Source organism: Nuphar pumila, chromosome 13, assembly GCF_984573655.1.
Source record: "Nuphar pumila chromosome 13, dmNupPumi1.hap1.1, whole genome shotgun sequence".
Lineage (NCBI taxonomy): Eukaryota > Viridiplantae > Streptophyta > Magnoliopsida > Nymphaeales > Nymphaeaceae > Nuphar > Nuphar pumila.
The window spans coordinates 49,095,369-49,236,007 of record NC_143261.1 but is presented as its reverse complement, the minus strand read 5'-3'; the positions used below and the strand labels follow the sequence as shown (position 1 = coordinate 49,236,007).

General features: G+C 38.5%; 7 protein-coding genes and 2 non-coding genes across 13 annotated transcripts; 3 read left to right on the top strand and 6 right to left on the bottom strand.

The window, feature by feature from the left end:
• Window positions 1-10,945: 10,945 nt before the first annotated feature.
• LOC149818315 (myb family transcription factor PHL7-like) lies at window positions 10,946-17,975 on the top strand. 2 transcript variants are annotated; one of them, XM_089984176.1, is made up of 7 exons: window positions 10,946-11,142; window positions 14,080-14,297; window positions 14,899-14,975; window positions 15,078-15,120; window positions 15,235-15,292; window positions 16,084-16,153; window positions 17,139-17,975. In XM_089984176.1, the coding sequence occupies exons 2-7, from the start codon at window positions 14,090-14,092 to the stop codon at window positions 17,775-17,777; spliced, it is 1,095 nt and encodes a 364-aa protein (XP_089840302.1). In that variant the 5' UTR covers window positions 10,946-11,142; window positions 14,080-14,089; the 3' UTR covers window positions 17,778-17,975. The 2 variants fall into 2 exon arrangements, with proteins under 2 accessions (XP_089840302.1, XP_089840301.1); XM_089984175.1 differs by lacking the exon at window positions 10,946-11,142 and adding an exon at window positions 11,605-12,270.
• Window positions 17,976-28,748: 10,773 nt separating this feature from the next.
• LOC149818314 (putative calcium-binding protein CML21) lies at window positions 28,749-33,008 on the bottom strand. The gene is made up of 4 exons (XM_089985849.1): window positions 32,709-33,008; window positions 30,874-31,070; window positions 29,540-29,714; window positions 28,749-28,858 (listed from the first exon to the last, which is right to left on the bottom strand). Exons 1-4 carry the CDS (start codon window positions 32,902-32,904, stop codon window positions 28,758-28,760), a joined length of 669 nt encoding a protein of 222 aa, XP_089841975.1. The 5' UTR covers window positions 32,905-33,008; the 3' UTR covers window positions 28,749-28,757.
• Window positions 33,009-37,995: 4,987 nt separating this feature from the next.
• Window positions 37,996-64,208, bottom strand: LOC149818313 (uncharacterized). 3 transcript variants are annotated; one of them, XM_089985847.1, is made up of 15 exons: window positions 63,747-64,208; window positions 62,911-63,523; window positions 58,433-58,514; window positions 58,217-58,320; window positions 57,911-58,037; window positions 57,740-57,834; window positions 54,497-54,620; window positions 40,444-40,524; window positions 40,131-40,229; window positions 39,827-40,012; window positions 39,528-39,609; window positions 39,321-39,391; window positions 39,145-39,222; window positions 38,424-38,564; window positions 37,996-38,347 (listed from the first exon to the last, which is right to left on the bottom strand). In XM_089985847.1, exons 2-15 carry the CDS (start codon window positions 62,949-62,951, stop codon window positions 38,153-38,155), a joined length of 1,506 nt encoding a protein of 501 aa, XP_089841973.1. In that variant the 5' UTR covers window positions 62,952-63,523; window positions 63,747-64,208; the 3' UTR covers window positions 37,996-38,152. The 3 variants fall into 3 exon arrangements, 2 of the variants coding, with proteins under 2 accessions (XP_089841973.1, XP_089841974.1); XR_016427416.1 differs by having other exon boundaries at window positions 39,314-39,391; window positions 62,911-64,208; XM_089985848.1 differs by having other exon boundaries at window positions 58,429-58,514; window positions 62,911-64,208.
• A 13,301-nt stretch (window positions 64,209-77,509) lies between these two features.
• On the top strand, window positions 77,510-84,716 carry LOC149818312 (Phosphoglycerate mutase family protein). The gene is made up of 5 exons (XM_089984270.1): window positions 77,510-77,765; window positions 82,312-82,411; window positions 82,681-82,860; window positions 83,364-83,481; window positions 84,418-84,716. The coding sequence occupies exons 1-5, from the start codon at window positions 77,516-77,518 to the stop codon at window positions 84,442-84,444; spliced, it is 675 nt and encodes a 224-aa protein (XP_089840396.1). The 5' UTR covers window positions 77,510-77,515; the 3' UTR covers window positions 84,445-84,716.
• An 81-nt stretch (window positions 84,717-84,797) lies between these two features.
• LOC149818311 (ubiquitin-conjugating enzyme E2 8-like) lies at window positions 84,798-104,104 on the bottom strand. Its single transcript, XM_089986195.1, has 5 exons — window positions 104,028-104,104; window positions 103,319-103,331; window positions 86,063-86,194; window positions 85,116-85,220; window positions 84,798-84,941 (listed from the first exon to the last, which is right to left on the bottom strand). Exons 1-5 carry the CDS (start codon window positions 104,102-104,104, stop codon window positions 84,798-84,800), a joined length of 471 nt encoding a protein of 156 aa, XP_089842321.1.
• Window positions 104,105-105,680: 1,576 nt separating this feature from the next.
• LOC149818310 (small nucleolar RNA snoR8a) lies at window positions 105,681-105,764 on the bottom strand. Its single transcript, XR_016427515.1, has one exon. It is a non-coding gene; the product is annotated as a small nucleolar RNA snoR8a (small nucleolar RNA).
• A 490-nt stretch (window positions 105,765-106,254) lies between these two features.
• On the bottom strand, window positions 106,255-106,366 carry LOC149818309 (small nucleolar RNA snoR126). Its single transcript, XR_016427509.1, has one exon. It is a non-coding gene; the product is annotated as a small nucleolar RNA snoR126 (small nucleolar RNA).
• Window positions 106,367-108,801: 2,435 nt separating this feature from the next.
• Window positions 108,802-112,516, bottom strand: LOC149818308 (transmembrane 9 superfamily member 12-like). 2 transcript variants are annotated; one of them, XM_089985831.1, is made up of 2 exons: window positions 112,420-112,516; window positions 108,802-111,214 (listed from the first exon to the last, which is right to left on the bottom strand). In XM_089985831.1, exon 2 carries the CDS (start codon window positions 111,069-111,071, stop codon window positions 109,086-109,088), a length of 1,986 nt encoding a protein of 661 aa, XP_089841957.1. In that variant the 5' UTR covers window positions 111,072-111,214; window positions 112,420-112,516; the 3' UTR covers window positions 108,802-109,085. The 2 variants fall into 2 exon arrangements, with proteins under 2 accessions (XP_089841957.1, XP_089841956.1); XM_089985830.1 differs by having other exon boundaries at window positions 108,802-111,211.
• A 2,053-nt stretch (window positions 112,517-114,569) lies between these two features.
• LOC149818307 (membrane-associated protein VIPP1, chloroplastic-like) lies at window positions 114,570-117,348 on the top strand. Its single transcript, XM_089986194.1, has 7 exons — window positions 114,570-114,920; window positions 114,998-115,068; window positions 115,161-115,243; window positions 115,637-115,701; window positions 115,800-115,874; window positions 116,821-116,889; window positions 117,328-117,348. The coding sequence occupies exons 3-7, from the start codon at window positions 115,183-115,185 to the stop codon at window positions 117,346-117,348; spliced, it is 291 nt and encodes a 96-aa protein (XP_089842320.1). The 5' UTR covers window positions 114,570-114,920; window positions 114,998-115,068; window positions 115,161-115,182.
• Window positions 117,349-140,639: the final 23,291 nt, after the last annotated feature.

Genomic DNA, 140,639 nt, shown 5'->3' with positions numbered 1-140,639 from the left:
GATCAGACGTGGCCAATACCATATCTGACTAATTATCTGAGCTAAACGGATTTGGATTCAGATGGTGAAAAAGTTCTTGCCAGATCCGCATTTTTCATGTAAATTATGGTCAAATTTGGATATTTGTCAAATTCACTAGCAAAAAATCAAAATCATATCGACATCCTGTCATAATCGGATAGGGTTTTGGCTTACCAAATGCAACTAAATGGAATCGTTCGAATATCGAATAAAATCTGATTGATTGACATCCCTACAAATTCAGATCAACTATGGTTCTTTTAGTACCCAAGCCCGTTTGCGTCCTAGTCAGATGGTTGGACCTGGGCTCCAGGTGCCAACAAGGTTCAGGCCCGACATTAACAAGTATAGGCCTTACATGTTGAGCCCAATTTTTTTGCCCCAAAATGGTTATAATCAAGTATAGAGCCAATAATCTTAAACTAAGGTGGGGGATAAACACACGGTAAAAAGAATAGGAGGAACAAAGTCGAGTGTATTGTTGCATCATACAATATGATTGTCTGCACTATGATATTCATATGCACCTCTTGCATCAATACCAATTCACATATATCAAAGGAACGACTACATAAGAACACTTCTCAAATTAAAAAAATTTTAAAAAAAAATCTTTTGTATTTGCCTTTATCAGTAAGTCTAACTAAAACAAAGGCAAAACTCAAACCGCTACTAGAAATATTCCTTGCTCTCTTGAAATAGAAACGAGAAAGTTTTTTTTTCATAAGAGGCACTTCCTCACATTCATTCTCATCAATTGTCTGCCTCTTTTTTGTGCTCAATATATAACTTATCCCCATATTATAATAGCATTTTCTAATCTCTTGATTGTGTCATGTAATTGGGATACAGTCAACTAAAAGCCCCAGTAGGGATAAACACACTCGAGCTGAGCTTGGCCCGGCTCGGCTTGGCTCATGAAAAAAATTGGTTGTTCATGCTCTACTCGAACTCGAGCTGAGCTTGAACAACCTTGACTCTGGATCGGCTTGAGCTGAAAACCTTTATTAAAAATATTTGTTTTTTTGAACATTGTGTAAAACGCTTTTTGAAAGAAAGGAAAATGGTGGGATTTGAACCCATGCCACAATGACATCCATTACGATTAGACACTTCTTTGTGTTAACATTGTGAACAAAATATCTCCATATAAATATATTTTTTTTATATAACTATGTGAGCTGAGCTTAATCGGGCTTACCGAGCTTATTCAAGCTGGACTGCATGTTCAAGCTGGGCTCATTTATGTGTACTGAGCCTAAACCCTTGTTCAAGCTCGACTCATTTATTTTTTTTAAAGAGTTCGAACTGAGCTAGCTAGGCTCGTTGTGCATCCCTAAGCCCCAGCTTTTACATCTTATAGAGAGAGAGGCCTGATGGAGTCAAGGTTGGGGGGTGGGCCATGCTTAAAAGGGTCGAGTCTGGGTGGTGCCCACCATGACTCAACCTTTCAAAGAGTCGGTACCCACCCTGACCCATTAATTAGATTTTTTTTTTGGCTCTGCCCCTTGCTAGAATCAATTTAATTGACTTTCATTTAGAATATCAAGCTCTCAATTACATTGGAGCGGGCCCATTAAGTGGAAAAAAGATCAGGTGCAATGTGATTACAAAATTTTAGTCTGCGACTGCACCTGATCACCCTCCATTTTGGGGATATTGACTGTCAATTGTGGGTAGGGGTGTCAATGGGTCAGGTTTACCCAGACCAAACCTATAGTGTTCGGGTATGGTGATAAATAAGAATACCCGATACAGGGTCCGGACCCAAAGATCCGATTAATACATGGATCCAGGTATAGTTTGTAAAATTTTATATCAGACTCGGGCCCGACCCAAATTTCGATTAAGACCTATATTTTTTTAATGTAAAAATGGTAAAAAATATTATTCTACCACATATGGTTCGGGTCTGGTTCATGTAATTTATATAGAGTCCCAACATGGTTTCTCTTATAATAGACCTGATTGGACTTGAGTCCAAACCCAATATCATACCCAAAAATCGGGTACAAGTCTGGTTCCACCTGGATTCGAACCAAACCCAACCCATTGACACCCCCTAGTTGTGGGGCTTAACAAATGATAGAGGGCGACCAGGTGCAGTGGCACACTAAAAGTGTGCAATTTTTAGTTAACAGGGAGGAGTTGGATGAGATATCTTGGGGATCTTTGAAGGCATTCTAAGTGTGTGCATTAATTTGAAGTATTGAAAGGTCTGGCAAAGATTAATGCAGAACTTTTGTAGATACACAAGTCACTTAATGAGCTCACCTCCCCCCCCCCCCCCCCTTATCTAACGAGAACTAAACAGAAAAGCAATTCTTTAAGTAATTACAATTTGCCCATACCAGATGAGAGGAACACCTGTTGGGGGTCTTTTAGGCCTAATAGAAGATGCTGACTCCTTCATCCCTAGTTCTACTCTCACCAGTTGTGTAGGTGCTTTTAATTGGTGGCCAAGAACTTGGGTGTAGATGTTCATCTGAGCAAAGCAGGTTATATGTTCCCCCAAGAACACGCAAGTGCGTGTTCTCGGGTCTGAATAAGTATGTAAGCACGTAGGGCTCATTTCCTTGTGTGTGTCAGCATCACTTAACATCAGAGTCTAGTGTGTTTGCAAAGACTTAAGTACCCTTTCCCGCCATTAGCGCTATAAAATGATGTTTTAAGTAAAGGATAAAAAATATCCTCCCGCCAGAAAGAATTAAAATCATCATCATTTTCGCCCTAAGGAGTAAACTCCTCTGCTTTAGCATGAGCTCATCGCAATATGTCGTCCTAAACGTTCTGGATCACCTTTTGGCGATGCACCATCTGTTATAACAGGAGCTTCGACTGACGATGCACCCTTTGTCGTCGTTTGCTGCCGTCGGAGCACCCTTTATTATTGTTTGTTGTCGTCGGAGCACTCTTTGCCATCATTTGCTGCCGCTGGAGCACTCTTTATCGTTGTTGTCATCTATTATTGTTGGAGCACTGTTTGTCATCGTCTGTTCGTGAGAAATAGTTGAACTACCAGAAAAATTGGTATTTTGTCTATTATTTATCATTATATGAGGGTGAAAACGTTAAACTGAGTAGACAGAAAATAGTGATTTACAGCAAAGATAATGATGGCAACATGAAATTGAGTAGAGTAGCGATTTATAATAGAAATCAGATAAGAGAGTAACGATTTACAGTAGAAATCAAATCAGAGAGTAGCGATTTAGAGTAGAAATCAGACAAGAGAGTAGTGATTTAAAGCATAAATCAAATCAGAGAGTAGCGATTTACAATATAAATCAGACAAGAGAGTAGTGATTTACAGTAAAAATCAGATAAGAGAGTAGCGATTTATAATAAAAATCAAATAGAGAGTAGCAATTTACAGTAAAAATTAGATCAAAGAGTATCGATTTACAGTAGAAATCAAATTAGAGAGTAACGATTTACAGTATAAATCAGATAAGAGAGTAGCAATTTACAGTATAAATCATATCAAAGAGTAGCGATTTACAATAAAAATCAGATAAGAGAGTAGCGATTTATAGTAGAAATCAAATCAGAGAGTAACAATTTACAATAAAAAACAGATAAAAGAGTATCGATTTACAGTAGAAATCAGATCAGAGAGTAGCGATTTACAGTAGAAATAAAATCAGAGAGTAGCGATTTACAGTAGAAATCAGATCAAAGAGTAGCGATTTACAGTAGAAATCAAATCAGAAAATAGCGATTTACAGTACAAATCTGATTTGTATTGTAAATCGTTATTCTCTGATTTGATTTCTACTGTAGATTTATACTTTAAATCGCTATTCTCTGATTTTATTTCTACTGTAAATCGCTACTCTTTGATCTAATTTCTACTGTAAATCACTACTCTCTGATTTGATTTCTACTCTAAATCGCTACTCTCTAATCTGATTTCTACTGTAAATCGCTACTCACTTATCTGATTTTTATTGTAAATCGCTACTCTTATATCTGATTTTTACTATAAATCACTACTCTCTGATTTGATTTCTATTGTAAATCGCTACTCTCTGATTTGATTTCTACTATAAATCGTTTTTTTCAACAAAGAGAATAAAAAAAACCATGGCCGCTCAGAGAGAAATCGTATTGCTCTTTTCAACAGTTACAAGAGAGAAAGAAAAAAAAGAATTTATACAAGGCAAGAGCAACAACCCTAAACCTAAACAAGTTGGGTCTGATCCATAAGAAATTGAGTCTCAAACATAAGCTCAAAAAAAAAATCTTTCGGGGGGGCACTACCCCCCCACGACTCCCCGTTCGCTGACCACGCAGTGGGATCCGCGTCGGGGGAAGCCCCCAAACCCCCCTTCTTGCAAGGGCAAAAACTTTGAATCAGGCTCCACAACTCATCAGGGCAAGAATGAGAAGGCGACCATGTGTTGTAACACAAGCTAAAAACAAAGGCGAAACATGCAAATCTATTTACGGAGAGCGGGAGGACATTTTCATTCAACGCATATCTATCTTTGCGGAGGACATTTTTGTCAAAAGCATGTCTACCTTTTTTATATGTTATTTTATTATAAAGTCATGGTGGCCAACATTTGTAATGCTCCCCCCATCGTGAGGGGTTACGGAAGGAGGGGGAAACGACGCCTTTTCCTCTCCCATAAATCAGATCGTGGGAGAGAAAGGGGGTTGCCCCCATTTAATTCGAGAGGAGGAGGAAACGACATTCCATGGCTATAAAAGCCATGGGGGGGGGGGGGGGCTCCCCTTTCCCTACTCGAACATCAGTGGAGCAGAGAAAGAGAGAGAGAGAGAGTGAAGGGAGAAACGAGAGAAGGAGGTGTTGCAGCTGTCAGGCAAGCCCTCCCCGTCTCGTTGTTTTTTTTAATATAGAGGTCGCATGCAACCCCACAGTTGCCGGCGAGTTGCAATAAAACAGGGACAGGGAGAACCCTATCATTGCCTTGCGATAGAAGGGGGCAACAAAAGAGTTTTTTCTCTCTTTTGATGTTCAGAGCAGAGGTCACCAGCAACCGAGAGGTAGACAGCGAGTTGCAGAGATACAGGGACAGGGAGAACCCTGTCCCTGTCTGACTCTATGGGGGAGGGGAGGGTAGCAGAGGGGTTTTTCCCTCTGCTACTGTCACCCACCGGTGACAAAAAAACAGAGGGGGTGGACTGTCTGCTGCGAGGAAGCAGGAGGTCCGGCCAATGTCCTCGTCGGTTACAGGCGCAAAAAAAAAAATGAGTGAGGATATGCGTGTTGTGACAGACCGTCTCGGTCTATTCGGATTGAGTCGGGTCCGAATTAGTTAGCTGACTGAGTCGGGTTTGGAATGGGGGACCAATTTAGCTCAGACCAAAGGCGGACCCAATATGGGTCAGACTGACTCAGTCTAGACCGAGACAAATCGGACGTGTAGGGTATATAAAGATATGTGTCGATTGATTGATCGGGTGCGATGGAAAAATCAAAGTAGCGAAGACTCGAATTTTCCATTACAAATTGGATTCAGATTTGGGTCCTAGTTTGGACCCAAAACTCAAGTCATACCTGATAAGACGACCCGATTTAGATTCAGACAAACCATTTCAAGCGGGTTTGGATCAAGAATATCGAATCCAGGATCCAAATCAAAGTTGAGTTAAGGACTTGTGGTCCAACTTTTATTATGGATGTGGATCTTAAAGTAACATGAGGTAAAAATGACAGAGGTCATTGTTAATGGTTGAAAAAGTAAAAAGACTATTTTGCCTTTAATATGCCTATAAAGTATGCAAGGCATAACTAAGTGCCCCGAAGTCAGATTCATATGATTCTTAAATTCGTGGATTCTACTGCTTGAGTAAAATCTATTAGTAGGGGATGTGAAGATAATCTCTGAGAGAATGAAGTCAGTGTTTGACAGTTAAGTCTAAAGGTATTTTAGTAATTTTGACAATGATACAAGGTATTTATTAATTTTAGATCAAAGGTTGCGTAAAACTAAGAATTTGGAATTTAAGCATTCCAGATAAGTGAACATTTGCAAATTCCTCCTTAATTAATTAAAACGCATGCTAGCTAGTTTAGGCATTTGTTATTATGATTCCAATACTTCAAGTATGTTAGTTCTATTATTGTGAATAGACATTGTTTTGCATGCTTAGGAATTTATAAAATTCAAGTGTGATGCTTAAATCTGATCATGCATATTTTATAAGTTATGAAATAAATGTAACATGACATGATTGCATGTATGAGATTGATGTGTTACATGAAAATTAATGGTAGAGTTCCAAAGTCTTAGGGTAGGTATTACCTTGGGAAATGTCACGCTTATGCCTTGGGAGGGGCATTGTAAGTGTCGTGAATTAATCTGTTGTGGGTTGCCATCTTTAACAGTTCAGAGATGTGAACATGTATTAAAGAGTGGTTAGTGGACATACATTGATGATTGTATAACGCACTGACTTCAAGATGTGGACATTGAAAGAAGGTTGTGTATAGGATGACCACACAGAATACGATGAAGAACTCTACTAGGAGGCATGGTCTGGGGCAATGTTGAGGTGTGTACCTCTTGAGCAACTTGCGAATACCTCATATGTTTCTAGGTGACCCTTAGGGGTTAAAACATTGCTCACTAGACACATGTAGGATGTAGCATGAACCACAAAACCTTGGAGGCAGGTATAACTCCTTGAGACACCTTGGGGGCAGGTATAGCCACTCTGGCTCTTCGGCTAGCTACCGTTTCAGTTCCTTCACTCTCGGCTTGCAGCTGACGAGCTGCTGCAACACATGTGTCCGTAGTCTGGGCCGGTTTAGACTACGTTGTTGTGAATAGTTCATATGTTTGGCCAACATCGTAGACTCTGAGTTATCTACATGTGTTGCTACGCCCTAGAAGGCTATATCTGAAATAGCCGAATAGAATAGAAGTATCTGATAATGATGTTAGAAATGCGGTAAAAGGAAAGGGGGGGTGGGGGTAAAACTCATAAATAACATGTGTGTAAAGTAGCAAACTAAAATAAGATTAGGAGCTTAAAGCTCACTACAGTTGCAACGGTCGTGTCACTTTGTAAATGAAATCTTACTCGGTTGGAGACTCGCCCTTCTTCTTTTGATTGCAATTGTAGGTTCAGGGACTGCTGCCGTCACTCACAGGACTTAATACGACTCTGCCACGTTATCCACATCAAAGTATGATTTGCCTCTACTCTTTTGTTCTGTTTATACATTTGGATGGTTATTGAAAAAAATAGATGTATGGACCTTTAATTATTAAATGAAAAATAAAATAAAATTTTGGCATGATTTGGAGTTGCTTTTGAGATTATTGAGTAATTTTTCTCTGGGAACTAACGTCCACGAACCCGGGCTCAAGAGGCCCCGGATCGAGTCATTACAACATTGGTATATGAATTATCGCGGGTCCCAAGATATTCCTTCGTACACACAAGAACACACGAATTTATGTTTAAGGGAAAACACACACCACCCTCCCTCACCTGAGACTCATTAAGGGCCTGTTTGGGACCCGGTAGCTGGGATGGTCATTTACCGAGTTTATGACTTTGAGGAAGTGTCAGAAGCTTTGCCAGCTACCTGTCAAATTCATTAGTTTAAATATAAAGAGAAAAGGCCTCACTTTTCATCCCAAATGAATAAACTCTTATCCTAGCGCGAGATTCCAAATAGAACCACCACCATGGGTGTCTGGCCAAGATTTTGCCTCAGGAACACCAGATGCATCTCAGCACCAAGTGACATGATTCCCAATGTGGGTTCCTCTTCATAAAAAAGGAGTAATTGGAAACTTATTAAGGCTATTGAGAGCCAAAGATGGGAGTCAAGATTGTATTAATACTACCTACCCCACGAGTGTTTGGGAACACTGTTGTGGGAGATAAAGGGTGGTGTTGAAGGTGGAAATGAGCCATTTTTAAACGTACTTTAAATGTTATGTTACAACCTTGAAAAATTTGAAAGTCTATAGTAGAGAGACTAAGCTGATTAGTTTGTAATAAGGACTTATAAATATTTTTTTAAAGTAACTTATGTGGTTTTAGAGTTTTCTGTAACATAGAATCGTCATCTAGTTTTTGTAATTCCTTTTTTATTATAGTGAAAATCTTTGCTCCTCCACGGCCGCCGGTGTAAGTAAACCTTTGATCGAACCACGTAAATTATATTTCATTGTATGCTTATTTTCTTTTTGAATCTTTTTCTCTCTCTCTCTCTCTCTCTCTCTCTCTGATGTTTATTCCGCTGTGTAACTTTCTAACACAACTACATCCAAACAATGATGTTGCATCACCCCCGCAACACCTCTCCGACGCCGGCTCCCAAACGTAGCCTAAATTTGCATAGCGGTGATGCCATCAAACCCCGTTCTCACGCTAAAACGTTAACAGGACCTCGACGCTCGACAGGGGCAGCTAGCAAGAAACTTTTGTTGGAGATTAAGGGTGTTTTCTATCGTTTCATATCTCTGCATATTTCACTGCCACGGAAATAGTGAGTAAGAAAATTACAGAAAAAGGCCTATCCTATTGAGAAATGACGATGAAAAAATTCCTGTCCCTGCTCGTATTATGTGCTCTCAATAGGCCATGCCATCAATTAATGTAAATTACAAAAATACCTTTGCTTTTGAACTTGGACCACGCAACCGGCACGTTCTAGAATCTTTAAGAAATTATGGAGTGCTGTGCTGGTCCTTTTGAATTCTTTAAATAGCAAAAGCGTCCTTCCAATTCCCGAGGAAAGAGTCAAGTCACTTCTCATAAAATCCATGGAGAGCCGTGCAAGGGCTCGTTGAGCCAACAAGAAACCTCTTTGAGTTTCGGCCAACACTGCTGTTGCTCGGCTATGGATTGTGCAACAAAGACGCGACACGAGGACACGAGACACATCATTTTTTGCAGATTTTTTTTTCATTAAAAATGCTATATATAAGATGATATAACACGAAACCCCAAAGGGTTTGGTGCAGTGGAAGGAGCCTTGACCGACCACTAGATTGGGTGGTCCGGGTTCTATTCCCATGAACATCAACCCCTTTCATTAATGAAGTCCAGAAGTATGTCACTAGTTGACACTGTCAGGACAGCAGGCTTAAGTAGGGCAGGCTTAGCCAGCGCGAGAAGGTTTCTGATTCTGAGGGTGGTTTCCTTGTCTTTCATAATAATAATAATAATAATAATAATACAACAACAACCACAACTACGCCTTCATCCCAAAACAATTGGGGTCGGCGATATGAACCAACAAAGAAAATGATTCTGGGTCTTCCACATGAATCCTTCTCCTCCATTCATTTTTATTCAATGCTATGTCCTCGGTGAGGTTCAAAGCATTCATATCTTTTCATATCACCTCCATCCATGTCTTCCTATCACCTCAATAATAATAATAATAAAAAAAAAACATGAGATGAGGATTAAGTACTTTTGAAATATATAATTAATTTTAAGGGTAATTTGAGTATTTTATTTTAGAAGGAAAAAGGAAAAAACAGACTTTCAAAAGTAATTTTAATAACCTTCATTTAGAAAATAAAACTACTGCAAAAACAAGTAACTTAATAATTGCAAAAAATGGCACCTTTTTCAAGGTGTTTAGAATTGCTCCTTATTTGGGTGGGGGTTGTGCTTGCACCCTGATGGGTCAGATGCCGGCCAATTGACAGCAGATGTAAATTTCCTACAGTTGCTTGTACATGCAATCTAGTTGAAACTGTTTTTTCTACAGAGAAAGCTGGGGTTAGGCAGACCCCTACCAGTTATACAACCATAACATAACATGGGGTTCGAACTTGCAATCTAGTTGAAACTTAAAAGTACTATTTTCTTTACTTTAATTTGGTTCTAACCTTATAGACATGATCTACATGGTTTCTTTAGTAGAAAAGAGGTTTTGAATTATGTTTTTCCAACACCACCGTGGGGGTAGGCCGCATGGCCAGTGGGGTGGTTGTAAAGGAGCTGAGATGAAGGCACAAGATCAAACCCCACTGGCCCACAGGTGTGTCGGCAGCCTTCAGAGGTGGGCAACGTAAGGCAGGGTGATCGTGGGGCCCCACCCGGGTTTTTTTCTTGCTTTGTCAAAGGTTTCTCGTCATAAAAAAATTATATTTTTCCAACATGTAAACTGGTTTTCCAAGATCTTCAAAGATCAATGGCCGGAAATATACCAAAATTTTATGTCCAACAAATCATTTTTTTTACATAGAAAAAGATTATTCTAGTGTGATCCCTAGCAAACAACCATACGAAAAGACATCTATGAGGTCTGATTGAATTGATATCTTCCAACTAGATTGTACATGTATTAGACACTAGCAAATATATATCTGGGCCGATAGCCCTATAAACATAAGGCAACTGAATGTGAAACTCATGACCAAACCAGTCTTTGATCATCCAATCTATCTCAGATGTAACAAGAAAGAAATAAAAGCGATCACTGAAACAATTCAGAATCGACCAACTTGGTCTAAACCATGGCCTCACCAAGCAACTAAGCCAAGAAACCAACCAACCTTAGTTTGCATTCACATCCAACTTGTTCAGCCCACCAATTGGCGAAACTTAATGGGACTCCAAAGAACTGTCAAGAATCAACTTGATCCACTCAGTGAAAGCATCCACAGACCAAGTAATATGCTTCATTTGATAGGGGTATTTTCGTCATTCAAGGCTGAAAAAAAATTGATGAACTGTCTCCTCTGAAATTGACAGCATTTCAGTAAATTCAGAAACAAAATAATCTCAATGTTATAAAATTGCATTTTCATGGTTTCAAACTTTGCAATCAGAGAAATGATTCTGGTTCTCTCTCGTCATCGTCATTAAAAGTCTCTCTCTCATATATATATATATATATATATATATATATATATATATATATATATATATATATATATATATATATATATATATATAAAATCAGTCAAAAGACAGGCAGCCAAAAATTTAGGGCCTTTGACTTTTTAACATCTCATGTCTTCTTTCTCGGATGCTGCGGACACACACTGTGTCTGAACCCCTCCAATCTCTCTCTCTCTCTCTCTCTCGTCTAGTTCTGCTTTTGAGATCGGTTTTTGTCTACTCTTCCATCTCCTAGAGAGAATTTCCGCATCCCCAATTCGGTAAAAGGTATGTAGATGCTGATTCATTCGTTTACATCATCTCATCAGTGATACTATGCTTATTAGGATCTTGGGGTACTTCTGTTTGTAGATTTCGTTTAGTTTCTTTCAATTTGTTGAGATAATTGTGATGCATGAATGGTGATTTTCATGGACTCTACTTTTGTTAAGATGGCGTTTTGCTATTTGAGAAAAGGAATGTCGGGGATGCAGCTTTTGGTTTGTGATTTCGGTGATCTCATCATGGAATTTGCGTTTTGCGTCTGGAATATCATGATGTTGGTGTTAACTAGATGCGTAATATGCTGTTTGGTTCTGAACGATTTTGAAAAATTCCTTTGTCATTTGGATGTGGGCTTATGGGTTGACGACCATTTTGTACTGGGGAAAGGGGACTCTGCTTCTCCCAGATGCTGGGTTTTCATGCATTTCTTGTCTTAGGGGCGGAGGATGTGTCCGCCTATTTTTAGCAGCCACTTTTGCTTCTTGTAATGTAGGTTTTCCCCTGATAGGGTTCGTCGCGCTGGGATTGTGCTTTTCCTTGCTGCATTGGCTGTGGACTCAGTCCTTGCAGGTCGAGTTAACAAATTTTCATTTCAGACTTTCTGTCATATGAGAAAATGTTACATGGTTTTGGAACTCTGCTCTGGGATCTAATCTTGAAGAACTCATGTGCATAATTTTCCCGGTCTCAGAGATTTACAGTTTATTGGTGAAAGCGAACCAAAACTTCTGATAGGATAGATAGGCAAGGATTAATAATTCTGTCTTATTTAAATAATGTGACTCGTCAGCATGTGCATTCTTTTCTTTATATACTTATATGGTTTCCTTCCCCCAGAATATGCATAACATCAATTTTGACGTTATTTTTTTATGTAATGAAGTCAAAGTTTCACGATGAGCTAGGTTTATTATTTTTTGGTTTGAAATAATCAAATTAGATATTTGAGGTTTCATCTTCATGTTGTTTTCTGCTTCTAGAAGCTTTCCACTGAATCTCCAAAAGTGGATAGGAGCATCTCTATAATGCTTGAATAGAGAAGCTTCTTACCTTTTCAGGGATGTGCATATATACTCACATGTCGTTTTCTGCAATAAAGCTAAAAATCATAGAATCAGTAGTGCCTTGCAGGTATGACCTTTATGTTATTGGAAATTGATTTAGCAATATTGGCAATCACTCAGGATGTGTATGATGAAATCTTTTCAAATATGTTTATTATAGTTGGAAAAGGAAAAAGATTGAATAATGATTTGACCAGGGAATGATCCTATTGCTGTTTTCTTGTGTATCTTGCTAATATGAATGAAACTGCATATATTGCAGCTCATGTCCCTTCATTTTGCCTCTTTAGTCTTTACCCAAGTCAAAAGAAGTAATTCTTCTGGAGCCCAAGTGCTTTATTGCTTAAAGCCTCATAATATGATGCAATTATGTTTTGGGTGATCATGCACGCCTAGTCCACATTTAGCTGGCACACCTGTGCAACATATTTTCTTTTTTGAAGTTGATGACAGCATATATTTATGAGCTTTCAGCATCACACCTTTTAAAATTTATGTTTGGGAGGGGGGGAGTCCAAAGATTTGAAATGGCTACATGTCCACAAACTAGGGATCAAGAAGCCAATCCACTGTGACATTTCTTTATGGTGAAGCAATAATATATTAAAGGTGGAAATATTTTTCTCAGAAATTTATGCCACTGAAATTTCAAACTAGTTGTGCATTAGCTGATGGAGTGGAAAACACAACTATAAGAATGCTTTTTTCTTCTTCTTCTTCTTCTTTCTTCTTCCCTCTTGTTGCTTTGTTTGGGTTGGGTTCAGGGGAGATGCAGTTGGAAAAGGGATATCTTATGATTGGCAACTTCAAGTTTGCAGTGACTTTTATTGTGGACTGTATGCAGAAGAATGATCAGAATGGTTGATTTTCTAGGTACTCTGTTTTTCTTGTGTTTTGGATCTTTTGGTTGAGGACACGGTTATTATGGTCCATTTTTATTTGTTCGCTGAGGATTTAAAACTCTTTTCTCGGTAGTCATGATAAAGTTTAATCCTAAAAAATCCAAGATGATGTTGATTCTTTGGTGTCAATCGGGTCACATGATTACCCTTTCCAAATATGGTCGTACTTTAGATGTTCTGAATGCTTGAGATTTGATCAACATGCTATTTTCATTCTTAATTCATTTTAGAAGTGCATTTTTTAAAATAACATTACATTTTCATATAATCTTATTAAACCAGTAATCAGCAAACATTCCTTCAGATGGAAATATGTGTCTGTGGAAATAAGGTTGCAGCCCAAACTGTGTTTTATTTCTTATTGTCAACAATGATATAGGAAATCACATTTCTCACCTTCCTCAATGTTTTCCGCTGTCTCTTAGTGTTTTCTCCTAATGCCACTGCCACTATATGTCCTCATGGTTCAAATTTTTTGCCACATAGTTTTTCTGTATAATATGTTGTCTTTGAAACTTTGCTCACTTTCATATTATTTCCATATTTTCTCTACCCTCTTAAGAACTTATCCAAAGTGCTACTTAAAATACAAAAAGCTTCTTGAAGTAGTTTGTTTGATAAACTTGGAGGCTTACATTTTCCTTGATCTTCTATATGAGATAGAGGTTTTGGTTATCCATCATAGACTTAAGTAGGATTCAGTTATCCTTGATCTCTAATCCTGTCCCAAGTTACACCAAAGGGATTATGTTGGGTCGAAGCTGTTGACACGGCACAAATTAAACTAAATCAGTCATCGTTCTTATTTCTTGGTCAATTGCTTGGTTTTGAGAGTCTAAGCTAATCACTAACTTGGTATAGAATATCCAGCTTGTTAGATCACTGTTGTTGTTGTTGTTTACTTCATCTTACATGATTTTTTAAAGAACTTCCATTCTTCTATTCATTGTGTAAAATTGTGCTGTCTTTTGCAGGTCATGAGAAATGCTTCAAAAAAATGTTTCTAGCGGAAACTTAGTTCATACTGCTCCAATGGCTCACGAACAGCAGCTAGATAACAGCTCTATGGTTTCAGGTAGTGGGGGAAACAATCTTAACAATTCCAATCCAGCATCTAGACAGCGATTGAGGTGGACACATGAGCTTCATGAACGATTTGTGGATGCAGTTGCCCAACTTGGTGGACCAGATAGTAACTCCTGATTCTCCTCTTGAAAGATTGTAGCTTGATGACAAAAATATGCTTTTCATTTTTTTTGAGGTAGTCTGACACGAAATGGAGAATAATCAAAATGCAAACAGACCTTGTGTTCGATACCTGTAATATTTGGAGACCAGTTTTGCATTCTTTGCTTTTTAATGTGATCACTGTACATTTATTTTTATTTTTTAAATATTTCTTTCTTTCTTTCTTTTTTAGCATTAAAGATAGTAGCCACATGTGGTAGGAGATCTTTTGGCACTAAACTTTATTGATCCCTGATCTAGCAAGCATGTGATCACCCAAAACGATCGTGCAATTTGTTAGATATTGTGTAATGGCTTCTCACTTCATGCCCTCTCAACAGAAATTTGATTGCTTTTGGAGGTGGGGTGCATCTTTTTCTTTTTCATTTAAAACTTTCTTCGGGGCTCGAGGATAGGTCCTCTTTAAGTTTAAAAAATCATGGTTGTGGAAATTATGATTTGCTTATTACATATATGATAGATCTGATTTTCAAAGCTGGCAAATATTTAAATTTCATTTGTTTAATTGTGTTTACAAATTCAAAAGTTCCCCTTTCTCTTTTCAGGAGCAACTCCTAAAGGTGTACTGAGAGTTATGGGAGTTCCAGGATTGACCATATATCATGTCAAGAGCCATTTACAAGTATTACCCTGTTGCACTAACCACAAACAGCTTTCAGAAATTAGTTCCTTTTTCTTTTCCTTTCTTTTATGGCTTCAAATAACGTTGTCATGGTAAATCCAGAAATATCGGTTAGCAAAATACCTTCCCGAGTCTTCATTTGAAGGTAAACAAACCTGATTGTAAACATGGCATTCTTATAATTTATATTTAAAAAAAAATCCTGATAAGTTGCCATCTGAGAAGAAATTTATCTTCTGACGCTTGTGAATTTGGGCAGGGACAAAAACTGACATGAAAGACTCGAGTGACATGTTTCCTAGCTTGGATGCTGCAGCGTAAGTATCACACTTGATAAATGCTTGTTGATGAAAAGCTTATTTTCTGAACAATCTAACATTACATAGTTTTATGCATTCAGATAGTGTATATGTTTTTTTGCAATTGTATAGAATAGCATGATGTGGTCTGCATTTTCATAATTACATGAAGTCAATGGTCCAGTCATCTATACAAAAATGCATATTTCTGTGTTTGTTTTCTAACTTACAAGCTTTTCTGGTTTCATTTTTATATTTGTTTATCTGCCATTGTTTAACTCTTGAATGTCTCCAGCAAAATTAGGGCTTCTTTGAAATTAATAATGGATGGCTTCCTAATTGTATGAAGTTCATGTAATCCATTGTTGTCACTAGTGTAAAGGTTAAAGTTCAAGAACATCATATTTCACATAGTTGGTGGAGTACCAAGACTTAGTCATTTTTGTAGTATAAACGTTTTCCTTTGAGGCGGCAAAAATGTTGGACTGCATGAACATGCTTCCACTGAGGCAAATATGGCTTTTTAAAAGGCTCACTGTTGACATAATTGCATCTTGGTCTCGATTATGACTTAATGAAAATGGATGCCTTTTTCTTTTTCCCTTGTTTTCAATATCCTAGAAAATATTTCCAGTCATGATATGGTCAACAGCTGAATTACACAAATTATAAAAGCAATAGGGCAGTTTCATGTTGCTAACCGCTGAGTATTGCACAATTTATTTCTTTAAATAGCAAATTTTAACCCTTAAAAGGTTGTTCGTTGGAAAGATTTTTTTTTGCTTATAGTATTTTTTTTTCGAATGTAGTGGAATGCAAATTACAGAGGCTTTGAGGTTGCAAATGGAGGTTCAAAAGAGGTTGCATGAGCAGCTAGAGGCAAGCCATCTCTCTTGTATATTTTCCAGCTTACAGTCGCTTTCCTTTTTTTCTTTTATTGTTTTGTTTCCCAACTTTTAGAGTTTCAACTTTCTATAGAAGTATGCTTTTGTGGTGGCCCTATGCTTCTCTTGGGTACGAAAATGATGCAATTTTTATTTCTTTCTGATTTGTTTTGTTAATTTTATAATATATTTACTTCTTTTTTTAAAGTTCCCATAATCTCCAAGCTACTATTTGTTCTTTCATGCCGAAATAGTCCTTTGCCTTGTCCCTCTGGCACTTTGGGGTAGGTTTGTGGATTTTTTAATTCCCCAAGTTGGCATCGATTATGGTGAATCAGCACGACCTATATCTGTTCCAAATAGCAAGTGTATCTGTGCATGCACTAGTACATGTTCTGTTTGACTCAACCTGATTGCCGAGTCCTGTAAGTTTCCATTGTATCAAAGTTACTATTTTGTGCTCTTATGGAGAAATAGTCCGTTCTCTGGTGCTTCAGGACAAGCATGTGCATTTATTATTCCCCATGTTGTCCCTTGACTATGGTGAATCAACCTGAGCCATGTCAGCCCCAAGTAGGAAGTGCATGCCCTAATATATGTTTTGTTTGACTTAGTTGGACTGCGCTGTGCCCTATTACTGATTATATATGTTGTTTATATTTGTGTTGGATCTAATCTACCTGCCCAAGCCAAGCGTTGCGGTTCTGAGTTAACCAAGTTTCAGGGTCATCCAAGGACTAAAATCACAATTGACAATACTTAGTTTTTGAGGCTTAGCTGAACCATGAATAATGCTGACACTCTAAAGCCTTCAATGGATAGCAATTGGCAGGTTAATTTTGTTTTTTGTAATAAATCAAAGTGCTATTGTTATACTTCTTTTGTTGGGATCTAGGATCTTGTCCTTGCTTAATGATTCTGGTTGAATTTGTGCTTTTTGATTTTGTAAAGTTTCCTTTTTGCATGCATGAAATGTGCAGGTGCAAAGGCAGTTACAGCTACGTATTGAAGCTCAAGGAAAGTATCTACAGAAGATCATAGAAGAACAGCAACGCCTGACTGGTGTGCTCAATGGTGATCTTTCTGCTGCTGGAATTGTGTCAGCAATAGGTGATCACTCACCCGAGCCAGACAACAAAACTGACCCCTCGACCCCAGTTGCAACATCAGAGGCACCACCATTGCAAGACAAAGCCACCAATGACTCCACAAAAGAACTGACAAACTGCACTACCAAGAGTCTTTCTAGAGATGAATCCTTCTCCTCACACGATGAGCCCCCCACTCCAGATTCTGGCTGCCATGTCAATTCCTCGGTGGATAGCCCAAATGGCGAGAGGCTGGTTAAGAAGCAGCAGGTTGTGATGCCTCAGTCTGGAAATGGAAATGCAGAGCAGAAGCATTTGCAGTCGGCCAACACACAGGACAGCATGGGTGTGAAGCTAGAGATGATGCTCTCCCACTCTATACTGGAATCAAGCGCTGGGTTGATTTTCGGGCAGCAGGAGACGGTGAGTCAGATCTATCCAGCTGGCGGCATGACCGGGAATTTCAATTCCTTTGCGTCACTTTGTGACGGATATGCATTTGAGAACATGTCTGGTGGCAATGGCGTGTAGAAGAGCACAGTTCTTCAATCAATAGATATACAAGGTGAAGGTATCTGGTTCTACTTTCGCGTTATATGTAACTTTAGCTTACTTTTTTTTTCTTTTCTTTTGTAGTAATTATTATGTAATAACTTTTGTTGTCCGGTATGATGAATATTTGCATGTCACTTACAGTATTTGCTATCTAAAAGTGCTTTCTGTTGGATGGAAGCCTGATGGCGGTCGTGATCTTTTTGGCCCACTTGTGTATTACAAATTTAAGTAAAATGAGTTTTTTTTAGAGGAATATTCGTGAAATTTTAAAAAAGTCCAAGAAAACAGAGTTGTACCATTATTCTTTAAACTACGTTCAAAAAATGGCTGATTAGCAGTCAAGAAGGCACTTAATAGGGCTTGGAAAGGCATGTTCCCAGAGGGGTATGTTGGGTTAAACCACCACATTGGTGGTGGTTACCCACGATGTGGGTAAAGTTTCCCCACATAAAGTGCTCCTTCCGTTAAACCCGTCACCGAATAAAAGGGGAACAGTTGTTCAACCGTTCTCATTCGGTGATTATAAGGAGGTTTCATGAGCAACCTCATACGGGAGAAAAGGTGTGAAAATCAAATCTGTGTATACAGTGAAAAAAAACACAGTGAAAGAGGGAATATGGTCGACTCACCAGTGGCATTCGGAGGCATGCGCTTGTGGTGACTGCAGACCGGCTGAGTTGAACGGAACCCCTCTCCGGCAACATCCTTTGCCCTCCGGCAATGACCGCCTCAGGTACGCATTCTGTGTGTTTGTTTTTGCAGGGGCTCTGACCGTCTGGTGGCTGAGGCACCGGCGACTCCGGACCGGCGGTGAAACTCACACCCCCCAACAATGGGTTATGGGCCCACACCCCGCATCCGCTGCGGGGTGTGCTCTGGCCGTCCGACATAGCAGATCGCCGTGGGGCGATTCTGCAGCCAATCGACGACAGTCGACGAATGTCGTCGTTGGCCGACAGACATCAAAAAAAAAATTAGAGGTTTCGGGTTTTTACCTGAGGCCAATAGGTTGCTGGTTCTTTCGCCGTCGCCTGAGACTGCCGTGCAGAGTCGCTGTTATTCTGGCCGAGCACTATTCGACGATGCAAGCATCCAGCTGGCGGCACTTTGGGTTTCCGGTAAAGCAGTTGCACCGGGTCTGGGCTCCGTGAGGGTCGTCGAAAGGTGTGGCGGCTCGCCGACAGACGACGTTGGTCGTTGACGGGCGACATTGGGTCATCGGCAGGCGACATTGGTCGCCGACTACAAGATGGGGAAAACCCCTCTTTTGAGAAAAATCAGGGTTTTCTGCCCCTTTTCAATTTTTTTAACGGGTGTAACCGGATCGGGTCCGGTATTCAGTTCAGATCGAATCTGGTTAATATCAGATCCATTATACCCAGGTCAGACCCAGATCCAGTAAACCCCGGGCAGACCCAGATCTGGTTATAACCGGGTCTGACTTGGATCCGGTAAGTACTGGGTCCGATCTGGATGCAATTGTTATCGGGTCTGACTCGGATCCAGTAATACCGGGTTCAACCCAGATCTGGTTACAAACCGGGTCTGACCCGGATCCGGTTATAGTCGGGTTTCTACCCGGATCCAATAGAGTCCAGGCACTATTTGGCCTGAACCGGATCAGGGACTGATTCAGCCCCTTTTCGGGACCGGTTCAGAGCCGTTTTTGACCGACTCCTTCCAGTTTCTCACCGGTTTCGAGATGCTAAGACCCTGTTTTCTTAAATATAAGAGAATACAGAGATTTTGGCATACGGTTATATGGTTTTTTTATAAACTTTTGTTCATATTTGACCCATTTCATAAGGTTCAAAGCCGATTCAAACCCTTGGATGACCGATTTGGGGCTATTTCAGTCCGGTTCAGAGTGCTTTCAAACTGGTTCCTGCTTGAGGACCCAAGGTTTTACCCATTTAAGCTTGGCTTGAGTTATTGCTCATGCATTTATTTGTAATTATGCATGTATAAATGTGTATATAATATTAGCATCAAGGATAGTTATAACTAAGTGTATTCATGTCACCAAAGTGACTGAATACACGTATGTTATCAAAATATTGTATTATCATATGGTTTTAGCCAATATTACTGTTGTACTTATATTCATAAAACGATAAACGACCCAAAGGTAGTTTTATCATGTTTGAAATTTAAGTAGGGTAGAATAAGGTAAATGTGTCGAGATACATCACACATGTGTATCCAAAGGTACCTTGTGTTGATGGTCTAACTTCACAAGAACCTTAGTTTTATTGAATATGGTCGGTAGGCGAAGTGGTTTCGTATGTCAGAGCTCTTACCAAAGTAGGACTCTGATGACCCCCTTCACTCGCCAGGAAATAAGCATATCAAGGGCCTTTATTCTTTTGCTTTTTCTATTAAAGTTTAGTCTCGTACGAATGCTTCTTGATATGTGTCTTTTGTCATGCATTTTTTAGTTCTATGATTTTAGATGACTCTAGCTCTATACCTTTTCTTGATGGATCTAATTTTAGTGATTGGAAAGAAATTGTTCCTTTTACATTATGGTATATGGATTTAGATCTGGCCCTAAGGATAGATGAACCCGCTGCCCTCACTGATCAGAGTACTGCTGATCAAAAGATTGTTTTTGATAAGTTGGAGCGCTCGAATAAGCTTAGCTTGTTGCTTTTGCAATCTAAAGTAGCTAAGAACATTCGTAGTGCTATCCCACAATGCAGAACAGTGAAAGAATTCATGAATGCCATTGAGGCACAATTTATGAGTTCAAACAAGGCCAAAGCCAGTACCCTGATGGCAAAACTCATATCTTCGCCAACACATTTTGGAGATGAAGAACATAGCGTCTCAGCTAAATGACATGAAGCTCACCATCTCTGATTCTTTCCTAGTGCATTTAGTTCTAACGTCCTTACCTTTGGAATACAAACCTTTCAAAATATCTTACAACACACATAATGATGAATGGACGTTCAATGAACTTATGTCCAAGTGTGTTGAAGAAGAAGAGAGGTTGAAAGGGGAGAAGGTGCAGAGTGCACATATGGCTTCACATACATCCAAGGTAGGACAAAGGAAGAATGCATTTAAGAGAAATGCTAGCAAGAAGCCAACTGGGGATAAGTCATCTCAAGAAAAGTAATCCAATTTTGCTCTCATAAAGTACTTCTTTTGCAAGAATAAGGGACACATAAAGACAAATTGCATAAAATACAAGAAGTGGTTGAAAAAGAGAGGTAATTTGTCATTTGTTTTTCATGAATGTAATTTATTACAAATTTCTGAAAATAGCTGGTGGATTGATTCTGGTGCTACTGTTCATATTTTCAACTGTCTACAACTGTTCATGAGCAGAAGGGAACCAACAATGCATGAGAAAAGCATCTATTCAGGAAACAAGATGCATTCACATGTGAAGAGTGTTGGAACCTGCAGGATTACTCTAGATACAAGCATAGTTTTATATTTTCATGATGTCTTTTATATTCCATCGTATAGTAGAAACTTAATTTCAATGTCAAAGTTGGATAAATTTGGATATTGTTTTAAGTTTGAAAATTCCAAATTGTTCATATTCAGAAATTCAATTGAAATTGGTTCTGCATCAGTTTATGATGATTTATATAGATTGAATGTGAAAATCCAAACTCCGGAGTCTTTGACTTCTAAATACGCATTGGTTGGAAATAAATATAGCTTGATAAATGATAAATCTTACATACTTTGGCATCGAAGGTTGGGTCATATCTCTGAAAAGAGAATAAAGAGACTCGTAAATGAAGGGATCTTGAAATCTCTAGATTTTACCGACAATGACCCATGTGTTGATTGTATAAAGGCTAAGCATACAAAACATATAAAGAGGGTGCCAAACGCAGCAGTGAGATATTGGAGATAGTCCATACGGATGTATGTGGACCGTTTTTCTCCTGTTACAAAGGCGAACAATATTTTGTCACCTTTATTGATGACTATTCTCGGTATATGTATCTCTACTTGATCTTTGAAAAATCTGATATTTTTCAGATGTTTAAGGAATTTAAGAAAGAAGTAAAGAAACAAACTGATAAGGTTATTAAGATAGTCAAGTCTGATAGAGGTGACGAATATTATGGTAGATTTACTGAGATGGGGCAAAGAGAATGACCATTAGCGCGATTTCTCAAAGAGGAAGGCATTGTGCCTCAATATACCATGCCTGGTAGTGCCTATCAGAATGTTGTAGCTGAAAGGAGAAATCGTACGCTTAAAGAATTAGTCACAGTTATGTTGAATTATTCAACACTTCCCATAAAGTTGTGGGGTGAAGCCTTAAGGACTGCTGTGCATATTTTGAATAAAGTTCCTACGAAATTTGTGCCTAAAACTCCTTACGAGCTGTGGACAGGTAGGAAACCATCACTGTCTTATATGCACATATAGGGATGTCCTGCAAAGGTTAAACTGTATAACCCCCACATTAAAGCCTTTGATCCAAGAACAACCATTGGATATTTCATTGGTTATCCAGAAAGATCAAAAGGGTACAGGTTTTATTGCCCATCTCACTCACCACAGATTGTTGAAACAGATAAGGCAAAATTCCTAGAAGATGATTCAGTAGGATTGAGTGCACTTCAAAGCCTTGGTTTTGAGGAAGTACATGATCCAATTTCGTCACCTGTTAAGAAAAATATCAAAAGATACCACATTGTTATTCCTAATGATGGTGTGGTTGATCATTCGATTGTTAATGCACAAATCCAAAGTGAACCTATTGTGGACAATGCAGAAAAACACGAACAGGATGATCAGGTTCAATCTGAGCCTGAGAAACGACCTGTTTGGAGATCTACAAGGATTAGGAGATCTGCCATACATCCTGATTATGTGGTGTACCTTTAGGAGCCTGGTGATTTCATAGATATGGATGATGACCCGTTGACTTTTATGGAAGTTGTTGAAAGCAAACAATCTTCACACTGGATAGAAGCCATGAAAGAAGAGTTAGACTCTATGGCTAAAAATCAAGTGTGGGATCATGTCACATTACCTAAAGGAGTAAAGCCCATAGGGTGTAAATGGGTCTTTAAGACCAAGAATGACTCCAAAGGTAACATAGAGAGACATAAAACAAGATTGGTTGCTAAACGATTCACCCAGATGGAGAGCATTGACTATAATGAGACATTTTCTCCTGTCTCAACTAAAGAGTCAATGAGGATAATTTTGGCCCTCGTAGCTCATTATGACTTAGAGCTACATCAGATGGATGTGAAAACATCGTTCATCAACGGGGATCTGAATGAAGAGGTATACATGGAATAACCTCTTGGTTTCTCTGAAGATGATTGTTTGGTTTACAAGCTTAACAAATCAATATATGGACTTAAACAGGCCTCCTGACAGTGGTATATTAAATTTTCCCAAGTCATTGTGACTTTCGGGTTTACAGAAAACATTATTGATCAATGTATATACCTTAAGGAAAGTGAGAGTAAGTTCATTATATTGATGTTGTATGTGGATGACATTTTACTTACAACCAACGATATAAAGTTGCTTTAAAAAACAAAACAGTTTCTTGCATCACATTTTGATATGAAAGATATGGGTGAGGATGCTTATGTTCTTGGCATTGAGATTCGTCGAGACAGAGCAAAAGGTGTTCTAGGCCTCTCCTAGAGATCCTATATAGACAAGGTGTTAAAGCGATATGGGATGAAGAATTGTTCTCCTAGTTCTACACCCATATCAAAGGGTGACAAGCTGAGCCTAAAGGATTGTCCACATAACGATATTGACAAAGTACAGATGAGTGCTTATCCATATGCATCAGTTGTTGGTAGCTTGTAGTACGCGCAAACATATTCTCGACCAAATATTTTGTTTGCAGTAGGGGTACTTGGCAGATTTCAGTCTAACCCAGGTTTACCCCATTTGAAGGCTGCCAAGAAAGTCTTGCGGTACTTGTAAGGGACAAAGGACTATATGTTAACGTATCATAAAGTTGATCACCTCGAGGTCATTGGCTACTCAGATGCGGATTTAGGAGGATGCCTTGATAGTAGAAAGTCTACTACTGGGTACATTTTCTTACTTGCTGGGGGCGTGATATCTTGGAGGAGTGAAAAGCAGACGACCACTGCTGTCCACACCATGGAGGCAGAATTCATAGTATTGTACTAGACTACTTCGCAGGCTATATGGTTAAAGAACTTCATATCACAGTTAAAGGTGGTCGATTTCATTGAGAAGTCACTGAAGGTCTACTGTGATAATGAAGCTCTTGTGTCCTTTTCGAACAACAACAAAAGTATTGCGTCATGTAAGCATATGAAATTAAAGTTTTTTGTTGTTAAAAAAAGGACGGAGAATCATTTAGTGCATATTGTTAATATTGGTACAAAAGAGATGATCATTGATCCTCTTACTAAAGGGCTAGCACCGGGATTATATTCCGAACATGTAATGAGGATGGGATTGTTAAACTCTTTTTGACATATGCACATAAATAAAGTGACCACTTTTAGTTTTTTATTCTCATTATGGTTGTTGTTACCTATAGAATAGAATAAAAATGTCATTCTATTCATCAAGTTATTCCCATAAGGTTTTCTGGTTAAAGGGTTTATCATCGGAACAAGTGGGAGAATGTTGGGTTAAACCACCACGTTGGTGGTGGTTACCCACGATGTGGGTAACGTTTCCCCACATAAAGTGCTCCTTCCGTTAAACCCATCACCGAATAAAAAGGGGAACGGTTGTTCAACCATTCTCATTCGGTGATTATAAGAAGGTGGTTTCATGAGCAACCTCATACGGGAGAAAATGTGTGGAAATCAAATCTGTTTATACAGTGAAAAACACAGTGAAAGAGGAAATAGAGTCGACTCACCGGTGGCATTTGGAGGCTTGCGCTTGTGGTGGCTGCAGACCGGCTGAGTTGAAGGAAACCTCTCTCCGGCAACATCCTCCGCCCTCCGGCAATGGCCGCCTCAGGTACGCATTCTGTGTGTTTGTTTTTGCAGGGGCTCCGACCATCTGGTGGCTGAGGCACCGGCGACTCCGGACGAGCGGAGAAATTCACCCCCCCAACAAGGTATCCTTGCATTCGTGAGTTGGGTGTAGCTCCTTTCTATTGAACAATCAACGAGGTCTTCCTAGGCTCCTAGACTAACTTGCTAACATTATAAAGAGAACACACATGCATGTAGGGCTGTCAACGAGTCGGGTACCCAACCCATCAAGGTATAGGGATGGCAGTCGATACCCTCACCCCGTCTCAAAATCTTGCCTTTCGTCCCTGCATGGGTTTTGATTTTAACCTCTATCCCCGCCTTCATTCCCGTTTCATGTCCTCCATCCCTGGTCCAAACGAGGTGTGGCGGGGCTCTGTTTCCCCAGTCCACTGCTATCCCTAAAGAAGGATCGGGGATGGGGAAAAGCATAAGTCCATACCCGCTTTCATCCCCACACGGGTTTTGATTTCAACCTCCATCCCCGTTTCATGTCCTCCATCTCTGGTTCAAACGACGTGAGGCTCCATTTTCCTCCGGTCCACTGTCATCCCTATCAGGGTATACCCAAATCAGTTCATAAACATATGGCGAGGTTAGGGTTTTTTCGAGTATTGAAAATAAAATTTCAAATCCGACCTGCACAATTTCATAAATTTACTTTACTGAAAATACATATAAAATAATCGGGTCTGGTACCCAACAAAAATCATAATCCAAACCAACACATATTGCTGGGAGGAACCCGAACATTGTTCAGCTTTGCACTTATACCCCCAGAATTGGGGTTCGGGTCTGATCAGATACCCGATACAAACCCGACCCATTACATAAGCACGTATAGAGCAGATCGAGATGTATTTTTTTTTCTTTTTTCTTTTTCCTTTTTCTTTTGTGATGATGGTGACACCTGGTCCTGGAGGGTTTGTACCCACAGTGGACCAGCCCTCTGCTCGGCATCAAAATCTCAAGAACTAACCTTCTTGTGCTAGAAAGGTGCTTCCTTTGGTTTTACTGCATGGAAAACTGATAATGGGATGCCTAGGAGAGCATGGACAATCACACATTGCCTTAACCATGTGAACGGGTTCGTAGTAAGCAAAAAGACAGTGACGCTTAATCTAAATTACAAAACGACCAGCGTGGGGTGGCTGTGAAGGCGTTGAGATGAAGGCACATGATCGAACCCTACTGGTGCACGGGCGCATCTAGGGGTGAACACTGGGCCTCGTAGCCCGTGGGCTGTCCGATACCCAGCCCGGGTCGGGTTGGACTCGAGCTGCATTTTGCACCCCAGGCCCTATGTGAAAATGCACAGGGCCCTGCCCGGTAACTAGGTTGGGTCTAAAGGGCCCGACCAGAGCCTGAACTCAACCCAAGCCTGAATATAGTCAATTTAGGCCGGGCTCGGGCCTCAATATATTTCGGCCCTGTCGAGCCAGCCCGATGTCCAACCCTAGGTGCGTCCATAGCTTTTGAAGGTGGGCCATATAAGGCAGGGTGGTTGTGGGCCTCACCCAAGGTTTGCCTGGATGTGGGTTGGGTCAATTAAGTGGCCTGGTTCTCAGCAAGGGTTCATAGAAAAAAATACAAAATGAACATTCAGATTCTGACTTCCTAGGAACGGGAAAGTTGGGCCCTAGTGATTCTTCTGAAAGACATTAAATATCAAACACAGTATGTGGTGCACGTCCTTTTTTTTATCAGGAACCGGAAAACCATCTCCAGGATCAGAGACCTAGTCGTGCAGGTTATGCCTACCATATTTACGGCCGCTTTCCCGGTGGTGTAAACCTGTGGTGCACCCATTGCCCTAAGGGTGTTACCTTGCTTCGTCACGAGCAAGGGACATAATGCCCTTGCTTCTTATATGCAAGGGGCTGATGCCCATGGGAATGGAACCCTGATCACCCGTCTAGTGGCCAAGACTCCCTCCCACTATGCCAAACCCCTTGGGGCTATGTAGCGCACGACTTACAGCAACAAAAGCCGGTTGCAAAAGCAATGCAGTAAGCATATGATCTGCACCATTGGATTAAAAATTTGAAGGTCCAGAATAATCCTTTCTTGTGGTTGGCATGTTTCAGCATAAATTTAAGCCCAAAGATGAAGCGACTCAACTGATACCTTTCTCAGAAAGATCACATATTGCAATGAATTTCTTTCTTATATTATAAAAGAAAGGCTGTCGTATGTTCACTGGCATAAGAAAAATCATTTTTCAAATGATTTAGAGTGGGTATAAAATCCTGCAAGGGGTATTTTACATTCGTTTTTTGGATAATCCAAGAACCACCCCTCCGGTTGGTAAAACCCTTGAGTCCCTCCTTCGCACCGGGAGTACACCCAGCTTCGACCTTGTGGCAAGGGGTGCTACCCGTTGGTTTCGAACTTGTGACATGCCTTGCTTATTTTACAGATTTCTTGGAGATCCAGAATGGATCTTTCTAAATACTAGAAACTTGAGCACCAGTGAGAATTCTTGAAAATGAAAACTCACCATAATTCTGAAATGCATCCCAATGGGCAAGAGATTCAAAGATTTGTGAGACAACGAGCTACCTTATGTTACTAGTTATGTTGGAAAACTTCATAAAAATGACTGTATCCCTTATCTACAGCCGTATCCATGTGACAATATAAGATACAGTATTGTGAAAAATCAGAATAATCCTGCCCCTAGAAGATGACTTACATTGTCAGCTGCAATGTACACAAAGAGACTGTTGGAACTAACACCAGTGTACAGGATAGTCTAGGGAAGAACTGGCATGCATTTGTACATGGCAGCCAGCCTGATCTAGCCTTGTTTTTGAAACACAACAAGGCAGTCAAGTATTCATGTTTCTTAAATTGATGGCAGCCAACTAAGCAACCTGCAAAAACCTGGGCAGCCATTCGTGTTTTCATAGTTCGCAAATCTTTTGCAAGATCATGATTGGAGGTATATAATGAAGTCATAAACCTCCTTTGCTCTTGGATGGGAACCCGTTTGTTTCAGTGGTAAACATGCTCGGAATGAAAATGATCAGTCCATGTTGCGGGTACAGTGCACCACATGTTTTCCTTACAGGAAAGGCCATGTGTGGGCCTTTCTCGAGTCGCAGGCCCTTTACCACGGAGTTCCCTTTCCCATGGCTGAAACAAAAGGGCCCTTAAGGAAATACCAACCAAGTTATTATTGGTTCATGAAGGTCAACTCACCCATCACCCATGTCTAGCAAGGAACGCATGGTTAACTTTCTTCCTCTTTTCAACACCCCAAAAAAAATAATTGAGAGAAACTCTAACACTCTTAGCGTGCTAACCAGAGAGGTTTATATGAATCAATATGGTCCTGTTGAAGGGTTCATCTGTTTCCAGTTTATCCTAAAAGTTAGCACAACACCACCATGTCTTTGTGGGGAAATCACTAGCAAACTATACAGACTCTCAATGAGCTAAACTTCTGGCGTAAAGTCAAGGTAACTGCCTTCCCCATAACTGAATTTCAGTCTCCATCTTCCTGTATTTTTTCTCGCAGTTTGGTTGGCAACTATCACCTTCTAGCGAGAGATGAACATGGCCATCAACTGAACTGAAGTATGATCTGATATACCCAGTGGCGTAGCTAGGATTCATGTGAGGTGGGGGGGGGGGGGGGCGCAGCGCCCCCGAATTTTTTTTTTTTGAGATAAAATAAAAAATGGCTACAATTATTAATAAAAATCTATTTCATATGGACGAATCAAACTATTTGCTGCAGTCAGGGCTGGGCTGGGCTACAAAAATGGATAAAAATCTATTTCATATGGAATCAGGGCTGGGCTTTAAAATTTTATTTTATTTTTTTACTGTTTCGGGAGGCAGGACTGGGCTACAGCCCAGTCCTGCCACCCCCCAGCTACGCCTTTGGATATACCTGTCATTATTGGAATGGTGTGGGATCTTTGCCATCTCCATGATGAATCAAGATACTCATTTGGTGATAATGTGCTCAGTCATCTTCATCTTCAGCATCAATACCAATCCACCAAGTGAATGCAAAAAGGAACTCTTTAAACGTCACCATGCCATTTTGATTCCAGTCCATCTCTTCTGCAATAAAAAAAAGCAGCCATAAGGATCCATGCAAAAAAATAGAAACTTAAAATTCACAGGGCAAAGTTTTATAAATTTGGAACAGAACTGGATATTCCAGTTACACAACTCAGGACTGTTATTAGGTACTGAAGCTCACATAAAACTCAAGCCAAGTCATTCAAGCTAAGATGAATAACATGGAGTGATCAGACTGAGTTGCTCAAATACCAAGCTGGAGCTCTGGGTCTTCAAATATTGTTTCAAATACACCCAACTAACAGACAAAAATTTTTAAAATGGAAACACCAAACATCACGTACCAATGGTACATGCAAACTGAAATTTTCTAGAATCAGAAGCGTAAGGTTTATTTAGAGAGTGCAGTTTTCAGCATTAATCTACCAAACAAAAGATGGGCAGGATGCACTTAATAAGATGGTTGTTCTTGAAACACAGGCTCCAGAATTCAAATGATCAAGCTGATATTATTTCCACAAACTGTAGCTTGACACAGTTGATTTGGTGATTTTAATGGCTGGGATAAAACCAGATAGTGTATGATGGCCAAATCATGTGATTTCTAGTCTTGAGCAAATGACCCCGATGCTTAGTGAGGGTTGTTTGGCCATTTGAACCTTAAAATACTTAAAAATTTTCAGGTTGGCACTTTTACTGTATGAGAGAGAGAGAGAGAACCAAATCTCTTCATGGCAATGCACCCAGATGAACGTTCACCAGCAGTAGTTTCATCGATGGCTTGTATCATCTCATTCTTGCTAACATAACCATCCTTGTTCTTATCCAAGAATACAAATGCATCTACTAATGTCTCAAATGTTGCCTCGAGGTGTGGTAATCCCATCCATGATTGCTGATATTTTTACTCAAAGATAACAGCTTTCTGGATTTTCATTAGCCAAGGAAAACAGCAATTTGGAAATCTATACAAGAATCAGAATTTGAAAAAATGAAAAACAGCACCATTGATTCAAGGGATTAGACATAAGCCAAGGAAAACAGCAAACAACAGGTCCAAAATTGAGCCATCTTTCAATATGAATGAAGAGAGAAATTTTAGTTTAAGTATCTAATATAATATCATCATAAATCCTGTTAGAAAGGAAGAAACATAGCTTTTTTTTCTGGAATTTAACAGAGGTAAATCATAATCTTGCAAATAAATCCATTAGACTTGGTAGCAGCTGAGAAGCATTCTATTTATGCTCTCTTATTTTTTGGTTTTACAGAATATGCATTTTTGCAATAAGAAAGGAAAGAACGATACTTAAGCCACCTCTCAAAAAATTAAATTAGTTAAAAAAATACAAAAGAACTACACTCGGATAAAAAAAAAGTTGATTGTGTAGACACAAGCAGCATGTCATGTTTAGTAGTTGGATTGGTATCAAACCAATCAAAGTAAAGCAAATAAAACAACACATGGACATTCAAACAAACACCTACTTGACAAATGGTGTGTGCATTAAAGCAACTTGTTTTATGCGTAAAATGCTCGAGAACATTGATGTTCCTGTAATCTGCCAAGGGATAGTTTACCCCTTCAATCTGGTCCTACATTGCAAGGATACTCATTTTTTATACCTATTCCATATCCACTTCGATAGTACTCACAATGGAGAACTCCATAAAAATTGTCACGTCCCTGTATCTACAGCCATATCCATGTGATATGGATCTGGTCTGGAAGCTAACAGGCAAAAGCCTGGAAGCACTACCAATCACTGTGGCGACATTTAACAATACGTGGACAATGGAAACAATGCACGATCTTCAAGCAAACTAAATTACTAAAAGGTATCAAAGGAATACTTAATGGGTCAATACATCTTTCCTGAGTATGTCAATATATGCTTGGTACAGCAATTGTCGTGCTCAAACATAAAGTTCTTCTTTCACCTCCTCCAGCATGTGTTTGCACAAACACATGCATGCCAGACACATACATGGACAAAGCAGCAAACAACAATAAGAATAAATAAAAGAACGATAAAAGACTTTGTGAAGGATACAGAAGGATTTGTTGGAGGCTCCTTTAGATGATATACAAGGCAAAGAAGGATGATGAACTCATTGAATTTCATACCCCTGCTCTCGTTCATATCACATGCCTCAAAGAGATCATTTATTTCCTCAGTTGCAGAAATTTGGAGTTTCTCAAAGCAGTGATTCAGCTCTTGTGGGTCTATTGTACCATTTTCATCTTCATCTGCAATGGATACACTATGAGTTGCTATAAATCAAATAAGAACTTATGAATTCTGAATTTGGACCAAAAGTGCCAGTCTATCACTTTAAAAAGCCGAACTGCAAAGGAAGCTGATGTTTTCGAGAGGGATGCATTTCTTTTTCTCAAGTTTAAATATGTTTCCTAGATTCTAAATATTCAATAAGTCACATGTGATACGAACCCTCCTACAAGCGCCTAGCAGGTACGCATGCAGAGCACCAACCAGGTAAGTTCGAGTGTGTGGCGCAAAACCAAGGCGAACCGAGGCTGCAATGTGCAAGCAAGGAGAGACAGGTGCAGGGTGTATGTGTGGGGTTCATGGCGCAGGATGTGTGAGAAGACGTGCATGATGCACAGTAGCGCAGGGCGCACAGATGCGCATGGCGCGTAGTCACACAGGGCGTAGGCAGAAGCACTACGTGCATGGCCTGCGGTCGTGCGGCGCACATGCGCGAGCACATTAGCATGACGCGCATGCGCCGCATGGGCGCGCAACGAGAGCGAGAACGCGCAAGGCATGATGCAGCGACGCAGCGCGTGTGGCGGGTGATGCGTCGACGGGCGTTGCTCGACAGCTGGAATCATGCACGCTGGGATGGTGAGTCATTAGGATGAGCTGACTAGGCGGAGGGGCACGTTCTGATTGGAAGCCACTAGCAGCCATGGTTGACCATCCATCTCAACAGTTGACCAGGCTTACAGGGCTGGGCCTATAAATAGGACCCTTGCTTATTGAAAGGGAACTTTTGGAATCTTGGGAAATCTTTTGTAATTTCTGGAGAGGTTTGTAACGCCTGCAGGGCATCCCTTGGGCCTCACTGAGTGGGGATGGGCCTTAGAAATGAGTTAGCTCATTTCTTAAGGAGCTCACGCACTCCATCCTTTCTCATCCCTATCATCTCTTCTTCTTCTACCTTTCTTCTTCTACTGTTCTTAAATCACGATTGAAATAGAAACGTTATGCTACAGCTTGTTGATGAAAGCTGCAGATCTGAAGCTGCCAGATCTTCACTCTTGACTATTTCCATAAGAGTCGATTGCTAACGAAGATGATGAACCATGGAACGTATGTTTCGGTTGCTGAGAAGGACTATCACTCCAGATGAGGTATGGAAATCAAGCTTAGATCAAGAACATATTCAGTCTATCAAAAGATCGGTTGATCTAATTCCTGGAAAGTGGACTAACACTTAATTAGAGAAGTTCCGCCCGTCAATTATATATGCTATCAGCCGAGTAAGAGAAGGATTAATCATGCAGTAGTTCCAACCATCCTTAGCATAGATCCGGCTCGATTAGTAAAGTCTTCTGCTAAAAAACTCTGTAAATGAACTTGAATTGCTGTAACAAGTCATGACCGCACACTACATGTTTGCTGAAATGCATTTTATATGATATGGCATAGCTCCTGGGCAAGGATCTCTAGTCGAGACCTTATCACATGATAATGAGGATCCAACCAGGGAATGTAGATAAATCAATAAGCTCCGCATGGGAGTGATGATGATATATGTCTTCATACACTATATGTCAAATGCTTCACAAAAAAAGGATGGGTTGTGACAAGTACCCATGATCTACAAATCAAAACACCTAAACCATCATAGAAGTGCTTACCAAATTCTTCAAAGATGCTCTTTACTTTACTCAAACTCTCATCAATTTTTGGGAACTTCAAGATTATGCTATTAAAAGTTTTCATATGACTTCCTTCAGCTGCCCTCCGCTTCATTGCTTCCACAACCATTTGCTCTAGTTTTGATTCTGATAAACAAGGTTCAGGATCTTCAGCCTTTCCAAGTACGCCACCCATTATAACCACTTGATGGCATACAAGCCGCAACCAAGGATAAGCCTGGAAACAGAAAAAAAATATGAGCCTCAGTTGTGGATAAATGAGAAGATTCGCACTTAAGAGCATTATATCTGAAGAAATAACATGTGACAAACTTGAGAGCACCTATAGGAGTAATGGCTAAATAGGAAGAACTAAAAAAGCACACAAGTGTATGATCATTTGAGCCTCAGTCTATCAATATTCATTTGGCCTAAGATGGGCCTTATACTGTCAATACAGATGATGTTTTAAGCTTCTCATCCATATTAGATGAATCAAAGGGTCAGATTTAAGCCATCCAACTCAAAACTCCCCGTAAGATAAAGGAAGACCACCATGCAAATTCAATCAACAACGGAGAATTGCTAAGGAATAAAACAATAAAATGAAGAATGAAAGGATACCCACATTAGATAAATGCAAGAAACAGAAACCCCATCACTGAAATACTGCAGAAATGACTAACAGATCGAATCTGAGCACTCACCCGGTCTTCTTCAATTAGCCTCCTCTAGGCACAATTATTCACACAGTACATAAGAGTCCAACAGCTAAAGAGGTGTTAGAATATGAAAGGCAGCAATGCACACACCATGCATACAGTACATAAGAGTCCAACAGCTAAAGAGGTGTTAGAATATGAAAGGCAGCAATGCACACACCATGCATACAGTACATAAGAGTCCAACAGCTAAAGAGGTGTTAGAATATGAAAGGCAGCAATGCACACACCATGCATAAAAACTCAACAGCTTTGATGATCCTTTTATGGGTTTTCAGCTTTCCAATAGGAAAACCATATGGGATTTGGAATTCCAATACCAAGATGAAGGATGTAAAGATTTTGAAAGTAGATGGGGAATGGAAGAAAAAGGGTTTGATGGGTCCTCTGGTTCTGGGGTGTGAATTATTTTTAGGTGGTGGGACTTCACAATTGTAGCTGTACTCACCACGTATGAGAATCTGAAACGGATATGGCTAGGAAAAGTAGGAGCCTCTTGGAAACGTTCACTCTAAATTAAGCACTTTTTTGGCTCCTTGTTCACTGCCATTAGTCTTCAGTTTTTTATCTTCAACAAATTGCAGAAAAGTCCTTTAACTGTTTATGGAATGAAGAAACCGAATAAGCATTTTAAATATGGCAAATTAACCACAGAAAGGGTGGCTATTGGAAGAACACGAATCCCATCATTTGAAATAGGATAGGATCCATCATACATTCAATCCTAGCCATCTTGGAAGAGCATTACCCAATCCAACTTAATCTGATCTAGCATAATCGGATCTGGATTTGGATTCAGAGTTGAAAAACTTTAATCCGAATCTGAATTTTTTCAAATCTAACATTTACATGTATTCAGATTCAGATTTTTAGTCAGATTTGGATTTATCTCATATTCGGATGCAAAACTTGATATTGAATCCAGATCTAATTATTAATTGGATCCCACTTTGGCTACCAAATACGACTAAACGGATTTGGATTCATGTCCGACCTGAATCCTAGCCGTTTGCATCCTTAAAGATTGCACTTGCTTTCCTGACTGGGCCCAAAATGAATAGACCAGCCTCACTATGTATATTAGCATATGTCAAGAGTCAGTAAATAAGTTACACGTTAAAGGCCACGAAGGGGTTTGGCGTGGTGGGATGGGGCCTAGGCCGCTGGGCAGGCCGTCTAAGTTCAAATCCCATGGGCGTCACCCCTTGCACAAAACCCATGTGTGGCGACTCTCCGGGGGCAAGGTCATGCCTCAGGGAGTTTTACACTGCCAGGATGGGCTAGGTCTCTGATCTTGGGGGTGGTTTCTCCATATAAATATAAAAAAAGTTAAGTTAAAATGATAGACAAACTTTCCTTTTTGTTTTTAAAAGAGCAAATAATAGGCGTCATGTAATTTCAGTCATTGTGTGAAATACTATTTCCTTGGGTTAATTTGTTAACTTGAGTTGGATCCTACATGGTGCTAAAAGTCCTACATGATTAAATTGGTTGTATGCATTTAGTAACTTTGAAGTTGGACCTCACGTTGTACATGGTGCTAAAAGTCCAACATGATTAAATTGGTTGTATGCATTTCGTGACGTTGAAGTTGGACCTCACGTTGTGATCATATGTCTTAGTGCTCTTCATGTTTAGCTAGCCTTCTGGCCAAAAAACCGGAACTACAAGAGGCTATCTGAATGTGTATCCTATCAAATCTATACAGCAAAGGGATATCTCGGCTACAAAGGGTTTTTACTAGGAACAGTATGTTCTGATATTCGGTTTCGCTCCTTTACAAACTCGTTGGGATTTCAACCATCAAAAAGTTGCCTGTTGCTCGTTCTCTCTGTCTTACAATGCATCATTTGTAGGTTTGAAGGTGACTCTCTGCATATGTACATACGGTGTCAAGGGTAGTATGCTTTCTGTGTGTGCAGCAGGCATATCAATTGTATACTTCTACATTATGAGATGCTTTGATCCGCTGATACTGCTTAATCAAACAACGTTTCACGTCTGCGCCGTCAGACAACGATGCACTAACGACAATACCGATGCCTATTACATGTTGTGCTATCACCGCACGTCATCGATCAAGCGAACGCATACCACACATTCGTACACTATATGCATTTTTCACTCAGTAGAGCTCCGCATTGCACATATTGTATTACGAAAGATCGGCCTGAGACATTCTCCCCCACAAAAAACTATTATCATCCTCGACAATGCTAGTGTAGGTAAGAATACAATCTTCACTGATATGCTAGTTTTCCTTTGTACTTATCTTTGATTTACTCTTTTTCATCAACCTACTCAACTTGTTCTGGTTTACATCCACCATCGCCACAACCTTTAACACATCAAGTCTCATTCCTTAACGCGCCTCCGATCACTTAGACAACGACGGTCTTCTGCTTTATCAACATCGAGTATTCTCTGCTCGTGAGACCCAGTGCAGTCTCAAACATAAGTGGGTCATTCTCGCCCGCATGACAAACTTGTCATCTTTATGCTCATGGTTGTGGTGCCTTCAAGGGCAATTTCAAGCCCTTCGTGGTCCTCACAGATAAAGACGACCACTAATGCATGCCGCAAAAATATCAATTCTCTTAAGCACCAACTTGTGATTTTCCAATGATCCAAACTAGTCCTCAAGTGGGGAACACCTTCTTGCATATCACCCCAAAATGGTCATTCAAAACGTCTTCCTGAGCACTCGTCCTCACATGGGCACCTTTGGCCCAATGCTGGAACTCCCTTCCCGAAGTCAGGACGTTGTAACTCTCTCTCAGAGTCAGCAAAACGTTTTCACAGGAACCAATGAACCACGAACAATAACTTTTTTTGCACACACAATCCATTGAGGATATGTCAACTCAAGAGACCAAAACAACGTCATTCTTACTCAACGTGGGCACTCCGCTAACTCACAATCTTGTGAGAGAATCTAGAAGTTTAATTGAGTCTCCCATACACAAATATGCAAATCCATCAAGCCGAATCCAACGTGCATTCTCTGCATGCACAAGGCAAACGTCATGCTCCACCTATGAGCCTAACACACAACTGGTAGAAATCTTAGACTTATCTATGTTATCTTAGTTAACTGAACAACAACCTAACACTTCTACTTATCATCGACAAGATGTCCCATATCATCCTGCCAACATCTTGTTTCTGTACTCAGTCAACCATACTTCAACTGCAAAAATTTGCGTAACCAAGATAAACCATCATTGTCCTCTTCAGTGTCGCACACAATGAAAAATAAGATCTCTGTGATTTTTTTTGCTCTGATACCAATTTGTCACAGGTTTACTTTTTTGCAATAAGCCAGTGCGGCACGACGGTCCTTTCTTACTGCCGCAAGCCTTTCTATTGCTGTCACGTGCATAGAATGTTTTGTAAACCCATGACGCGCCAAGCTGCCCAAGTTGGCCAGCCTAAAAGTCAAAGGCCGCGTACCAACACTTTTCCATATGCTGAATTATTTTCATTAGCCCTGCGCAGCTGCCTAGCGAAAGCTGATCAAGCGCATTTCCAAATGTACATTCCATGTAGTCCATGTCGCTTAGTGTATAGTCGTCTCATACCAGCTATCACTTTCAAAAGAGGCACAAACTTTGCCTTAGCCTTGCGTACCATGAAGCGTATTGCAGCTCCGTACGCACAACATAGCAAAACCTCGTCACCGAAAGAACAAGACCTTCCGCCCCCCAGTCCAAAGGTCAGTTAATGATTGAACACCACAGCGAAGAGCACCACCCAGACTCATTCACCGACACATAGGCATTCACTCGCCTAGCCTCGAGTCACCATACTCGGTTGGAATCATCTAAGGTGATTTCTAAGAGAATTAGCCCTAACCCACACGCACCCTCGTGTGTTCAACCGCTACGTGTGAAAAACTCTTGCAAGTTGAGAGGTTCTTAACCAAATCTCCAAATGCAACATCCTCTGATCCGCTGACACTGCTTAACCAAATAACGCTCCATGTCTATGCCACCACACAACGATGCATTAACGGCGATACCGATGCCTATCGCATGTTGTGCTACCATCGCATGTCACCGATCAAGCAAACACATACCGCACGTTCCTACATTCGATGTATTTTCTACTCAGTAGAGCTCCGCACTTCACATGTCGTATTCCGAAAGATCGGACCAAGACATACGGTGTGCATCACATAAATACACAATGGCTGGTGATTTTCTAGCATGTTTATATTAAATTGGTAAAATCTTAGTGCAATGGCTTATTTTTTCCATCTTGTGATACAAGTGAAAATCAGTACGAAGAGCTAACAAACTGCTCACTGGACATGTTCAAGACTAATATACACCTAGCACTCATGGTAGCAACCAGTGTTCTAGGTTCTTAGTTGATGGCAAAAGCAACTATTATCCATATATGAGATTTCCTAAGTTTTCCACATGAACACCCTGCAAGTTTGGGTGTTCTCAATCGAGAATGGCACTAGGAAAACACCTTTCACACAAAAACAAATTGATACTTCAAACAAGTGAAATAGCAAAGATAAAAGCAATAAAAAGAAAAACGATCAGTACTCAAGCTAGCGAAAACCAACTTTCTCACACCTTTGGAAGGAATTGTTATACAAGAACAGACAACACCACTATTGTGGAATAATTGACAAACAGATTCCTGCCATGAGGGAAAACATTGTTACACGACATGCCCACCTTTGGCTTGCCTAAAATGCTTGCTTGATCACGAAGAATGATGGCTCCTATGGTACATGTGTTTGAATATACATGACTTCAACCGCTGGCTGAGAGATTCCGATTTCTCAAGCTTTTCACGCTTGGGCTTCTTTGGTATAGAAGAGTCTTTTTGTTTGTTTGACTGCAACTCAGATCTGCCTTGGAACTTACGGAGAGGAGTTGCAAGTGCCCTTAAAACAGCCTGCAAAGCTTTTGTTATTTTAATATTATGAAATAAAGAAGAAAAGAAGATACTGAACAGAGAGATGAAATAGAACCTGGTGTCTACTGTAGGTACTCGTGCAATCTGCAGAAGAGGACTCGTCACTTACTCCACCTAGAGAGGAGCACCGGCCCCAGCTCTCACGATTTGAACTAGAGTAGGAGCAGCATTCTTCCCCCTGCCTGATTGCCTTTTCCTGAAAAGTAGGAAGTTTGTAACAGATCTCAGAACCCCACACAATCTATTGGAAAGTCATCGTGATTAGTATGCAAGAGTTAAAGAAATCTCCAGTTTTCCCTTTTCAAGGGTTGGCCATAGCATGAATTTTAGGCAAGGAATCTAATAGGTAAACAAACAAATGCTCAAGAATCAAACTTTTAAGCCAACCACGGCACATGAAATATGAACTGAAAACACTAAACATGAATTAAAATTCTCTGAATGTTGCATTTATCTTTTACAGATCACAGTTAAGGAATTCAGCTCAAATATAGATTGGGTTAATTTTGGAAGAATAAATTCCATTTATTTCTTCTATCCAGTTATAGATAACTTGGTTCTAGATTAAATCCTGGAAAAGAAGGAAGTTAGTATGAAATTGCTTAAGAGATAAAAGAAATCCTTGGCAAAATCAAGGGATTTAAGGTTCCCATCAACCAATAACTACAGCAGGCTGTACAAATTTTGGAACATAAGGGCAAAACTTCCCAGATTAAAAGTCATAAACCCAAAAATTCAATGTAAATTCATCTCCCATGCAAGTTAAACAAACTTACCTGTAACTGCAGCTCCTGATTGCTATCATTTCCATCCATTTCAATAACCATATTACCTTTTTCAAGCAATGATGAAATCTGAAAAAGGATAGAGTAACACTTTTAAAAAAAAATATTCGAACAATTCCTGGAAGAAAAACAAAAAAGGTATAATTCAAAAGATCATTACCCCTTACCCTGCCTGTGGTTCTCGGTGTAAAAGCTCCAAAATCAGAAAGCAATTCACCAACTGACTTTGTATGAAGAACTGCAGATTATATGTTAGTCAATGGTTGGACTTGAAGGGCCAAAAAATAGGAACATAACCAATTCAATAAACTACAAGATCAGCATTCCAATTCCCTGATAGCCAATCTAGAGGCTCATTATGTTGAATATCTTACCAGCTGAGAATGGTGCAGAAGATGAGCTTGCTGCATCAGCTTCCACCATCCGAAGGCCAGCAATGATTTCATACAACAAGCTCTGTAAGATGTTCAGTGACCCATACCACATTTAAGTCCAATAATGGAAAAACAGTATATTCAGCAGAAGCACAAACTATTCCATTACAATAATTTTTCTGACCAACATAAAAGATATTTTTGTATCCAGATAGCTAGAAGAGCACATTATGCCTTTGTGATTGATTAACTCAAATAAAAGAAATTGATTAAAACCTTGTTATGGTTTGAAAATGTACCTCTTCCATGCCAGCACCAACTTTCAAATCCCCCAAATTATGATATTTCTCAAGCTTACTTGATTCTGATGAAGGAATTTGAGGGGGATGAAGAACATTGTAGAAGAATATGGAGACCGAATCATAATAAAACTGTGGTCGAGGAGAGTTGTGATCACCCTCGAATTTGATGATATTTTTATCTCCCTGCAGAATATTCATTAGTTAAACACAAAATCCTATGGAAAATCCTCACAAAATTGAAGTGCATCACAGATAGAAGTTTCCACTTCAAGAATGTGTAAAAGCCTGTGGTGATACATACTGCATAAGATTTGAAAATGATATCGGAATGATGTGGCTGAATGAATGCATCCCCAGATGCATGCCCAAACAAAGCTGGTATAAAAGTCTTAGGTGCAATCTGTATCACAAGCAAAGAAATTGTAAACATTCGAGGAGATAAGCAACACAACTCAAAGAAGGAAAAGACTGATAGCTTCAAGCCAACATCATACAAGGGATGCACAAAGTGGCTAAGTAAATCAGGTACCACAAATAGCATCCAACAGAAATGAAAACAGATACCACATTACTCAAAGGGAAAATCTCGAGTATGTAGCTTCAATTCAACAAACCTGAGCCGCATTGAGATCCATAATGTCAAACTTGGCCTTTTTCTGAATGACATGCCTCATGTATTGAAGAGCCATTTTGACCTGGTCAAAAAAGTCAGATACTGAAATTGAATGAGATAAAAATGGGGATAGGCAGATAGAAATGCTGTTCACAAATGATCTATGAGAAAACACACACACACACAGAGGTGATCCTGTATGATCTATATAGGGTCTATGGTTTTATATGGGGCAATACCAAACGCCATACCTATATCATAATATTAGGTCAAGATTTGCATGATGTTAGATATTTTTTGGCACATCATTTTGAAAATTTTACATTATGAGTATATCATGATACCATCCAAAAGTATCATTTTTTCAATATTTCAAAAAATTTCAAGAATAAAACCTCTTAGTTCGTTATATTTTATATTTTTTGATGTCTTTCTACTATTTTATACCGATATGCTACATATGCAATATCCAAAAAATACACCTAGGAAGATTCCTTTCTGAACCAATAACATGCATGTTGCTAAATGTGTATACAACAACAACAACAACAACTACGCCTTCATCCCAAAACAATTGGGGTCAGCGATATGAACCAAAAAAGAAATTCATTTTGGGTCTTCCACATGAATCCTTTTCCTCCAATCATTTCTATCCAATGCCATGTCCTCGGTGAGGTTCAAAGCATTCATATCCTTTCCTATCATCTCCATCCAAGTCTTCCTAGGCCTACCCCGACCTCTTTTAACTAATATATTTTCCCATTTCTCCAACCTTCTAACTGGAGCATCATTAGGCCTTCGCCGAATATGTCCAAACCACCGTAAACGATTCTCTCGCATCTTATTTTCAATGGGTGCAACACCTACCTTCTTATGTATCTCCTCGTTCCGAATCTTATCTTTTATTGTATTTCCACACATCCATCTAAGCATCTGCATCTCAGCTACACTCATTTTTTGAATATGATGTCTCTTGGCAGCCCAACATTCCGTACCATATAGTAAAGCGGGTCTAATAGTCGTCCTATAAAACTTTCCCTTCAACCGCAATGGCATTCTACGATCGCACAACACTCCAGTTGCACTTTTCCATTTCATCCACCCAACCTTTATCCTATGATTTACATCTCCATCAATTTCTCCGTACTTTTGAATGATGGATCCCAAATATTTGAAATAATCATTCACCGGTATTACTTGCTCACCAAGCTTCACTACACTCCCATCACTACTTCGTTGCTTACTAAACCGACATTCCATATATTCAGTCTTACTCTTACTCAACTTAAAACCTCTAGCTTCCAATGTCTGTCTCCATAATTCTAACTTAGCATTAACCCCAGCTCTAGACTCATCAATCAAAACAATATCATCAGCAAACAACATACACCACGGTACATTTTCTTGAATTGATCTTGTAAGCTCATCCATCACTATCGCAAATAGGAAAGGGCTTAAAGCAGATCCTTGATGTAACCCAACCGTTATCGGAAAATTGGTTGTCACTCCTCCACAAGTGTGGACATTGGTTACTACTCCTTCATACATATCTTTAATTATACTAATGTACTTGACAGAAACACCTTTCTTCATCATTGTCCACCAGAGAACGTCCCTAGGTACTCTATCGTATGCCTTCTCTAAATCAATAAAAACCATATGCAAATCTTTGTTCCTCTCTCTATATCTTTCAATAAGTTGTCTAAGAAGATGTATAGCTTCCATAGTTGATCTTCCAGGCATAAAACCAAATTGATTCTCCGATATCATGACAACCTTCTTCAACCTAGACTCAATCACCCTCTCCCAAAGTTTCATAGTATGACTCATGAGTTTTATACCACGATAGTTTGTGCAATCTTGTATATCACCCTTATTCTTATATAAAGGCACCAAAGTACTATTCCTTCACTCATTAGGCATCTTATTTGTTCGCCAAATCAAGTTAAAAAGATTTGTCAACCATTCTAAACCTTTCTCTCTCAAGCATTTCCAAGCCTCGATAAGTATACCATCTGGGCCAACTGTCCTTGATTTCATTTTCTTCAAAGCCTCTGCAATTTCTTTCTTTTGAATCGTTGCTAAATGTGTATGCCTTTGAAAATCTAAGAAATCCCTAAATTTATTGATTTCTACTAGTAACAATGCCAAAGAATAGCAAGTGTTTTTTTATGCATTCAAGAATACTTTTTTTTTATTCAAAGAATAGAGAGTGTTTTTGTTTTCTACAAAGAAGGTTCTTACCTTAGTGGTTAACTCATTGGTCATCTTTGGAAGAGGCACAAGTTAAAATCCCACCGTTTACATCTCTTTCAAAGAAAAAAAAAACACTTTTTTTTTTTGGATAACTGGGGAAAACCACCTCACTCATGAGCTAGTTGGTGTAAAAACCCCAGGTCCCCCACCTACCAGGGAGTGCACCTAGCTTCGGCCTCGCAACAAGGGATGTGCACCCCTAGGTGTCAAAACTCGTGACATCTTCAGCTTGGTGACGTTCACAAGTCGCCCCTACCAGATGAGCGGAGTCCTCGTGGGCTCAAGAATACATTTCTATTATGCCTTTTGTCCCACTGCTCCTTCCTATAGAAGTCCATAATTCTCCATTTACATCCACATCAAAGTGCATGCTTTGCAAAAGCCCTTGTAAAGGATAACAATAGCTTTTCTTAGACATAATAACAAGAAAAAGTCATCACATAGCATTGATAAGAGGTCGTGCATCGAGTATGGGAACGTTTGGGTCCATATCCAAACGTCTGATACATCCAAACTGCTCACTTATATTGGTTTCCAGCATGTGCTATATTCTTTTCATTAATCAGTGGCATTCTGTAATATTCACATATTGTAAATCATGTTAGGGTTGAGAGGGGTTAATCGTGTGCAGCCTCCTCCCCTTTCCTGCAAGTCTCTCTCTCTCTTCTCTTCTCTTATTTTCTGCAGAATAGGGCTGCGGTAAAAATCTTTCATGGTATCAGAGCAAGGTTCGGTTGTCTTGCCTAAAGGTATGCCCAGAGAGATCTGATTCAGTCAATCCAATGGTGGGTACTTGTTTCTCTTCATTCTCCTTCTATTCCTATTGTTTCTTTCTCTCATCACCTCAGCTTCTTCGTGCTCTTATCTTAAATCAGTTTTTTTTTTTTCTCAAAACCTAATATTCCTGTGCTGTCATTAAGATTTGCCTTTGTTTGACCTCAAATCTAATTGGTTTCTGTTTTGGGCCTGATGTCAAATCATTCAGCCCTTTTTTTGTTGTGGACATCTGATTTATTCTCCGATCCGATACTCTCTCTATTCTATGAAATTTTTGTTTGCTTATATTTCTACCGTGGATATTTGATTTATTCTCCTTCTATTCCTATTGCATTCTGTTTGCTAGCAAGCTGAATCAAAAAAACTTCTTTTCTACTGTCTTCTGTCTTCTTAACTGTTTTCTCAAAACCATTTTTTTGTGCCTTTTCAACCAGCAACGTAAGATCACGTATATTGGTGTTCTTCGTTTATTGTGAACTGTTATTTACAACTGAATTTTACAACGCTCATAAATCAGTGCCTCCTGTCTAAACATAGGCCAGACGATCTGTTCATTTTATTGCTGAGACTGTAAAAAAAAAAAAAGGTTGACGGGCATAGGTTTACAAATTGTTTGGAACAGCTCATTCAGTTTGTGTTGCTGGTTGAATATTTGTCCTTTCAATCTTTAATGGATTCCTCTTTTACTCAAAATGGTATGTCCTCGAGCTTTCTTCCCCATATCATTTCTGAAAAACTCAATCATTCTAATTACCTGACTTGGAAAAGACAAATCACTCCTTTCATAAGGAGCCAAGATCTCTTTGGGCATCTAGATGGTCCTACACCGGCCCCACCACAGTTTATTTTGCAGGAAATTAAGAATGAAAAAGGAGAGACAATTTCTTCTAAGCACATTCACAATCCAGAATATACTACATGGATGAAACGGGATCAGTGTGTGGTTGCTTACATCACCTCCACTCTTTCTCAAGAAGTGTTAATCTCCATCACAGATGGCCTCACAGCAGAACAATTATGGGCAATGCTTGCAGAGACATATTCTCAAATATCAGAGGCTCGGGTTCTTTACTTGAAGAAGGAATTTCAGAATCCATGTCAATTATGGAGTATCTCAATCGTGTTAAGACCATCTCAGATCAGTTGGGAATAGTTGGAAGTGTAATTTCAGATAAAAAAAAGGTTCAATAAACTCTTAGTGGACTTGGACCAGAGTATTACGCCTTCACTACAACTCTTGAGGTCTTACCTATGTTGCCCACTTTTGGAGAGCTACAAGCCAAGCTATTGCAACATGAGATGAGTATGAAGCAACACTTGAGAGGCAGTGGTGACCAAGGTGGGAATTCACATAATGTGTTGGCTATGGACACATTACCTGGACATGGACGTGGAAATGCAGGATATCAAGGAGGAAGAGGGCGTGGTCGGTTTGGACAAGGGGGTGTGGCATTCTTTGGCATTCTTCCTACACCTAGTACTCCAGGAGGGTTTCAGTCAGGAGGTCAGAAGAGAGTTCTTACCTGTTTTTAGTGCAACAAAAAGGGTCACATAAAAGCAAATTGTTGGTTCAATCCCCAAAACAAGGATAAAGGAAACAAAGCAGAGAATAGACAAATAGGGCAAAGCCAAAGAGCCTCACCAAATAATATACAACAATTGCTAATGATTGCACTGTCAAACATGACGATCAAGCAAAGCGAAGAAGGAGAATGGTATGTTGATTCAGGGGCAGCCACCCACGTGACGGGAAATGCAGGTAAATTGTCTAGTCTATCACCTTATTTCGGTAGAGGGAATATAGTCACTGGTGATGGAAAAACTCACCTCATTACTCACATTGGTAGTGCACACATTCCTATGTCATCTTCTTTTTCTTTGTCTAATGTTGTCCTTGCTCCAAATATTAAAAAGAATATTATTTCAGTTTCTAAACTTGTTGACGATACAAATTCTTTTGTCGAATTCACTCCCTCCTTTGTGTATGTCAAGGATCTTCAAACGAAGATGACGTTTGCTAAAGGGGAGTGGCAAGGAAACATGTATGTCTTCAAGGAGCCTCCTGCCAGCCCTTCATCGTCTTCATTGGAGTTAGCCTTGGAGCCAAGTCATCCTTCATCTTCTTGGTCATTAGTTCATAGTTCTTGTCTTCAGTCAGATGTTGATAATTCTCTTCGATGTAATAAGCCAAATTTATGGCATGGTCGGTTGGGTCATTGTAGTCGTGTTTTTATTGAAAAGCTTGTGTCACAGAGTCTTATTCCAGTGTCCAGTTTGTCTACTGTTTTGAATGTCAAGAAGTGTCCAAGTTGTGAACTTTGCAAAAGTCATGTGCTTCCTTTCAATGTTCTGAATAAAAGGGCTTCTGAACCTTTTGAGCTTATATGTTCTGATGTATGGGGACCAGCTCCCATTGATTCTTTATTTGGTTCTCGATATTATGTCATGTTTATTGATTCCTACTCTCGATATACTTGGATTTACTTCATGAGGCATAAATCACAAGTGTTCCAATTATTTCAAGAATTTCATGCACTGATTCAAACACAATTCTCATCTAAAGTTAAGTGCTTCCAATGCGACAGTGTGGGGGAATATTCTTCAGATGACTTTATTGCTTTTCTACGAGATAATGGAATAACTCGGCAAGTTTTCTGTCCCTACACTCCTCAGCAGAATGGAGTTGCCGAATGTGAACATCGACATTGTTGAAACAGCCATGAGCATGATGCATGATAGTAATGTGCTCATATCATTGTGGACAAAAGCTTTTCATACAGCTGTTCACATAATAAATCGTTTACCCATGTCACTCTTGGAGTTCAAATCTCCATATTACACTTTGTTTGGGCGTCATCCTGATTATAGTGAACTACGGGTGTTTGAAAGTATATGTTATGTCCACATTGATGCTTCATTGAGGAATAAATTTCATGACAAAGTTGTTCAGTGCAAATTTGTTGGATATGCAGATGAGTATAAGGGGTTTAGGTGTTATGATCCCGCAGCCCGACGGATCAAAATCTCTAGAAGCGTTGTGTTTGATGAGAAAATTTTGGGTACGTCTGTAGAACCTTCACAGTTAGTTGAAGTGTATGATCCATGGATGAGTGCTGAATTATTCGCAGAGAACACTTATGGAAATGAGATCAGCAATTCATTATCCTGTCCTTCAAATGATATAAAAGATTTGCAATCTAATGCAGAGGGAAAGGATGACGCGATGCCTCATCGTTTTTCAAGATTTGTATACACTCGGCGAGAAGGGAGTAGGAGTTCTAAAAGTGTTAATAATAGGAGTCAGGAACAACAATAGAATAGGAGATCTGGGAGGACACGACATCCCATACATAGATGGGTAAGCTACGAAAACTTCTCTTTGGATTTTAAACTTTTCATGACTCAAGTTGCAAAGCAAGATGAGCATGTTTTCTTTGAGCAAGCATCTCAATCTCAAAAATGGATAGAGGCAATGAATGAAGAAATGGATGCCATGTCAAACTTGGAAAAATGTTCCTAGGCCTCAAGGAAAGAATGTAGTAGGCTCCAAGTGGGTTTATAAAATAAAATATAAACCCAATGGGAGCATTGAGCGTTACAAGGCGAGACTCGTGGCCCGAGGATTTACACAACAATTTGGTGAAGACTACGATGAGACATTTAGTCTTGTGGTTAAAATGGGCACTATTCGAGTAATAATATCTTTGGATGTAGAACATGGGTGGAAATTAAGTCAAATGGATGATAAAAACGCATTCCTTCATGGTGACCTAAAAGAAGTACACATGGAACAACCTCGTGGATATACAGAAAGAGATCCTCGACTATGGGTTTGTAAATTGCAGAAATTTCTCTATGGTCTCAAACAGGCCTCGAGATCGTGGTTTGACAGTTTTTCTCTCAAAATCCAAGAATGTGGATTCCACATGTGTGCCCTAGATTACTCCCTCTTTATTTTCAAAAGTGAAAACATAATCACTTTATTGCTCATATACGTTGATGATATTAACTCCGCCTGTGTATAACTGTTTAGTTATACACTGCCGGTCCCAAGCCCGGATAAAGGAGGAGGGTTGCGGTAGGCTTGTGACAGTCAGCATAAAAACTTAGTCATACCCTATGAATATGAACCAATATGAGAATTTCGTTGGGGCGTTCCCTACTGAGCGACGCGATGTACTCTATAGGCCCGGAGGCAGTGATAAATGGGCAAGGGTTGCTAGGTCGTCGCCCGGAAGCGACGCGTCACACCGGCGCCCGGGTGTGGTGTCAAATAGGCAAGGGTTCTCTCACTTTGTTGGACGGGTGGGGGTAAAGAAGTTAGTCCAAGACCATAAAATTAGGTTAGCCACTTGAAACATAGGGTCTTTAACTGGTAAGTTGGTAGAGTTAGTAGATGTTATGTGTAGGAGAAAGATTGATATTTTATGTCTACAAGAGACCAAATGGGTAGGTGAGAAAGCAAAAGTGATAGAACCTTGGGGATATAAGATTTGGTATACAGGAATAAATAGGAATAGGAATGGAGTAGGGATTGTTATGAGTCGTGAGTTTATAGATAATGTAGTTGAGGTCCGTAGGAAGGGTGATAGGATTTTACTTATTAAATTAGTATTAGGTACGAATATTATTAATGTTATTAGTGTTTATGCACCTCAAGTAGGTTTAGATGATTCCACTAAGTGTCAATTTTGGGAAGATTTAGATGGAGTAGTACAAGGGATATCTTATGGAGAAAGGCTTTTCATCGACGGTGACCTTAATGGGCATGTAGGCATTAGTAGGGATGGATTTGAGAGTATCCATGGAGGCTATGGTATAGGAGAAAGAAACGATAGTGGAGAAAGGATTTTAGATTTTGGTTTGTCCTATGATATGATCTTAGCAAACACTTGGTTTAGGAAGAGGGAGTCTCACCTAGTAACATTTAAAAATGGGGTTAATACGAGTCAGATAGATTTTTTCCTACTTAGAAAGAAAGATAGGGGTTGTTGCATCGATTGTAAGGTTATACCGGGAGAAAGTGTAACTACACAACATAGAGTCTTAATTTTAGATCTTAGAATTAGACAATGCCGCAAAAGGGATAGACATAGGATAGATCCAAGAATTAAGTGGTGGGCACTGAAAGGAGCTAAACAAGGAATGTTTGTAGAGCGGGTAGTTAAGGAAGTTGATTGGTGTCTCGAGGAGGATTCAGAATCTATGTGGAATAAGATAGCGGGTGGCATGAGAAAGGTGGCTAAGGAGGTATTGGGTGAGTCTAAAGGCGGTGCACCGCTAGGTAAGGATACATCGTGGTGGAACGAGGATGTCAAATTAGCTATTAAGGTTAAAAGAGAGTGTTATAGAAATCTAAGTAAAAGTCGTGATAATGAGAATTTGGAGAAGTATATGATGAAATTCCACAAGAGGGGGTGAATAGTGAAATACGATAAAGATCGATAAAATAAAATAATCAGGCAATAAGGAACAACACATAAAACACAGAATTTATACTGGTTCGGTCAATACCCAGACCTACATCCAGTCCCCAAGCAAACCACTTGAGTTTTCCACTATAACATCCGAGTCACCGGATAAATAGTACAACACCCTCTTCCTCAGAGGTCTTCTTCTCTCAACAGAGAAGGGGCACACCCTCTTCCACAGAGGTCTTCTTCTCTCAACAGAGAAGGACAACACCCTCTTTCACAGAGATCTTCTTCTCTCAACAGAGAAGGGCAACACCCTCTTTCACAGAGGTCTACTTCTTTCAACAAAGAAGGAAAATAGTGAGTAACACAGTTACAATACTTCCTATAGAACCTTCAGAATGATATGAATGCACGAATGAAGGATTCTCAGAATGTTCTGTTTGTCACTCAGAGGATACTCTTTGTCAAAGAGCTATACTTGACTTTTTTCTCTTTTCTTTCTTTTCTTTTTTCTCTTTCTTTTTCAAGGCTCTCTTTTCAAATATCGAATAGGAATTTTTCTCGTTGTAAGCTCACATGTCCATTCCATTCCATATTGAATAGTTTAGTTGAGTGTGTTTATATAGCTTTAAAAAGTAGTCGTTACATTTTGAAATTGTAGCCTTTTTGAGATGTGAAATGTTATGTCATTTCAAAAACATCTTTAGAGAAATTCGAGAAAGCCTTTTTCCATAAAAGTAAAATATGGGGTACACTAGTCGTTGTAATATTTTAGGTAATACATATTTTATGTAAAAAGTCTATTTCTTACAATAGTACATTGAACGTTGGATTGTAGTTTTGTCTTTATCCTAATTAATGATTTGAGGTACATAAGTACTTCTTTACTTTAAATGAGTGAAAGTACAATGAGTGCTTTGAGATATTTATTTGTACATAGTCATGTCAAGTGTTTTCTTTATGTTGTGTTTTTCAAAGTCTTCAGAGAGAATGAGGACTACAAGAAAGTCGACATTCTTGAGAAGGATATTTAACAAGGATTTCTTACAGGAGGTATTTAATGTTATACAAAGAGAATGATGACTTAAGTAAGTCGACATTCTATGGGTTTGTAAAAAGGTAACTACAGTCTTTTCAAAACCTTTATTATATTTGTTTTCTTTGTGTAGCCGATTTTCATGTTTTGTCTTTTTCCTATATTTGAAAACATTTCTTTAAAGATGGTAACTAGAGTCTTTTCAAAACATATTATATTTGTTATGTAGCCGATTTCATGTTTTGTCTTTTTCCTATATTTAAAATCATTTCTTTAAAGAAGGTAACTAGAGTTTTTTCAAAACATATTATATTTGTTTTTCTTTATGTAGCCGATTTCATGTTTTGTCGTTTTCCTACATTTCTTTTCATGTTGTCTTGTATATGATGTAAGGTACAATTATTACATTTTGAAATCATGTCAAAATACCTTTTTCATAAAGGGTTGTAAGAAGGTACAATTATTAGTTTTCAAAAAGGAGCTTTTTGAAACTATCGTATACTTTTATGCTATAGCTTTTATGAATGAGTATGTAATATGCAATATGCATGTTCCTGAAGGTTCTGTTACATATGACTCTAAAGAAGAAAAAAATCTTCATCTTGAGGTAGCCGATCTCTTCAGTTGATCTTTAGGAATCCATGGCTCATCAAGCTTTTTCTTCAAGGAGTATGATTGCACTAGTTGTACTTGAACAGGAAGTCTCCATCCTTTTTGGGTGAGATATCCTTGTATCAAATACTCGTTAGATTTATGGCAAAACATATTCAGTCATAATATAACATTTTTCAAGAAGACATATTATCATATCATATAAAATCAAATACGACAATGTATCATATTATGTGACATCAAAACAGAGTTTCTCAACATATGATAGCAAAGAAGAAAGCTAAAAAAGTAGTTCGGAACGCGAGGGATAAGGTATATAAGGAGGTTTATGACAAGTTGGATACCAAAGAGGGTGAGAAGGATATTTATAGGATTGCAAAAATGAGAGATAGGAAATCGAGGGATCTGGGTATGGTTAGATGTATCAAAGATGAAACGCAAAGGGTTTTAGTCAAAGATGAGGAGATTAAGGAGAGATGGAAAGATTATTTTGATAAGCTATTTAATGAAAGTCATGCTCAGGATTTTGGAGACTTTTCCATTCCTTTTCATGAGATGAATCGTGACTTCATGCGCAAGATTCAAAAGAAAGAAATCGCAGAGGCTTTGAAGAAAATGAAATCAAGAAGGGCAGTTGGATTGTCATGATATCGGAGAATCAATTTGGTTTTATGCATGGAAGATCTACTATGAAAGCTATACATCTTCTTAGACAACTTATTGAGAAAAATAGAGAGAGGAACAAAGATTTGTATATGGTTTTTATTGATTTGGAGAAGGCTTACGATAGAGTATCTAGGGACGTTCTCTGGTGGACAATGATGAAGAAAGGTGTTTCTCTCAAGTACATTAGTATAATTAAAGATATGTATGAAGGAGTAGTAACCAATGTCCACACTTGTGGAGGAGTGACAACCAATTTTCCGATAACGGTTGGGTTACATCAAGGATCTGCTTTAAGCCCTTTCCTATTTGCGATAGTGATGGATGAGCTTACAAGATCAATTCAAGAAAATGTACCGTGGTGTATGTTGTTTGCTGATGATATTGTTTTGATTGATGAGTCTAGAGCTGGGGTTAATGCTAAGTTAGAATTATGGAGACAGACATTGGAAGCTAGAGGTTTTAAGTTGAGTAAGAGTAAGACTGAATATATGGAATGTCGGTTTACTAAGCAACGAAATAGAGATGGGAGTGTAGTGAAGCTTGGTGAGAAAGAAATACCGGTGGATGATTCTTTCAAATATTTGGGATCTATCATTCAAAAGTATGGAGAAATTGATGGAGATGTAAATCATAGGATAAAGGTTGGGTGGATGAAATAGAAGAGTGCAACTGGAGTGTTGTGCGATCGTAGAATGCCATTGCGGTTGAAGGGAAAGTTTTATAGGACGACTATTAGGCCCGCTTTACTATATGGTACGGAATGTTGGGCTGCCAAGAGACATCATATTCAAAAAATGAGTGTAGTTGAGATGCGTATGCTGAGATGGATGTGTGGAAATACAATAAAAGATAAGATTCAGAACGAGGAGATACGTAAGAAGGTAGGCGTTGCACCCATTGAAAATAAGATGAGAGAGAATCGTTTACGGTGGTTTGGACATATTCGACGAAGGCCTAATGATGCTCCAGTTAGAAGGATGGAGAAATGGGAAAATATATTAGTTAAAAGAGGTCGGGGTAGGCCTAGGAAGACATGGATGGAGGTGATAGGAAAGGATATGAATGCTTTGAACCTCACCGAGGACATGGCATTGGATAGAAATGAATGGAGGAGAAGGATTCATGTGGAAGACCCAGAATGATTTTCTTTGTTGGTTCATATCGCCGACCCCAATTGTTTTGGGATGAAGGCGTAGTTGTTGTTGTTGTTGTATATGTTGATGATATTGTCGTCACTGGGAGTTCAGAGAAACATATAGAGGAAGTGAAGACTCTTCTAATGAAAAATTTTAAAATGAAGGATCTTGGAGACCTTCGATACTTCTTGGGGTAGAGGTTGACAGGCAGACCGACTCTCTTATTCTGCTGCAACAGAAATACACTCTTGATTTGCTGAATAAAACAGGTATGACAAATTGTAAACCTGTTGGGACTCCTAGTGTTTTAAACCAGCGATTAAGTGCAGATGATGGAGAGTTATGCATCGATCCCACTAGATACCGAAGTATTGTTGGGGCTTTACAATATCTTACGTTTACTAGGCCTGATATTGTTTATGTTGTTAATCAGGTCTCTGAGTTTATGCATGATCCAAGAGAGACTCATATGGATGCAGTTAAAAGGATATTACGTTATCTGAAGGGAAAAATAGGAGATGGTCTTGTCTATCGTAAGAGTGAGGGGGGTAGGACAGGGCATAAGCTTATTACTTATACAGATGAAGATTGGGCGGGAGACCCTGATGAGAGGAGGTCTACATCTGGTTACTGCATATTCATTGGGCAAAATCTTGTGTCATGGAGTAGTCGCAAACAGAAAGTTGTGGCACGATCTAGCACGAAAGCTGAGTATCGATCTATGGCAACTGGTAGTGCTGAAGTGACTTGGATTAGACATTTGCTTGAGGATCTTAGAGAAAAAGTCAAGGATTCAGTGTTAATGGTAGATAATCAAAGTGCCATTAACATTGCTTTTAATCTTATTCATCACAATCGCACAAAACATATTGAGATAGACCAGCATTTTATCAGACAAAAGGTGGAGACTAAGGAAATCCAACCACTGTATGTTTGTACAAAAGAACAAGTTGCAAATCTTCTCACTAAAGGATTAACAAAACATCAGTTTTGGTTTCTCAAGAGCAAGTTGTTCATGGTCCAGGACCATGTACAACTTGAGGGAGGGTGATAAGAGGTCGTGCATCGAGTATGTGAACGTTTGGGTCCAAATCCAAACGTCTAATAGATCCAAACTGCTCACTTATATTGGTTTTCAGCATGTGCTATATTCTTTTCATTATTTAGTGGCATTCTGTAATATTCACATATTGTAAATCATGTTATATAAGTAATCATGTTAGGGTTGAGAGGGGTTAACGTGTGCAGCCTCCTCCCTTTTTCCTGCAAGTCTCTCTTCTCTTCTTCTCTTATTTTCTGTAGAATAGGGTTGCGGTGGAAATCTTTCAAGCGTTACACTAAGGTTTGCCACAACCAGTGGCGGAGCCAGAAATTTAAACTAGGGTGGGCACAAATGCATTGTAAAAAAAAAAAAATCTATGAAAATAAACTATACTAATAAGGGCAAAGAAATATAGGCATTTGTTATAATAAAATTTAATGAGAATTTTCACAAAGAAGTATGACAGGATTGTTTGCACTGTAAAGTGGCCGACTGGGGAGGGAAAGAGAGAGAGAGGGGCTCGGGCCTCCGGGGTTGGCCTGTCATCCATCGCGGAGGGGCATGACACCGGTGCCCACCCTGACCCGTCAGTGCCCCGGGTTAGGGTGGGCACTATCCACATAGCCGCCAAGTCAGGGTGGGCACGTGCCCACCCTACCCATAATGTGGCTCTGCCACTGGCCACAACTCTATCAAAAAAAAAATTGTTGCAACTGCATCTTGCATCCTCAGCGACTGCTAAAAAAGCAAGCAGTCCAATATCTTGAGGGAAAGTTTGACTACCAACCCAAATCCAAAGTCCCAGCAAATGTTGGATTTAGAATCCAAAGGGAGGTCTGGCACTGTTTCAAACACCAAAACTCTAAAACTTGAATTTCTAAGACTCAAAGAGGCCAGAATTTGAGGTTTTTAAGCTCAACCATGGCAGTCAGACTTAAATCTCAGGATTTGAGGCCAGTGCATCTTTTCTCTAACAGATTTGAGATCTAAGAATTTTAGATCTGTGGATGAATTAGAGATCAGAGGTAACCAAATGCCCTCCCTTTCCCTTGAAATACAAATCTAGAGTGATTAGTAGAAAAAAGATATGGAAGATGAAAGAAAGCTCATACCGTGAATTTTGGAAGCCTTATTTTATAAACATCTACAAACTCCATCATCAAACCAAATAAGTTAGAGAAAGCACTATCCAACACCATCCCAGCAATGGAGGGGTCATCTGCTCCATAGAGAAGGCTGCAACACAATTAAAAGTGTGAAGCACTAAATATAGAAGAATAAGCTCCACTATCACTTTTTTGCTAATGGATGTTCAAATGCACTAGTCTTTCTTAATCATTAAAATTTTCAACTTTTTAGGTTTTCGATTCTTGCTAGATACCAGATTTAATACTGTCGAATGCCAATTGATATGTAATGTGTTGACAGTTTCTACTGTTCTCATTAGATGATGACTGACGAGGCATTTCTAAGAGACATTTTTTATAACATGAAAACTAGCTTTTAATGCACATTGATTTTATTTATTTTATAAGGAAAAGAAAAAAGAAAGAGGTGATAAGCGGTCAGTGTGAAGCACAAACTTAAAGCATGAAGAAAGAGGCACTGGGATGAACTGAACCAACACCAACCCTACAAAAGTTGATGCAAACCAAATTATAGTTGCACTAGTAAGCACAATTGTAAGCTGCCTGAAAATATTTCTAGCTGATTACTTTATATAATTTATCGTAGTTTAATCAGGAAACATTGACAGAATGGACTTATTGAAAAACGAATACTAATTGTGTCAATATCATAGGTAGAATCTTATTTCTTCGCTAGTTGTTTCATTTCTTGAAAAATTAGCTTGGATTCAATTGTTTTCATACATCCTCATTTAATCGAGTTAGATTTTTGTGGTCACTTACATAAATCATAAAATAGCCTAGAAGCACATGGTGACTTATAGACTAACAAGAAGAATGGTATCCAAGCCATGAAGTAAAAACATTAAGAAAATGAAGCATCATTCACAAAACTTAGGGTTTTAAACTTAGGGTACATTTGGATGATAAAAAATAAAAAAGTCACATTGTCCCGGTTTTTGTCATTCCAACTATTTGTGTACTATCAAATACCAAAAAAAAGTTCCAGCTTTCATCAAAACTAGGGAGTGGTTACATGAAACCAAGCGTGCTCAATTTTCAAGATTCTTAACATTTCTACTAATAGGAGATTCAAAGTTCCACATTTCTCAAATATCAGCTTCGGAAATTCCCTGTTTTTCTTTTTCTAGACAAGCTAGCTTGCTCTCTACCATATTTAACCCCTTCCAATTGCATAGTAACAAAGCCTAATGCCTATCACATATCCCATCCAAGCCAGGCAAGTAGATACTCTTATCACCTGCCCTACTCATGATCAAACGTGCGCTATGCTATAAACCAATGTTGTAAGTATCGTACTGCATCATAACTATGGGCAAAATCGATACGATACACTCGTATCGCGAAAAGAGTGTGTATCGCACGATACAGTCTTGTATTGTACGGTATCGTATGATACATTGTGTATCGTAAGGTACACCTTCGGCGAACTTTAAAAAGGGTCGAATCGTATTTTTTATTTTTTGGGTTTTAAAGACCTCTTGAGGGCCCACTTCCTCATTTGTGTAGATGGCATTAGAGGGGTATACACACACCCTAAGAGTCGTGAGAGCGATTTGGGGGTTGATCCGTGAGCAAGGGAGAGGGCACTTGCATTTTTTCCACGTATATCAGAGATGATGTGGATGTCAAAGGAGGAGGAGGAGGAGAAGAAAAAGAAGATATTGATGATGATTGAGGTTATATTTTCAAAAAACTTGGTTATTTAACACTTAAGTCAAGTGTTTATAAACTTGGTTATTTTGTTTTTGTTTATATAATATGAAAGTGTGAGTCTTGTGACATGTTCTTAATTGCGAGATATTTAATATTTTGCATTGTTCTTGTGGGATAGTTGATGTTTGATGATGTCTTATGCAACTCATAAAGACATAAATGTTTCATATGTGATTTTATGGTTGTATTTTGTGCAACTCATCACTTTTCATGTATTATGATTTTTTTAGAATTTTTGTTATTTTTTGTTTTTTCTTGAATTTTTAGAATTTTTGAATTTTTTTTATTAAAAATTATGATTTTTTACGGTACGATACATATCTTTTTTGGGCCAGACCAATATGGGTAAAGATACGATACTTACAACCTTGCTCTAAACTAGTCAAGCTAAAAGAGAACTTAGGCTCAAGCCTCACCTATAGCCCTACCAAGAGGAAACTACTTAAATTGTGATTTTCTAAGAGGTGCAAGCTTTTGGTAATTCTCGATCTAATGTTGAAAATCATATAGGGACATTTCCCCCTCGTCCCCCAATACCCCAATATCCCATACACACAAACTGGAGATATGAAATTCTTGAAGATAATTTTCTCACTTTTTTGGGATGCTTATACCCCTTGAAACTGTGAATTTTCGATTTTCGTGAGTCACAACACTAAAAGTGGATGGACCCACAAAACTCTTCAACAAAATCGCATATCAGGTTGAGATATTCCAAAAAAGATTGCAAAATTTTAAAACACTTACAAAACTCGTGACAAGTATCGCAAGGCATGTTGCAAAAATCCTTTAAGTGTTGTGGAAGTGCGTACCTTGCGAAATTTCAAAAGAGTATCGCATGAGGTATTGCAAAATTACGAAAAACTTGCAAAATTTTGTTTTATATAAATGACACTTTGTTTCTCAACCCCTTGTTCGCATTCAAATGCCCTATTTTCGCAACCCTAGGGTTCTTTTGGTTACCAAGTAGGGTCTCCAATCCTTCCGACGATCTTTCAACGACATTCAGGCTTTGCAAAAATCCCTCTATGATGGCAGTTCATCGGCAGCGGTTCACCGGCGGTGCTAAACACCAAAAGCATGGGTGAAATTTGTGAACTGTCCACACATAGGTATAGTTGTGTGCGTGCTTGCTTGAATCTTTTCATACTAATATGTGATATTGTGCATTATGAATCTATGACCCCATTTGCATTATCAAGAAATTCATAAAATTGACTCAGATCATGGAAATTATGATCATGAATTAAATTTTTATTTTTTAAATTAAGATAGCCGGAAAGAACCAGACTTAGTCTAGGGCCCTAGCCCAGACCAGGCAAAATGGGACCATTGCATAGGTCACACCTAGCACTTTGATAACCTTAACAATAAGGTACTGGGTAATACAACATATTTTGAATGGCAAACTGTTGTTGTATCCATTCCAGAATGAAGATACGTTCAAGCATGTTCAAGAAATAAACATCTCCACAATTCATCTATAAATACCTTGTAACAGCACCCATTGATCGGCCCCACAAGCCTATGCAGGAAACTTCCTTCTTGTTTCGTAGGTAAGATACTACAACTTTCAAGTCATCTTTCTGAAAGGTATCACAAAATTTTGCAATTAGCAAAGACAGACTTGGCCAGATAGGTTAATAACAAAAGATCTTGTACCTCATGCCAGCCAAGGCTAACATATTCACCATCGGACAACCCTGAACCAGAAAAATCAAGAGTAAAAAGAGTGATATTTGAAGGAAGTAGGATCACAGCTGCTTCATTTGCATCTGCTCTACAGCCACTGCAGTTAACATAAACGAAAAGAAAGAAATTAATCACATCAAGTGATCCTTTTTCTTCCAAAATTTCAAGCATTAGTAGAAATTGACAAATATATGCAACAAAACAAATAATTACTCTTTTGTATATCAGCACATGAAAATGTAAAATGAGAAGCAAACTATAAGAATAACAACAAACCTATTCCCATGGCAGTAAATAACACAAGGAAGAGGGGTGTTTTCTGGTAGTGGTGAGGGAACATAATGGCTGCACTGTAATGTATGACCTCTTCCATTTCTGAGCTGTTAATTTCAGAAAAAGTTACTAATTAAACATAGTTGGATCTTGGATATACCATGATTAAATAAGCATAAACAGAACAGTAATATTCATTTGTTTGACTTCCATACTTGCCTCAACATCTTCACGCTTGAACTTCCTTCCTCCAAGAGTGAATTCGGTCTCCCATAAATACTGATCTGGGTTATACTCTGCCCTGTAATTCGGCCAGATCAATGAGTTCATACAAAGGAAAACAAGTTGCTATGACTCCAACTCTAGTGTAATCCCATATCACATATATGTGTGTGTAAACATGTTTGTAATCCCAGCCACATGTACAGTCGTGTGTGTGTGTGTGTGCACATGTGTGGACATATATTCACCAAAACCTTTTGTTGCCTGAATAGCATGAAAGTATGACACATTAAACATCACTACCAAAAGCAACTCAATGAATTTACAAAGAAAGCACATAAAAGATGTTTTTCATTCCTAAAACACTAGTAAATTTACCTTTGATCTCATTATTTAAACATCCTAAGGATGACAATTAATGTATGGAACCACCACAGAATTTCAAAATTTGTTCAATGAAAAAGATGTAGTGGCCCTTCCTTAAAAGCACATGTATAATTTTCTCTGTCTGCACATGCATGTGCATTCATGAAAATATCCTCAAGGATACTGTAAGAACTGCAAACTAAAAAACCATATTACATAGTGATTCTAATGCCAGTCTAGTGTTTGTTTCCTTTTAAAGAAATTGTCATTTGATTAACTTGACTAATACTTGTTTTCAACTCTAAGAATTGCTCTTGAAAACTCATATAGGAAAGTGTTAATGATTGATGTTGTACAATAATTTCTGCTGATTATGTTAAGAATGTACGGAGGAGCATTTTTGTGACATCACAATTATTTCATACTTCATTGCATATACATGGCATTTATGTATGTTCTCATCCATTCATAAACATATGTATTTAGAGGAATTTCCAGTAAGTATTTAGTCAACAGGTGATTTAATTGCCTGGGATTCTGATTTTGGATGTCTGCACCATCTCACAGATCCTACTTTTAGATAGATTCACTATCTTGAAGTTAAAGATCCCTGAAAGCGTCCAAACTCCATAATCTAATCTCCCTCCCATAAACCATAGACTTTGTGAAGCAATTATAAGAGTTAGATACCCAAGATCAGAAAGTCAATGGCATAAGAAATCTACTTCCAATGGAATTCCAACTTGGTGTATACCAGAACACAATTGATAGGATTTTCTCCTCCAGATTAGTGTCTATCATGACTCATGAGTTTGACTTATGTAACATGGAATATGTTGATATGGAAGGGTATGTCAACCAAATGGCTGCCTAAATGTTCTGTTGCCAATTGGTGTTTACTTAACTAGCATTTTGACATAGAAGTGCCCACCAAAGATCTTGTCCTCACGTACCTCAACAAAATGGTTTGGCCAAAATAAAGCATAGACACATTATAGAAACCACTAGAACTTTGCTTATAACAAACCAAGTACCAAAGGATTTTTGGGTTGAGGTTGCTTTAACTGTTGTTTATCTCATCAACAGAATGACATTCTCATATTTGCAAAATGTGTCACCAGCTGAAAACTTTTTAAAATAACTCATGATTATACTAGATTAAGAGTGTTTGGATGCAAATGTTTTGTTTTTACTATAAAAAATGATAAATTGTCTCCTCGTGCTATACCTTGTGTCTTTTTAGGTTATGCAAATAACCAAAAAGGTTATAGGTTCTTTGATTTTAAAAATAGAAAACTTTATGTTTCAAGGAATGTATTATTCTTAGAAAAAGAAAGTTTTTATTTTGAAAATTCTAAGGAAACAACTAAGTATTTTTTGTTGAATTTAATTCCAAAATTTGATGATGATTATGATTATGGATGTGATCTTTATGAAGATCATGAGATAAAAGATGATTTGGTGAATGAGGACAAAAACTGCATTCAATATTCTAGGTGAAAGGATCCTAAACCCCCATGTACATTAGATAGATATTATAGAACTGAAACCCAGTCTGAAGTCCAATTCAGAAGGTTATTCAGAATTTCAAAACCACCTAAAAATTTTGTATCCTATGATTCTTTTTCATCTAAGTACAAAACCTATATTGCTTTAATTCATTCATATATAGAGCTCTCAACCTATGCTCAAGCCAAAGAACACTATGAGTGGGTAGAAACCATGATGATCGAGCTAGAAGCTTTAGAAGATATCAAAACCTGGACTATTCAAGACATCACACATGGAAAGAAACCCATAGGCTGTAGATGAGTATATAAAGTGAAAACCAATAGTGATAAAACTCTCGAAAGGTACAAGGTCACATTAGTTGTCAAGGGATATTCCCAGAAATATGACATAGATTATGAAGAAACCTTTACTTCAGTTGTTAGGATGACTACTGTTCGAAGCATAGTAGCTTTCTATTAGAAAATGACTCATATACCAAATGAACATCAAAAATGTATTTCTTAATAGAAAGTTAGTTGAAGTTTTTATGGAAGCTCCACCTAGTATAACCATTCCTAAGGAAAAAACTCTTTGTTTGAATAAAGCGGTCTATGGTCTTGAACAAGCACCAAAAGTTTGGTATGATAGGTTTCGTCGAGTTATGCCAGATATTGGATTTCAATCATATTTAACTGACACTATATTGTTTGTTAAAACTTCTAATGCAGGTTTTGTCATCTTTCATCTTTATATAGACAAACAAGGAGTTGAAAATATTAAATATCCCTCAAAAATCATTTTAAAATGACTGATTAGGGTTTTTAAAATATTTCTTAGGAATTGAAGTTGCTTACTCACCTACAGGTTATCTATTGTCTCAGACTAAATTTGCTCTTGATATTATTTTCAGGTTCATAATCACAGATGATAAGAAAGTTGATACTCCTAAGGTTGGCAATGCAAAAATGATAATCGACAAAGAGGAACTACTTGAAAATCCTACCCCCTACAGATAGCTCATTAGAGCAATTTCTTACCTTTCAATTACTAGACCTAACATAGCACACAATGTACACATAGCTAGTCAATTCCAACATGCTTCTACTTCTGTTCACATGTGAGTTGTTTTGCACATTATTAGATATATTAGGTCTTCTACTTATTAAGGCTTTTTCTTGTCTGTTCATCTACTTTACATTTAATTGCTTATATTGATGTTGGTCGGGGAGGTAATCCTAATAAAAGACACTCAACCACAGGCTTTTGTGTCTTTTTAGGTAAATCTCTAATATCTTGGCAATGCAAAAAGCAATAGAAGGTCCCCCTAAGGTCTCTCTCTCCTCGACTGAAACCAAATATCGAGTCATGGCCACAACGACGATAAAAGTAGTTTGGCTCAGAAGATTGTTGGCTGATATGGGAGTCAAATTAACAAGAGCCTCAAAACTGTGTTGTGACAACAAAATTTTTATTTACATTGCCAACAACCGAACCTTTCACGAATGCAAAAAACATATCAAGATGGACTGTCATTACGTACGAGAAGAGTATCTCATGAAACTAATGATCTACCCTATATTACATCAGAGTACCCGTTGATAGATTTCTTTACCAAACTTCTTGCATCTCCTAGAATTCACTTTCTCTTAGGCAAACTTTCGATTATCCTACCGTAAGTTTGAGGAAGAGTGTTAAATTATATATATATATATATATATATATAATATGTAAACATATTTTTTTGTTTTTCATTTTTCTTTTTTGACCAAGTCAACATAGTGTTGACCTTGGTTGACTAGCCATTGGGGCTAGTCCAAAAGGCTCTATAGGGCCTCTCTTGGGTGTATAAAAAGGAGGCAATCCTCTCATTCTAAATAAGCCTTCTTGCATATTTGATGAACATAAATACAATATATTTTTTTATATTTGTGAGCCTACCAACATAGATTTTCTGCTTCCATGTGTTGTTCTTTTTCCAATTTATTTTTCTTCTTTGATCACTAGTGAAATAGGATGGTTCAGTCAGAAGTTTATAGATATCTTTTGGATCAACATGTCGGGACTGTCTTTGGCTTCAGCAACCCTCATACTTGACTCTTTAAACCACTTAGCTATATATCTTACTTCTGTATATTTAGTTGATGAAATGAACCTAGAAATACCTGAACTAAATGCAGTTGAAGTTCATAAACCAATACCACATACTTCATGGCCGCAAGTTTAGAGTTGGACTAAACAATTCCTTTAAGTAGTAAGTAAAGCTCATGCCTAATGATGAATTGCCACAAACTTGATAAGGCAAAAGAGAAGCACCTTGACAGTTGGCACTAATGGGCTATTAGGTAATGAAACATCAACAATTTCATGGAAGGGAAAAATGGATGACTAAAGGCCAGGGCAGATAAATTTAATTCCAATAGTAGAAAAAATTAATAGAACTCATTCAAGGGTGGTGCAAAAAGCTTCAGCAGTTCCATGAATTCAAACTCATAGTTCACTACCTCGGACAACTTACAAGTAGAAGCAACCCAATTTCAACAATGGTAGACTCATTCTACTCGCAAAACTAATTCGGAAATGAATGATGCCAAAACCCCACAGTATAATAAAGACTGTACCTTGGAGGCCGAATCACAAAATTGATGAACTGTTCAATCATCCTCCTCTATACACCACAAAGCTTCCCTGCCGGGCTCAGCAACAAGGACACCGCGATATTGTCACAACTCAAACCTTCATATTAACGGATCTATTATGTGAAACCCACATAAACTGAATGGATGTGGTAAAAGACTAAAAACCTCAGCCTTTCAACGCCCCCAGATTTGAAACTCAGAAACCACAAAAAACACAGCAAGCCACAAAATATCTATTGCAGGATGCCTCAAAATCCAAATAATTTCCTTAATGACCTTTCGCCAATCACACTGCACTTCAAAACTCCACTATAAGTAGAAGTCATGGATTTGAGCAGAAGCCCAAGTCAGCCTACCATCTACAGGACACAAGTTCCCTCCAACTATCAAACCAAAACACCACAAATCACCAGAGATCCCGAGAACCTTAGCAGTGAAGACTCAAAAATTCTCAAGCAAAATCTCGACTTCTAGCCCTGCATTCCCTTTCCACAACCAAAATTCCCAAATTGACCACAAACTCATCCAAACAGAAACGCAAAATCCTCAGTACGCATGTTCAAGCATTCATCCCCGTAATCGCGGCGAGACAAAACTAATCCACCGAGAAAACAGTTCTTAGTTCTTACCCCATTTCCAACCCCCAAGCAAACCACGCGAAAAACCTACTAGATCACAAAAATCAGCCATTTTCACACCAGTACCTCCCAGAATTCCAAAACAATTACGTAAAAAACGCTACAGAAACCCGAAATCCTCACTACAACGAACTCCGGAGGCCTAGAAATCAAAAGCATCACCGATTCCCAGCTACTTACCTACTCAAAATCCACCAGTAAAACCTTCATCGGAAGTCGGAGGAAACCATAAGCCCGAGCTAAAATCGCTCGGAAACGAGTTCTCGAAACCCTAGAATTTCAATCGCCCACAGTTTTCCAGAACGCGAACTGCGCAGAAACTCTCAGCGGCTCGAGACGGAGGGCTTAGAAAACAACGAGGGAATATCCCGAAAACCTTTCCGATTTCCTGATATTGAAAACCCGAGGTTTTCAACGAGCTAGGAATCGTAAGAGAAAAGGGAAGAAGAAGAAAAAAAAAACCTAGAAAATGTGGGTACGGTGAAAAGGAAGCAAAGGGGACGAGAGAAAGAAAGGATTTGGAGGGAGAAAGAGACAGAAAGAAACAGACGATTCTTGTGATGGGAAAACGAAAGAGGGAGGGAAAAGAAAATAACAGACAAAAATAATTTAAAGAAAAAAAAGGAAATGGATTTTATAGTGTCGTTTGGAGGCGAAGATTGCGGAGACAATCAGTACCAGCAGCAAGGAACCCAATAAAAAAATAAGAAGAAAAAGAAAATTTATTAGAAAAAACAAAAAAGAAATGAAGGAGGAGGGAGACAGACGGGAACGAAGTGAATTTTTTTCTGTTTTTTATTTTTTCTTTTTCCTTCGGACACAGAGAAGCCGTGACCTGCCTATCAGTCAATATCTGCCACGTGGCATGGGCAGTTTGAGTGATTCAGCTACTTAGGATACAAATACGAAACCGTCCTGAACTTTTTTTCAAATTACTTGGACCGATTTGAACCAATTCAGATCCAGTAAACTAAATTAGATCCGGTCAATTATATCGGACTCTTGATTGGATCCAGTTGAGTTATATTGGATCAGATTGAATCCAGCAAAGCAGTTTGTATCTCCCATACCACACACATTATCTGCTTATTCTTATATAGCTCTCTCTTTCTCTCTTCAAGACTAAGTGCCATCACATGGCACAATTTAAGTGTACCTCTGCACTTGGTTGCACACTTCAAAGTGTGCCATATGATGGCACTTGATCCTGCCTCTTCTCTCTCTTTTCTTGCAAATGTCTTCTTATTCTAAATTGGGTCGGGACTAACCAGATCAGATTTTCCACCAAGTCATGTCAGTGAGTAGCTTTCCTTGAAAAACTGTTGGGTTTGGACCCTCTGGTTTCTGTCGTAATGACCAAGTACTAAAAGTCCAAAAATCAGTTAAGATCCAAGCCCACTTGACAAGCTACAACCCTAACTGATTATGTTGTGAAGCCTGATCGGGCTCTTCTTGAGCAATTCCAAACCAATGTACCTAAATCTATGGATTTGGTAATGCCCAGATCCAAGGTGAATCCAAACCGTTTAAGGCGTGCGACACCAAGGCGTTTCCGGGTTGGGAATGCCGGATCTCAGCCTAATTTCGTCCAGTGTCCACCTCTCCGATACGGATCTGGATCCGGTACGGTGCTCTCACCCGGATCAGAAGCTAGGGGCATTATGGACCATGGAGTGTAGATTTTTTTCCCGTTATAAAGCCGTTCCGTCGAACGTCAGTGTCGTTGATGAGCTGTCTCGAGCATCGCCTGGAGCAAGTTGGAGGGGCCCACGCGTTGACCACTGGAAACACGACCCATGTGACACGCTCCTACCTTACTAGGCCTATAGGATTTCGCATCTGGTCCGTCGAAATTTCGATGAACGGGAAAATTACGACATCGATATTCTTATAATGCGTGGAGTCCTGTTTTTCAGAAAGCTTTGTGTTTGTGGCCCCGGAAATCAAGAACTGATCCACGGGACCCACATAGATGGTTGCCGCGTTCAGCAACTCGGCAAGTTTTGCTCCAAGCAAGCAAGCAAGGTGCAAATGGATCGGATATAGGCGGGAAAAGAATTGTGCCGAATCTGAATTTTAGGCAATAGATCCGAATCTCAATTTGGGTCTAATAAGATCCAATGAAGTGGAGTTGGATCCAGATTCTGGAGATTCTACGTGGTATACTAGATTAAAAAAAATGAAAAAGGAGAAGGCCAGAAACAAGTTTTTTCTAAGATGCAGAATATACAGGCATTGGTATAACCAGGATCTGAACATAGAACCGACAAAAAATTGTCATCAGAATCTGAATCCGAAAAAAAAAACACTTTGCTAAATCAAAAAAACAAAATCTGGTTACAAATTCAGATCTTTATTTTAAGATCTGTTTCCAAGGATGAGATGTTGGATTTGGGTTGAATGTCCTAATGTACCTTATCCATTTGCATCCTTAATAGCAAGCACAGAAAAAGGCGTTATAGCTGGCAATGCCATGGCTATACCTGCTCCCCAATGTCATTTACTACCTAACTTGATGTGATTCAATGGTACATGATTGGTTTGGATATTGGATAATTCTAACTCACTTTGTTGAGTTTGGTAAATAAATTTAATTTAATTAAATATTCAGGCGGGGCTTAGTTTTCTATGTAAAAATCCAGATTTGTTTTCTTAGGGCACGTTTGGAAGCAATAAACTCTCTTAGAAAAATAAACCTTTGCGTATGAGAGGTTTTGATATGATATATTTTGTAAAATATTTTTTTATTTGTTTGGGTAGCATGAGAAAAATAAAAATAGAAAATCTTAAAAAATGAGAGAGAAGAGGAGGGGGTGGTGGTAGAGATTCTCCGGCATGATTTTGCAGGAGGTGGGCGGTGGCGATGAGATGGATGGTGGTAGTGGAAAATCATCGTGAGGGGTGTTGGCCATTTTTTGAGAGGTGAGTGATGGTAGGTAGGTGGTGATGGATGGTGTGGACAACAATTTTTGAGGTTGTGGGTGATGTTGGGTGTGGTGGTGGTTAGGGATGGAGTGAATCGGGGGACAACGGGGCCTCGCCCCACCTCGCCCCGTTTGGATCGGGCATGAAACGAGAATAGAGGCGGGGATGAAGGTTAAAATCTATCCCCGTACGGGGATGGACACTGGGATGGACTTACGCTTTCTCCCGTCCTGCCCCATCCCCCGTCTTTCCTCGCCTCACCCCGTTTGGATCGGGGATGGAGGACATGAAACGAGAATGGAGGCGGGGTGGAGGTCCATCCCCGTGCAGGGATGGAGGCGGGGATGAAGGTTCAGATTTTGAAACGGGGCAAGGGTGGATACCTTGTCCCCCCGCCTTCACCTCGGTCCACTGCCATCCCTAGTGGTGGTGAGATGAATGGTGAAAAATCATGGAAAAAACGGTTTTTCAGGAGGTGGGTGATGGTAGGTGGTAGTGAGATGGATGGTGAAAAACATGGGAAGAGCGGTTTTTGGGGAGGTGGGTGGTAATGGTAGTGGTGGTGAAGATGGATGGTAGTAGTGGTGAGATGAAGAGCGGGCCACAAAATTTTTCAGAAAACATTCTTTCACCTTTCATGGAGGAATGTTTTCTTTCAAAAAGTGTACCTTTTAGAAAAGCTTTCTCTTCAAAAAAAGTCTCTCACTTTGTATCACTTTTCCTACATCTTTTTCTCTTCAAAACTTGCCCTTAGTGAAATATAGTTGAATTCTTATTGCTCTATTTGGAAACTGCCAGTTTGAGGGAGTTTATGCATGTGGTAGATTTGGCAGCCTATAGGAGATAGTAGTTACCAAATCCAGGATTTGGGGCAAATAGAAAGGGAAGGCCGTCTCACTTCCTTTCTCAATTGCACAGACTCTCATCCTAGCGGCCATTACATCTACCACTAGTTTGACCAAGTTTCAGCCAAATTAATAAACTTCTATCCCAGCTACCAGTTCCCAAAATAGAGACTTTACAAAAGTGGCATCCATTAGAGTTGAAGATGTGGGGCATATATCACTCTTTGACAAGCTACACCAACAGCCCCCTTTGAGCTATTGGAAAATTGCTGGAGTTTTTTTTATGATTGCAGATGGTGGATCTAACCCAAACCATATACTTAAGTAGACTTTGGTTTGTACTATGTTATTATTTTAAAGTCGGTCTTTGGTTCAATTCAAATTATCTTAATTTATATTCGAGTCAAATTTGAATTTGAATTTGAATTCGACTTAGATGGTTTCTCTGTTTGGGAGCTGATGTTGGAAAGGAGATGAGAGAGGTGATGGGAGTGAAAAAGAAAATGAGAGATGGCACTGGAGTTGTAAAACACATCCCTGTGATGATGTAGCTGAAAATGACTCGACTTCTTCACTCTCAACACCATTCTTATCTCCCAAGATGGGTTTCCCAGACACCTGTGGGGGGATAGGTGGTATTAACTAAATCCTCATTAAATATCATCTCTCCTCCCAAATCCCGCTCTCAAACAGACAATTGGATTTGGTAATGTCCACATCTAAACTGACTCAACCAATTATATCCCTATGAAAAGTATTGAAAGCATAATGCCAAAGACTATTTGTATGTGTCGACAAGTCTAAAAGCATGCCAAGACTACTCTCAGAGTCACTTGAGTTGGACTTCTTACCAACCGACTCAAGCTTAGCCATGATAAGTATTGTTTCAATCCAAAAACATTAGGCTGTGTTGGCTTGCTACACTGTAGCCTTTCCTATCCACGAGGGCCTCATTTGGTAGGAATGACTTGTGAATGTCACTGAGTTGAAGATACGTGAGTTTACCTCCCGGTGATCCTGTCCGACTTATTTGTCGCAGAAGTTAACCCATAGTTTCCTTCTGCTTCACACAACACTCCCACACAAATTCTTGCATTAAAATTGTTTTCATGTCAATTCATTTATGCATGCATAGTCAAGTCATTCCTCCCCTTAATTATTAACTAACCTAAGACTTTATGGCAATCTCACGTGTAATTCCTACTGAAAATGGCAATTTATGCCTCATGTTTTGAAAAGTTTACTTATTGAATGGTTTGTCCAACAAAAACCTCATTGAACGGGTCTTTGACTATAAGGATGAGGGTTAATAGGAGTGAATCTTCTCATCGCTATTATTCTATTTCTCACCGTTATTGGCCTATAACAACGATAATTATCGTCAATAAGTTGCCATAAAAAATAGCATTTGTTGACCAATAACGATGATATTTATAGGTCATTGTTAAAGAGTGAACAAAAAATAGTGAAGAATCTTATCAGAACTGGGAATACTAATAGCGGCTAAGTAGCCTATAATGGTGAGGTTATTTTAACAGCGAGATTTATGGCTCGCCGTTATAAGCCACTTATAGGTTATAACATTCTTGTGTCACTATTATAGCCTATAATGACGAGCATTAACTTATTGTTGTACGCTATAACATGAAGAATTAACTCGCTGTTACAGGTTGACTATAACGGTGAGACAATGATTTCACTTATAATGGCGAGACAAAAATGTTGCCATTATAGGCTATAAACCCGCAAATTGAAAGCTAAAATTAGTTTTAAAAAAAAATTACATTAAAAAACTTGTAACTTAAACATACATTCAATACAAATTTCAAATATACTTCAAATAACATTTCAAGCATACATCCTGAATCTGAGATTGAATAACATTCAACTTCAAACATACATCCTCAAACATTCAACACGTTTCAAACTATTGACATACACTTTAAACACATTTTAAATATATATTTTAAAAAATAAACATACACTTAAAAAATACAAACCCCTACATTCTCTTCAAAACTACAATAAACACACTTCAAATACAAACCCACTACATCCTCTCTAATCCTGCACCAAACACACTTTAAATATAAACCCTTTACATCCTCTCTAAAACTGCAACAAACATATACACTTATAATATTCACATAAATCAAAATTTAATCATAACAATTGTAGCAAAGAGTTTAAAAATCAAAACACATACACTTCTCATATAAGTAAAGAGTTAAAAAAAATTGGATTTAGGTTGAGGGTTATGTCTATGTGTATCCATGAAGGTCTGCAGATCCTCTTTGAGCTTTCTAATTTCTTTTCTCTCTCCCTCAATTTTTTATCTGGATTTAGGTTGAGGGTTCATTCATTCTAAAAAAAAATAAAATAAATAGGAACGATCACACAAAACATATGTAAATAAAAATATAATAAAAATTATGAAAAAAACCCCAACTTGGTTATGTTTATTATACCTTTATTAAATTTTTTGATCGATAGACCAACTCACAAAACACCCCGCGATTAATGCAAGTGAAATGCAACAAATCTTGGCATACTTTGTCAATGGGTGCCCTTCAAACAATGGGCCACCTACGAGGCAGAACGTGTTGTAAAGTCTCACTTTTACTGACATAATCAAATTGTCACGGGCTAATTTTCGCTCAATAAGCCCATGCGGCGCAACGGTCCTCCTTGCCGTCACAAGCCTTCTAATCGCTATCTCATAGCCACTTTTGCCACGGACATGGAATAGCTCGCAACCTGTAGTACGCTAGACTAGCCAATATGGCCAGACTAACGGCCACAAGCCACCCACCAACACTTTCAATGTACTGAATCAGAATATTGGCCCTGTGCGCTACCCCGCGCACAGCTGCCTAGCGGAAGCTCTTCAAGCGCATCTTCAAATGCGTTCCATGTTATCAATGCCACTTTGTGCATAGTCGTCCCATACCAACTAAGCACTTCCGAGAAGGGCACCAACCTGCCTTGGCTTGGAATGCCATGGTGCACATCGTAGCTCCATGCGCAAGCCAGTTGAAACCTCGCCACTGAAGAATCCAAGTCTTTCGACCCCCAGTCCGAAGACCAGTTGATGATTTCATGCCATAGCGAAGAGCACCACCCAAACTCATTCGCTGGCGCATAGGCTCTCTCTTGCCTAGCCCCGAGTATCTTTACTCGGTTGGAATCACCTAGTGTGACTCCTGGGGGAATTACTCCTAACCCACACGCACCCCCGTGCGTCCAATCGCCTCGCGTGGGACTTCCGCAAGTTGAGAGGTTCTTTAGCACTCTCCAAAGGCAACACCCTCTGGTCCGCTGGCACTGTTTAGCCAAACAACGCTCCACGTCTGTGCCGCCATACAGCGATGCACTAACGACGATATCGTTGCCTATTGCATGTCATGCTACCACCGCACGTCACCGATCAAGCTGACGCATACCGCGCGTTCTTACGATTGATGCATTTTCCACTCAGTAGAGCTCCGTACTGCTCATGCCCCATTCCAAACTCGGCTCGGGACATGCTCCCCCACCCAAGCCATTATACGTCCTCGATAATGTTGGTGTAGGTAAGAACACAATTAGCTTGATCTGCCAGTTCCCTTTTGTGTTAACTTTTGGCAAACTTCTTTTTCTTCCAACTCAACTTGTTCTGGTGTCCATCCACCATCTCCACAATCCTCAATATGCCAAGTCTCATACCTTAGCGCATCTTTGATCGCTTAGACAGCAGTTTTCCGCTTTCTCGCAACGAGCATTCCATGCTCGTGGAACCCCAGTGTAGTTCCAACTCAAGCAGGGCATTCTTGCCTGCACGACAAGCTTGTCGTCATGAAGCTCATGGCTGGGTTGCCTTCCAACCTCAACAAGGGCACTTTGAGCCCTTTGTGATCCTCTCAGAGAAAGATGACCACCAATGTTTTCCGCAGAGATCTCTATCCCTTTAGGACAACATTTACGGTTTTCCAATGATCCATCTAAGTCCTCAAGTGAGAAATGCTTTGCTGGAGCATTAACCCAATGTGATCCTTCAGAGTGTCTTCGTGGCACTCGTTCTCCTCACATAGGCACCTTCGGCCCAATGCTGTTGCGTCCTCCTCACATAGGCACCTTTGGCCCAATGTTGTTGCTCCCCTCCCGAAGCCCGCATGCTGCAACTCTCTTCTAGAGTCAGCAGAGATATTCCGCAGGGATCAACGATCCAAGAATAACAACTCTTTCCGCACACACACTTCTCATAGAACTTTCAATTTAAGGGATCAAACCGACGAGCATCTTTGCTCAACGTGGGCACTCCGCTAACCCACAAACTTGGGAGAGAGCACAAGTTTTATCAAGTTTTCTCGACCCAAAGGTGCAAATCCTTCCAGCCGAATCCAACGTGCATTCTCCGCATGCACAAGGCAAACGCTACGCTCCACCTGTGAGCCTAACGCACAACTGGTGAGAATCTTTTTGGTTTATTTGCGTTCCCTTAGCCAGCAACTGAATAGCAACCTTACACTTTAGAATATCGTGGTAAAGATGTCTCATACCATCCAACAACTACTTTGCTTCAACGATTAGATTCACCAATCTTCAGTTACGCAATTTTGCGTCGCAAGAATAAACCATCTTTGTTCTTTTCAGTGTCGTAACTAAAGAAGGGTGTCAAGCATGGGGAGCAGACATTCTTAGTGGCAGTGCGCGCAGAAGAAGGGAAGGTGGAAGCAACAGTGCCACCGACCCTAGCCCCACTATTGGAGGAGTTTCGGGGGGTGATGCCCCCAGAATTGCCAAAGCGTCTTCCGCCAAGACGCGAGGTCGACCACAAGATTGAGTTGACCCCGGGAGCGAAGCCTCCTGCAATAGTTTCATACCGCATGGGGCCAGCTGAGCTGAAGGAACTGCGCAGGCAGTTAGACGAGATGTTGGACGCAGGCATTGTTCGTCCATCAAAAGCCCCATTTGGTACCCCGATCCTTTTCCAGATGAAACATGATGGCTCTAAACGGTTATGTGTGGATTACCGTGCCTTGAACAAGGTCACGGTGAAGAACAAGTACCCATTGCCATTGATAGCAGACTTGTTCGATCAGCTAGGCAGTGCCCGTATCTTTTCCAAGCTAGATCTCCGATCGGGTTACTGGCAGGTGAGGATTGCCGAAGGTGATGAGCCGAAAACAACTTGCGTCACCCGCTATGGTGCTTACGAATTTCTAGTAATGCCATTCGGGTTGACAAATGCTCCAGCCACTTTCACGACTTAAATGAACCAGATCTTCTACCCTTACTTAGACAAGTTTGTGGTAGTCTACCTGAATGATATCGTGATCTACAGCAGCAACATGGAAGAACATGTCGGGCACCTGTGAACAGTGTTTCAGGTGCTGAAGGATAATGACCTCTGTGTCAAATGAGAGAAGTGTCTCTTCGGGCAGGAGGAGATCAGCTTCCTTGGCCACGTTGTGGGGCGTGGTGTGTTGCGTATGGATGGGCAGAAGATAAGGGCCATCCAGGAATGGGTTCCGCCAAGCAAAGTGCCAGAATTGCGGTCATTCCTTGGTTTGGCAAACTATTATCGGCGTTTCATCGAAGGTTATTCCCTCATTGCTGCGCCCCTCACAGATTTGTTAAATAAGAAGAATCAGGTATGGCTCTGGACAGGAGCGTGCCAAGATGCCTTCGATGGCTTGAAAAAAGCCTTAGTGAGGGAGCCAGTGCTGCGACTGCCTGATCATTCGAGACCCTTCGAAGTCCACACTGATGCCTCAGACTTTGCCATTGGCGGAGTTATTATGCAAGATGGTCATCCGATCGCATATGAGAGTCGCAAGCTGAAGGATGCAGAGAGGCGTTACACAGTGCACGAACGTGAGATGACCGCCATTGTGTATTGCCTCATGACCTGGCGGTACTACCTTTTGGGTGCCGAGTTCGTCGTCAAGACGGACAATGTGGCCACGAGCTATTTTCAGACGCAAAAGAAGTTAACGCCCAAGCAAGCTCGATGGCAGATGTTTTTGGCTGAGTTCGACTTTGCCTTAGAGTACAAGGTTGGAAAAACCAATGTTGTGGCGGATGCCCTGAGCCGTAGGGCTGAATTAGCTGTTGCGCGCACAGAGCCTTATGAAGTGCATTTGGAGGGCGCATTGCTGAGCCGCATCCGCGAGGGTACGCAGCAGGATCCGACCGCACAACACCTTGTTTCTCTGGCGCAGGCAGGGAAGACTCGGCGATTTTGGCTACAGGATGGCCTCCTCGTAACAAAAGGGGGACGCATCTTTGTACCACGGTGGGGAAGCCTTCGCCGAGAGCTACTCAAGAAGTGCCATGATACACTATGGGCCGGCCATCCTGGTCAGGAGCGGACCTTAGCACTCCTTGAGCGCGGCTACTATTGGCCGCAGATGAGAGACGACGTTGAGGGGTATGTGCTGACATGCCTCATCTGCCAGCAAGATAAGGGGACAAACCAGAAGGCTGCCGGTCTCCTTGAGCCTCTACCAATTCCAGAACGTCCTTGGGATAACATCTCCATGGACTTTATTGTTAGTCTGCCGAAGGTAGAGGGCCTCAGTTCTATTTTGGTTGTGGTGGATCGTTTCTCAAAGTATGACACCTTCATCCCAGCTTCCAAGGAGTGCCCTGCAGAAAAGACTGCAGAGTTGTTCGTAAAGCATGTGGTGAAGCACTGGGGCATACCAAAGAGCATTGTGAGTGATCGCGATGCTCGCTTCACGGGCAAGTTATGGCGTGAAGTATTTCAGCTACTTGGCTCTGAGTTGCTGTTTTCAACTAGCTTCCATCAGCAGACAGATGGGCAGACAGAGCGTATCAACGGGATACTGGAGCAGTACCTGAGGCATTTTGTTAGTGCCAATCAGAAAAATTGGGTGAAGCTCCTGGATGTGGCACAATTTTGTTATAATCTGCAGAAGAGCGAGTCTTCAGGCCACAGTCCGTTCGAGATAGCCACGGGGCAGCAGCCACTGACCCCGCACACTCTTGCCACACAAGAAAAGGGAAGGCCATCATTCGCCTATCAGTTTGTTCGCGACTGGCACGAGCAAAATGAGTTGGCGAAGGCATTCTTACACAAAGCGGCAAAGAGAATGAAGAAGTGGGCGGACAAGCACCGTCGGCCCGCAGGGTTCCAAGTTGGGGACCAAGTGTTGGTGAAGTTATATCCTGGTCGCACAGGCATCTTTCGCGGGCGGCACCGCGGACTACTTAGAAAGTATGAGGGACCCTTCACCATCACAAAGAAGGTGGGCAAACTGGCATACAAGCTGGAGTTGCCCCCAGACTTCAAGGCGCACCCGGTGTTCCACGTGTGCAACCTCAAGCAGTTCCATCCAGATGATGGAGACCTGGAACGCAATGTGCCGCAACGCGCTCTCATCATACAGAGGACACCGGCAGCACAACGGGCCGAGAAGCACCTCAGTCAGATCCTTCGCCACAAGGTCAACTACTTGGGGCAAGCGAAGAAATACTTGGTGCAGTGGGAGGAAACAACGGGACCAAAGTGGGAGCCTGCATTTCGAATGAATAGCCGCTACTCAGCTGAAGTCAGGGCTTACCACGAAACAGATGGCGCCGAGGACGGCGCATGATTTGAAGGGGGGAGCATGTTCCCTTGCAACTTACAGTGTACAGTTGCGCTTAGAGTCTGTTTTGCTTTTGTTGAGTCTAATGTAAGCTGCCCGGTTCAGGTGAATCAATACCCCGAAGGGGCAGCCCGTATACTTGAACTGTAATAGCTTGCGGGCAAAATTGTGAATGAAGTAAATGCGTTGAGCTTTCTTTTGTTCACCCTCGTTGTGATTGCTTCTTGTGATTGCAATTTCTCTCCCTCTATTCTCTCTTGCTCTCTTGCACTCTGATTACAAGCTTCCGCGACCGGCAAGCAAGCTGACGAGTAAGCTTGCGGCGGTAAGGAAGGACCGTCGCGCCGCGCTGGCCCATTGAAGAAAATAGGCCCTTGACACAAATGCTGCTTTGCATTTTGGGATTTATCTTACAAGATGGGCCAGGCAAAGAAGCCATCATCTACTGGACAGAGTCCTGCAGAGAGAATCCATGTCATTCTCACCAATGCTTTAGACAAGTTTAAGCAAAGGCTTTTCTAAACCTAGAAGTTGTTGATATCTTCTATATGCTCGTATCCTCATCATTCTCCATGCTGTCAAATGTGAAACTTGTCTTTCCCATAAAATTAAACTCAAATTGACCATATTTGTTATAACCATTAACCACACTCATTGCAAAGGAAAGAATCTAAATTCTCATAATTGATGTTCCGAGTGCACTAGTATGCATTCATTCTCATGACAATTGCTACACTTACCATGATTGTTAGTCACATTGCGATGATTCAAGTGATGATGCTTGAAGGTTTTTATAAAATGAATAAAGTAAAAATTCCTCACATTTTGAATTATATAGCTCCCAGTGCATTTCAACCACCCTAGTGTGGCTTCCAGATTGAAACAACATGCCCTAATCTGGACTGTGGATCTTCAAAATGGACCACCATGAGATGCTTTAGTACAAATCCTAAGGGTTCGTCCCATCTTCAATATCATGACTAAACAAGTCACGAACATAGCAGAATATACGCAAACAGGTTCCACACAAGGTTGAATAAGTATATGTAATCTCGAAACTATGAAAAAACAATTTATATATTTTTTAAATTTTCTCTTTGCTTTCTATAGAATATGCATTCCATTTAGAAAAAAGATATACCTTCTTTCCACAAACATTCAATGGGATACGTTCCCATTTTGCCCAAATCATGAAAGACCACACTAATAATCTAAAATTAGGCTAAACATCCAAAAAAATATCATGCATTAAGCCAAATGAAAAAAAAATAAATATAACCCTAAAGAAATAAAGAGGAAGAAGAAGACCTGGTCTGATGGTTGTCCAGGAAGGAGGATTGAAGGTGGTAGCCGACGGTCTAGCGAGATCGTAGAGAGAGATAAAGGTTTGATCTAAGCATGACTAGTCATTATTGATCTATAACAATGAGATTCTATGACCGTTAAATATTACTGTTAAAGTGTTTTAATAGCAAAGAATCTCGTCGTTATATATGTCTTTAACGGTGAACTATAACAGCTAGATGTTTTGCTCGTTAAATATAACTGTTAAAGTATTTTAACAATAATATTTAACGACCAAATAATCTTACCATTATAAACATATCTTTAACTGTAACATTCATATGTCGCCATTAAAAATATGTCTTTAACGATGAGATGAATGCAGGGCCAAGACATTCAAGACCAAATCCAACTCACCGTTATTAATGAAACATTAACAACGAGATTCATAGATGTAGTAGAGTAATAAGGGCACTATATTTACATTGTTGTTGTTACCTATCAATTAGCAAGGACAAAACTCTTGCAGTAATTGCTTGATCAATAACGACAAGTGTTTTTTTTCATTGTTAAAGAGTCAGCGTTATTGACCTTCATCCTTGCAGTGGATCTCTAAGCTTTCTCCGTTGTTGAGTGGGCATGTTGCCCCCATTACTCATGGTTCATGAGTTGAGTTTTGCACATTTCTAGGAGCAAGTTGTGTTTTGGAGTGCGAAAATCAACCTATTGTTGTTTGATATAGTTATAAGGTTGATCACATCCAACCCGAATCCGTGCAAAACCAGGCGATTTTCACATACACACAGCCCGCCCCTAGGGATGGCAATGGATCGGGGCGGGGGACAAGGTCTCCACCCCCGCCCCATCTCAAAATCTGAACCTCCATCCCCGCACCAGGATGGATTTTAACCTCCACCCCGCCTCCATCCCCGGTTCAAACGGGGGTGAGGCGGGGCGGGGCTCCGTTTCCCCTCGGTCTATTGTCATCCCTTAGAAGGATTAGAGATGGGACGGGGCGGGGCAAAGCGGGGGGATCAGGATGGGGCAGGGTGAGGGAAAGCGTAAGTCCATCCTCCCACCGGGATGTATTTTAACCTTCATCCCGGCCTCCATCCCCGGTCCAAACTGGGCGGGGCCCCGCTTTCCCCCGGTCCACTGCCATTCCTATCCGCCCCTGGTGTTGCTGCACTAGCGGGCCCCACAATCTCAAGATGGACGGTTCCCTGAAGTTCTGCTGTATAAACAACACAGAAAACGCAGTATACATACAGCCCGCTCAGAGAGAGAAGGGTGTAGAAAGATGAGGGAGATAGCCTGCGTTTGTAGGCTCCCAACCTTCTTCCTTCCAATAAGAACTCCCCTTCCTCCTTCCTTTCTCTCCTCAACAACCCTTTGTGGGTCTCGCAGAAAACTCTCGGATTCGGCACCAACTCGATCCCTCGTCATCGAAACGGTCGAGGGCGAGACGACTGAAGAGACGAAACCCGTCAATCGCCGTCTCATTTTGGTTCGTCACGCCGAGAGTTCGTGGGAGGATCGATCCTTGAGAGGTTTGATCCGAAAAAACGAGCACCCATCTTTTATTTTCCCGAATATGGCTCTCTTTCTCTTGTAATTGAGAGGTTTGAGCCGAAAAAGCGAACTCTCATATTTTATTTTCCCGATTATGGCTCTCTTTCTCTTGTGATTCTGGCGTTTACTGGTCATATTTGTGAGAGATTTTGAGAATTAAAAGAGTTTGTTTATTGTGAAAGAGTTATCTTTGACTCGATTTGTAGTTTTGCAATATAAATCCGTGCATTCATAGCGGAGGATTAATGTTGGTGCTGGATTTAATAAGTTTTTTGGGCATTATTTTCCGTTTTCTTCTAAAAAACTGCCTACCAGCTAGTGTCACGCAAGATGAAATGATTTCTTACCTATAGCGACCGTTTAGTATATACACTTTAGTTCATAGTGCTAAAATGAATGTTTGTGTTTTTATCACCTTTCAAAAAAAAAGTGTTTGTGTTTTTATCAGCCATTTAGTCCCACACTGATCAACCACTATGACGGTTTTTTTTTTTTGCCAAGATCGTTTTTTTCTTTCCAGTTCAGGTTGTCGATTTCCCTAAAGTTGGTGGGATCATGAGAATTGCAAGGTTTTTTTGGTTAAGCAATGGGGGATCAACAGTGTGGCCGAGTATCACAATGAGATGAATTTAGTGGCTAAGACACGAGTTTCGTCTAAGAATCGAAAACCAGCTTAGTCTCCCTATCTGTAGTGCACTATCCTGCACTTAATTAGATAAATTACTACAAATGGCTGTCGTCGGTGCGCAGAAAGGCAAGCATATGTTGTAAATGAATGTAGAACTAGTTGTAATAGGCCTTAATAAATGTTCATGACTAAGACTTCGATTCCCAGGAACAGGAGTTATAGAAGAAGTTTGACACCCAGTGTTTTACAGACTACTCAACTCACATACTTGAAATCTCTCTAAAGGTTGAGTTGTTTTTCAATATGAATTCAAACATGAATTGCTGGATGTAGAGCATATGAACGTGGCCTTTGTCTTGTCAAAGCCCAAAGTATTGGGCTAAACCTAATGTGCTAGTACCTAGGGTATTTAATGAGAGTGAGATAGCAATAAATTCATGGTAACCATTGACACCTATGGTGGATGAAATACAAAGGCATTAAATGCAAATTCAGAAAGGCGGATGAGGAATGCATTCAAGGGGAATTACTTGTTGTGTGCAGCTATAAAAGCAAAAAGGATTGGCGATGATTGGGTTTGAAACTTAGAACAGTGAATACAACCAACTGTTAGGTGGTTTGCTACCATAAATTGGGTCTACCTTTGTTCTGCATCGATCAATTCATGTGTGAAAGTTATAGTTTTTAAACAGAAAGCTTTAGAGAGGTTTCAAGTTTGTGGCCTTAGCAGTTGAGAGAGTTTGAGTAGATTGTTAAAAAGCGAGCATGTTCTGTCTTGTATAAGTCTTGTTAGTTTAGTGTTTAGACCAATCTTCTCTTTATAACTTTTAAGGCCTGTTAAGGTGAGGTTAACATTCACGTACAGTATGTACTTGTCACACCACTTGCAAGGTCAGTGAATCAAGGAAATATCTAAGTGAATGCTTTGTTCGAAATTGGGTGTGATCAAAATGGCACAAGAGTGTCAGTCTGTTACACAATTTGTTCAAGGTAGATATCCATTTTATGTCTTTGTCATATCTACATGGATGTGGTGGTATGGTCCTCTTACCAATTTAAATTTAATCCACCACTGAATTAGAACTTTTGATATGCTCTTGCTTCACAGGTGATTTATATAAGAGTCCTGCATAATGGTCTAGAACTAATTTACTTGGTCCACACATCATCTCTTGGTTGGATTGCACTTATTCCCAAAATGGCAGTTTCTTGAACTCCAAAAAAAAAAATCTTATTATGTTTCCTTCTTCGGGTTCCTCTTTCTTCTCTTTTTGGTTTATTTTTACACTGAATCAGGGGAAGATTAATGAATCATGTTTGTTTTTATCTTCAACCAGGAAAACGTACTCCAAAAGTAAATAAGAAACAATATGAGATCTGATAAGTGCCACATCAGTGAAGTCCTATTCTCTTATGTTCAAACCTCTTATGAAGGAAGGAGGGAAAGTATGTGAAATTCTAGCTCTTATATTGTGAGAGATCATTCTGAACGAGTTTCATGCCAAGGAAAATTTTAGTGGAAAATGTTTTAAGGCCCTAACTATTACTGGCGACAAAAACAAAGGTGATTCTAGAAATTTCCTCGGACCTCTATTCCGCTCTTTCCCCTTTTTTCTCTTAATTTGTGGATGCTGCCATCAGGTGTGCAATTATCACACCATGCCATTGAGAACCAAGAAAAATCATGTTCACTTTGTACGTGCCCTTTTCATCCTGCTGATTTATGTGATCAAGGAGTTAGGCAGGGCCTGATATCCTATGATTATCTGCTGACGTACCAGGCCTATGAGCCTAAAAGAACTATATGTAGTAACAGGCAACTAAAAGGCGCTGATTATCTGGACTTTCTCAATGATGAGTCAATGTGAAGTCCATTCTGAATCTTAGCATGATTGGCACAATTTGGTGACCAACTGTTTCACCTTTCAAGTAAACCAAAGCTGTACTAAGCATACAAGTGGTTAGGCAGGGCCTGATATCCTATGATTATCTGCTGACGTACCAGGCCTATGAGCCTAAAAGAACTATATGTAGTAACAGGCAACTAAAAGTCGCTGATTATCTGGACTTTCTCAATGATGAGTCAATGTGAAGTCCATTCTGAATCTTAGCATGATTGGCACAATTTGGTGACCAACTGTTTCACCTTTCAAGTAAATCAAGGCTGTACTAAGCATACAAGTGGTGTTGGGTCAACCAAAAATTGACAAAGACGTGATTCCATGGAAGATTGTTTGATTTGATCTCAAGACTTTGACTTGGAAACCCCTCTATGCATGTTTCACTAGGGAAGGTTGTTTTTGGATTTTCAGATCTTATTTGATGCAGTCTGGTCTTCAGAGTTGATCAGTCTTTCCCAGAGTTACCAGAAGCTTATTAGATAGGTGGGAAGCCTGCTTCCTAGAAACCCGCTTCGGAAGCTCGATACTCCTTGCTTCTGAAACTTGATGGGAATCTCGGTTCTCCCACGCTTCTCCTATGCTTTCCAAACACTTCATCTATTCTTCTTATATGTCTTCTCACTCTACTTTTCATGTTTTTTATTTGTTTCCTCTCACACTTCTCACTCACTTCCATGTGCTTTCTCTAATTTGGTAATCATCATTTTTAGATTTTGTTAAAAATGTAATACTTTCACTAAAATTTATGAAATTTAAGAATAGTCACTTTTATTTTAGTTTTTATTTGTATTCCATTTCGATTCTCATTCAATTCTTATATTGTTTTTTTTTATTCCTCGCTTCCTGCTTCCTATACATTTTAAAATGCATCGCTTCTCGCTTTTGCTTCCTGTATCGTTTCCCGCTTCTGCTTCCTAGTGTGGCAGCCTTGGTCTTTCCAGGGTTCATATCTTTGATTGACTCATGAAGGCAATTGAAGACTTGGGGATTGACTAGACTAAGGATGCTTTGACCCGTAAATCACGTCCAAAACATTCTAGTGTTTCCTAATTACAGCTAGAGGGAGAAAAGGAGGGGAAATGAATTAAGGGTGGGGGCTTCATCTTTCTGGAAAAGAATGGCGAGAAGGGGAAAAGGAAGGGTGAAATGGATAAGGTTGTGTATCCATAGGTTTTTTCTTTTTCTCCCAGTGGCGTGGCCTGTTAAATATATATTTTGATGGAATAATCATATGGAGGTCTTGTGTAGTTGACAGTATAATAAAGGAGTTAATGAAAGTGATAAGCAGCCTAGAGGACAAGTTCTCCAGAAAACTTGCATGGGAGTGACCAGTACTTCATCATCATCAAGCCTTATCCCAACTGCATGAGGTTGGCTTTATGAGTGGCTTGATTGAATACAGCTGCAATATATTCTATTAATCTTTGTTGGGAAATCAAACATTCAAAATGTGCATTTAATCATGTTGAAATCAAATCATGAACAACCCATCCAACAATGTGTCCTATGCAAGTCATCTGTCAAAGCTCACCTGTCCAATCTCAGACCATCAAGGAACCAGTACTGAGGAAGTTGGTGCTAGAAAATGCCTTTGTTCTATTAATGATTTAGTCTGCCATCCTTGTAAAATAATCCCTCATCAAAGACTGACAATAATTACACTGACATCAATTAATAAGTGTCTTCTCCTTTCTGGGTAGCTTTGTGTTACAAACTTTGAAAAAGAAAACTAGTTCTACTGCTACCACTAAAATTACACTCTGCCATAGATTAAAACTACTAATGAATTGGTCTCAGAAATGTTTCATCCTGTTATGTGGATCATGCTGGTCATAACTTGTCAAAAGTTCTAGTTCTCCTTATTGTTGTAACTTGTAAGTAAATTGACAGCCTGTTCTTTAACACCAGAATGATTTGCTAGCTAGTAATTAGCTATCCTGTTGGTGCCCACTCGCTTGACAAGCTTTAGCATTTGCTCTGTTTTATATGATGCAGATCATGATCGCCCCTTGAGTAAAGCTGGACGCCTTGCTGCTATCAGTGTTTCTCACAAGCTCCAACAGATAAATTGGGTACCTGAACTTATTTTATCTAGGTTTGGATTGCTTAGCAACTTATGTTGTCACTACACATATTTCTTATATCTTTCTTGTGATAGGCTTGGTTAAGACCTTGGCTTTGAATAAGTTTTGTACCCTGAGTCCCTGACTTTAGTTTAAATTCAAAATGGCATGTCATAGAGAGGATTTATATATTAAACTAGAGGTGGTGCTGGTTTATTTGTTTGTCCTTAAAAATGTAAGTTTCCCTACTATGTTGGTAGGACCTAAGAGACTGATTAAGCCTCTTCACATATTGGCACAGTGATGCAGCTCGAAGTAGGGAAACACTTCAGATTATGCAGGAACATGTTCGAGGATTTTCAGAAGCAGAAGTGTATTTCATGTCAAGCTTCTATTCAGTTGCTGCTATGGATGGACAGACTGCTGAGCACCTTCAGGAGGCCATTTGCAATTTTTCAAGGAATGACATTCTAACAGTCATGTAAGTCTTTGATCGTGAGTTGAAACCCTGATAATAATGGTTGACTACCATTTCTGGCAAAGCGCCCGACAGCCTGTCAACTTTTACTTAAACATTGACCCTCATGGCCTCTATTAGATGAATGTAACTTCAGAATTTCTGCGTGACTTTTCAAACTCTAAACATTATCTTATGACTCAGCTATCCCTTTTCTTCCAGTAACTTTTCTTCAAAGGGCCTCACAGCCTGTCAACTTTTATTTAAGCACTCATGAACTCTATTAGGTGAAAAAGAATGTAACTTCAGAATTTCTGTGAACTTTCAAACTCTAAACATTATCTTACAACTCATCCATCCCTTTTCTTCCAGTAATTTTTCTTCAAAGACTTAACAGATACTGACTTAACTTGAGAACTTGAGTTATGGTCTTGGTCATGTGTGTTCTGGTCCATTAATCGATGATATCGATAACTGAGAGAAAAGGGGTCCCCAGACAGGTATTTAAAAGTGACGGAATTGTACAGGTGCATGGGACATAATAAAGGTTGGGAAGAAGCAGCATCAATGTTCTCAGGTGCCTTAGTAGAACTAAAAACATCCAATGCTGCCTTACTTGAAGCTTCTGGAAAATCTTGGGAGGAGGTAAAAACTCTTGATTTTTATGGTGCATTTGTTCTCCAGGTTGCTGGTCACCCTTTTTATATGTTGGCTATTTCATGGCAATCCAGATCCAGGCATACTTTCAATTTCAATTTTGAGAAAAAAGAACTTTAGAAAATTGTCTTTTATGTGGGGCCATTAGCATTAATATCTTTTGCAAAGTTTCACTTTTGCCAAAACGCACAAGAATACGGGAAAAGGAAAAGTTTTATTACCGGATTTATGTTAAGAAGACCCAGTAAATGCATATGTTGTTGTGCTTGTTAGATGCTAAAATATGCATGAAACTGTCAAAGGGTATGTCACATGGGTGCGGGTGCGGCAAAAAAAAAAAATAATATATATATATATAATATAATATATAGGGGGTCCGGGGGTTCCTCCCAGCACGGGTCCCGCTGCGCAGTCAGCGGGCAGGGGGTTATAAGGGGGCAGCGCCCCCCCCCCCCCCCCCCCCCAAGATTTTTTTTTAAAATTCCGCAGCCCATTTCATAGGGCAATTTAAAAAAAAAATCCAAAAATGGACCAAAATGACCCTAGGTGCATTGACCCAGGGTCAGGTTGACCACACCGGGTGCCGCACCTGCATCGCATCGATGCAGGTGCGGCACCTGTCTTGCCGAATCCCTGTGACATAGGGTTCAACAGTCTCTACAAAGAGTAGGTTGAAGAAACATGCATGTGCACACACAACAAACATGCACAAACAGGGAAAAACTTGTGACATACATTTCATTTTCTCGTTTTAGGCCTTCTCATCAGCTTGCCTTGGTGGTTGGAAGCTCATTGGCATAGTTAAGCCAGATGATGGCCGATAAGGCCATGGTACGTCTTGTGTCTTCCGTTCTGCTTTTACTTTTTAAATGTACCTGCTCTGCTTAATTAGCTAAACATGTTCCAGCATTTTCTATCTCGCAGAATAAACATCTCAAGGTTTGGGAGTAGAGAAGCACCGGAAGCTCTTTATGAAGCACAAGCAAGTGTAGTGAGATGCAAAAAACTTGGTTTGTCTATGCAAAAACTGAAAAGCAAGAAGAGGCATTTTCTTGCCCTTAGGTCACCTTCTCGATCATCTAGGCAGTCCATATTTCCCTGCCTTTGATGTACGATTTAGTTGTCAAGCCATTGTTTTTTACGGTTGTACTGTGAATTTACTGTCTGTCTACCATGCACTTGTATAGAATAGTTCCTTGTCAGCAATGTGAAATCGTCTTTCAACACCTTTATTTTTCTGGTCTTTCACATCTTTATTCTCTTAGAACATCAATGTATCTTGAGAAATACATACACTGCAGCCTCTATTCTGTGGCATACTGTTTTGTCCAGTTGCTGGCCATCTCATCAAATTTAGCACGGTCCATGCACCAGAGGAGGCCAATCTCATATACCACGGGATCATCCCCACTCGGGTTAGCAAGCAACGAGTATATTCCTTTCAGTACCTGCAGCATCAAATGGATGTCACTATGAAAGGTAATAGAAATATCTCTCCCTCTTTCTGTGACATTACATATATGCGTCCATGCAAACATGCACAAACACTCAGGGGTCACTAGTTCTGTACATGAAATTTAGAAAATTTAGAACACAGAAGATGCTCAAGAAGAAAGTGTAACCTTTGATATGGTCACAGAAGGACTCCACTCTTCATACATGATTGGCAAGAGGATTTTGCCGTAACTATTGATGTTTGGGTGGTATATCTTAGCGACGAACGCCACCTGCAATGAATAAACAACATGCTTCATTTTCTCTTCTAAAGATCCCACGGGAAGTTTCTTCTGAAACCAAAGTAGGGGAAGGGCTGAGCCAGAGTCGCAGTCTGTTTGCCATTTACACATTCATGGGTTAGACTTGGCTATGCCAACATGAAAGATTTCACCTGGCCAGTCTCCAATGCGAGCCAAGTCTGCTGATTGAGTTAGAACCTGGGTCACATAGATACTCCATTTTGACTTCCGTGTAGTATCCCCTTGTATATTGGTCATATTGGAAACTTCATAAAAATGGCCATATCCCTGGTCCCTGGCTGTATCCATGTGACATAGGTTCAAACAGAAAGTGAAAATGAGACTAACTTGATTGGATGTTGACTGGGGAGGGTTTTGTTGCATAGACCTGACCATAGTCAGGCTGATGAGCCCGGGGTCAATTCTAACTTGATGAAGTTGTTAGATGCATTCTAGAATGGTAAGAGGCACAGTCACCAAAATAGCTACATTTTTGTACAAATATCACCGAATAAGTACAATATCTTCCCACCCTCTTTTTTTTAGCATTTAATATATAGAAATGTTTTAAAAACATCATGATATTATTGTTTGAATGAAAATCCCATGGTTCTATCATGATATTTATATTTTTATGGGCAAAATCTTAGGGCTTTTTTTCACATGTTTTTTGTTGTTTCTTGTATTTAAAAATTAAAATTCATTTTATTTTTTACCAAGATCTCCTCAAATGAAATGAAGATTAATGAAATTTCTGAAAACCTCAACGAGAAATTCACAGCTGGATGATAGCCGTTTAAACTTTTGTCAATATAAGGGTAGAAAACACCAACCCTCGGTGCACGGAATGGATATTCCCCTGGAAGTTCAATGTCGATCATAAACTTCCCTCCTGAGTAAGGACTATTTTCCGGGCCAGACATTGTAGCTACCCAGTCAGTGGTGGATGTCTTCATCGCAAGGTCCTACAAACAAGAACATACCCAAATTAGAGTTCCCCAAAGTACTAAAGAAAGATGATCCATTTTCAGAACTAACAAAGAGGCCTTGATTCTTATCCCAACCCCCAAAGAAAATGCCAAATAACTCATCTACTGAGTTCATTTCCTGCATTATCTGTCCAAGCCCTCTGCCACTGGATCCAGCAACTATGGTCTTGTCCAAGTAGGGTCAAATGACTAGAGCCAAGTGGGGCTATGTGCTTAGGATCATGTTTGAGCATTTTCTGAGTAATCCTTTCTTTTTTGTATAGGGAACAGCATGCAGATCAAAGGAAATGAACAGACCCACAGTGCAAAACGGAAGGGGGTTGCTCTTCAATTTTGCCAGCTCTAAATTGATTCTTTTGCTCCCCATTTCTGATCAATTTGGTAGCGAAAAAGCCCTATAGACAGCACCAGGAAATTTCTTAGAAGAAGCTCCTGCTAAGAAAAAGATAGAAGAAAGCATCATTGGAAAAAATGATTTCAATTGTTTTGAATTTGGAGAACATGCAACTGCAACAAGAGTGGAAAATCTTTGGACATCCTAAAGATATCATCAACCCAAGAAACATACAGAGCTATAAGGTGCAAGAAAGAAATGCAAATGGCATTGTCAACTAGCTTCTTTCTCATTCAATTTTAAACACATTGATTATTTCAGTTACCTTCAACCAAGATTCCAAAAGAAAAGAAAGCAATCAAGGAAGAAGGGATGAATACCTGTGGATGACAAATAAAGGAGCAAGGAAGAAATTCAACCAAGAAAACAATATGGAAGAGATTAGTCTCCTTGAATGGTCAAGATTGATAAGAGACTCTTAACAAGAATTCGTGCTGCTCACCTGTGATACCAAGATAGTCTATGATCAAACTTTAGATCCATTAAGGGTGGTTGGACGGTTTGTTAGTAGTAACTAAAACTGACACACTATCCTTTGCTTGTTGGTCCCAACCAAACTGGACCCTGTTTGAGCCAGAGAGTAACAAGGTTTATATATCATAAAATGACTGTATTGGACGGCTAATTTGATGCATTTTCTTAAAACCTAAATTTCAATATTCTTCATGTCCAAAATCGTAAATATCTTGCTTTAAAAAAGACTTTTTTTTACCTTTCATACATGTGGACTTCCTTCTATATATGTGAACTTCCTCTCAAATATGTGATTATTTTTTGCAGAACAATCTTTCTTCTTGTATTTCTTTGATTCAACATTGAAAACTTGTATTTTTATAGTTGTTGGAACGTTGAGACACAATCCTACAACTTTCATGTTCGAACAAAAAATCTTAGGGTTTTCGTTTATGAGTTCTAAAACCGAAATAGAAACATGCTATGTAAACTGAAACAATCGAATAATAGATAGTGTTTCATATGACGTTTCGACTCAAAAAATGAAAGATTTTAGAAAAAATATAGAAAAGAACAAAGAAAATATTCAAACATACTTTTTCAACAACACTTTATTTGTTGAAAAACGATAAAGGGGTGGTGAGATACAATCTCAACAACGTTCTTAAAACTTGAGAAAGTTTGCATAAAATATATGCAAACTTGAGAATAAAAATATATGCAGACTCCTTGAAGTTTGCATAAAATAAAAGTGTGCATAAAAATATATGCAGACTTGAGAAAATTCACATAAAATATGTGCGAACTTTCTCAAGTCGACATAAAAAATAGTCACAATTGAGAGGAAGTTGGCATATATAGAAGATAGTCCACATGTACTTAAGGTAAAAAGGCTTTTTTAAATCAAGATATTTATGATTTTGGACATGGAAAATATCAAAATTTGTAGTTTTTAAGAAAATGCATCAAAGTAGCCATGGTCATTTTTCGTTTATATATATGTTCTATAAGTCATCATTTGTGCCTAGCCAAATAATTACGATACACTGAGTGCATTAAGACCGAGGTGAGGCCGACGACCCTAGTTGTTCTCTGGGCTCTATGTGCTGAACCCAGCCTGGGCACATGCACTCCTCTGCCTGAATAAACCCTAGAAATGAACAAGTATGCTTGAAATTTACATGTAGATGCCTTACGGATGGCAAATTTATGTTTAGCCCCTGCGTGTATCAAATATATAAATGGTCGCTTGAGTTGATTTTTATTCACCTAACTCTAGGTAACCCTTGAAAATGGCCAATTAGAGCTTATTTAACTTCACTTATACCACCCTTTACTTGTTGTAGCTATACCTAAGGGGTGTTTGGGTGCACCCAGATAAACAGGATAAGATGGGAAATTGCATTGCCATCTATAATAAAAGATCCCTGTTGGGAAACAAGGTGCCCCTTCGAAAGTGCGTCTTCCCATACATCATACATTTTGGTATGATGCATGGTGACCCTTCGGAAGTGCCTCTTCTCATACATCATACCTTTTGGTATGATGCATGGTGACCCTTCGGAAGTATCCTTTGGATACCTACATATACACCACATGATGGGCAATGACTGTGTGTGAAATTGAAGACTTACAGAGATCGGTCCCTGCTCACCCACTGCTTGAAGGCATATACTCATCGATAGGAGCAGTTCGGCTGAGGAGATCACTCGTCTCTCGCATAAACGCCATGACAGGGACAAATATGTGACGATATCTCTTCACCAACGTGTTATACACAATGTGTTTCTCCACATTGTGGTATCAGAGCCACAATTATAAGTTTGGTTTGTCTCCCTATGATCCATATTTTTTTTTCTTCTCTCTGTATTTCTGTTAAAACAGAAAAGAAGGAAAACATGAACCAATGTTTTTCCTTAGGGCTGAGTCCATTTTTGGAACCGGTTCTGACTCAGATCCTTTTGGATCTGAGTCAGATCCAGTTGGACCTGACCCGTAGAGAGACCCGATTTTATTAAACCGGGTCGAATCGTTCGTCTCGGGAATAGTACCGTTTCGGTTCGAGACCCGACTCGGCTATGTCATTTTTCTCTTCTCTTGTGTCTCGGTCGACGGCATCTGTCGCCAGGATACTGCTAAAAAAAAACAGGAGAAGGGAAGGGCCTTACCGTCGGGACAACCGGATCCGGGGTCGCAACGGGCTCAAGCGTCAGAGGGGAGAGGGTTTATCGCCGGGAAATGGGTTGCTTTCGTCGTCCAGCGACATGCGACATTCGAGGGATGTCTGCCGGCGTAAGGTGGCTGAGTGACGCCGGGAAAACCTTTTCCCGACGTTGTTCTGCTCCTTGTTGTCGGAGACGCTGGTCGCCGAAGGACCGACGTCCGCTCGTCGTTGCCTCACCTTTACCCCCTTTTTTGCTTTTGGGTTGAGCCTCAATGCCGAAAAACGACGATGCTTTGTGCTCCTCCAAAGGCGTCGGTCGTTGGTGGTCGGCCCACCGCCAGCCGTTCCCCCCCCCCCCCCCTTTTTTTTTCTCTCTGAGGTTTCGAGAAGAATGAAAATAAAACCCAATAGGGTTTTATTTTACTTTTTGGATCAGGTCTGGTGTTTGCAGACCCGATCCGGGGGGGTCATGACCTGGGCCGTGTCGGGGTTCGGGTCTCCTTCAGATTCGGAGACCCGGACCCGCAAATCGGATCCAATAAAGCTTTCTGGATTTGGGTCTGACACTGTATCCGACCCAGACTAATGACCCGGTACCCAGATCCATTTGGATTTTGGATCCTGAATACTGTTCCTCATTGAACCCGACCCGATCCAGTTCCCGTACCGGATAACAGGGAACAAATCGGTTCCAGAACCGATCTGTTTGGAACTGGAAAAGCCCGTTCCAGAACAAATCTGTCAGGAACTGGACAAATCGGTTCCAGAACCGGTTCTATCAGTTTCAGACCGGTTCCTTGTTTTCTAGGACCTGTTCTAGGCATAACCGAACCGGCTCTAGGCGTTTGATGAAATTCCACTAGAGGGGGGGTGAATAGTGAAATACGATAAAGATCGATAAAATAAAATAATCAGGCAATAAGGCACAACATATAAAACACAGAATTTATACTGGTTCGGTCAATACCCAGACCTACATCTAGTATCCAAGCAAACCACTTGAGCTTTCCACTATAACATCCGAGTCACCGGATAAATAGTACAACACCCTCTTCCTCAGAGGTCTTCTTCTCTCAACAGAGAAGGGGCACACCCTCTTCCACAGAGGTCTTCTTCTCTCAACAGAGAAGGACAACACCCTCTTACACAGAGGTCTTCTTCTCTCAACAGAGAAGGGCACACCCTCTTTCACAGAGGTCTACTTCTTTCAACAAAGAAGGAATATAGTGAATAACAGAAAGTTATAATACTTCCTATAGAACCTTCAGAATGATATGAATGCACGAATGAAGGATTCTCAGAATGTTCTGTTTGTCACTCAGAGGATACTCTTTGTCAAAGAGCTACACTTGACTTTTTTTCTCTTTTCTTTTTCTTTTTCTCTTTCTTTTTCAAGGCTCTCTTTTCAAATAATGAATAAGAATTTTTCTCGTTGTAAGCTCACATGTCCATTCCATTCCATGTTGAATAATTTATTTGAGTGTGTTTATATAGCTTTTAAAAAAGTAGTCGTTACATTTTGAAATCGTAGCTTTCTTGAGATGTGAAATGATATGTCATTTCAAAAACATCTTTAGAGAAATTCGAAAAAGTCTTTTTCCATAAAAGTAAAATATAGGGTACACTAGTCGTTGTAATATTTTAGGTAATACATATTTTATGTAAAAAGTCTATTTCTTACAATAGTACATTGAACGTTTGATATTGGTTTTGTCTTTATTCTAATTAATGATTTGAGGTACATAAGTACTTCTTTACTTTAAACGAGTGTAAGTACAATGAGTGCTTTGAGATATTTATTTGTACATAGTCATGTCAAGTGTTTTCTTTATGTTGTGGTTTTCAAAGTCTTCAGAGAGAATGAGGACTACAAGAAAGTCGACATTCTTGAGGAGGATATTTAACAAGGATTTCTTACATGAGGTATTTAATGCTATACAAAGAGAATGATGACTTCAAGTAAGTCGACATTCTATGGTTTGTAAAAAGGTAACTAGAGTCTTTTCAAAAACTTTATTATATTTGTTTTCTTTGTGTAGCCGATTTTCATGTTTTGTCTTTTACCCATATTTGAAAACATTTCTTTAAAGATGGTAACTAGGGTCTTTTCAAAACATATTATATTTGTTATGTAGCCGATTTCATGTTTTGTCTTTTTTCCTATATTTAAAATCATTTCTTTAAAGAAGGTAACTAGAGTCTTTTCAAAACATATTATATTTGTTTTTCTTTATGTAGCCGATTTCATGTTTTGTCTTTTTCCTACATTTCTTTTCATGTTGTCTTGTATATGATGTAAGGTACAATTATTACATTTTGAAATCATGTCAAAATGCTTTTTTCATAAAGGGTTGTAAGAAGGTACAATTATTAGTTTTCAAAAAGGAGCTTTTTGAAACTATCGTATACTTTTATGATATAGTTTTTATGAATGAGTATGTAATATGCAATATGCATGTTCCTGAAGGTTCTGTTACATATGACTCTAAAGAAGAAAAAAGTCTTCATCTTGAGGTAGCCGATCTCTTCAGTCGATCTTTAGGAATGCATGGCTCATCAAACTTTTTCTTCAAGGAGTATGATTGCACTAGTTGTACTTGAACAGGAAGTCTCCATCCTTTTTGGGTGAGATATCCTTGCATCAAATACTCGTTAGATTTATGACAAAACATATTCAGTCATAATATAACATTTTTCAAGAGGACATATTATCATATCATATAAAATCAAATACGACAGTGTATCATATTATGTGACATCAAAACAGAGTTTCTCAACACTCTCCCCCTTTTTGATGATGACAAAATATGCTCCCCCTATCAAAAAGACATTATGCATAGAAATAATAATATGATAAAATATTGAAAAATGTTTAAAGAGAGTATTTCTCTAATAATGGAGACAGGTTTTCTCCCCCTTTGTCATAGACAAAAAAGAAGGGATCAGAGTAAGAGAGTTATTACAGACCAATAATAAATATTACAGTAAAAAAATAAGTTTATTCCGAAGGTGGAGTAGGTTGATGTGTAGGGGCGTTTAGATCCTGCTGTTGAGCTTGACGAGTCTGCTGCAACAAGGCTTGATTGCGAAGGATACGATCGTGAGAGCGTTGGACATCCATCATTGCAAAGAAGTAATCAAAGTTGGATGTTGGATCGTCTTCATCAGAGCCGGGCATGTGCAGGGACCTTAGATTGAAGGTGGTAGCATCGAGGACCTGAAAGGGATGGAGGATAACTTCGTTATGAAGGGGTACTTTGAAGTATTTTAGAATGGGAGTTATAAAACACCCGAAAAGAAGAGGCTTGAATTTTTGATAACAAATAAAAAGGTCGAAAAGAATGGAGGACCAGTTTATCGGAGTAGAAGAAAAAATTGCGTAGATAAGGAGAGAGATTTTTCGTGAAACTAATCCCTTGCGGGGAAGCTTGGGATAGATGTTGTGGAGAAGAATCTGGGCAACCAATTGAGCATGAGGTTGGAGATTCCTCATGTGCCAGGGAAGTTGGTAGCAGTTGGTGCAGAGAAGAATTTTTTGAAGTACCGATCGTTCGATTGGTACTATGTTGTTGAGGTCTGTGCCGGTAGAAGGTAGGTTTAGAATTCTACCTAGGTCGGAAGCATCGAAAAACATCAGCTTTTCTCGAACTTTACTGGTGATTGTAGTTTGTTTATGATCAGTAGAAAAGTTTGTATAGAATAGTCGAACTAGTTCAGGATAATAGGCAGCTTGGGATGAAGATCCTAGTAGATGTTTGAGTTCGGGGAGATAGTTGTCTAGGTCAAATAGCATGAAGTCTTCATAGTGAACTAATTTTCCTTCATGAATGGGTCGAGAACAAAGTAAGTTTTAGTCATGAAAAAGACTTGGATACCTAAGATCTGCAGCAGTGATTGCAGAGGTTGAAGAGAAAGTCATTGCAAAAGGAAGTTGAGAGAAAATAAGGAAATTGGAATGGTATGTATGAAGATAGTGAGCTACGAGTGGTATTGGTGAGGAATGAACCAAACGATTAAATAGAAGAGAGAAAATAATTGTGACAATAATTGAATGACAATGGAAGTGAATGATTTTTGGATTGTAGTTTGAATAAGGAAATTCGTGAGTTGTAAGTTAAGGGGCTTGTGAATGACAAATCAAATCAATGGTGGAAGATAGTGTATCATATTGGTATGTAAGTTAAGAAGGACATAGATTTGAACAAATATACTATGGGAGAGTGTATCGAGTAGTGAGAAATGATATGAATGGAGTATGGAGTGACATGTTGAAGAGGGTGAAAAAAATAATGGCCTAATAAAACAAACAACTTTTTCTACATGATATTACTTGATGTGGAAGCATTCCAAATTCGTGAAGAGTGATTTTGGAATAAGACAAACAAAGATGAGTGAGTGAGAGGCAATAATTTGTTATTTAATAAGTATATATTTTGATATGTGTGGAAAAAGAATGAATAGACATAAAGAAGGGTGATACGAATATGTGGTTTGAAAGATATGACATTTTGAAAAGAAAAGAATGTCTTAAAAAATGTGTCATGATTAATGTGTCTTCACATTTGTGATTTCTATGAGTATACGTAAAGATGAGAGGGACACACTTTGACTATGAATAGTGATGAGACAAAAAGATATTTATGAATGAAGAGTAATAATAGCTTATATAAGAAATATTTTTATGGATATGTGTGGAAGGAGTGAGAGTAGTCATAGAGAAAAGTGAGATGACATATATGGATTTTCGAGTAGGATAAGAAGTAATAAAAAATCATGATTGATAAAAGACATAAAGTTATGATTGACATGAATTATTGTTTATTTGATAAACATATTTTTAAAGAAACTCGATTTGAGGAAGAGAATAAAGTTAAGTTTTAAACTAGTAAAGGAGTCACAAACACGGTTTGACAAGAATGGAGACTCAATTTTTATAAGAGAGAGAAAGTACTAAAGGTACTCAAGAGAATAAAAATAAAAGACAAGATTTTAATGAGTCTCTATTGGAGAGAGATATAAATGAGAGAGTGATGGTCTCAGATGAAAAAGAGCTTCGTATAATATATATATATATATATATATATAGAGAGAGAGAGATAAAAAACAAGGTGATACAAAACGTACTAATGGGTGGAGTACAAATACTTTTTGTAAGAGATGTAAAGCATGAAGAGATGATAATAGATAGTTCTTTAGGCTATGATATAACAGATGATATAGTAAAATTTTACGTGAGATATAATAGAGTGTACGTAATCTATGATATATTAAATGATATAGTAAAAATTTACGTGAGAACATAGCAACTAGATCTTTTAGAGAAAGGTAAAGGAACCAAAATAAACATTTGATTTTAACTAATAATTCGAAAAGCAAGAGTTCTCATAAACTAATATGTTTTCATGTTGAAGGTGAATCAATTTATCGTATGAGAAGTTTTCACAAAAGGACAAAAATAATAAAGGAGTTATGAGATGAGTGATGTGAACAATGTTATGATAGCTTTTAATATAATTAGTTTTTATGGATATGAGTGAAAGGAGATAGGACAAGAAGTTATAATGGATGTGTACTTGAAAAGATGACAAGTTGAAAGACATAAAGAATGTGTCTTATAAGAGTTTTTAAAGTGTACGTGAATATGGAAATCTAGTTTGACTAAAAAATCGATAAGAAGAAAAAACTTTTAAAATAAGTTTTTAACAAAACTTATAAGAAATATTATAATAAGTGTGATTAATTTATAAGTCACTTAGTTTGCATATTCCTAGTTATCTTCTAATTTGTGTAAAGTCTTCATGTTTCAATGGTTTAGTGAAAATGTCTGCTAACTGTTGATTAGTGGGTATGAATTCCTGTTTAATTATATTGTTTAAGACTTGTTCTCTTAAGAAGTGGTGTCTTATTTGAATGTACTTAGTTCGTGAGTGTAAAATAGGATTCTTAGATAAGTTTATAGCACTAGTATTATCACAGAAAATAGTTGTATTTTCAAAATTTAAACCAAAATCTTTTCAGGTTTGTTTCATCCAGATAACTTGTGTATAGGCTAGGCTAGCAGCAATGTATTCGGCTTCAGTAGTTGATAAGGATACACAGTTTTGTTTCTTACTGAACCATGATACAAGTGAGTGCCCTAGCATATGACATGTTCCACTTGTGTTTTTTCTGTCAGATTTACTTCCAGCAAAGTCAGTATCGTTGTATGAGATTAAATCAAATGTAGAGGCTTTTGAATAGAATAATCCAAAATCAACTGTGTCTTTTAAATATCTCATTATTCTTTTTACAGCCTTAAGATGCGATTCTTTTGGATTTGACTGAAATCTAGCACACAAGCAAACACTGAACATAATATCTGGATGGCTAGCAGTTAAATAGAGAAGTGATCCTATCATACCTCGGTATACCTTTGTATCAACAGACTTACCATCTTCATCTTTGTCCAAAATAGTAGTAGTGCTCATAGGAGTAGTTTTTGAAGCAGTTGAGTTCATGTTGAACCTCTTCAGAAGTTCACGAGCATACTTAGATTGATTGATGAAAACTCCATCCTTGGTTTGCTTAATATGCAGTCCAAGAAAGTAGGTGAGTTCTCCCATCATACTCATTTCAAATTCTTTGTGCATGGACTTAGAAAATTCTTCACAAAGAGTGCTGTTAGAAGATCCAAAGATGATATCGTCTACATATATTTGAACAATTAGGGTATGATTATTCACTATTTTTACAAATAATGTAGAGTTTGCTTTGCCTACAGAAAAACCAGTTTTTAACAAAAAGGTTTTGAGTCTATCATACCAAGCACGAGGTGCTTGTTTTAAACCATACAAAGCACATTTGAGTTTGAAAACATGATCTGGATATTGTTCATTTTCAAATCCTGGAGGTTGTTTTACATAAACTTCTTCATTTATAAAACCATTTAGAAAAGCACTTTTAACATCCATTTGATATAATTTGAAATCCATATAGCTTGCATATGCTAAAAACATTCTAATAGATTCAAGTCTAGCAACAAGAGCAAATGTTTCATCAAAATCAATACCTTCCTCCTGGTTGTATCCTTGAGCTACTAGTCTTGCCTTGTTTCTTATAACATTACCTGTTTCATCTAGCTTGTTTCTGAAGATCCATCTTGTCCCAATGATTGGATGATCCTTTGGTCTTGGTACAAGATCCCAAACTTCATTCCTTTGGAATTGATTCAGTTCTTCAGTCATGGCTAGCATCCAAAACTCATCGATGATGGCTTCATCAATCTTCTTTGGTTCAAGTTGAGAAATGAATGTCATATTTGCAATCCGTTCTAGCTGAGCTCTAGTCTGAACCCCCTTTGTCAGTCCTCCCAAAATCTGCTTTTGAGGATGATTTTTGATATCGACAAATGTTCTTTGATGATCATCTTCATTAGACTTAGCTGTGTTATCTAAAAATAAATCTGTACTTTCAACATCATTATCGTTAGTTTGCTTATGAACAGATTGATCAATAGATTCACAGAAACTAACATGCATAGATTCTTCAATAGACATAAAACACTTATTGAAAACCCTGTATGCTTTACTATGACTTGAATATCCTAAAAATATGCCTTCAATAGATTTAGCATCAAATTTATCTAGGCTATCTTTTGTGTTTAGGATAAAGCATTTACAACCAAAGACTTTGAAATAGTCTATTCTTGGAGTTCTGTCATAGAATAGTTCATAGGGAGTTTTATTTAATAAGGGTCTAATGAGAACTCTATTTGTTATGTAGCATGCAATATTAACAACTTCTGCCCAAAAAGATTTAGCAAGATTATTGTGTTGGAGCATAGTTCTAGCAGATTCCTGAAGGGTTCTATTCTTTCTTTCTACTACACCATTTTGAGGTGCAGCTCTAAGAAAGGCAAAGTTATGAGAAATACCATGCAAGTTACAAAAATTTTCAAAAAATTCATTTTCAAATTCTCCTCCATGGTCACTACGGATTTTAACAATATAACAAGATTTTTCATTTTGTAATTTTTTACATAAAATTTCAAATTGGCAAAACGTATCACTTTTGTTTTTCAAAAATATTACCCAAGTAAATCTTGAGTAGTCATCTACAATGACAAAAACGTATTTATTGTGATTATGACTAGCTATCCTAGAAGGACCAAAAAGATCCAGGTGGAGAAGCTCTAAAGGTCTTTTGCTTGAAATGATATTTTTTGATTTGAAAGAAGATTTTGACAGTTTTCCTAATTGACACGCATCACAAAAACAATCCTTTTTAAAAGATATTTTGGGTAACCCACGTACTAACTTATCTTTAGCTAATTTAGACATGTATTTAGAATTGACATGACCCATTCTCATGTGCCATAGATGTTGAGAGTCATTATTAGCTATGAGGCAATGTTCTGTGATGTTTTCTAGGTATAGTTCATATATATTATTTTTTCTTATACCTTTTAAGATAATATTTTCGTTGGTGTCTGCTATAAGACAAGCATTATGATTAAAGCTAATTTTATAACCTGTATCACACATTTGACTAATACTTAGAAGGTTATGTTTTAAGCCTTTAACCAGGAGAATGTCTTTGATAAGAGGTTTATCTATATTTCCAATATTACCAATACCTATTATCAAACCTTTGTTGTTATCACCAAAGGTGACGGTTCCTTCTTCTTTTTTATGAAGAACAACAAAGAGGTCTGAATGTCCAGTCATGTGTTTTGAACATCCACTGTCTAGAATCCATCTGTTCTTCTTGTTTGGAGCCTGCAAATCATTAAGTAAAATTTTTTTTTGGTACCCAATCGGGTCCCTTTTTGTTAGACCTTGGTACCCATATCCATTTGGATTTGGGTTTGTCTACAACCTTAGAGGAGTTAAAAAAATTAACATTATAATACTCCTTATTTGGTTCAGACGAACTTTTCACAAAAGTGGTCTTTTGATTCATATAAGAAGGCCTGTTAAAATGAGAGTAGCCAATACCATTCTTGTAGAAAGAGACTTTTTGAGAAGATAAGAGTTTATCCAAGTTCTCTTTTCCTTTAGTAAACTTGAAAACCGTTTTCATAAGGTTTTCAGTTTTACTTTTTAATTCTGAAATTTCTACTTGCAGATTTTTAGTCTTGAAGCTAGTAGATAAGATTTCAGAAGTAATAAGGAGATTTTTCTTTTTCAACTCAGAGTTTTCACTGCTGAGTTTTTCATTTTTCTGGGAAAGCTCTAAATTTTCAGATTTTAAAGTTTTATTTTTGAAGCTTAATTTTCTAGATTCTTCAAATAGTTCTTGAAAAGCATCTAGAAGTTCTTCAAAGGAAAAATCAGAAATTTCACTTACAGAGCTTTCGTTTGCCATGAAGCACATGTTTGCAGTTTCGACTTCATCATCACTTGACTCTTCACTGGTGGATGGTTCTGAGTCATCCCATTGAGCATGCAGAGCCTTTTTCTTGAAGAACCTCTTCTTTGGTTCTTCGGTTTTGGACTTTCTTTTGAGAAGGGGACAGTCACGCCTCAAGTGACCTGGCTTATTACACTGATAGCACATGGGATCTTTCTTAGGATCTTTTCTTTCCTTGTGCTTGTTTGGAAGCCGGTTCCTTCTCATGAAGCGCTGTAATTTTTTGGTTAGTAGCGCAATTTCGGATTCTTTATCTGAGTCTTCATTCTCAGATAGAGCTGGGAAAGCTAGAGTTTTCTTTGATGGTTGTTCTTCTTCCCTTCTTTCTTTCATGTGGACTTCATAGGCCATAAGATTGCCTATTAAGTCGTCCAGAGTAAGCTTAGATAAATCTTGAGCTTCTTCAATAGCTGTAGTCTTTTTCTCCCAATCAGTTGTGAGAGATCTCAAGATTTTCTTCACCTTTTCTGTCTGGGAATATGTTACACCCAGAGATTTCAGATCGTTGGTGATGTTGGTAAATCTGGTAAACATCTATGTGATGGGTTCATCTTTGTTTATTTTGAACAACTCATATTTTCTGACAAGAGATGAGATTTTGGCTTCTTTCACTTTGTTGGTTCCTTCATGAATAACCTCCAAAGAATGCCAAATATCATATGCAGATTCACATATAGATATTCTATTGAATTCGTTCTGATAAATGACACAATATAAGACATTCATAGCCTTTGCATTTAGGTTTGCCATTTTCTTTTCTTCATCAGACCATAAGTTATAGTCTGCGGATGGAGATGTGTATGGATGCTCAACAAATTTCCATACAGCAAAATCTATGGACTTGAGAAATATAGCCATTCTGCACTTCTAGTATCCATAGTTGGAGCCGTTGAAGAAAGGAGGACGAGATGCGTGTTGACCTTCAATATCACGAGCATAAGAGGTAGATGCCATTTGTGCTGGAAGACTTGTTATGTCAAAACCAGCAAACCTGCTCTGATACCAAATGAAATTCCACTAGAGGGGGGGTGAATAGTGAAATACGATAAAGATCGATAAAATAAAATAATCAGGTAATAAGGCACAACACATAAAACACAGAATTTATACTGGTTCGGTCAATACCCAGACCTACATCCAGTCCCCAAGCAAACCACTTGAGCTTTCCACTATAACATCCGAGTCGGATAAATAGTACAACACCCTCTTCCTCAGAGGTCTTCTTCTCTCAACAGAGAAGGGGCACACCCTCTTCCACAGAGGTCTTCTTCTCTCAACAGAGAAGAACAACACCCTCTTACACAGAGGTCTTCTTCTCTCAACAGAGAAGGGCACACCCTCTTTCACAGAGGTCTACTTCTTTCAATAAAGAAAGAATACAGTGAATAACAAAAAGTTACAATACTTCCTATAGAACCTTCAGAATGATATGAATACACGAATGAAGGATTCTCAGAATATTCTGTTTGTCACTCAGAGGATACTCTTTGTCAAAGAGCTACACTTGACTTTTTTTCTCTTTTTTTCTTTTTCTCTTTCTTTTTCAAGGCTCTCTTTTCAAATAATGAATAAGAATTTTTCTTGTTGTAAGCTCACATGTCCATTCCATTCCATGTTGAATAGTTTATTTGAGTGTGTTTATATAGCTTTTAAAAAAGTAGTCGTTACATTTTGAAATCGTAGCTTTCTTGAGATGTGAAATGATATGTCATTTCAAAAACATCTTTAGAGAAATTCGAAAGTCTTTTTCCATAAAAGTAAAATATAGGGTACACTAGTCGTTGTAATATTTTAGGTAATACATATTTTATGTAAAAAGTCTATTTCTTACAATAGTACATTGAACGTTTGATATTGGTTTTGTCTTTATTCTAATTAATGATTTGAGGTACATAAGTACTTCTTTACTTTAAATGAGTGTAAGTACAATGAGTGCTTTGAGATATTTATTTGTACATAGTCATGTCAAGTGTTTTCTTTATGTTGTGGTTTTCAAAGTCTTCAGAGAGAATGAGGACTACAAGAAAGTCGACATTCTTGAGGAGGATATTTAACAAGGATTTCTTACATGAGGTATTTAATGCTATACAAAGAGAATGATGACTTCAAGTAAGTCGACATTCTATGGTTTGTAAAAAGGTAACTAGAGTCTTTTCAAAAACTTTATTATATTTGTTTTCTTTATGTAGCCGATTTTCATGTTTTGTCTTTTACCCATATTTGAAAACATTTCTTTAAAGATGGTAACTAGGGTCTTTTCAAAACATATTATATTTGTTATGTAGCCGATTTCATGTTTTATCTTTTTTCCTATATTTAAAATCATTTCTTTAAAGAAGGTAACTAGAGTCTTTTCAAAACATATTATATTTGTTTTTCTTTATGTAGCCGATTTCATGTTTTGTCTTTTTCCTACATTTCTTTTCATGTTGTCTTGTATATGATGTAAGGTACAATTATTACATTTTGAAATCATGTCAAAATACCTTTTTTCATAAAGGGTTGTAAGAAGGTACAATTATTAGTTTTCAAAAAGGAGCTTTTTGAAACTATCATATACTTTTATGATATAGTTTTTATGAATGAGTATGTAATATGCAATATGCATGTTCCTGAAGGTTCTGTTACATATGACTCTAAAGAAGAAAAAAGTCTTCATCTTGAGGTAACCGATCTCTTCAGTCGATCTTTAGGAATGCATGACTCATCAAACTTTTTCTTCAAGGAGTATGATTGCACTAGTTGTACTTGAACAAGAAGTCTCCATCCTTTTTGGGTGAGATATCCTTGCATCAAATACTCGTTAGATTTATGACAAAACATATTCAGTCATAATATAACATTTTTCAAGAGGACATATTATCATATCATATAAAATCAAATACGACAGTGTATCATATTATGTGACATCAAAACAGAGTTTCTCAACATTTGAGGGCCGGTTTTGACTGTTCTAGTCCATTTCAGTATTTTTTTTATCGGTTCAAAGCTTTTTCAAACAGATTTGGGGGTTTTCTGGACCGTTTCACTGCTTTATGACCAGTTTAGAAGCCATTTTCACCGTTTCTTCATTCTTTTGAATATTTTATGTATAAAATGATCAGTTTGAATGGTTATGGTGTCGGTTCAATGTTTTTGGGGCTCTCTTGGATCATTTTGGAGTATCGTTGTGATTGATTCATTCAGTTTAGAATCAATTAAGAAGTTTTAAGCACTTTATATGTATAACACTTAGTTTATTTTTCACATTATGTTATGATGTATGATGTTTTCATTAATGTCTTAGAAATATGTATTTTTGTGCATCATATGGACAATATTGACATAAAGAATGATATTTGAATTGTGATTAAAATGCATTTGTAATCACCAAAGTGATCAAATGTATGCTTAATTAAGTTATTTTGTACCAATAATGGGATGAGTCAATATTAGAATTGTGTTAAACTTGATGAAATGATGGACTGCCCAAAGACAGTGATGTCATGTTTAGAGTCTAGCAGGATAAAATGAAAAGAATGTATCCCAGTACATGAAACATGTAGCACCCAAAGGTGCCATGTCGACTTATCTCTGGCTACATGTCTTTTTCAGTTTTATCAAATAGTGGGAGGCAAAGTGCATTTGCGTGTTATGGGTACTCACAAAAGTGGGACCATAATGACCCCTAACACTTGCCTAGAAAAGTGTAAATGATAAAGAGGTCTTATTATTGCATTTACCTTTTCAAATCTTGAATGCGTTTGAATATTTATTAATATTCTTTTTGTCATTACAGTGTCCAATTCTGTAGTTTCTGATGGTCCAAGTCATATTCCTTTTCTAGATGGCTTGAATTTTAATGATTGGAAGGAAACTATACAATTCACATTAGGTTATATGGATCTAGATTTAGCCCTGCGCAAGCCTGAGCCTACACCTTTAACTGACAATAGTACAACTGAACAAAAAATTGATTTTGATAAGTGGGAGCGCTCAAATAGACTTAGCCTACTGCTTTTGCAGTCTCGTGTGGCTAAGAATATCAGGAGCGCCATACCCACATGCAGAACAGTAAAAGAATTTCTGGAAGCTATAGAGACGCAGTTTGTCAGTTCACATAAAGCAAGGGCTAGCACCTTGATGACAAAGTTAATATCTATGAATATACCGGTGGGGGGAACATCCGACAACACATTCTAGAAATGAGAAATATGACAACTCAATTGAATGACATGAAAGTCAGCATATCTGATTCCTTTCTGGTCCACTTAATAATGACTTATCTGCCTAGTGAATATGGACCTTTCAAGATCTCCTACAACACTCATAATGATGAATGGACATTCAATGACTTGATATCCAAGTGTGTTGAGGAAGAAGAGAGACTGAAAGGAGAGAAGATATATAGTGCTCATGTATCTTCTCATAAAGGTCACAAAAGGCCTAGACCAAAGAAGAATGCCTTTAAGAAAAAGGCAAAGAGGAACTCAGATGCGTCTGTGTCCAATGGGTCAGTCCCCAAGTCCCATGAAGAATCTTCTATTAAATGCTTCTTTTGCAAGAAGAAGGGACATTTAAAGGCAGATTGCATGAGGCACAAGAAATGGCTGGCAAAGAAAGGTAATTTGTCATTTGTCTCTCATGAATGTAATTTAATCAACATTTCAACTAATAGCTGGTGGATTGATTCGGGTGCCACTGTATATATTGCCAATACCTTGCAGGTCTTCCTGAATAGAAGAAATCCAACAGATCATGAAAGGAGCATCTTCTCAGGAAATAAGATGCACTTACATGTTAAGGCCGTTGGAACTTGCAGAGTAGCTTTGGGTTGTAAGCATATAGAGTTGAAGTATTTTGTTGTAAAGGAGAGGACAAAGAATCTTTTGGTGTATATTGATAACATTGGGACTAAGGAAATGATAGATGGTCCTCTTACTAAGGGTTTGACCCCGAAATTATATGCCGAACATGTTAAGAGGATAAACTTGTTTGAAATCCTGCAATCATGTACACTGACTTTTATGTGATCACATTTTTGGTAATAAAGATATGATTCTCTCTTTCTTTCTTTTGTTGGTTATGCATCAAGTTTGCTCATAAAATTTAAGAGTTTAGCATAACAACAAAATTTGGACTGATAAAGTAGACTTAAGACCTATCCACATGAACTTTCACATACTCGAGTCAAGTGGGAGAATGTTGGGAAACAAGGTGCCCCTTCGTAAGTGCCTCTTCCCATACATCATACCTTTTGGTATGATGCATGGTGACCCTTCGGAAGTGCCTCTTCTCATACATAATACCTTTTGGTATGATACATGGTGACCCTTCGAAAGTATCCTTTGGATACCTACATATATACCACATGATGGGCAGTGGTTGTGTGTGAAATTGAAGGCTTACAGAGATCGGTCCCTGCTCACCCACGGCTTGAAGGCCTGTACTCATCGACATGAGCAGTTCGGCTGAAGAGATCGCTTGTCTCTCGCATAAACGCCATGACAGGGATAGGTATGTGACGATATCTCTTCACCAACGTGTTATACACACTGTGTTTCTCCACAATCCCACCTTATCCAGTATCTATACTCTTTTTTTTGGCAGTCACGACTCAGTATGGTAGGTTCAAACCCCAGGTTATCGTCTCTGTTCCATGTCTGATTTAATCCATCGGCACCCTTAAGCTTGGAAAAAAATCTGCTTCATTCAGGCCTGGACAGCTGATTTAGAGGGGCGGTGGGCTTGGAACTCTGCATACTTTCATGTAGGGCTGGTAAACAAGCCCAGCTTGGGCTGTTCGGGCTCAACTGCTGAGCTCGTCATGAGCCAAGCAGAACATGAGCTCGTTACAAGTTGAGCTTTATGAGCTGATCATAAGTTGGTTTGTTTTCTAAAAGAATTGTTTTTTAAGTATTTTTTTAAGCTTGATAATATATAAAATATATGTATAAAATACATAATATGTAAAATGAGTCCATAGCCTGCCATGTTTGTGCTCAGCTCATTTATGTAAACGGGTTGGCTCATAGCTCGGATCGCTCCCAGCCCTACTTTCATGCACATATGACATATGGCCTGGATCTATGGAAACAAAACCTACATCCCAGACTCGAGTGCAGCCGTTTGTATTACTAATGCTTGCACCTAAATCTTCCCAGGTTCGAATCCCGTTTGTATTACTAACACCTAAATCTTCCCAGGTTCGAATCCCTCCGACACATGGGGATTAAGAGATATATGGTAAGGGTTTGCCTAACCCCAGCTTGCCTATCAAAAAAAAAAATCTATATCAGCTACAGTTTGTAGTTAGACTGGATCCAAGTTGGTCGAAATCAGTTTTGGACAAGTCTCCTATCATTGATTTTTTATTCAATTTGACCTTTTATAAATATATATTTTAAAACCCGTAAGTGATCAATTCTAGATTCTGCCGGTTCAACGAAAAACTGGCTGAGTTCTTGAAGAGGGCAGAATTGACCTCTGCATCGTTTTGGAAAAGGCCAATTCAAATAGATTTTAACATTGGTCGATGGGTAATAAAGAGATTCATGGAATCCCCAATTCACACCACTGTTTGGGAGCTTGGATATTTCCAATGTTATTAAAATCAGACTGAATCAGCCAACTGCTCGTCTTGAATGTGTTCCCAGTATGTAAAGCAATGTTGGTAGGTCGATGGGACTACCTTGTAGAAATAGAGGTTTGCGATAGCGGTAGAGAGCTAGCCAAGAAAGTGATTCTAGCATTACCAGCTGAGCTAGTCGATTGGCTTTAGCCTTTTCTTGTTCATGGTGGTTCAAAAGAAAGAACCTTAATGCTGCCTGTTGCACAACAGTTCCGCCAAACTTGGGAAAACTCTTACTCTTTCAAACCAAAAGCAGAGTTAAGAGATCTTACAGAGTACATGCACCTAGAACAAGTTGGCAGCATTTCCAAATTTAAATTGGGAACAACATTATTGGCATTTTGGAACGCAGAGCATGATAGAAAAGGTACAAATCGATTTTGACAAGTAAAAAACGATTTTCACACAAAAACGGAAAATAGATTATCCAAATCCAAAGAGTGAATTCAATTGGTGCTCATATTCTATGGGTGTAGACATGTCTGTCATATAATCACATTCAAGAGGAGGAATTTGTTGCAACGAAAGCACCATAACTTAAAAAACAAATAATCACACAGAAAATGGAAATAGACAGATGAAAACCACTCTTAAATCTGAAAACAGCAAAAGCTGTACTCACAATCAATTCATTCTTCCTGATTCAAAAGTTACAACCAGAAAGTGACTGAACATGGAGAAGATGATTCACCAAGTTCCAATAAGATTTTGTTTGGGAGCAGGAGATGAGAGGGGAGACGGTATTTAATGAGGATTTGATAAATACCACCCACTCCTGCAGGTGCTTGGGAACCCTGTTTTGGGAGAAGAAAATGGTGTTTGGAATGGATATGGGCCATTTTCAACTACATCCTCACAAGGATGTTGAAAACTCCAATCTCATCTCCCATCACCCTTCTCATCTCCTCCCCCAACACCAGCTCCCAAACAGAGCCTAACTGTTCCAAAGTCTTGAAACTTTCACAGAATCATAAACAAAAAAGATAGGACGCAGAAACCAGAACTCCCAATAGCCTCTTAATAAAGTGGCTCAGACACGCACAAATAAGTCGTCATCGGTAGATATGAATGTAAAGAATTGTTTCATATCCACAAGCATTTCAGATCAGTATCAAATGAAATCTGTCATCACAGCCAAATCCAAAGTTACAGAAGCATCGCAAAAAAATTTGAACAAGCAGGGAGTAGGATTTATTCGTATTAATGTACGGTAGTATGTTTCTATCTGATTGGCCTCCTCCCCATGCACAATGTGATATGTAAAAGTTTTTGAATGAGGAAAGAGTGTGAGATGCTAAGTTTATAGGAGAATGTAGGCCTTATTAAAATATAAGTACCAATAGAAAAAAAAGAATCAGGAATGATAGACAAACCCCCAGGCCTACAAGGGCCCCACTCCTCTGGTAAGGGCGACTTGTGAATGCCACAAGTTCGAAACACTCAGGTGGCATCCCTTGAGGCAAGGTCAAAACCTATGTCCCAGGGACTCGGCAAAATGGGTGTCGCACCCGCGTCGACGCGACACGGGTGCAGCACTAGATGCTGTCAACCCGACCCTGGGAGCGGTCATTTGTCTTTTTTTTAAACTTTAAAATAAAAAATTGCCCGATAAATGTGCTGCTGAGGGGAGGATTAGGGCAAATTTTTGCCCTAATCCTCCCTTCCTCTCTTCCCGACCTCTCCTCCTGAAGCCTTCGCCGGTCCCAACGCCGCCGCCGACCGCTCCTCTTCAGGTACGCTCGCTCCTCTCCGACTCCCTCTGCTCTCCTCCTCTCCTCTCCGACTCCCTATGCTCTCCTCTTCGACGCCTCCTCTGCACAAAGAGGGCACAGAGAGGGGGCTCGGCCCCTCCCCTACACAAAGAGGGAGGACAGGGAGGGGGCTCGGCCCCTCTCCTGCCAACAGGGAGCGCAGGGAGGGGGCTCGACCCCTCCCCTTGCCGCTATGTGGGCTTTCGGATGTTCGGTATGTGTTGGCTCAGGTGGGGAGTCGAAACAACTCTCCTTCCTGCACTGATATTTTCAATGTCAGAATCGACAGATGACGCTTCGCAGTTGCGCGGCCTTCGGGCCAGTGCTGCGACGTTTACGAGGGATGCTACGGAGCCAGTAGTCGTATGCTTGTCTCAAAGATTAAGCCATGCATGTGTAAGTATGAACTAATTCAGACTGTGAAACTGCGAATGGCTCATTAAATCAGTTATAGTTTGTTTGATGGTACCTGCTACTCGGATAACCGTAGTAAAGCTAGAGCTAATAGTCTTGTAGAATAGAATTGTAGGTTGTTAATTTGATTTATTGCATGCATGATGGATTGATTTGATGATATTGTGATAATTGTTTTTTATTTCATTAGTGTTAATGTTGTTAACAGATACAACTTATATATATATATATATATATATATATATATATATATACATATATAAAATTTATTTTTGCCGCACCCCCGCACACAAGGTTTTTGAAAGTGCCGCACCCGCACCCATGTGACAGGTCAAAACTGGGTGTACTCCCCAGTGGACAAGAGGAACCTCAGGTGCTTTACCAACTAGAGGCCAGTTGGTGATGGGGAAGGTGGGTTTCTCTTGGATTTTCCAAGAAAAGAACCAAACCCCAGAAAGAAATACAGGCATTCATGAAAGCCAGACTGACCAAATAAACGTAAGATGAATATGTAACCATAAATGAACATTGATTAAGTAGCCAATGTGCCAAAAACTTTTACAGGGATAGAGATTACTTATATGCATGTTGGGGCTTGCGTAACCTGAACATTGTTTCAAATAATCATATTCAGGCTTTAAAATCCCCGATTTCATTTTAGGAGTAGAACAGAAAGGTTTCAACCAGTGAAAGGTGGTCCATTATAAGAAGTATCTACTCCCCACACACAACAAAAAATCTGAAAAACAGGTGAGTTCACACGTTTAGTATGTGTGATAGAGAGAGAGGAAGGGATTATGTGCACTTTACTACACAAAAAAGCTACAGGCTTTTAAACTAAAGATATAAACACTGCTTATTTGGAACAAGAAGATCAAATCAACCAAACATCAAGTTAAGCAATTCTATGGACAAATATCACATACTATTGCTTATTTAAAATGAACCTTCCCTAATCAAGGTCACAAGTACCTTCGGTACCTTGGCCAGAAGAAATTTGTTCCAAACTAATGGTGATCCTTCACAATCACCTCAACAACCCCAATCAACGATTCACTCTCATATCATCAAACACTTCTAAAGCAGTAGATATTTCATAGTTGCAGTCAATGACAATGCCACGAACAACAATCAAGAGCCCATGGTAGATTTCAACACAATACACGAGAGAGTTCAAATTTGCAGGAAACACATACTCAGATTCACGATTAAAACTAAAATTTAGATTGAAGTAAAGCGTGAAGAACACAACATGAGAAGAGAACAAGCCAACAACTACATCAAAGTGGCAATAATGCTCTAAAAAAACTCCACAACACCAAAGTAGTTATGATCTACATGAACACAGCCGGAAAAGAAAATCACAAAACCAAATGGATGTGAACAGAGATGGCCCAAAGGAAAATAAATTTAAAGAGCACAGAATTTCTTCAATTTCTTCACAAAATGGTGATCACAATGTTTATGCTGCATGATTCTCAAGTGGACACTGAAAAAAAAGGGAACAAAAACAAAAACAAGGAGCTTCAGCAGAAATGATGGCTACTAGCAAATCCTGTGGAAAGAAAGCTAGTGAGAGAGAGAGTAGCAATTAGCTGTGAATGCTGTTGCTAAACGTTCTCTCTGTGAATGCGGGCCAGATGACTAAAGAAAGTGAGGGAGAGTAGCAAGTAGCTGTGGCCAGCTTCTATCTAATCAATCTTCACAGATGAAAAGAGGTAGTGGACAAAGTAGAAGGACGTAAGGAAGCCGATGGTGCCTGTGGAAAGCATGATGGCAAACGCCATAAGCAGGGAATACCCGAGGTAAAGCATGGCAGAAACAGGCCCGCTGAGGCTCCTGAGATCAAAAACAAGGTAGTTGATCGAGTATAGGAACACGTAGAGAGAGACAGAACCAGAAGCGAAGAACGCCTTCCACCACCACTGCCAGTCCTCCACGCAAAGGTGCATATATGTGAGCACCAGGGAAACCTCAGCACAGACGATGACAAGCAAGATTAGCACGACCAGCAGGAAGCCAAAGACGTAGTAGAACCTGCCAAGCCAGATGCTAGACATAATGAAGAACAGCTCGATGAAGAGGGTCCCAAATGGAAGAGTGCCAGCACCAAGGACAAGAAGCCAAGATGGGTATTTCCTAGCTGGGATTTCTCTGGGGATCTGGTTAGTCCTCACGGGGAACTGGATGTGCTCGGCACGGGTGCCCATGAATCCGCCCAAGAGTGTTAAGGGCACAGAGATGCAGAACCACAGGACTAAGAGCTTGAAGTATAATGAGATTGGTATGGCACCAGTGCTTTTGCTTCCCCACAGGAGGAAATTCAATGCTGTGAGGATCACAAAGACTATTCCTGGAAAGAAGCATGCCACCGACCAGGAAACGGACCTCCAACCTTCAGAGTCACCTTTGATCGTCCTCCAAAGTCGAACAGCAACATAACCAGCAGCTATTCCCAGGAAAAGGTAGAGCATTATCATCCCAGTCAAGAACATTCCCCTAGATGCAGGAGACATAAATCCAAGGGCAGCAAACACGATCGTGACAACAGCCATCCCTGCAATCTGTACTCCATCTCCAACCATCACACAGAGAAGTTTGGAGTGGTTTGGAGCCCTAAATACATCACCAACCACAAGCTTCCAACCTGAAAGCTCTTCATTCATCTGAGCTTGTGCCTCCTTGTCCAGCTCCTCGTATTTGGTAAGATCCCTCCTAACGGTTCTCAGAAATATAACAAAAACTATGCCTGCCAAAAAGAAGATTACCATCAGAGAGTTCAAGATCGAGAACCAGTGGACCCTGGCACCCTCCATTTTCAGATAGGCGTCCCAACGGGAAGGCCACCTGATATCACTCTTGACAAACTCAACCTGGTATGTGAAGGTTACACGCTCCTGCTCTCCGATAATCTGGAAACCTTCACGCTCTGATGGACAGACATCTGTGGCTTCGATTTTATCATACATCTTGTGCTTCAACATGACCTCTGGATTGCGCTTGATGCTGCATGGAGCAACCTCAAAGCCCACAATCTCATATCCTGAACGCTTTTTCTTATCAATTTCAGTCACAACCCCCATTCCCTCTTCTCCAGTGCCAATTACTGTCATGCCACTATCTTCATACTCGTGCACTAAAACCTTGAACTTGAGATGGTTAATAATGTAGTCGTCGTTTCCAGCTTGGGGACTGAAACCCACAGGAAATCCAGTCCACTGGATCCTAATACCATTCTGCTCTGCATACCGCATGGCTGGTAAGTTATCCAATATCACATTCACCTGATACAGATCTCTAGTCCTCTGCTTCAAGACCTTAACTTCGTCATCCTTCAAGGGTTTTGTGACACAGAGAAACACTGATTCATTGACATTCATGTGGAAAAGATACGGTGAGTTGTCGATCTGATCACCCATCAAAAGTTCCCCCAAATTTTCGGCACTTTTCTTTATCCCATTCTGGGGTTGGCAATAAGGCAGGCTATAATAACTAAATGGAAGTTCAGTCTCAATTGAGGTTAGCGAATTAACTTTGACAGCTATCTCCTCCCCAACCGCATATGTATGCATGTAACTCCCAGGCAGATAAAATCCATGGCAAAAATGTGACATAAAAACCAACAAGAAAAAGGTGATTGGAACCAAATAACTCATCCGTAAAGATAACAAACCCATGCTTGGGGAAACTCTGGAACCCCGATCCAACCCAGCAATTCTACTGTTACAATGGAATCCTTACTCTGAGAGTTCAATCATATATGAGCATAACACAACCTGGGCTTCAAACCGCACCTCCTCAATCTCTTCCAAATTCACTACTTGAACAACAAATGGAAAACAAAAGAATCAGGTGACAAGACAAAATAGCCCGTCATACATGAACCCAATGGTGCAACAATTGAATCTCCTAAATCAATAGGGTCTATCAGAGAAAACCGTGATTCCTCAAATAAGATAAATAGAGAGCATATAGTATCAACACCGTAAAATTTCTATAACATGGCCAGCTTCCTATAGAGGCTAACTGCCATGAAAATATGAAGGAGACAACCAAATTAAACCTTGCGAAAGATTCAAGCTCGTGCTTTCTCAAACAGATCTAATCCCAGAAGACCTTCACATGCTAATAAAATACAGAAACGCGATGAAAAATTTACAGAAAAACATAAGAAACAGAACGACATGGAATTTTTCACAGGTCAAAAACCACACCAAAGCGAAAATTTGGGAACATCAAGTCGCTTAATCTGAACAGACGAAGAACCAAAACAAAACGATGTTCAAGAAAATTGACAAGCACTGTTCAGTTAGGTGTCGCGGATCCAAAGATCTAACTGCAACAAGCATATCATCAGAAAGGGAAAACAAAATCAAATGATACTAATAAACTTATGAACACCTTCACGGCCCAAGAAGACACTCTTTTTCATGATATAGGAAATCCTAGATGCAACTCACAATAAATCCTATCGATTTTAACATAACAGATCACAGATCTAAACGAATAACAAGCACGACGATATATTAGAAGGCAAAAGAGAGAAAAAGTTTGACTGCAATTTTTTTTATGAATTTCAAAGAAATTTTCACAAGCACTATGATATGACGCCCTAAAACTCCAACTCGGCCACAAGAACACAAGTTTTCATCGTCGATCAATAGATCTAAAGATTCCACCTCTGTCGTTTTTTGAAAAAAGAAAAAGAAAAAGAAAAGAAAAACTCCCTACTCCACACCCAGCAGAGGAAAATAACAGAAAAGCAACACAAAATCAGATCGGAATTAGGCAAAATCAGAAGAAAAAAACAGCAGGAATAAAGACGAAACACTAAGTTTCCTGGAAAAAGATTAGATCCGCCATAATTAGGGCCAGTATTACGGTTTCTGGATTGATTGTGGCCGTTACTTCGGTTTCGACTAAGCTCGGTGCCAGGATTTCGCCGGAATCAGACCAAGAAAGACCCTAACTTGAATCGCAAAAAAGGAAAACCACAGAACAATCGAGGGCTATCGAATCATCTACCTGCTACAGGAAATAAGCCGGAAACAAAGTGCGCTCGCCGGAAAAACTTCAATGGGAGACTCGCTTCGTGCCCGTTGGAACGGAAGAACCCCAAAATTGACACGATCGATGGTGTGCTTACTTATAAACCCGTACGCTAACCGTGGTTAAATTCTCGGGTTAACTTTAACCGGTTTGATGACTTGAGGTAAAATTCTTGGGAGGGAGCTTCGAAGTCTTCAAGGGGTGACAGACACTCCTCTTGCAAACGGGTCGGATATGGTCTGAGTCATGGTTAATCCGAATTCGAATCTAAATTCTAAGACTACACCGCGTCCGAATACAGATCGGATTTGATGTGACGTGGAGTTGAACCAAACCTGATATTTGGATAGTCCAAAGGAAAAAAAACATCCCCATCACCGACTCCACGTTGGCTAGCCTCTGGTTCGTAAAACCCTTGCCCACCGGGGAGTACATCCAGCAAGGGATGCCACACACGGGATTCAAAATGATTGGGTTGGCCCACAAGGGCTCCACTCGCCCGTCCAATGTCACCAAGTTGATCGGGCGTCACAAGTTTGAATCCGCCATTAGGCCTAATCCAGGTATGGACCAGTATGATAACAAAGGAAGATATCCATCTAACAATTTGGGTCAGACCTGTAGCGTCCGATTAGCATATGGAAGTGGGTGTGGTTTATACAATTTTGTATCAAACTTGGGTTCAATCCAAGTTCTGATTAAGTTCAGCAATTTTTTAAACTAAAAACACAAAAATAATTATGTTCTTAGCAATGGCAGAGCCATGATTCTAAACTAAGCTGAGCATCAAAGCAAAGTAAAAAAGAAAAAATAATTACTAACGATTTATGTTAGTTCTTAAAAGAAACCTTAATATTCAAACCAAAATCAAATCACACAATATTTATAGATTCATGTCTAATGGTAATTAAAAAAAAACCCTTAAAATCGTAAACATTTATATCATTCTAAAATACAACAAATCAAAACCCTAATTGCTACAAATAATATAAATTATGCATTTATGTTAAGTGATAAAAAACACTAATATTCTAACCAAAATCACATTTTGAAATATTCATATATTCATGCTTAATGATAATTGAAAGAAAAAACACAAAAAAACCTTAAACCATAACTAAACATTTATGTCATTTAAAAAAACAAACAAACCAAAACCCTAATCACTACAAACATTAAAAATTATGTATTTAAGATTAATTAATAAAAAATCTTTAATATTTTAACCAAAATCAAATCACATAATATTCATGAATTCATTCCTAATGGTAATTAAACACACATACCTTAAAAAAACATAAACTAAACATTTATATCATTCTAAACAAAACAAATAAAAATCTTAAATCCTAACAAACATCACATTATAGATATGTTAATTGAAAAACAAAACAAAACCCTTAATTAATATTTATACCATTTGAAAACCAAAATAAAAGACATAAATCCTAACAAAAACAAAGATTTATGGGTTTGATAACCAGAATCAAGCATTTATTAACAAATTCATGCCTAATGCACTACAAGAAAACCCCAATTAGCGACGGAAATTTGTGACACTAGCAAGAGAATAATATCCGTCGCTGACCTTCAAAATATTTGCGACATTAGCGATGGGAAAACGGGTTTGCGACAAAAACTTTTTGTTGCAAAAACTGTCGCAATTTAGCGACAAATAAGCCGTAGGAGTATTTTGTCGCAAAATCCGTCGTTAATTAGCGACGGAATGCTTCTCTCGCGTCGCTAATTTTAGATTAAATTAGGACGCTAAATTCTCTCTCTCTCGTTACAGAGTTGCTTAGGGCGCTTCGCCTCCCTCCACCCCCAGGTCGACTCCGTCGGCGTCTGCGTCATCTCCGGCGATGGCGACGACCCCTCCGCCGCCGGCGGCACCAATTCGGGTGACGTCCTCGCCCTCCTCGCCTATAGATTTAACAGGATTGGGTGTGCGAGAGAAGAAACGAGGAAGAGAGATTACGTTAAGGGCTTCATCCCCTGCGTCTTCTTTGTTTGCCTTTCTTTTTTTCTCTTTCTTCTTTCCCAACGGCGATCAGGTACTCTCTTTCTCTCTCAGGGTTTTTACTGTGGTTAGGGTTTCTTTCGTCGCAATTTCATGTAGATTTCGTGTATTTTTTGCTGGAGTGGTTGTCCTTAGGGTTCGTGTGGAATCTGGAAATTGGGGTTAGGGTTTGGTTCTGTTTGTTATTGTGAAGAGCGCCACCTGTTGATCAACTTTTGGAGCTGTTTTTTTCTGTTAACATCACGGTAGAAAAATTGCTTCACAGGTAGGGGTTACAGGCTTTTGCATGGGTGGTGCGTTGTCCATTGCAAGTGCTGCTTTGGTTCCAGAAGTTGATGCTGCTGTGGCATTCTATGGTGTTCCTTCTCCAGAGCTTGCAGATCCCTAATTGGTTAATGCCCCTGTCCAAGCACATTTTGGAGAGCTCGATAATTTTGTTGGCTTCTCAGATGTTACAGTATGATCCTTTCTGTCGAGACTCTTTCCACAACTGTGGCATTTGCTTCTCTTGAATTATATGTTGTTCTTTGATAGCTTCTGGAGAGCAAGATACAAGAAGCCAAATCAAAGAAAGATACTCTCAAAGCACGGGCACAGTCTGCAAAGTTTGTCATTCTCATGTCTTATCTTTTTTTCATTTTACTTGAAATTCTAAGAATTTTCTCTAGAACTGAACTCTGTGTCATGTACCTATTAGGACTGCAACAAAAGTGAGCGAGATGCTGGGTAATATCGATACCAGTAGTGCACTTTCTGCGTTTGAGAAGATGGAAGAAAAGGGTAGGGAGATTTTATTCCCTAAAATGTTTTATTTTCTATTGTTGAGCTGAAAATGAAAATATTTTACATGGGTTGAGCCAGAGATTACACTTAATGATTTTTTCTGTTGTGATATGTTTAAAATATAATGGAATCTCACTCTATTTCCACTTGATTTGGTCCAAGTTGTGATCCTTTATGAATTTGATAACCAGCCTGAATTGGATTTCCTGTTGTATTATTCCCTGTTGGAGTTGGTTTAAGTTCTCAAAAGTCCACATCACAAGGAGGTCAATGATCTAAAACTCTAAAATTTCAGAGGATATGTAAACTAGTATATCAAAATCTCAGAAGCATTTAACCTGCTTTTTAGTGTCAATGAAATAATTTGCTTCTCAATGTTCTCATTTACAGTGCTGGCAATGGAGTCACAGGCAGAGGCCCTTAATGAGTTGTCCACTGATGATCTTGAAGGGACAGTAATGACGAATCCTTTACAATGATAAATTGTAGTTTAATATGTCACTGGCTGCCCTAGTATTATCTGTTTATTTGGACATTTCTCTGTTCTTTGCAGTTTGCCTTATTAGAGAGTTCATCTGTTGATGATGATCTTGCAAGTTTGAAAAAAGAATTGTTAGGAAGCTCTATGGTATGTACTGTCAATGCTCATCATAGAATGATTTCTTCTTCTGGTTCCTTTTTATGATTTCATATTGGATTCTGCAGTTAGTTCACACATTGGTAAAAGCTAGCTCTTGATCTTGGCTAATGTTTAATTGATTTGACTTCTGTTGTGAATCCCAAGTTGATTTGATTTGGCTACATCTTGGGAGCCACTAAGATCCCCTACCAGATTGGTTGTCTCCAGATGGAATGGTTTCTTTCAGTTCTTCAGAACCACAATCTTTTTTTGACCCTTTCACCTTTTCAGCATCAGAATCCTGTCAAATATTGGAATTTTCAGATGGGGGCAAAAACTGATGTGAGAGAACCCTTCACTTAATTTTGGCATTTCCTGCTTCTGGAGCATTTGATTCACAACTGCTGCAGCCTTTCCTCCTTGCAAACCTCCTTCATGTTCAGTACGCTTTACTGACCGTGCAATGCAAAGTTACATTTTCATCTATTTTGTTCATTTCAAAAGAGGTCCAGGCACCCGTTACATTTTCATCTATTTTGTCATTATTTTTTTTATGCATTCAATGAAATGATGGTTAAAAATTGATAAGTTCTTTGTGTGCTTGAGATATTTAAGATATGCTACAAGGATCTCATGTTTTCTCTTGAATTCTCTTAATACACAGGAGTGTCAGCAAAGTCAATGATGAGTGGTTTGCAGATGAAGATAAAGTTCGCCAAGTTGTAGGCTTGCTGGAGAAGCCAATTGTTGAGATAATGCCTGACTTCTTCGTAAACAGATTGGTCCAAATGTGTCAATATCTGCAAATGCTCGTATTGGAGCTGGTGCAAGACTTAGCAGTTGTATCATTCTAGATGATGTTGAAGTCCATGTTGGCTTTAATGCTGTAATAGAGAGTGCATTAATTATCTATATGTACAAATTGATAATATTGCAATGCTTGTTATATCAACAGGAACATGCTTTGGTTATTCATGCCATCGTAGGTTGGAAGTCATTTATAGGAAGATGGTCACGAGTTCAGGTAAATTTTTGCTTCCCTTTTCCTCTGATCAATAATACCAACTTCTGCGACCTTTTTCCCTTCTCTTTTTCCTTTTTTTTGTCTCCCAGACATCTTAACTGCCTTAGCTTCTGGTAATATTACAGAAAATATTCTGAAGTTATTGAATGACTCGTGTTAGTTAAAGTAAGACCACCTAATTAACCATGTCATATGATCTTGAAGTAGGGATTTCTAGATGTTAGCTGTAAAAATTTGATTAGTTAATTCAGTTAAGGTCATTGAATAAAGTGGAAGAGGCAGGGGGGCTGGTCTGTATGCAACCTGACGTCATATTTGGGTTTGTCATCTTTTGCCATATCGGACACGATCCTTCAGCTAAGTACTAATTCTAGGAATAAGTTGATCCTCTTTTATGTTCTCATGCTCTGTCTTCTATTCCTTGTTTATTGTTTGAAGCTTGCATTTGAGGCCTATTAAAGAGCCATTATGTCATTGCAACCCCTGATCTAAGCACATAACTTGAAACAATGGTTTTACTACACACAAATCATGAATAAATAACATACTAAAAAATGGAAAAAACGATATGCAGGTATTTCACTAATATGATTTAACAACTCTGTTTATGATTATCAGAGTTATCGAAAGCGCCATAGGGAGTGTGGAAGCACCATATGATTACCAGGTATTTCATTAATATATATATTTTATTTTTTTTTAACATTAGCGATGGATTAGCGACAGAAATATCCGTCGCTAATTCATCGCCAATTACACTCAGTTGATGGGTTGCGACGGATTTAAATATGTCGCTAAGTCATCGCTAATTAGCGACGGTAATAATTTGTCGCTAATTAACGACGGATTGGCGACAGATAAATTCTGTCGTAATTTAACGACTAGAAATATGCGACAAACGCTATCCGTCACTAATCCATCGCTAAACACGTTAGCGACGGATAGCATCCGTTGCTAATACGCGATTTTCTTGTAGTAATGATAATTAAAAAGAAAATAGCATATAAAAAATCCTAAAACCTTCATTATATATTCATGTTATTAAAACAAATCTAAATCAATACCCAAAATACAAAAAGAAACATATTTATGCTAATTGAAAAAGAACAAATAAAATCACTAATATTCTAACAAAAAATCAAGCATTCATTATTGATGCTTGATGCTAATTTAAAACACACACACAAGACCCTAATTAAACATTCATGTTATTTCAAAAAATAACTAAATAAAAAACCTAAACCCTAACATACATTATGCTAATTGAAAAAAAAAACGTCGGAGGCCCAGAGAGAGAGAGAGAGAGAGAGAGAGAGAGAGAGAGAGAGAGAGAGAGAGAGGTGGGGGCTCTGGAGTAGCAGGGGAGAGGCGTGGGTTGTGTCCGAGTGTGCCCACCCTGACCCTGAGGGTGGGCACTCATTGCCCAACCTGTCAGGTTAGGGTGACCCGACGCCCCCCCCCCCCCCCCCCCCCATCACCTCATTGGGGAAATTCAGGTTAGGGTAGTCAGCTGCCCACCCTAGCCTGAACATGCTCCACCCCTGATTCTTAGGTTTGGTGCAGGTCCAGTTTATGTGATTGTTATAGGACTCTGATATGGTTTTGCATATAGGAGGTCTGATCAGGACCCAAACGTGGACCTGGTACCAGCACCTCATAGTAGGATCCAAGTCTGGATCCACGGGCATCCTTGAATGTCCGATCCATTGATACCTCTAATGGCATGTATTTAATCTATGTTTATGATTAAGAATTGGATATGGACCCTATCAATGTTAAAATTGGTTGACTAGATGAATTGGTTTCTTTGAAAAAAAACCAAAGTATCGATCAAATTGAATCCTTTGTGAATGACAACTTTTTAATACGTGCCATTAAACAATAAAAAATATTAAACAACTTTTTAACCCCCTTAAAAATATTAAAAAAATGAATTGAAATCAGTTGTGAACCGGCCCTTTTGAATCGTCCTTGGGTTGCTTCGATCTGAATCGGCAGATTCAGGCTGATTTTAACATTGGACCCAATTATATACATAGAAACCCGGCCCGTTATGAGTTCAGTAGAGACTTTTCCTTATTCCTCAAAAAAAAAAAAAAATCAGTAGTCAACTTATGCACCTTAACGAGCTAACAAAGGAGGTGTGGTCAGATTTAACGCTTATTGGATAAAAGAAGTCAACATGCTTACTCTGTAAGTTGAGTTCATCCCATGCAACGCTTTCCTTACAAGTTTATCAAAATATCATTACAAGGGTGGCATTGGGAAAACAAACATGTGCATATATAACGATAAGAAAGTTCAGAGTGTTTTTAACTTTTTAATCGTTAATTTCATTTTATTTTTTTCTTATTTTCCCTTGAAAAATGTCTCTTACAGTAGAGTTTTCATATCCTCGAAACTCATAAGGGGATTTTACAAACCAAAAATGATCATACTATCCTTGCAAAATGACACATTTTTCAAAAATGCCTTATAATTTGTATTATCCTCCCCCATATCTACGATCGCAGGTAGGGGTGGCAATCGTGTCGGGTTGGCGGGTCGACCGGACGAGTTGGCGGGTCAGCATACCTCAACCTGAACCCGACCCGTTTATTAAACGGGTCAGCTGTGGCAAACACGAACCCGACCCGTTTAATAAACGGGTAACTCGACACGACCCGCCAACCCATTTAATAAATGGGTTGGGTCGGGTAAACGGGTTATCAGGTTCGTGGGTCAGGTTGGCGAGTCTGGTCGACGGGTTGGCGGGTTGATGGGTCGGGTTGACCCACCCGCCTAACCCGTTTATTAAACGGGTCAGCCGGGTTGGCATACCCCCAACCCGAACCCGACCTGTTTAATAAACAGGTTATGCGGGTCGACCCGTTTATTAAACGGGTTGGCTTAAGCCCAACCCGAACCCGCCTAAGAGGTGGGTTGGCGGGTCATGTCAGGTTTTGCCACCCCTAATCGCAGGTGCTCCACTTTTTAAAGACATTTTTATCCTTTGTTCGCACCAAGCTCCTAAGGTTTATGCGCTACCATGCGAATGTCTTTAGGTCACTAGCAGTGTCTGTTATTTTCTTTGTCTGGCAAAACAAGAACCCAAACCCCAAGATTGGCTAACAACCCTAATATTAGATATCAATATGTCATTACCATGAAAATTTTCTATTCACCATCAACCTGTCGTAAAAAATTGAATATGAATGGTAACTTAATACATAAATGAATTAGTAATTATTTTATATGTTAATTATATATATATATTCAAACATTCAAAATCAAAACCTGTAACATTTGATCTAATTAAAGAAGATTCACATCGCCACACATTTTTGTCGACCTTCTTTAACAATTTGATCTAATTAAAAGAGATTCATATGGTAGCTCATGAATGTCGTTCTTAATAAGTAGATAGATATAAACTCATATAAATGAACCAAGAAAAGCAAGCTGGGAAAAACATTCATTGTTCATGCTCATCTCCTTTTGCTTGTCAGATTGAACGAGCTTTATGCCAGTCGAATCGACCAAGACACAAGCTGATCAGTTCATTTTCAAACCCTACCACAATGCTGCATTGATGTTGTTAGATGGATATTTCTTACTTACATCTATATCATGCTTTTACAAAGCAAAAAAAATGTAAGGTTATGTTTGGGAGCCTTGAATTGGCGCTTATGTTGTGGTTTCCACCATGCTCTCTCAGTCTCTTGCTATTTGGGAACAACGTTGGGTCTGGTGTAGTCAGGTCAATACCACATTGCAACACCTTTAACGAGAGGATGCTTTTGGCAACTCCTACTATAAACATCACACATTGGGAAAAATATATTTTAGCAACACACTCTGAAACCGCGTTTTCATCCCATTTCAAGGCTCCCAAACACAGCCTAAAGTTAAGTAACATTGGAACATATTTTCAAACAAACCATAGGATAGTCAAAGAAATGGAAGATGTCCAATTCCTAAGATTCAGTTGAAATGGTGAATTAAGACCCAAACTCAATCTCAATTCCACAACCCTCTCTCAACAACCAGTTGGTGTGATAGGTGTGCTTGATTCTGGGAATTTGGACGAATTCAATTCCAATAATGGAATACCTGTGACTGAATTCCCAAAGACTTCGAGTCCTTGATGGAATTATAAGTTGACTGGATTATAACATATATTTTATCCCAAACTCAAGTCTACCATCACAAAATCCAGCCCAAGGAAAAAGTGATAGATACGGAGCAAAGGTTACACCGAATCAAATTCCTAATGCCATGTTTGTTCCACCTATTCTACACATGAAAATGGGTTATTTACGTATGAAACCTCCTATCTCCATATGAAGATAAATAAACATGGCCACTCTATTTTCCTGTGGAGCCCACAATAATTGAGGGTCCTTTTCCTGACCATGTATTTGATATTTTTTTGAGGGAAAGATTATCTTTCATTTAGCTCTTAAAAACCATAGGTTCATTATCTTTGGGATATCGAAAGAAAAGAAAAGAAAGCAGAGAGGGCGCGCTGATTTCATACTCCACCACATCAACATCTAATAGATTATTCAATGTTCTTTTATATTTTAAAAAAGGCTCATTCTATTCCCTTCAACCGTGACTAAATAATTGGAATGTGATACAATTGATTGTTACTCCCTAGGTCAATATTTTAGTTCAGGCTCTTCAACCAATCAATACAACCCTAAAGACATACTTGTGTTTTAAGTTTATTATTAAAAATATAGCATTTTTTCATCAATTATGTTAGCTTTTCAAAAATAATGCAATTTTTTTTTTGGATAATCCAAGGGAAAACACCCCATTCACCGACCACACCTTGGCTGGCCTCTGGTTTTTAAAGCCCTCAAGGTCCCCTCTGCCCACTGGGGAGTACACCTAGCTTAGACCTTGTGGCAAGAGACTACCAGATGAGAGGAGACCTTGTGGGCAATAATGAAAATTTTTCCAATAAACATTTGCAGTATTTGTTGCAACGCTCATTAGATAAGGAAAAAGTGACAAGGAACAAACTCTTAAAATGGGTTCAACTTAAGGGAAGTCTTTTTCCTCTGAAAGGGTCATTTTAGAGTGAAAATGCTTTCCCTACCCTTTTTTTTTTATAGGAAAGCAGCCGTTTTACATTTATTATGTGGGTCTCATCATAATTTTCTCAAACAGTTGTTTCACCTTTTATGGAAAAGAGACCAACAGCTGGTGTCCCTTGCCACAACGTTGAAGCTGGGTGTACTCTCCGGCAGGCAAAGGAGCCCTTCAAGGTTTTACCAACCCGAGGTCAGCATTGGTAAAGGGCTTATCCGGGAAAACTTTTAAATGGAATCCTGAAGCCCAAAAAACTCTCAAGCTTTTGAAATTTTACATGTCTTGACTTTACACAGCTTCAAAACTTACTTTTGAGTTATCTTGTGAGTGTAGATAACCTATTTGCCAGTTTCATAAAAAAAAAAAAAAATCATGAAAAAACACCCCTAGAGTTATGCTCAAGAACCTCAATTCAAAATTTCCATTGAAGTTTTTAACCATCTAGGGATAGGGACAGTAGCATTCATATTTGGGAAATCCAATAAAAGTTGAGTAGATAACTTTATGAGAAGATGAATAATTTTTTTCCACATGCCTAAGGGCTCATTTGTTTCACATGATCCATTTTCACATATCAATGAGCATTTCCTGTTACGTGCTATGCCTAGCAATGGGATCGTCGCTGAAAGACAGCAATATGATCCATGTTGCAAGAAGATGAAACCAAACAGCATTCTTATATTACCATTTGCAATTTTCAACCTACTCTGGTCATTCTGTACGCAAGTTTAGTAACTTCTTTTGTCTTTGCAACTCGGAAGTTGTGGCTCACATTCCCATAAACGAATAACGCTCTGAATATTAGAATAAAATAAAAAAAACTCTATTTAGATGAGCCAAAATCAAGCTCAGCTTCTCTGGAACATATTCATCACAAGCTTGCATTGGGTAGTTGTAAACACCCCAAATTTTCACCCTCATCCTGTGTTTGTCCATTTCATATGTAATTGCATATCACTGCATACATTTTTGCATATCATTTCATCGCATTGCATAGCATTGCATGTCATTACATCTCATTTTTCGAGATCCAGCACTCCTGTTTTCAAAACATTCAATCCAGATTTGAGCTTTAAAGCTTTCTTTCAAAATCAATTTCAAAACCTGGGTTTTTAGTCAACATTCTATCATTTTCCAACCCCAGGACCTCATATTTCGAAATATTTTCTCAGAAAACAATCTGGATTCATTTCAAACTCAATTTCAATTGATTTCAATTCTCAGATGAGACCCATTTAGGTGGTGTCGCTTCTGGATTCCTTTATTTGTCAAAAATCTTCAAAAATTTCAGAGTCCTAGTTGGATCATGACTCTTTTTCCAGAGTCCAGTCGGATCAGAACTCTACTTTTCACTACCTTTTTACCTGTTTTTGAAGAAAACCTTTTAAAATCTTCTGTTTTGGCCAAAATCTCAGAGTCCTGGTTGGATCAGGACTCTTCTTTAAGAGTCCAGTCGGATCAGGACTCTTCTTCAGAGTTTCAATTGGATTGGGACTCTAATCTTTTACAACTATTTTTATCCATTTTCAATCAAATATTTCAAAAAGAGTCAGAAACTCAGAGTTTTAGTCAAAACAGGACTCTGTTCAGAGAGTCCTAGTTGGATCAGGACTCTGATCCTGATTTCAATTTTGAGAGAATCTTTCAAAAATCTTTCAATCTACCAAAACTATTACACTTTTATCAAAGAATTTCAAAATTCTGAGGTTTTATCTCAAAGTCCTGATCAAATTAGGACTCTACCCCAGAGTCCTGATCGAAGCAGGACTCTGTCCAAAATTGGTTTTCGTACTTCATTTTCACTGATTTTCAAAAGCTTTGCTTAAATTTCATCATTTGCTTATCAGAAAGTCAAAATTCTTAGAGTTCTAATCGAATCAGGACACTTTCTTAGAGTCCTAATCAGATCAGGACTCTAAACCAAAACTTCAATTTCATCTTGTTTTTAACTGTTTTTTAAAATCCTCCTATTTATTTTCTCAGAAAATCCAAAAAATCTGAGAGTCCTAGTTCAATCAGGACTCTGTTCTCAGAGTTTCAGTTGAATCAGAACTCTGTCTTATTTCAATATTTGTTATTGTTTTCACTGCTTTCACAAGTTCTTTCATCCGTTTTTCAGAAAAATACCAAAAAATCTAGAGTTTCAGTCCGATCAGGACTCTGTCCCGGAGTCCTAGTCCAGTCAGGAGTCTGTTTTGAAGTTTGTTTTTATTCCATTTTCATTTATTTCCATTTGTTTTCGAAAGTTAGGTCATTTTGTAGAGTCCAGTTAATTCAAGACTCTATTTCAGAGTTCTGATTGAGTTAGGAGTCTAACCCTGAGAGTATTTTCTGACTTATTTCATCATTTTCGATTAAATCTTTTCAAAAACTCCTTCATTTGGCTTTTAAAAACTAAAATCTCAGAGTCCTATAAATCCAGAACTTTAGCCCAGAGTTTCAGTTTGCTTAGGACTCTATTTTTAAAACTTTGAATTTCAACTGTTGATTTTAACCCTTTTTAAAACCCTTTTTAGTATTTATTTCAAGTTTTTCAAAACTTCGATGTGGGCCCCACCCCATTGGCGCCGTATCTAGAGGAGTTCTGACTCAGTCAAGACTCTCTACCATTTCAAAACTTTCAATCTCAAAGTCTGCTTTTGAATTTCTTTTCAAAAACCTCTCATTTTTAAGTTTTAAAATCATTTTTTGAAAATTCAAGTGGAGCCCACTCGGGGTGGCGCCACATTTGAATAAGTCAAGGTTAGACTAGGGTTAGTCATTGTCCTAGTTAGGTTAGGGGTTTAGAGGAGTCAAAATCAATTTTAAAAATCCATTTTATTTAACTTTTAAACCATTGGTTTTTAAAGGTTTTAAATTCAGGTTTTAAAAACCAAATGTGGGTCCATACTAGGTGGTGTCACATTTGGACTTTTTAGGGTTTAATTAGGTGTTAATTAGAGTTCATTTAGGGTTAGAAAACCACAAAAAATCATTGCCCTTAGTGGATTATTTAGAAAGAGTCCTGAAAAAATGAAAAAACCTCTTAATTAACCCTAATTAAGTGACTTTTTGAAAAACTATAAAAAGGGACCTAAGGGGGTCAAAAGGGGGCTCTTTTTCTCTCAAATTTTTGTGGCTTCTCTCTCCTTTCCAACACCTCCACCTTCCTCCATTGCAGCTGCAGCCCTGAGGTGAGTTTATTTAATATTATTTTATTATTATTTTATTAGTTTTTTATGATTTTTCAATAGATTTCACCATGGAAACTCTTGTGTTCATGGATTTAACCATGGATTTCATCCAAGAACCCCAAAATTGACCCAAGAAGATGATCTAACTCAGTTTGAGGGTGATTTCAAGGATTCTAATCCATTATAATCGATGAGAGGTACATTTTTCATGTTCTTAACCGACGAAACGTGAGATTTACCCGTTAAATGGGTTAAATCCATGATTTCAAAGGTGAAAGCAAATTCCAGCCATTGATTCCTGAGTTTTTATTTATTTATCTGTTTATTCATGTTTATTTTACGTTTTCTAGCATAGAAATAATTTTTATTTACTGTTTTATGGTTTATTTTATTGTTTTTCATTAGTTAATGCATATTTTCTCAAGTTTCTTAGATTTCTGTGTCTTTTTAGTTTAGAATAGAAAAGAGCATGCTGTTTCGGATTTAAATCCTTGTTGTTTATTTCTGATTTTTTTATATGTGATGCATGCATATGTGATTGAACTACTGTAAAAAAATCAGAGATTTTGAACTTCTAAAACCCTGTCAAAAAAATCAGACATCAAGTCGGGTTTTTAAATCTTTAAAATCGTTGTTACAATCAGAAAAGTAACTTGTTGTGATGATATTTTTCTCATCCTATATCCGATTTTAGATATGTAAAGTGCCATGGATTCATATTGATTAGATCTATCTACTGTGAAATTTTCAGAATTTTTTACCACTGTTTATTATTTTGCTTCTGTCAGAAACTCTGATTTTCAATTTAAAACGCGTTAGGGTTTACCAAAACCCTAATCAGACTTGTGTTGTTTATAAATCCCAAACTACAGATCCGATTCAAGATCTGTAAAAAGTGAGTATTATTATTTTTTTGTCAACTGTTCACTATTAAAATATCAGATATTTTTAAAGAGTACTGATATTTATCCCAGAATTTTCAATTGAAAGTATCAGTCAGGACCAAAGTTAAAATCAATATATTCAAGTCCGGATTGTCGGATGGGTATCTCCCTGGTTTTAAAGGCTTTTTCAGATCTGTAAAAAGGAAAAGTTATGTTTTCTTGTCTATTTGTTTTCTGTAAAATTTCATAGATTTCCATGGAAGTTTGACCCCTGGTTTGGGTCTTGGATTGAGACTGGTTGGTGAACTAGGTCAAAAATAGCATATTTTTAGGGTTTAATGCTATTTTTGGATTAATTTAATGCCAAAAAAATATTTTTATAATTCTAATTTGATATTAGGGTTATCACAAGTGCAGGTACCAATTTTGAGGATTTTTAGAATCTGTTTGATGCTTGAATGGCTTGAATTGCAAAATAGGGTACCCGAAGAATTCCAAAACACTGCAAAAATCACAAAATTTGTGATATTCTTGGGTTTTCGTGTATAAGCATATATTTTTAGGATTTAATCATATTCATAATCATATTAGGATACTTTAGGTTAAATTTGATGTTCATTTGACTTCATTTAGTGCATAAAACCTAAATTTTTATCCAAAATCTATTTCAGAAAACCCTGATTTCAAAGCCATAGTCTTGCTATTGGGAACAATTTGGTCATTTGACCTAAATTTCAAAATCCCTAACCCTATTTTTCATATTTTTAATCATGTCATATCATATTTGGTTTGATTTATTTTCATTTGAACTTCAAAACTTGCATTCTACCAAATATCTTTCTGAAAACCCTAATTTCAAGGCCATAGTTTTGTTATTAGGGGTATTTTGGTCATTTTGACCCCAATTTCGAAATTTCATATCTTCTCTAGCTTATTTATTCAATTTTATTTCATATTTCATCTTTTTGATTTAAGGGAATCATGGCAAAACGGCTTATGTCTAGCAAAATCCAGTAATTTCTAGATATTACTGGATAAACCTAGAAAAGCCAACATATCATCATTAACAAAGTTTCCTAGTTTTGCAGGTACATTGAAGACTTTATTTTTCATGTATTTAAATTTCAATAGTGATGTAAATTAAATTAAATTTGGAATAAGAATTTAAATTTCCTGCATAGACTAGGATTGCATTGCATATAGTTTAATTCTGCAAGTATTAAACGTCTGATGAATGTATCATTCATGCACATTTTATTAATTCACTATGGTCTACACGAATGGCACATACACTAGCTTTTATGAAGTTTATAAACTTGGTGGAATTCGTATTTATGGCCATAGTCAGAATATGAATGATACCCAGATTTATGATCTTCACATTAGCCACATTCAGCCTACACTCTTAGGCTAACTCCAAAAATGCACTGCATTTTTCAAAAATACAAAAAGATTTCTCAATTCCTCAAATCCATATTCATTCATTTCATGCATTTGCCAATGCCAATTCAAATTTCAATTCAAAGAAGTTTATTTTTCTCAAAAATTTTCTAAGTCTTATTCAAAAATCGATTTTCTCAAAATATTGATTTGCCAATGATATTTCAAGTATTTCCCAAGTTCCAAATTCGATTTTTCTAAGTTATATTTTCAATTTCAAAGTCCTAATTCAAAGAAATCAAGTTTTCCAAAGTTATTTCACATTTCTCAGAATCAATTTTCACAAAATCCTTACATTTCTTCAGAAATCAATTTTTACTCAGAAGTACATTTCAAATCCCAATTCACGATTTTCCATGTGATATCTATTCTAAGTGTTTCGGTTATTCAAAGCAAACATCATGTTTTCAAATATGCATTTTCAGAAATTCATAGCACATGCCTGATTCTATGTGCATTTAGAAATTAGAATATGATTTAGACAAGTTGAATAGAGCAGAGTATAAGATTGATCCTTGGTTCGATTACCCCTGTTAAAGGTGGCAGGAACGGTCGAACCTCGTACCGACAGGCGAGTCCCATTCTTCGGAATTATCCCGCATTTTAAAACGGAGCCGAGTTATTTTCAAAATCTTTTTCAAAGGTCAGTTTGATTTGCAAAAGTAAAATTTTGCGATGATAACAGGTTTTGGTATTCTGAAGTAATAATTTTGTGCAATAAAGGTTTTTGAAATCAACAAATATTTAATTACAAATTGGCAAAAATTTTCTTGAAATCCTTTGTGAAAAAGAGCATTCGAAGCACAACGCAACACATCCATGACAGAAATTCTCTTCTCCTTTCCCCAAAGGAGACGATTTAGAATTTGGAATTAGGAATTACTCATCTCCTTTCCGCAAAGGAGAGACTCAGAAACTTCAATTTCATCTTGTTTTTAACTGTTTTTTAAAATCCTCCTATTTGTTTTCTCAGAAAATCCAAAAATCTGAGAGTCCTAGTTCAATCAGGACTCTGTCCTCAGAGTCTCAGTTGAATCAGAACTCTGTCTTATTTCAATATTTGTTATTGTTTTCACTGCTTTCACAAGTTCTTTCATCCGTTTTTCAGAAAAGTACCAAAAATTCTAGAGTTTCAGTCCGATCAGGACTCTGTCCCGAAGTCCTAGTCCAGTCAGGAGTCTGTTTTGAAGTTTGTTTTTATTCCATTTTCATTTATTTCCATTTGTTTTCGAAAGTTAGGTCATTTTGTAGAGTCCAGTTAATTCAGGATTCTATTTCAGAGTTCTGATTGAGTTAGGAGTCTAACCCTGACAGTATTTTCTGACTTATTTCATCATTTTCGATTAAATCTTTTTAAAAACTCCTTCATTTGGCTTTTAAAAACTAAAATCTCAGAGTCCTATAAATCCAGAACTTTAGCCCAGAGTTCCAGTTTGCTTAGAACTCTATTTTTAAAACTTTGAATTTCAACTGTTGATTTTAACCCTTTTTTAAAACCATTTTTAGTATTTATTTCAAGTTTTTCAAAACTTTGATATGGGGCCCACCCCGTTGGTGCCGTATCTAAAGGAGTTCTGACTCAGTAAAGACTCTCTACCATTTCAAAACTTTCAATCTCAAAGTCTGCTTTTGAATTTCTTTTCAAAAACCTCTCATTTTCAAGTTTTAAAATATTTTTTTGAAAATTCAAGTGGAGCCCACTCGGGGTGGTGCTACATTTGAATAAGTCAAGGTTAGACTAGGGTAAGTCATTGTCCTAGTTAGGTTAGGGGTTTAGAGGAGTCAAAATCAATTTTAAAAATCCATTTTATTTAACTTTTAAACCATTGGTTTTTAAAGGTTTTAAATTCAGGTTTTAAAAACCAAATGTGGGTCCATACTAGGTGGTGTCACATTTGGACCTTTTAGGGTTTAATTAGGTGTTAATTAAAGTTTAATTAGAGTTCATTTAGGGTTAGGAAACCACAAAAAATCGTTGCCCTTAGTGTATTATTTAGAAAGAGTCCTAAAAAAAATGAAAAAACCGATTAATTAACCCTAATTAAGTGACTTTTTGAAAAACTATAAAAAGGGACCTAAGGGGGGTCAAAAGGGGGCTCTTTTTCTCTCAAATTTTCGTGGCTTATCTCTCCTTTCCAACACCTCCACCTTCCTCCATTGCAGCTTCAGCCCCAAGGTGAGTTTATTTAATATTATTTTATTATTATTTTATTAGTTTTTTTATGATTTTTCAATAGATTTCACCATGAAAACTCTTGTGTTTATGGATTCAACCATGGATTTCATCCAAGAACCCAAAAATCGGCCCAAGAAGATGATCTAACTCAGTTTGAGGGTGATTTCAAGGATTCTAATCCATTAGAATCGATGAGAGGTACATTTTTCATGTTCTTAACCGACGAAACGTGAGATTTACCCGTTAAATGGGTTAAATCCATGATTTCAAAGGTGAAAGCAAATTCCAGCCATTGATTCCTGAGTTTTTATTTATTTATCTGTTTATTCATGTTTATTTTACGTTTTGCAGCATAGAAATAATTTTTATTTACTGTTTTATGGTTTATTTTATTGTTTTTCATTAGTTAATGCATATTTTCTCAAGTTTCTTAGATTTTTGTGTGTTTTTAGTTTAGAACAGAAAAGAGCATGCTGTTTCGGATTTAAATCCTTGTTGTTTATTTCTGATTTTTTTATATGTGATGCATGCATATGTGATTGAACTATTGTAAAAAAATCAGAGATTTTGAATATCTGGAACTCTGTCAAAAAAATCAGACATCAAGTCGGGTTTTTAAATCTTTAAAATCGTTGTTACAATCAGCAAAGTAACTTGTTGTGATGATATTTTTCTCATCCTATATTCGATTTTAGATATGTAAAGTACCATGGATTCATATTGATTAGATCTATCTACTGTGAAATTTTCAGAATTTTTTACCACTGTTTATTATTTTGCTTCTGTCAGAAACTCTGATTTTCAATTTAAAACGCGTTAGGGTTTACCAAAATCCTAATCAGACTTGTGTTGTTTATAAATCCCAAACTACAGATCCGATTCATGATCTGTAAAAAGTGAGTATTATTATTTTTTTGTCATCTGTTCACTGTTAAAATATCAGATATTTTTAATGAGTACTTCTATTTATCTTGGAATTTTCAATTGAAAGTATTAGTCAGGACCAAAGTTAAAATCAATATATTCAAGTCCGGATTGTCGGATGGGTATCTCCTTGTTTTTAAAAGCTTTTTCAGATCTGTAAAAAGAAAAATTTCTGTTTTCTAGTCTATTTGTTTTCTGTAAAAATTCATAGATTTCCATGGAAGTTTGACCCCTGGTTCGGGTCTTGGACTGAGACTGGTTGGTGAACTAGGTAAAAAATAGCATATTTTTTGGGTTTGATGCTATTTTGGGATTAATTTAATGCCAAAAAAATATTTTTATAATTCTAATTTAATATTTGGGTTATCACAAGTGCAGGTACCAATTTTGAGGATTTTTAGAATCTGTTTGATGCTTGAATGGCTTGAATTGCAAAACAGGGTACCCGAAGAATTCCAAAACACTGCAAAAATCACAAAATTTGTGATATTCTTGGGTTTTCGTGTATAAGCATATATTTTTAGGATTTAATCATATTCATAATCATATTAGGATACTTTAGGTTAAATTTGATGTTCATTTGACTTCATTTAGTGCATAAAACCTAAATTTTTTATCCAAAATCTATTTCAGAAAACCCTGATTTCAAGGCCATAGTCTTGCTATCGGAGGAAATTTGGTCATTTGACCTAAATTTCGAAATCCCTAACCCTAATTTTCATATTTTTAATTATGTCATATCATATTTGGTTTGATTTATTTTCATTTGAACTTCAAAACTTGCATTCTACCAAATATCTTTCTGAAAACCCTAATTTCAAGGCCATAGTCTTGTTATTAGGGGTATTTTGGTCAATTTGACCCCAATTTCGAAATTTCATATCTTCTCTAGCTTATTTATTCGATTTTATTTCATATTTCATCCTTTTGATTTAAGGGAATCATGGCAAAAAGGCTTATGTCTAGCAAAATCCAGTAATTTCTAGATATTACTGGATAAACCTAGAAAAGCCAAAATATCATCATTAACAAAGTTTCCTAGTTTTGCAGGTACATTGAAGACTTTATTTTTCATGTATTTAAATTTCAATAGTGATGTAAATTAAATTAAATTTGGAATAAGAATTTAAATTTCCTGCATAGACTAGGATTGTATTGCATATAGTTTAATTCTGCAAGTATTAAATGTCTGATGAATGTATCATTCACGCACATTTTATTAATTCACTATGGTCTACACGAATGGCACATACACTAGCTTTTATGAAGTTTATAAACTTGGTGGAATTCGTATTTATGGCCATAGTCAGAATATGAATGATACCCAGATTTATGATCTTCACATTAGCCACATTCAGCCTACACTCTTAGGCTAACTTCAAAAATGCACTGCATTTTTCAAAAATACAAAAAGATTTCTCAATTCCTCAAATCCATATTCATTCATTTCATGCATTTGCCAATGCCAATTCAAATTTCAATTCAAAGAAGTTTATTTTTCTCAAAAATTTTCTAAGTCTTATTCAAAAATCGATTTTATCAAAATATTGATTTGCCAATGATATTTCAAGTATTTCCCAAGTTTCAAATTCGATTTTTCTAAGTTATATTTTTAATTTCAAAGTCCTAATTCAAAGAAATCAAGTTTTCCAAAGTTATTTCACATTTCTCAGAATCAATTTTCACAAAATCCTTACATTTCTTCAGAAATCGATTTTTACTCAGAAGTACATTTCAAATCTCAATTCACGATTTTCCATGTGATATCTATTCTAAGTGTTTCAGTTATTCAAAGCAAACATCATGTTTTCAAATATGCATTTTCAGAAATTCATAGCACATGCCTGATTCTATGTGCATTTAGAAATTAGAATATGATTTAGACAAGTTGAATAAAGCAGAGTATAAGATTGATCATTGGTTCGATTACCCCTGTTAAAGGTGGCAGGAGCGGTCAAACCTCGTACCGACAGGCGAGTCCCATTCTTCGGAATTATCCCGCATTTTAAAACGGAGGTGAGTTATTTTCAAAATCTTTTTCAAAGGTCAGTTTGATTTGCAAAAGTAAAATTTTGGAGGATGACGTGGATTCCCAGATGTACATCATGTTCAAGAAAATGATGACCAAGATGCTGGCAGAGCAAGCTGAAGCCAGTACTGAGCAGACTCAGACCAAGCAGAAGGATAGGGATCACACGGCCAGAAATGTGAAGATCAGTAAAAAGCAGAATCGTCATGAGGAAATGTCTGATGAGTCAGAATCAGCAGATGATACTGAAAAAGAATATGAAAACAAGCAAGAATTCAAAAGGTCGACTCAGGGGCAGGGGTCGGCCTACAAATCCAAGAATCAGTCTGTTGACGACCCTACGCAGTCACAACTCAAAGATGTGATGAAAATAGTTAAGGATCTTCAAACTCGTGAGAAGGGCAAAAGAGTCTTTACAAGTGAAGACTTCTATGATGGACTGGATGGGGATGATGATCTTGATAATCTCCCCAAGAAATTTATCAAGTTTGATGGTTCGGGTGACCCAAAAGCACATCTCGCCCTATTCTTCGCAGAGTGTTCCAGGTTCAAGAGGAATAATCGTGCCTTATTTCTCTGCTTCCCTCGCAGTTTGGAGGGTATCACAGCAAAGTAGTATTCAGAACATATTAACCCCATAGAGCTGAAAGAGTTTGATAAAGTGGTCAATTTATTTATTGAGCGCTTTCTATTCAATGCTGAAGCACTCCTGACTCTTAGTCATCTATGCAGTCTGAGGCAGAAAGAAGATGAGAGGGCCCGAGATTTTATACATCGATGGAGGTCAGCTTGCAATAAGATGAGAGACCCGATATCAGAAGGGCATGCATTGTCACTAATCTTGAATAATTTTTCACAACCCTTGAGAGGTCTCATTTCCACGGCACCGTCAAAAACCTTCATCGAACTGACAGAACGAGCCGAGTGGCTCGAGCTAAGCATGGTAAATGGAGTTTATGAAGGCTTCATCTTTACACAGGGTAACAATCAGAATGAGCAGAAGAAGAAGGCTCACTTCACTCTTTCTGCCAATGATAGCAAAAGCAATAAGAAGAATCATGATCACTATTCAGAGGGATCCAAGGGCCAAAAAGGAAAGTTCTCCAACAATGATAAGCCTCTTCAATCTAGTCCTCAGCATAAAGAAAAAGATCAAGAAAAGCCAAAGCGCAAGGATTGGAGTACGGATCGAAAGTTCACCCCTCTGGACCAGACACTAGAGAGTGTCTTGGAATACATGCTCGCGAAAGATATGATCCGTTTACCTAAAGCAGCTGATCCCGCAACAATCATGGGCAGATTCAAAGAAAAATTTTGCAAATTTCATCGGACAGTGGGACATGACAGTGAGAATTGTTTCATCCTGAAGAATATCATTCAAGATTGCATCGACAAGAATATCCTTATTAAAGATGAGAAAAATACCAGTCGACCATCCTGAGCAAGTTTTCTAAAAATCGACAATGTCAAGACTATGTCACTTTCATCATTTTATCATTTTAAAAGGGACAATGCAGTCCCAGTTCTTCTCTCAATTTGTCATTTTCCTTCAATGCATCAATAAAGTGGATTATTTTTCCCGCAAGCACCGGTGCCACCTTTTATTCTCCTTCTCTATAAAATATTCATTTATGAGGAATGACCTCTTCAGAGTCTCTTCTGAATCAATCAAAAGCCAGTTGTCGTGCCACCTTCAGAGAGCGTTCTTCGAACATCAATCATTTATCCTTTTGTTCAAAATATTCTTTCCCCATTATACTGGGGCATTACTTTGAAAATTGTCTTCAAAACTTTCTGTATGCAGGCAGAATCAAACAAATCTCTCATTTTGCACGCATGTGCACCCATTTATATCATTTTGCATACATTTGCATTCATTTGCATTCGTTTGCATTTACATCAAGCTTCTCCGCTCAGGAGAAGGGGTTAATCCTGGAAACAGGTCTTGAGAAGCTAACTATGATGGTCCATTCAAATCATGAACTAAAAATTTTTATTTCCCAAATTCAAAACCCATAAGTTGAACTTTTCCCTCTTAAAATGTGATCCTTAGGTTAAATCCCTGTGGAATCGATAGTTCGTAGGTCGAACCCCTGCGGAACCGATGTGATCCTAGGTTAAATCCCTATGGAATTGATAGTTTGTAGGTAGAACCCCTGCGGAACCGATGTGATCTTAGGTTAAATCCCTATGGAATTGATAGTTCGTAGGTCGAACCCCTGCGGAACCGATGTGATCTTAGGTTAAATCCCTATGGAATTGATAGTTCGTAGGTCGAACCCCTGCGAAACCGATGTGATCCTTAGGTTAAATCCCTATGGAATTGATAGTTCGTAGGTCGAACCCCTGTGGAGTCAATGTGATTTGTAGGTTGAACGCATGTCAAACCAATACGGCTCATAGGTTGAACCCCTTTGTGAACCAAAAGTCCTTCTCAACCCAGTGGTTCTTATGCTGAACCCCTTTTGAACCAATCTCGTTCTCAAAATTTCAATCTGTAGGTTGAAGTCTTACTAATCCTCGGTTCTTAGGTTGAACTCCTTCGGAATTAATCCCATTTGCCAAAAATTTCGATCTGTAGGTCGAACTCCTTTTGGATTGGTATTTTTTAGATATATGATTTGTAGGTTGAAGTCCTCTTAATCCACGTTCTTAGGCTGAATCCCTATTGAAGCCATGTCGTTCCCAGTGAACCAATGCCGTTCTCAATTGAACCAATGTCGTTCTTAGGCTGAATCCCTATTGAACTAATGTCGTTCTCAATTGAACCAATGTCGTTCTTAGGCTGAATCCCTATTGAACCCATGTTGTTCCCAGTGAACCAATGTCGTTCTCAATAGAACCAATGTCGTTCTTAGGCTGAATCTCTATTGAACCCATGTCGTTCCCAGTGAACCAATGTCGTTCTCAATTGAACCAATGTCGTTCTTAGGCTGAATCCCTATTGAACTAATGTCGTTCTCAATTGAACCAATGTCGTTCTTAGGCTGAATCCCTATTGAACCCATGTCGTTCCCAGTGAACCAATGTCGTTCTCAATAGAACCAATGTCGTTCTTAGGCTGAATCCCTATTGAACCCATGTCGTTCCCAGTGAACCAATGCCGTTCTCAATTGAACCAATGTCGTTCTTAGGCTGAATCCCTATTGAACCCATGTCGTTCTCAGTGAGCCAATGTTGTTTTCAATTGAATTAATGTCGTTCTTAGGCTGAATCCCTATTGAACCCATGTTGTTCCCAGTGAACCAATGTTGTTCTTAATTGAACCCATGTCGTTTCCAGTGAACCAATGTCGTTCTCAATTGAACCAATGTCGTTCTTAGGCTGAATCCCTACAGAACCCATGTCGTTCCCAGTGAACCAATGTCGTTCTCAATTGAACCAATGTCGTTCTTAGGCTGAATACCTATCGAACTCATGTTGTTCTCAGTGAACCAATGTCATTCTCAATTGAACCAATGTCGTTCTTAGGATGAATCCTTACAGAACCCATGTCGCTCCCAGTAGACCAATTCACAATTTCGATCTCTAGGTCATCCAATATCCTATTTCCAATTTTTGAGTCTCTCCTTTGGGGAAATGAGAGGAGAATCTAGCCACGGATGTGTCATTTAGATCTCAAGTGATTTCTTTCACCAAGGATTTCAGGAATATTTTGCCAATTTGTCATGAAAAATAGTTGTTGATCTCAAAATCTTTACAGCATAAAATTGTACCTCAGAATACCTTTAGTATTACTTCCGAAAGGACAAAGCTTTTGGGAAAAAGGATTCAAAATTCAGAATCTTTCTATTGGCCAACCAAAAGGATGAAGAATAAATCCGCGATATGGCCAGCAAAGAAAATTTAATGTTGTTGCAAAGCCATGAGTGATTGATATTGATCGCAGTCAATGACACACTTTTTAAGATCATTCTTGGAAAATAAAAGCAGTCGAAATATCCTGAAGGATACAGAAAAATCCACTCAATCTCCATGTCTCCTCAATCACCTAAGCTGCAATTAAATATCTGCAAAAGGGATCTCTCAACTGTCGTCAAGATGAAGGCGAATTAGATGAGTCGACCCCCGGGGCCAGAGAAGATTTGGATCATCTCCAAGATGACGGAGTTTGTGACGGATCCTTCCAGGGAAAGTCCATATCACCGTCGAGAGGAAGGCGAGTGTGATGGACCTACCGACAAATCCTAAAAGATATTTAATTTCTGCTATCATCAAGCGATTCCCAACCAATGAGCCAATAACCGTCAATATAATCCCTGAGAGAAAAGAAGGATCGGAACATCTCTGAGATGAAGGAGTTTGTGACGTACCCTTCCCAAAAAGAGAGAAAAGTCATGACATCTCCAAAATGAAGGATGATGTAATTCTCGAAAAATCCAAGAGAGCTCCAATTCTGTTAAAAAGAGAGTGCAGAAAGATCATCATGAGAAAAGAATCCCAGGATATCAGACTGCCGAATCTATCAAGAATCTTCTTTAATTTTGTGAAATTCTTTTATCAATATCCTTTCACTAATAGCTCTCGCAATATCAAGAATGCATTCTTTTCCATCCATATCAAGGAAATTGATAGCCTCCTTGAAGGAAAGTCAATTGCAAGTAATTTGAATTCGAATCTTGATTCTACGAAGTTAAGTCCAATTGGAGGTAATACTTCAGGTAGACAAGAGGGAATATTTTTCATATATATATGTGCTTATCATTCTTGAATTAACTACAATTTTTTATCTTATTGGCAATCTTTTCAAGTTATCCTGACATGAAGTGAGAACTTGATGTTTATTTTGATGTATCCAGGCGTTGTTGTTATCCCTTTTAGGATCAGATGATGGGAGTTGTCCAAGATCCTTCCCTTCTTGTTTTAATCTGAGTGCCTGGGCTCTCAGATTCGCACACTTCCCTGTGCTCCCCACTGTCCCACCATAGATAGTTCCCGTTTAGGTTAAGGGTTAACTTGAGTTTTCCACAAAAAGGTCATCTGTCTTAAAAGCCATTCAGTCTCAGCGATGAGACGTCCAAGATCAATCCCTTTTCAAGCTTTAGGGAACCCTCTTTCTTCCTTTTGCAAACCCCTCTCGGATTTATTGTGCAAAATTCGAAGGTCCCATCATGGTTTCTTCATTCGAGGACTCCGTATATCGTCCCCTTTCAGGTTAAGGGTTAAGCCTGAGCCTCATTTTTCTACGAGGTATCGTCCCCTTTCAGGTTAAGGGTTAAGCCTGAGCCTCGTTTTTCCATGAGGTATCGTCCCCTTTCACGTTAAGGGTTAAGTCTGAGCCTCATTTTTCCACGAGGTATCGTCCCTTTTCAGGTTAAGGGTTAAGCCTAAGCCTCGTTTTTCCATGAGGTATTGTCCCCTTTCAGGTTAAGGGTTAAGCCTGAGCCTCGTTTTTCCACGAGGTATCGTCCCCTTTCAGGTCAAGGGGTTAAATCTGAGCCTTATTCTGATGAGGTATTTCATTTGTCGTCCCATCCAGGTTAAGGGCTAAGCCTGAGCCTCATTTCAATGAGGTGAATCTTCTTCTTTATTCTTTATGCTATATCTACCACCATCATTTGAACTAATTCTTTCATACCCAGTCAAATTCATCTAACTGGGGCATGTTTATAGTCTAAATTTGGTGTGTTTTCTTTGCCACTAAGCTCGGCTTTCAACCGGCTTAGCAGCAAAGAGGGACATCTGTAAACACCCCAAATTTTCACCCTCATCCTGTGTTTGTCCATTTCATATGTAATTGCATATCACTGCATACATTTTTGCATATCATTTCATCGCATTGCATAGCATTGCATGTCATTACATCTCATTTTTCGAGATCCAGCACTCCTGTTTTCAAAACATTCAATCCAGATTTGAGCTTTAAAGCTTTCTTTCAAAATCAATTTCAAAACCTGGGTTTTCAGTCAACATTCTATCATTTGCCAACCCCAGGACCTCATATTTCAAAATATTTTCTCAGAAAACAATCTGGATTCATTTCAAACTCAATTTCAATTGATTTCAATTCTCAGATGAGACCCATTTAAGTGGTGTCGATTCTGGATTCCTTTAATTGTCAAAAATCTCCAAAAATTTCAGAGTCCTACCAAAAAATCTAGAGTTTCAGTCTGATCAGGACTCTGTCCCGAAGTCCTAGTCCAGTCAGGAGTCTGTTTTGAATTTTGTTTTTATTCCATTTTCATTTATTTTCATTTGTTTTCGAAAGTTAGGTCATTTTGTAGAGTCCAGTTAATTCAGGACTCTATTTCAGAGTTCTGATTGAGTTAGGAGTCTAACCCTGATAGTATTTTCTGACTTATTTCATCATTTTCGATTAAATCTTTTCAAAAACTACTTCATTTGGCTTTTAAAAACTAAAATCTCAGAGTCCTATAAATCCAGAACTTTAGCCCAGAGTTCCAGTTTGCTTAGAACTCTATTTTTAAAACTTTGAATTTCAACTGTTGATTTTAACCCTTTTTTAAAACCATTTTTAGTATTTATTTCAAGTTTTTCAAAACTTCGATATGGGGCCCACCCCGTTGGCGCCGTATCTAAAGGAGTTCTGACTCAGTAAAGACTCTCTACCATTTCAAAACTTTCAATCTCAAAGTCTGCTTTTGAATTTCTTTTCAAAAACCTCTCATTTTCAAGTTTTAAAATCTTTTTTTGAAAATTCAAGTGGAGCCCACTCGGGGTGGTGCTACATTTGAATAAGTCAAGGTTAGACTAGGGTTAGTCATTGTCCTAGTTAGGTTAGGGGTTTAGAGGAGTCAAAATCAATTTTAAAAATCCATTTTATTTAACTTTTAAACCATTGGTTTTTAAAGGTTTTAAATTCAGGTTTTAAAAACCAAATGTGGGTCCATACTAGGTGGTGTCACATTTGGACTTTTTAGGGTTTAATTAGGTGTTAATTAGAGTTCATTTAGGGTTAGGAAACCACAAAAAATCGTTGCCCTTAGTGGATTATTTAGAAAGAGTCCTGAAAAAATGAAAAAACCTCTTAATTAACCCTAATTAAGTGACTTTTTGAAAAACTATAAAAAGGGACCTAAGGAGGGTCAAAAGAGGGCTCTTTTTTTCTCAATTATTCGTGGCTTCTCTCTCCTTTCCAACACCTCCACCTTCCTCCATTGCAGCTGCATCCCCGAGGTGAGTTTATTTAATATTATTTTATTATTATTTTATTAGTTTTTTATGATTTTTCAATAGATTTCACCATGGAAACTCTTGTGTTCATGGATTTAACCATGGATTTCATCCAAGAACCCCAAAATCGACCCAAGAAGATGATCTAACTCAGTTTGAGGGTGATTTCAAGGATTCTAATCCATTAGAATCGATGAGAGGTACATTTTTCATGTTCTTAACCGACTAAATGTGAGATTTACCCGTTAAATGGGTTAAATCCATGATTTCAAAGGTGAAAGCAAATTCCAGCCATTGATTCCTGAGTTTTTATTTAATTATCTATTTATTCATGTTTATTTTACGTTTTCCAGCATAGAATTAATTTTTATTTACTGTTTTATGGTTTATTTTATTGTTTTTCATTAGTTAATGCATATTTTCTCAAGTTTCTTAGATTTCTGTGTGTTTTTAGTTTAGAATAGAAAAGAGCATGCTGTTTCGGATTTAAATCCTTGTTGTTTATTTCTGATTTTTTTATACGTGATGCATGCATATGTGATTGAACTACTGTAAAACAATCAGAGATTTAGGACTTCTCGAACTCTGTCAGAAAAACCAGACATCAAGTCGGTTTTTTAAATCTTTAAAATCGTTGTTACAATCAGAAAGGTAACTTGTTGTGATGATATTTTTCTCATCCTATATCCGATTTTAGATATGTAAAGTGCCATGGATTCATATTGATTAGATCTATCTACTGTGAAATTTTCAGAATTGTTTACCACTGTTTATTATTTTGCTTCTGTCAGAAACTCTGATTTTCAATTTAAAACGCGTTAGGGTTTACCAAAACCCTAATCAGACTTGTGTTGTTTATAAATCTCAAACTACAGATCCGATTCATAATCTGTAAAAAGTGAGTATTA

Excerpts from the sequence above, each read along its gene's own strand:
- LOC149818315 (XM_089984176.1), top strand. The coding sequence starts at position 14,090 with ATGCTTCAAAAAAATGTTTCTAGCGGAAACTTAGTTCATACTGCTCCA. Across the intron at positions 14,298-14,898 it reads CCAACTTGGTGGACCAGATA|GAGCAACTCCTAAAGGTGTA; the intron begins GTAACTCCTGAT and ends TTCTCTTTTCAG. Across the intron at positions 16,154-17,138 it reads GGTTGCATGAGCAGCTAGAG|GTGCAAAGGCAGTTACAGCT; the intron begins GCAAGCCATCTC and ends TGAAATGTGCAG.
- LOC149818314 (XM_089985849.1), bottom strand. The coding sequence starts at position 32,904 with ATGGGTGGCGTACTTGGAAAGGCTGAAGATCCTGAACCTTGTTTATCA. Across the intron at positions 31,071-32,708 it reads GAGCATCTTTGAAGAATTTG|ATGAAGATGAAAATGGTACA; the intron begins GTAAGCACTTCT and ends TATCCATTGCAG. Across the intron at positions 29,715-30,873 it reads AGCCTCCAACAAATCCTTCT|CAATCATGGATGGGATTACC; the intron begins GTATCCTTCACA and ends TAAAAATATCAG.
- LOC149818313 (XM_089985847.1), bottom strand. The coding sequence starts at position 62,951 with ATGATTGAACAGTTCATCAATTTTGTGATTCGGCCTCCAAG. Across the intron at positions 58,515-62,910 it reads TTTGTGATTCGGCCTCCAAG|GGCAGAGTATAACCCAGATC; the intron begins GTACAGTCTTTA and ends GCCGAATTACAG. Across the intron at positions 38,348-38,423 it reads GTACCTACAGTAGACACCAG|GCTGTTTTAAGGGCACTTGC; the intron begins GTTCTATTTCAT and ends AAAGCTTTGCAG.
- LOC149818312 (XM_089984270.1), top strand. The coding sequence starts at position 77,516 with ATGAGGGAGATAGCCTGCGTTTGTAGGCTCCCAACCTTCTTCCTTCCA. Across the intron at positions 77,766-82,311 it reads GGAGGATCGATCCTTGAGAG|ATCATGATCGCCCCTTGAGT; the intron begins GTTTGATCCGAA and ends TATATGATGCAG. Across the intron at positions 82,412-82,680 it reads CCTGAACTTATTTTATCTAG|TGATGCAGCTCGAAGTAGGG; the intron begins GTTTGGATTGCT and ends ATATTGGCACAG.
- LOC149818311 (XM_089986195.1), bottom strand. The coding sequence starts at position 104,104 with ATGGCGTTTATGCGAGAGACAAGCGATCTCTTCAGCCGAACTGCTCAT. Across the intron at positions 85,221-86,062 it reads ATCCATTCCGTGCACCGAGG|GTGGCGTTCGTCGCTAAGAT; the intron begins GTTGGTGTTTTC and ends TATTCATTGCAG. Across the intron at positions 84,942-85,115 it reads CTTCTGTGACCATATCAAAG|GTACTGAAAGGAATATACTC; the intron begins GTTACACTTTCT and ends TTGATGCTGCAG.
- LOC149818308 (XM_089985831.1), bottom strand. The coding sequence starts at position 111,071 with ATGGGTTTGTTATCTTTACGGATGAGTTATTTGGTTCCAATCACCTTT.
- LOC149818307 (XM_089986194.1), top strand. The coding sequence starts at position 115,183 with ATGCTGGGTAATATCGATACCAGTAGTGCACTTTCTGCGTTTGAGAAG. Across the intron at positions 115,875-116,820 it reads AATTGTTAGGAAGCTCTATG|GAACATGCTTTGGTTATTCA; the intron begins GTATGTACTGTC and ends TTATATCAACAG. Across the intron at positions 116,890-117,327 it reads GAAGATGGTCACGAGTTCAG|CTTGCATTTGAGGCCTATTA; the intron begins GTAAATTTTTGC and ends TATTGTTTGAAG.